Source organism: Glycine max, chromosome 12, assembly GCF_000004515.6.
Source record: "Glycine max cultivar Williams 82 chromosome 12, Glycine_max_v4.0, whole genome shotgun sequence".
Classification (NCBI taxonomy): Eukaryota; Viridiplantae; Streptophyta; class Magnoliopsida; order Fabales; family Fabaceae; genus Glycine; species Glycine max.
In genome coordinates this window covers 143,738-285,192 of record NC_038248.2, presented here as the reverse complement: position 1 = coordinate 285,192, position 141,455 = coordinate 143,738, and the positions used below count along the sequence as shown (strand labels likewise).

The 141,455-nt window shown below is 33.4% G+C and overlaps 15 protein-coding genes, 2 long non-coding RNA genes and 1 pseudogene across 26 annotated transcripts in view; 10 read left to right on the top strand and 8 right to left on the bottom strand.

The window, feature by feature from the left end:
• The window catches only part of LOC100780118 (protein ORANGE, chloroplastic), a 3,564-nt gene extending 452 nt beyond the window's left edge, over positions 1-3,112 (top strand). The window contains exons 3-9 of one of the 2 annotated variants that reach the window (XM_006591891.4): positions 280-396; positions 516-602; positions 1,199-1,275; positions 1,507-1,634; positions 2,204-2,340; positions 2,853-2,932; positions 3,013-3,112. In XM_006591891.4, coding sequence (XP_006591954.1) covers positions 280-396; positions 516-602; positions 1,199-1,275; positions 1,507-1,634; positions 2,204-2,340; positions 2,853-2,930 — 624 coding nt within the window. In that variant the 3' untranslated portion in view covers positions 2,931-2,932; positions 3,013-3,112. Of the gene's footprint in view, positions 1-279; positions 397-515; positions 603-1,198; positions 1,276-1,506; positions 1,635-2,203; positions 2,341-2,852 lie in introns of both variants that reach the window. The other variant, XM_003540823.5, reaches the window with a different exon arrangement.
• A 1,628-nt stretch (positions 3,113-4,740) lies between these two features.
• LOC100805243 (monooxygenase 1) lies at positions 4,741-7,176 on the top strand. The gene is made up of 6 exons (XM_003540519.5): positions 4,741-4,878; positions 5,540-5,686; positions 5,797-5,847; positions 5,954-6,125; positions 6,301-6,535; positions 6,618-7,176. Exons 1-6 carry the CDS (start codon positions 4,799-4,801, stop codon positions 7,124-7,126), a joined length of 1,194 nt encoding a protein of 397 aa, XP_003540567.1. The 5' UTR covers positions 4,741-4,798; the 3' UTR covers positions 7,127-7,176.
• Positions 7,177-12,042: 4,866 nt separating this feature from the next.
• On the bottom strand, positions 12,043-18,184 carry LOC102661845 (uncharacterized). Its single transcript, XR_416998.4, has 2 exons — positions 17,949-18,184; positions 12,043-16,064 (listed from the first exon to the last, which is right to left on the bottom strand). It is a non-coding gene; the product is annotated as an uncharacterized lncRNA (long non-coding RNA).
• Positions 18,185-22,927: 4,743 nt separating this feature from the next.
• NAC171 (NAC domain-containing protein 171) lies at positions 22,928-26,388 on the top strand. Its single transcript, XM_003540517.4, has 3 exons — positions 22,928-23,382; positions 24,894-25,171; positions 25,584-26,388. The coding sequence occupies exons 1-3, from the start codon at positions 23,217-23,219 to the stop codon at positions 26,208-26,210; spliced, it is 1,071 nt and encodes a 356-aa protein (XP_003540565.1). The 5' UTR covers positions 22,928-23,216; the 3' UTR covers positions 26,211-26,388.
• Positions 26,389-28,739: 2,351 nt separating this feature from the next.
• On the bottom strand, positions 28,740-31,127 carry LOC100803654 (probable beta-1,3-galactosyltransferase 8). Its single transcript, XM_003540516.5, has 8 exons — positions 30,824-31,127; positions 30,687-30,751; positions 30,260-30,435; positions 29,936-30,193; positions 29,555-29,642; positions 29,331-29,456; positions 29,142-29,251; positions 28,740-29,029 (listed from the first exon to the last, which is right to left on the bottom strand). The coding sequence occupies exons 1-8, from the start codon at positions 30,986-30,988 to the stop codon at positions 28,881-28,883; spliced, it is 1,137 nt and encodes a 378-aa protein (XP_003540564.1). The 5' UTR covers positions 30,989-31,127; the 3' UTR covers positions 28,740-28,880.
• Positions 31,128-37,338: 6,211 nt separating this feature from the next.
• LOC100803117 (GDSL esterase/lipase At1g71250-like) lies at positions 37,339-39,209 on the top strand (annotated as a pseudogene).
• Positions 39,210-39,744: 535 nt separating this feature from the next.
• On the bottom strand, positions 39,745-42,280 carry LOC100819486 (eukaryotic translation initiation factor 3 subunit I). Its single transcript, XM_006591889.3, has 5 exons — positions 41,418-42,280; positions 41,242-41,331; positions 40,901-40,987; positions 40,725-40,804; positions 39,745-39,951 (listed from the first exon to the last, which is right to left on the bottom strand). The coding sequence occupies exons 1-5, from the start codon at positions 42,063-42,065 to the stop codon at positions 39,876-39,878; spliced, it is 981 nt and encodes a 326-aa protein (XP_006591952.1). The 5' UTR covers positions 42,066-42,280; the 3' UTR covers positions 39,745-39,875.
• Positions 42,281-58,469: 16,189 nt separating this feature from the next.
• LOC100779046 (RNA-binding protein 24) lies at positions 58,470-64,094 on the top strand. 2 transcript variants are annotated; one of them, XM_003540551.5, is made up of 6 exons: positions 58,470-59,019; positions 59,280-59,412; positions 60,104-60,239; positions 60,947-60,983; positions 62,340-62,628; positions 62,700-64,094. In XM_003540551.5, the coding sequence occupies exons 1-6, from the start codon at positions 58,837-58,839 to the stop codon at positions 62,723-62,725; spliced, it is 804 nt and encodes a 267-aa protein (XP_003540599.1). In that variant the 5' UTR covers positions 58,470-58,836; the 3' UTR covers positions 62,726-64,094. The 2 variants fall into 2 exon arrangements, with proteins under 2 accessions (XP_003540599.1, XP_006591951.1); XM_006591888.4 differs by having other exon boundaries at positions 58,500-59,019; positions 62,720-64,094.
• A 1,505-nt stretch (positions 64,095-65,599) lies between these two features.
• Positions 65,600-69,911, bottom strand: LOC100802592 (serine/threonine-protein kinase D6PKL1). 2 transcript variants are annotated; one of them, XM_006591886.4, is made up of 4 exons: positions 69,771-69,911; positions 69,403-69,452; positions 67,499-69,314; positions 65,600-66,656 (listed from the first exon to the last, which is right to left on the bottom strand). In XM_006591886.4, the coding sequence occupies exons 3-4, from the start codon at positions 69,115-69,117 to the stop codon at positions 65,834-65,836; spliced, it is 2,442 nt and encodes an 813-aa protein (XP_006591949.1). In that variant the 5' UTR covers positions 69,118-69,314; positions 69,403-69,452; positions 69,771-69,911; the 3' UTR covers positions 65,600-65,833. The 2 variants fall into 2 exon arrangements, with proteins under 2 accessions (XP_006591949.1, XP_040863216.1); XM_041007282.1 differs by having other exon boundaries at positions 67,499-69,893.
• Positions 69,912-72,239: 2,328 nt separating this feature from the next.
• LOC100802064 (exopolyphosphatase PRUNE1) lies at positions 72,240-82,526 on the top strand. Of its 2 annotated transcripts, none has more exons than XM_006591885.4 (14): positions 72,240-72,398; positions 72,795-72,852; positions 73,508-74,002; positions 74,556-74,740; positions 76,701-76,781; positions 76,874-76,915; positions 77,019-77,066; positions 77,956-78,042; positions 78,625-78,751; positions 79,044-79,124; positions 79,906-80,016; positions 80,179-80,243; positions 81,378-81,483; positions 82,146-82,526. In XM_006591885.4, the coding sequence occupies exons 1-14, from the start codon at positions 72,363-72,365 to the stop codon at positions 82,244-82,246; spliced, it is 1,623 nt and encodes a 540-aa protein (XP_006591948.1). In that variant the 5' UTR covers positions 72,240-72,362; the 3' UTR covers positions 82,247-82,526. The 2 variants fall into 2 exon arrangements, with proteins under 2 accessions (XP_006591948.1, XP_006591947.1); XM_006591884.4 differs by having other exon boundaries at positions 72,795-72,888.
• Positions 82,527-82,898: 372 nt separating this feature from the next.
• Positions 82,899-88,099, top strand: LOC100789704 (receptor-like protein kinase HSL1-like). 2 transcript variants are annotated; one of them, XM_006591805.4, is made up of 3 exons: positions 82,899-83,794; positions 84,408-87,088; positions 87,614-88,099. In XM_006591805.4, exons 2-3 carry the CDS (start codon positions 84,532-84,534, stop codon positions 87,967-87,969), a joined length of 2,913 nt encoding a protein of 970 aa, XP_006591868.1. In that variant the 5' UTR covers positions 82,899-83,794; positions 84,408-84,531; the 3' UTR covers positions 87,970-88,099. The 2 variants fall into 2 exon arrangements, with proteins under 2 accessions (XP_006591868.1, NP_001241340.1); NM_001254411.1 differs by lacking the exon at positions 82,899-83,794 and having other exon boundaries at positions 84,577-87,088; positions 87,614-87,969.
• A 701-nt stretch (positions 88,100-88,800) lies between these two features.
• LOC100305418 (cytokinin-regulated kinase) lies at positions 88,801-91,284 on the bottom strand. Its single transcript, NM_001248176.2, has one exon. It carries the CDS (start codon positions 91,233-91,235, stop codon positions 88,926-88,928), a length of 2,310 nt encoding a protein of 769 aa, NP_001235105.1. The 5' UTR covers positions 91,236-91,284; the 3' UTR covers positions 88,801-88,925.
• A 2,070-nt stretch (positions 91,285-93,354) lies between these two features.
• Positions 93,355-116,129, bottom strand: LOC100777977 (TATA-binding protein-associated factor BTAF1). Of its 4 annotated transcripts, none has more exons than XM_003540057.4 (30): positions 115,203-116,129; positions 115,001-115,115; positions 114,220-114,311; positions 114,040-114,134; positions 113,264-113,478; positions 112,708-112,762; positions 111,685-111,766; positions 110,776-111,110; positions 110,335-110,443; positions 109,600-110,206; positions 109,270-109,402; positions 109,002-109,070; positions 106,749-106,960; positions 105,342-105,564; positions 105,027-105,200; positions 103,558-103,983; positions 103,040-103,474; positions 102,792-102,911; positions 102,228-102,707; positions 100,596-101,134; positions 99,725-100,217; positions 99,583-99,651; positions 96,719-96,823; positions 96,417-96,644; positions 96,073-96,336; positions 95,929-95,978; positions 95,617-95,726; positions 95,437-95,519; positions 94,397-94,609; positions 93,355-94,028 (listed from the first exon to the last, which is right to left on the bottom strand). In XM_003540057.4, the coding sequence occupies exons 3-30, from the start codon at positions 114,266-114,268 to the stop codon at positions 93,858-93,860; spliced, it is 6,144 nt and encodes a 2,047-aa protein (XP_003540105.1). In that variant the 5' UTR covers positions 114,269-114,311; positions 115,001-115,115; positions 115,203-116,129; the 3' UTR covers positions 93,355-93,857. The 4 variants fall into 4 exon arrangements, with proteins under 4 accessions (XP_003540105.1, XP_040863214.1, XP_006591945.1 ...); XM_041007280.1 differs by having other exon boundaries at positions 115,001-115,413; positions 115,966-116,128; XM_006591882.4 differs by having other exon boundaries at positions 115,966-116,128.
• Positions 116,130-118,783: 2,654 nt separating this feature from the next.
• LOC121173178 (uncharacterized) lies at positions 118,784-121,802 on the top strand. Its single transcript, XR_005887522.1, has 3 exons — positions 118,784-119,556; positions 120,384-120,430; positions 121,344-121,802. It is a non-coding gene; the product is annotated as an uncharacterized lncRNA (long non-coding RNA).
• A 79-nt stretch (positions 121,803-121,881) lies between these two features.
• On the bottom strand, positions 121,882-123,093 carry LOC100306460 (uncharacterized). 2 transcript variants are annotated; one of them, NM_001248448.2, is made up of 4 exons: positions 122,657-123,093; positions 122,530-122,583; positions 122,339-122,464; positions 121,882-122,264 (listed from the first exon to the last, which is right to left on the bottom strand). In NM_001248448.2, the coding sequence occupies exons 1-4, from the start codon at positions 122,993-122,995 to the stop codon at positions 122,103-122,105; spliced, it is 681 nt and encodes a 226-aa protein (NP_001235377.1). In that variant the 5' UTR covers positions 122,996-123,093; the 3' UTR covers positions 121,882-122,102. The 2 variants fall into 2 exon arrangements, with proteins under 2 accessions (NP_001235377.1, XP_006591822.1); XM_006591759.4 differs by having other exon boundaries at positions 121,929-122,264; positions 122,339-122,382; positions 122,526-122,583; positions 122,657-123,090.
• A 5,442-nt stretch (positions 123,094-128,535) lies between these two features.
• On the top strand, positions 128,536-130,944 carry LOC100790762 (chloroplast envelope quinone oxidoreductase homolog). The gene is made up of 4 exons (XM_003540080.4): positions 128,536-128,697; positions 128,773-128,917; positions 129,001-129,092; positions 130,060-130,944. The coding sequence occupies exons 1-4, from the start codon at positions 128,638-128,640 to the stop codon at positions 130,747-130,749; spliced, it is 987 nt and encodes a 328-aa protein (XP_003540128.1). The 5' UTR covers positions 128,536-128,637; the 3' UTR covers positions 130,750-130,944.
• A 474-nt stretch (positions 130,945-131,418) lies between these two features.
• Positions 131,419-133,427, bottom strand: LOC100800276 (uncharacterized). The gene is made up of 4 exons (XM_003540179.5): positions 132,948-133,427; positions 132,481-132,533; positions 132,032-132,202; positions 131,419-131,948 (listed from the first exon to the last, which is right to left on the bottom strand). The coding sequence occupies exons 1-4, from the start codon at positions 133,311-133,313 to the stop codon at positions 131,723-131,725; spliced, it is 816 nt and encodes a 271-aa protein (XP_003540227.1). The 5' UTR covers positions 133,314-133,427; the 3' UTR covers positions 131,419-131,722.
• A 2,324-nt stretch (positions 133,428-135,751) lies between these two features.
• On the top strand, positions 135,752-137,544 carry LOC100804006 (patellin-3-like). The gene is given in 4 exon segments (NM_001289316.1): positions 135,752-136,536; positions 136,621-136,745; positions 136,844-136,994; positions 137,081-137,544. Coding segments are annotated over 4 exon segments (1,275 nt in total). The 5' UTR covers positions 135,752-135,792; the 3' UTR covers positions 137,336-137,544.
• The last annotated feature ends 3,911 nt before the right edge of the window (positions 137,545-141,455 follow it).

Genomic DNA, 141,455 nt, shown 5'->3' with positions numbered 1-141,455 from the left:
CTTCCTATGACATCTTATATACTGCTGCTGTTTCTCCGAGAAAGGGTTCTTCAGTTGGATATTTCATTACTTTTATTTTTGTATAGCACTATATCAGATATTGAGGTGGTCTTGTTGGCTATGGTTCTATTTCCCTCTATCAAAATTATGTTGATCTACTATTTTTTCTTCACTGACTTTCCAAATTTAGTACAAAACCTGTTCAAAATTCAAATTGCCATTCATGCATCTTACTCTCTGGGAAGTCCTTTTCTCAAACAACATCCTCTTATTTTGTAGGTTCGTAGGCTTAGGATACAGCAAAGAATTAAAAGTGCCGAACTTGGAATTTTAAACGAAGAGCAAGAGAATGAACTCCCTAACTTCCCATCATTCATTCCTTTCTTGCCTCCTTTGGTAAGTCTCTTGGAGTTAGACTTAATCACAGCGATTCTGTCATTGTTTTTTATGAGCATGAAGAATTTACTTTTCATAGCAAGGCTTTGGTTAAATGGTAATTAATTTATTATTTGCAGACTTCAGCAAATCTCAAGCAATATTATGCAACCTGTTTTTCTCTTATTGCCGGGATAATTCTTTTTGGTGGTCTCCTTGCACCTAGTGTAAGATTTCTTCTGCACCTAGTTCTCTGTTTTGATGATTGAATACGCTATCAAATATGAAATTAGCAAGGATTTTTTGTTGGTTGTTACCTTTGCAATTTTCTATGGATTAATTAACTTGGAAAGAATTGACTACGATTGCTTTTATTTTTATAATAAAACATCATCCTCAATGTGAACCTAACTTATTGTACTGGTGCAAGAAATGTTCCGTTGCATATTCTACTCCATTATTGATATATACACAGACGAAAGGCATACTTGATATTAAAAAGAACTGAATTTTGATGTATACATTTCCTATTTTTGTCTGGGTTAAATGCTTATGCATTGACAATATAAAATAGTTTTACACTATCATCAAATCATAAAATATTGTTTGAATTACTTTAAGATAATTATTTTAACAGTTAACAACCTTATTCATATATCGTGGGTTGTGATTAGATGACTATGTAAAACATTTTACATTGTCAGTGCATAACCTTTTTTTCTCTTTTTATCTATATCTTTTGTGGAGATTTTAGTAAAACATGAAGTCAATTAGTTTATCAACTTTCAGTCTTTTCATTTTATTTTTTTTTAAAATTTCTCAGTTGGAGCTTAAGCTTGGACTAGGGGGCACATCTTATGCAGATTTTATTGAAAGTTTACATCTTCCTATGCAACTGAGGTAGCATCTTTTCCTGATCTGCTGTTTCCTTTTATACTTCTCAGAAGGAGCATTGAAAAGTAGTGCAATATTCCCAGAATCTGATAGTATTGAAGTTTTATGAATAGAGTTGCATGTTACTTTGTCTGTATATGAATATTTGATTAGTGTTAGTTCACTGCTGCTAAAATGAATCTCAGTGCATTCCATTTATTCTTTCCTATCATGACTCAATTCTGTTGGATATTCTAGTCAGGTTGATCCCATAGTGGCATCATTCTCTGGAGGAGCAGTTGGAGTAATCTCGGCATTAATGGTGGTTGAGATAAACAATGTAAAACAGCAGGAGCAGAAAAGATGCAAATACTGTCTTGGTACTGGTAAGATTTCAAAACCTCTTCTGTTATCTGCATTTTTGGAGTCAAACGTCTTAATGGTGGAACTGAAGGATTTTGTCATGCTTCTTGGTATTATCCTTTCCTCTTCTTACTGCACATCATGGACCATTTCTACTTTCTAGTTGCAAAGGAAGACGGGGTGAACTATTGCAATTAGAAAGGGGAAATCTAAATCACGAAATAAAATGAAGCTTGGATGTGTTTCTGTATCATTCCAGACCATATTCACAATAATAATCATTCTTTCTTCGCAGTATCAGAGAATTCTTCTGATACTGTCTGACTCTGATCCCTTGTCCATGATGTTAAGTGTCAAAATGGGACACCTCTACTTTCTTTAATAACATAATTGCAGAGAATTATTGTAGCATAAAATGCATAGCTTATGTCCTTGTGAAACGCAATGCAGAGAGGCCTGGAACTATTTATTGCTTCTCACTCAGCTTTCATAGTTTGGGTTGCATTTTTTCAGCCAATTGGAGATTTTAATCATATATCTCTCGAAGCTAACTGCAAGAAAGTTGACTAATGTATTATGCTTTTGCTGTCAGGATATCTTGCATGTGCTCGCTGTTCAAGCACAGGAGCACTTGTTCTGATTGAACCAGTATCCACAGTCAAAGGTGGAGATAAGCCTCTTTCACCACCAAAAACTGAGAGATGTTCAAATTGCTCTGGATCTGGCAAGGTCGGTTATTAGAAGTATTGACTTCATTGTCTGTTACCTTTACACTAATTATATTAAAGAACAGCCATAATCTACATGACTAAAGCTCAATGTCATTCATTTAAAAAAACATTGAAATTGTTAACTGTAATAAGTGCAAAATATTACGTTAGGATGCCTTTTGCAACAGTAAACATATGTTTAGCTATTTTTCAAGATGTTTGGTTTTATGTATGTATTCTGTCTTAAAACAGGATTTTAGCTTTAAAATCAATTTTAAGTTTTGAGAGTTAAAATTCCATACCAAGTTTTACTATAAACTTTTAATTTTACAAAAATAAACCACTTCACTTGAAATTCACTTTTAACCAAAATCAATTTTAAAAGTCGAATTCATTGGAAATCAAGTTTGCAACTGCCCACGTAAACACAGATAAATTGGTACAAGTTGTTACTTGCTAGGTCCACAGCACCACAGTGGTTGTTGAGTGTTTTTTCTTCTATCATGCTCAACTCTGAATCTCTGATTGCAGGTTATGTGTCCAACATGTCTTTGCACTGGAATGGCCATGGCAAGCGAACATGATCCACGAATTGATCCATTTGATTAGAGGTTCAGTAATTATAGTTATCCCGAGCAGTTATAAGAAAAATCTGGTATTTTTTGTTGAAGTGGTTTTTATTTCCGAGCAGGTTCAATAATTTGGAAGTGGTATTCGTTTCCGTGGCGGAGAAATGGATTTTCTGTAAATATGTATAAACACTTACATGAAAAAGAAAATTGTTAAAAATATATAGACAGTTTCCCTTTATTTTTGAGGATTGAAAGTGGTGCAGATATAAAGTTCACCAAGTGGTTGGAGAAGGGAGAAGGAATTTTGGGTTCGAATCTCTCGTGACATTTCTAACTAAACTAACATTTTACGCTGGAAAAAGTGTTTACTTTTTGAAAATGATTATAGAACATTTTTCTAGCAAAAGGAACACAAGCTTCACTTGTTTCCTAACAAACTTTTTATTGTAATTTAATCATTCTTCTCTATAATTTATGACTATGTTTATCAAAATTAGTTGAAAAATTAGTTGAAAAATTAACAGGAAGGAAGAAAATTAATCGGTAGTTGAAAGTTTTTAAGTTAATTTATTAAATTATAAGTATTTAGTAAAATTAGTTATTAAAATAATTGAAAAATAAAAAATAATATATATATATATATATATTTATATGATGTTATATATACATTTTTATTTTATTTTATGAATAAAAACTTATTTTGAAGTGTTATAATTTTATTAAGGAATCTAATGCACTTAGTTGAGTATGCATGTAAGTTGTAAATTTACCCGTATCTATATTTGTGTTTTTAAAACTATATGTAGTTTATTCTCTAAAAGTAAAAAAGATAATTAAAAAATTGACTTTGTAAAACTAATTAAATATTGATGGATTAAAAGATGAAATAATTGTTTATTTTCCCATTCATCCTAGATCATGCAATGAACACTGCCGGTTGTTGAGATCAATTTAAGAATCACCGCAATTAATTATTCTTAGTTATCATTTAAATAAAACAGTTAACACAATTTTTCACATTTTGAAAAGTAATAATGGTAATATATGTATGTTGTCATTTCGTTTACTAGGTTGCACACTTTTTTTTTTTTTTGGAAGGTGGCCTCTATGGCCAGTTACAGCGCCGGTGCCGTTAAGCAGGTTACACACTTTATAATTTATATAAAGAATTCAATTAAAGTATAATAAAGTTTTTACACAATAATTTAAAAACGTGTTGTGATATCTTTTCACGAATTTGATACACAAGTAACAATTTTTATATCAAAATCATTATATATATAATATATTTTTAAAAAACTAAAGTAATTAAATAGATTTTATTAATATGAAACCAAGACAGGTACAAGAAGTACTGAAGTACCAGCATGAGTAAAAACAAAATATGCATTAGGTATACATGAACTACCTGCATCACATAACTACTTAAGAATAACACATCACTCCAAGACAACACCAGTGCTACAATTTAAACAAGCACTAGGCTGTAATATGAATTTGATATATAAATAATAATATAGTAACAAAATATTAGAAGACAGTTTAAATTTTTTTTTACAGCAATAATACTTTAATAATAAACTTTTATGTAAAGTATATTCTGACGGGTAAAAAAAATATTAATTTTGTAAACTAATTAAATATTATATTGATGGATTTTTAAAATGAAATAATTTTCTTACTGTTTCATTTACGCAAGATCATGCAAAGTAGAATGTTGGTTGTTAGTCTATTTAATTAAAGGAACTACGTACCCAATTATTATTCTGAGTTAACATGTATAGGTGAGAGAGTTGATGCGATTCTGTGATTTCATGCTATAAAAAGTAACTAGAAATACAAATAAACATATAACTGTCTTGAAAATATATTTCAATTGTTTAGCTAGAGAAGGCCAATTAGAGGATGGATAGAACTGTTGATGCCGATATTGTGATCGTGGGAGGTGGTATTTGTGGCCTTGCAACAGCCCTTGCCCTTCACAGGTTTTGTTTTACCTCTTCTCTTCTTCATTACGCATGCAAATGATCTATAGTTTTTCCTTCCTCCACATCATCTTGTTCATGGTTGTTAGAATCTTATGATTTTGCGATTCAAATCGCGCAATATAATACGATTCAGCTATTCAACAATTAATTTATATTATATATGTGATGTCTTGCATAAGCTGTGTCAGAATTAGATGAGTCATTACATATCACCTATATGAATTAGATGTTTCAGAATTTTGTTGTTTTGCCTTCTTTTTGTTTTTGTTTTTCTTTTGCAAATTCGATCCCAGATTTTTTTATTTTTTTTTGCATAAGCTTAAATTATTAAATAAAAAGATACTAAAGAAATATAATGCTATTTAAGAATTCTAGTGGTCTCTTTTTTATCATTCTTCTGAAATGGAAGATCCACATTGTCACTCGTTTATTCTACATACTCTATTTGGCTTGTTTTGTCAGTTCCTAATTTAAAATTATTGCACCGAAATTACTTAATGATATATTCCACACTACTTTTATTTCATCACTGAATCGTACGATTTATGACTCAAAATTTAGGTTAGTAACTTACGAGTTGAATCATGATGTGATGCATTTATTGTTTCTTCCATACCATATGAGATTCCATTTGCAATATTAACTTAATTACTTTCAGGAAGAGAATTAAAAGTCTGGTGTTAGAAAGATCAGAGAATTTGCGAGCCACAGGAGCAGCTATAATAGTGCAGGCAAATGGCTGGCGTGCACTTGATCAGCTTGGCATTGGCTCAACACTTAGACAAACTGCTATTCAAATAGAAGGGTAACAATGATGTAACATCTTTCGATATTTCATCCTAATACATAGAGAGAGAAGATAAAATTTAATGATATGTAGTTTTTAATTGATAAAAACAAAATGAATGATTTCAGGGGAAGATTTATATCTCTCAACGAGGCTGAGCCAATGGAATTTCCATTTGGGTGAGTTAGAGGGTACTTTTTTTTGTACAAGTAGAAATCGTGGGAATGGAACATCATATATATAGTTAACTTGATTTTGTTAATAATAATAATAAAAAAAAAACAGGGTTAATCAGGAACTTCGTTGTTTAAAGCGTACTGATCTGGTGAAAGCCATGGCCGATAATTTACCGGTGGGGACTATACGTACGAACTGTCAAGTGGTTTCCATTGAATTAGATCCTTTAACACACTCTCCACAGCTTCTGCTTAGCAACGGAAGCATCCTTCAAGCTAAGGTAATATTTGTGTGTATCTTTTCTCATGTCCACATAGCGAACATTGCTTCTTTTTTTTTTGGGTGAAAATGGTTGTCGTCAGAAAGTTAAATTGAGTTGTGAAAGCGTGAGTTGCTACACCAAATGGATTAGAATAATTACACAGGTGCATGCATGTAACATGTTTATACTTCAGGTTGTTATTGGATGTGATGGCGTGAATTCTGCCATTGCAAATATGTTTGGGTTACACCGAACGAAGCTCTTGCTTTTCTCTACATGTGTTGCACGAGGCTTCACAAATTTTCCAAATGGTCATCAATTTGCCAGTGAGTTTGTTGTGATGAGCAGAGGTCAAGTCCAACTCGGAAGAATCCCAGTGTCTGACCAGCTCGTTTATTGGTTTGTCACAAGGCCAAGGACTTCTAAAGGTTTAGTCTCTAGTAATTAAAACTCACTTCTTAATTTGATCTTATAATGTGAGAATTATTAAATGAATGAATTAAAAAGCAGATTCAACAATTTGGAAAGAGCCAGTTCTTATTAGGCAGTCATTAATAGAATCAATGAAAGGTTTCCCAGAAGGGGCTGTGGAGATGATACAAAACTGCAAGTTGAGCTTCTTGCATCTGACTGAGTTGAAGTATCGAGCACCGTGGGACTTGGTCTTGAACAAGTTCAGGAAAGGTACAGTGACAATTGCTGGTGACGCAATGCATGCCACAGGCCCATTCATTGCACAGGGTGGCTCAGCTTCCATAGAAGATGCCCTGGTTCTGGCTAGATGCCTGGCCCAAAAGAAATTTGCGGAAGGGATGAACATCGCAGACGCAGAAGAAGCATTTGATCAATATCTCAAAGAAAGGAAGATGAGAATCTTTTGGCTCTCTTTGCATTCTTTCCTTGTTGGGAAGAAGCTTGACACCAAATCATCCATAGTCAGATTCATTATCCTTGCAATCATGGCCATTCTGTTTAGAGACCCCGATTGGCATTCCCGCTATCATTGTGGACTTCTATAGGATGATTTTTCATTTCAACTAATCTTATGCACATATACTGCTACTATTATTCAATACATCAATTTATTCCATAAAATATCATTAATAAAAGCTCTGATTATGTATTCATTTTTGGATTATTTTACATCAAGATTGTAGCCGATGATTAAGGATTATTTTAAGGTACACACGTTTTGAATCATCCTTTGATTAATTTATTGGAAACGAACATGCTATTTTGTGCACCATTACGTAGCAAAGATAAAAAAATAATTACAAATTATATTTCAATAAGTCATGGACCAAATGGATTTGATGATTTCAAGTTCATGTTATCGATAACTAGTAGTATAAAGTTGCATTCAAATGTGATCTTTGTATTTATGAGTGCTTTGCTCAAGCTAACACCTAAGTATAGATTGAAATAAACTTCATGATTTTTTTTATCTAGTTTTAAAAGGTTGTTGGTTTTCTCTTCTCACTAGAGTATTTTTTTTAGGGTAAATCCTCTCATGTAGAGTATTATCCAATAAATTTATTCTTGGTGGTCCAATAACCTCGGTGTTACGATCTCTTGTAAATATAAAGAAGTCAATGAAAGCATTAATTAATAAATAATTGGTTCAAGTGGTACTGAGTTCAATTTCTTTAAATAAAATCTCGTGCTTGAGCCTTGAATTGAAAAAATATGATTCAAGAAAAATATCTCACTAAAAGTGATCTAATTAGGTTCCCCAATAGTTGATTAATTATCAATGATAAATATTCGACACTAATGTCATTGGCATTAAAAATAAAAATAAAAAAGCTAATGGTACAATCAATTTAGATTGGATTGTCCAATTATTATTGTTTTGAGCAAATTATACTCATCCCCCCAAGTTAGTGATTGTTATACTTACACCTTCTCTCTGAAATCTCATTTCTTTTGTCTCTCCTTAACCATCACTGTTATTAATGGTGTTAGTTTTTTGTGAAAATGTCCTAAGAATTCTTATCACTCTTGTGCAAGTCTGCTCTTAACCCAAGTTCACGTTGGGTTTCACCTACGAAAATACCATCAACTCACTCCTCACCTTCCTCATCAACTTTGTCACCTTCATCAACCACAACAACTTCATTGTCCCTACTTCCTTCAACGTTGTCTACAACCTCTTTCAGTATCATGATGATCTCACCAGTGACTAGTGCTCTCGTTGTGTGTCACATGCAGTCACCTAACTCGACAACCTCTGTTTCACCTCCTGTGACAACGCATTACAGCTCGACAGCTATTTCATCAAGTACGATAATGCTACCTTCATCGGAGTTGTTATGAATTAAGCAGATACTACACAATGGTATTGAAAAGAAAGGAACACCTAGGTTAATCAAGAGTTTTTGGAGAAGATGAGAGAATTAATGGGAGATAAGTTTTTGTTGTATATCTATTAATGGTGTTAGTTGGAAGCCTTGTAAAGGCTACTACACTTCCACTAACTACATAGTTATGAAAAGTAAATGTATTACCTAACTCCTAACAATCTCTCCCTTTCCTAAAATACAAGAGAGAAAACAAAAACAATAAGGTAAAATAAATTCTAATGGGTCAAGGACGTGATAGCGGCACTACTAAATCCTCATTTTACAGTGAGTCAGGGAATCAAAGTGGAATGAAAGATAAAAAAACACAAAAAAGTATGGTGTATAATAAAAAAAGAATGAAATTGAATATAATAAGCACTAACTTTGGGGTGTGAATGTAATTTACTCTATTATTTTTAATCAATTTGTTTACAAATTCTCATTATCTTGTATATATATTCTTCTTTGCTTATCATATAGCATCTCTTTTCAATTCTCCCATCTAGAGTTTGACTAGTTTTTAACTTTGTATCACTTTGTAAAATAAAGTGTTTCATTAAGATAAAATTTCAATATATTCCTATATTATAAACTACAGAATAATATTTAATTTGTAGAGTAAAAATCTTTCTTTTATTTTTTTATTTTTTACGCCATGTTATGTTTGGTAACAAAAAGAAAATAGAAAAAAAAATGTGAACATAGGTAGGTAAAAAAATGGAGTGAAAATGTGTGTATTTAATTAATTTAAGAGAAATAATGAAGAAATGGAAAATAAATAGGGAGAGAAAAAAAATAACTCAATTAATTATCTCTTGTAGCATAATCGACTATTTTTAAATAGAAAGTCGATTTTAAACCCAAGTGAATGTCATATTTGCATTTACCGATGTTTTTAAACTACCATGAACGTCATTTGCTATACATTTACCCGTGGTTTGAACTCTCCCGTAAATGTCGTAACTTATGCAACGCCTTCTTGTGACAATTAATTTTTACAACTCTCATAAATGTCATCAACTATGCATTTATCTGTGGTTTGAATCCCCATAAATGCCATTAGTTATGCATCACCTTCTTTTGTAAAGTTTGGTGAGGTTTGCAAAAAATAAAAATAAAATGGTGAGGGATCCATTCCTTTTCATTTTTCCATCCCTTCACTTTGGCGTTACCAAATGACTCATGAATTATATTGTCCCTTTATTTCTTCTTTTTTCCTTCTTCCTTTTCCCTTCTTTTATATTTTCTTCTACCAAACAAAGGGTCACTAAGGATTTTAAACACATTGTCTCTCCACTCATTGGAAGGTGCATTTCATTTTTCATGTACCTTTTGAATAAGAAATCATATTTAAAATGTGAAAGCTAAAATATTAGCTTATTAAAATCACACATTAAATGTGAAATCAAACACACTATTAATTATCTTAAAAGTATTATTATACTTAATTTTCTTAATCAATTATTTATTTCAATTTTTAAAAAAATCTTATATTATAATTTAAATTGTTTATTATAAATTTAGAATACAATTTATATATTCAAAAATATTTTTTGTAATGAATTTTAAATAAAATATAATGTATAAATTTTAAAAATAATAATATAAAAAATATTTTTGTGTAATGATGTACCACTTAAAAGTTAAAACATTAGTCGGAATTAAAAATATACTTAATTTCTTCCAGAGCCGTACAAAACGCGGGCAATAGAACTAGTTGACTCTAAAAAAGTTAACGTTTTATTGCGAAAACGAAAATGAAAATTAAAAAATTTGTTCAAAGCCAAGGAAAACCGCCTTTCCGATTCTATCGTCACTCCCTACTGCTTGGGAGTTATGATAATTGAATCTTTTATTTTACTCATTACACGTACGTCTAGTACAACTTTGATCATTATTTATTCTAATTATTTAATATTTATTTAGTATTTCTATATTTATTTTTAAATATTACATATATTTTTTGGGTGTACAATTTCAACCATGAGATTCAAATCTAAAATTAAAGTCTGATACCAACTATCAAAGTTTCCACAACTCCATCGATCATAGTGAATAATCCTTAATTCTTTACACATATTTTAGTTAGGCATAATACTTTGTTTTTTTATAAACTAATACAATAAAATATTATTTTTTCTTATATTTAAATAATTAAATATTTATGAATGAATGTTAAATAAACATATTAGGTCTAGGGATCATCCGCATCAAAATAAAAGAAATAAAATATAAATAAATTTTAGAATTGGATTAAAATAGTAAAATTTCTAAAATATAATAACCAAATATCCCCATTTTAAAATATGTGTAGCAGAATTATTTTTAAGCTTTTATTTTATTATCATGAAAGTTGTGCTATCCTGTAAGTAGTTTATATTTTATTCCCATAAAAAAGAGGATAGGTATATGATATTTTCATGGAAATGAAAGTTCTTATCTACCATAAACTACCTATTCTCACTATGTTTATTTACCTTTCTCCTTCACTTTTATTTTTTTCATTTTTAAATTATTTTTTTAAACTTTTTTCTAAAATTACTAAATACTATTCAAACATGTTAATTGGATTAACATTCTTATGTATTAATATTTCCATAAATGCAAGATTATGTCATGCAACAAACGTCTCCTTGTAAATGATGGTAGAATATGAAAATAAGATAAGAGTATGACAGGATAATGAAAATATAAGCATTAATTTTATCTAATATTTGATACACACTAAATCGGATAACATTGTTGTGTTATCAAAATTGTTTTAATATATATCATATCATATTAGTGATTATTTTAAAATAATATATAAGATAATGTTATATTACTAATAATAAAATCATTAAAAAAATATAAAACTAAAATCAATAAAAATTCAAAAGTAAAAAAATTTAATTTAATCATCAATTTAAAAAGTGGATATTAGCATTGATTTTACAGATTGTTTTGACTCATCTTACCCTTTAGTTTTTTTATATAATTAAAAATTTGTAATAAATAGATATTTTAAATATTTAAGTTTTATTACGATTAAAATTTACAAACTAAATATTTTTAATATATAAATGATTTTCTTACTTTGTATATCTGATTTTTCTTTCTCTATCTGATTCCAATTAAAAATAGCTTTATATGGCAATTTACTTATTATAAATTTAAATCATAATTTACTTATAATTTTTAATTATGATATGATTTGAATATTTAATTTATTTTTTGCTGAAGATATTTAGAAATAAAAAAAGAATGATTTTATTATAAATTTGAATTGAATTATAAGTAAAATTTTATTCAAAAGTGGATTACTAAACAAAATTTCATCCATTCCACTATAATTATTGTGCGAGACAAATAAATATTTTTTTTTATTTTATATTTTTAATTAATTCAATAATTGATTTTATCAAATTTTTATAATTTAATAAATTAATTTTTCAACTCTTAATTAATTTTTCCAACCATAACCTTTTATAAAATTACTTTAGGAAAATTATTATTTTGGGGTGGAAGAAGTAAAAATAAAAAGAAAATAGTGAAAAGGTGTGTGGAGATTAAAAGAGCAGTTGAGAGAGAAAGGGAAAGTGAACCGCCATGACTAAAGTGAAATGACAATTATGCCCTCGGCGAAAGTGGATATATGCTAAAAAAAACAAACAAACCCTAGCAACTAGCAACTAGCGCCTTCGACTACACCCCAACGCCGTCGTCTTCTCTGTTTCATCCTTCCGCTCTTTATTTTACTCATACGCTCAGTCTCAAACACAAACACAATCTCTCTCTCCTTCTTCTCTAGATCAGATCTGTTTTTTTTTCCCCCAATCGTTACTGATTCGACGTCGTTTTCGAAACCCTCCCGCCCGAGCGGAACATGGTCGTCAACGAGAGACCCTCCAAGAGGATGAAGAGAAGGGTCACAGCTGATCTTCGTGATTTTCTTACTTTTCCCGAGCCTGGCGTCACTGCCTCCGGCCAACCCTTCCGGAACTGTGTACAGCGGTTCCTCTCTGACCATGCGCGAATCACTTTCCCTCCCTCGCTCTTTCCGTCACTCATGACGTGGCAGATCTTGTTCCGTGTCGGAGACATCGTCAGTGGGCCCGATCTCTCGCCGGCTATGGTCACTCTCGATATTGTTGAGGAGGACGTCACTCGTTGCCGTACTTCCGTCTATTGTGACCAGTGCCGAGTCGTTGGTGAGCACATTCGCCGAGTCTGTGACTCAGTGACTGTAGACTCCATGCATTCTCAATAACTTCAAATAAAATTAAAACACAAAAACAGGACGGATCATAGTAGAAGGAAAAATATTATACTTTTTTTTTTAATTTAATTTACATAGTTGAGGGAAATTTATTATACTTTCTTATTTTTTTTTTAATTTAATTCACTGAGTAGTGTAAGAATTGAACTCCATCAGATTTCCCTCCTAGAATTTGGTTGAAAATTCAGCAAAAACCTGTGTTATTTTCCCTCTTTTTTTTTTGTGTGCTTAAATTCAAATTATATAATATACTTATTTTGCCAATTTTTTATATTATTATTATCATTTTATAATACACAATATTATTTATATTAATAATAATAACGTGGGTGTGTGAAAAGATAAGAATAATAAGCATGTGAGATAGATATTTATGGGACCTTTGGTGGATATATGGTTGTGTTCTAATGCTGACTTTTTGTTGGGGTAAAAACAAAGGGTGGAGTGGGCATCCGGTGTGTCGAAAACGATACCATTTCATAATAAGGGCTGCGAGTGATGCCGTCGAAGCATATCAAAGACCATGTTCAAGATGTGGAAATCTTCTCCAATTATCTGAAACAAGGTAAGTGGTTCTGCACTTTTTATTTTTCCATTAAAACTTTTACTCGTGTTTATTTTTGCATGCAAAGTAACCTAGTCGTTTCGGTTATTGGACATCTTGGCAGGTGTAGATCGTGTAACTTTGCCATCACCGTTGATGACCTTGAGGATTGGGTGTATCTTCAGATTGAAGATAACACCCATCTTCTGCATGGTGTCGTGCATGCCAATGGTTATGGGCACCTGCTCACTCTCAATGGAAGAGAAGGTGGCTCGAAGCTTCTCTCTGGATTTGATATCATGAATTTCTGGGATAGGCTATGTGCTGCAATTTCTGTTAGGTCTGCATTACTCAACTTTCTCATATTTTGCATCAGGATGAGCTTGACTTGACCCCTTTATTAGGTAATTGTGTTTATAATTGAGCAGGAAGGTTAGTGTGATGGATTTGTCCAAGAAATTTGGGCTGGAATACCGATTGCTTCATGCAATCACCAACGGGCATTCCTGGTATGGCAATTGGGGTTATCAATTTGGAACTGGCAGCTATGCTCTTACCCAAAATGCTTACAAGAATGCAGTGAATACCCTGTCGAGCATGCTCTTGTCCTCATTTTCATTCCATGGTCGGGGACCAAGAAGCCGCCTGGAGTGTGTCATTTCTCTTTACCAGTCTTTGGCAGAAACTGAACTTTTGACGATTAAAGATCTATTTTCCTTTTTGTTGACATTGATTCTTGAATGTCGTAAGCCAGTGGCCATGAGGACATCTAAGCAGACCAGTAACTTATTGTGTGCTTGGACGGGAAATGATGTTGAAGACGTGCAACATGCTTTGATCAAGGTTTTGCTTGCATCGGGTGTCTGTACTGAGGCCAAATGGGTGACAAGGCGTACTCTCAAGGGTGCAGTATGCAGGGGTGTTTCATCTCCAGAACTTCTAGACTACTGTCTTAAGCACTTGCCGGGAAAATTAGCTGCCAATGGAATGATAGTTTGTTCACGATGCAATCCAATTTCCAGTGCCATCGAATTCAGGTAAGACTGAATTTGTGGCTTTTGTCAATTTGCTTCTATACCAATGTAACTAACGCTTGTGTTATATATCCTTAATACAGGTTAGAACCTTGGTGTAATGGATTAAGCACAAATTCAGGCTATCCAACAGATGCTCAACTGATCTCTGATTTGACATTTTTATTTGATTCAATTATTCACCCTGACAAAATGGTGTGCTACAGACCCAAGAATATGAGGAAAAGGGTGGCGGATTCAGCCAGGAAGCTCCTTGACTGTAAACAGTTCATGAAGGATTACAAGCCATATGAAATGGCTGTTGAACTGCCTTCAGTCATTAGGCTGTTGTGTCATGTGGAGCTTTCTGATCAGCCCAAGGATGATCCATCCCCACCGCCAGAGCTAATTGTGCTTCCTTTGAATGCTACTGTTGCTGACCTCAAGAGTGAAGCCACTAGTGCTTTTCAAGAGGTATATGCAATGTATAAGAGGTTTCAAGCTGAGGAACTCCTAGGGTATGGATCAATCAGTGATTCGCTCACCATAAAGTTCTTGCTTGGAACAAGTGGATCAATTCAAATTCAAGGTAGATGTCCAGCTAAACATGGGCTAAGCCGATTCCGAATGGAACGAGGAACAGAGGTGTGGAAGGTGGATTGCATTTGCGGGGCTAAGGATGACGATGGAGAGAAAATGTTAGCATGTGATACCTGTGGTGTTTGGCAGCACACAAGATGTGCTGGAATTGATAATAATACTGATGGAATGCCGTCTAAGTTTGTTTGTATGAGATGTGTCAACTCGTACCGTGAGGAGACTAAAAAATTACCAACACCTGGTGAGGAAGCTAACGAGACCTGTAAATTCACCACATCTTGCAGAGATGAGGCAGTAGCAAGGGAGTGTGCAACGGTTTCATGTAACATAGCTGTGAATTTTGGTGTACGTTGAGTGTATAGCTTTTGTATGTATCTGTATAGTTTTTGGTTGTCTTCGGCTAGGATTTTATGTTAATAGCAAATGAGGCCAGAAGAAGTCGATTGTTTTGCAAGTCTCTGTTTTTGAGAGCTTAGGCCAGGGTAAGTGCAGCTAGGTTTTATCAAGCTCAACGAAAAATATGAATCGACGTGACAACTTTGTTCTATGTTCGTTCTATCTTGCAATTATTTAGAGCAGTAGCATCAATTAAAACTTTAAAAAAATACTAGTAAATAAGCATCTTGGTTATGACAACATCAATTCCTTCTAGACTAAAATGAAATAATAACGTGATACTAGTTTACAAAATATCAGGAATTAGGTAGCCTACTTGTGTTGTTTATAAGATATCTGTACTCTACGATTATTTTCATCTGGGTGGTGGTTGGTTGGGTTTAATTCAATGGCTACTATAACAAGCAGATTTTCTTTTACTTTGGATTTGTTAAAGACGGGGTGGCTCTTGCTGAACTTGAAAGGCCACCGATAGCTTCACCCTGGTTTGTGCATTTGTAGAGTTTTTATGGCTGTTATTCTAGTTGTGCCGCTTGAATCAAAAAGCATTCCATATATGGTATAACAAAGAACCAAGGTGACAGAGACCTTGGTGAATCAATTACAATGATTGTTAGGGGGGTTGGTAACTTCAGCAAGTAATAAATAAGTCAAACAACCCAATATTTTAGAGAAATGTTAAACTAACCTCCAGTTTCAAGTTTCTCGTACATTTGGAGAGCACTCACTCCCACCTTTGTTGCTCACTTGAGAAGAGTATTCACATGTTACATTACTGAACAATTTGGCTGCATGCATTCTCTCCTGATATTTGATTTAATCCATTGAAAGAGATACAGCATAAGTCAACTATAAATGCAATGGCTGACACAATATGTGAAATAATATGCAACTTCTGAGATGAGTTTAGCTTGCCATGAGTTTGCATTTAATGTTAGAACGAAAGGGGGAGAATTGGCCTGAAGATGACAAACCAAAAGGCTTTCTGATAAGAAATCCATCTTCCGACATCCCAAATTAACAGAAAAAAAACTGACTACGATCTATACCAAAAAAAAATTATAGAGGAAAACAACAAGTAAGAAGAAATGTTTACTTTCTTTTCATGCAAAGCAGGACATTCACGACTTATTGGATGCATTAATATATATATATATATATATATATATATATATATATATATATATATATATTCAATAATGAAAAGGGTAGCATACAGTAGCCTACATGATTTTAGCAAGTTCTTCCAATGTAATCACTCAGTAGAAATTAAACACATACCAAAATGGCAAAGTTTAAAATGCACAAATAAATCCTAATAACGAATACCAGCCATGAAGCTTCATTACAAATAAATGCTGGTATTTCCAAATATTAGGCTTCAAAAAGGTTTACAGCAAGCTTATTTTTTCTGAGGTTTCATTAACAATCTGCATCTTCAGGGAAGCAGCAATGTCCAGGAGAGCAATCTAGTCATTTTATATTTCTCTAAACCTTGCAGATATAGCACATAAGTAGACAAATGTTTAAATTACACAAAAAGAAAAAAGAAAAAGAAATCCACCATCGTGAACAGAAAGCTGATAACCTCCCTTCCAATAAAATGAAGTAAAAGACCTTAGGTGCAAAACATGAAGTAGACAGCCAGTATCAACTTCGACAGTATTACGATTTACCACAACAACTTTGCTTAAAGTAGCTATATAAATTCTATTACAAAATGCAGTAGTCATTCTAAAAAAGATATCGTCACTGTTTTTAAGATTTTATATGCCATAATCTTTGGTTCAACTTCTGTGTGTTTCATGATGGATGGAGAGAAGCAAGTCTCATGTTGAGTCTTTCTATACAAGCAAAGACATAAAGAACTGTTAGCCCTACTAAAAACAACAAAGTACAGCCAATGACATGAAATGGGTAGAAAAGGCCTTATTGTACTTAATGTAACTTCTTTTCCCCTAAAGCAATAGCCAAGACAACTTCACTCAAAAATTATTAACAGAATAATAACATGAAATTATGTAATATGTAGCCCCACTTTCTGTTCTCAAGAACAATTCCTGCTCTCTTTTCTCATCACTTAAAGGGTTGGATACTTGGATGGGTAAAGTAAAATTGATGCAATGAAGCTAATAAAATAATTTACAATAAGCTATAAGATATGCATGCAAGAGCACATAGTGTTCAACAGAAGCATCCGAAAAAAGCAATAAGAGAGATCACAAAGCAGTCAGCTAAGCACGGCTTTTCCAAGTGTGCTTGCAACGCAACTCTTGAGAATTGTTTGCCAGAGATTGCAAACTTAACTGTCGTGTGTCAACCAGATAGAAAAGCAAATAAAATAAGTAAAAATATTAAATATGAATTTCACAAATCAAGCATGAATAGAGACGAATTATTAAAGCATTACTGTGTCGGTCAAGAATTGTGAGCTCTATGTGGACGGAATGATGCTGGGGTAATGAGATTTAGATCTAAATATAAAAGAACCAAATTAATCTAAGTAGAATTTGTCGTATAATCAGCCAAGTGGTGCCAACAATGGATCTGGTAATTCTAACAAGAATTGAAATATACATCTGGTGAGTCAGAGAAGGCAGAACCTCGCATTGAAATTCATGGAATGTAGAACAATCAAATGAAACAAAATAGATGAAAAAAGAAGAAAGCTTAGGTTTATTGCCTCACCTCTTAATGGATAGGACTGGGAGGAGATTGAGACAAAGCAACAAAATTTAATTCACTGCGTAACATACTTCCAATCAGAATCAGCGCCTACAGACGCCCTAATTCCAAACGAATAACAGAGGATGTCTCTTGTTTCATGACGCAACACTTTTTTAACCGATTAGTCAAAAACAATAAAACTAGTTTATAAGGCCGCGTAATGCACGGGTTTTTTTTTACTGCGCGAACATGTTATTGTTAAGAATACCCCCATATAGTCGTATAGAGTGTGTTTGTTTTTAGTCTTACAAAATTATTTTTGAGAATGTGAGTTTGAAAATGTAAGGGTTCATTTGGAGATAAGTGCGAGTTGTTGATTTTGAAATAAAATATTGGAAACAAACGTATTTGATAAAAATAAAGTTGAATTGATTTTTAATTTAATTTTAAAATGATTTCATTTATGAATTTGGTTTTTGGTTATAAAAAAACTTTTATTACCTTAAGTTTATGAATTAATTTTTTTTAAAATGATATTTCCATCAATGACATTATTATCATAAATGTTATCATTGACAACCTTATTATTGTCACGATCCCACCAAAAATCACATTATCCTTACATCATTGATATCACTTGCAACATCATTAATATTGTTATCATGTTATTTTTGTTGTTGTTATTCTTATCACTATCACATGAATACAATAAAAAACTTTTAAAATGAATTTACTTTTAAACTTGAACATAAAGAAAAAAAGCTACAACTAAAACTAGTTGTTGTTTCTAAAGTTTTTGAAACTTATAACAGTGTCAATCAGCATATATAAACCGGCCCTAACATTTTCGTGTTTGGTAGTTATAAAAAAAATTCTCATACATTACTTATTTCTATGAATGTATATTGTATATGTTTTTCATCTTTCTATTCCCATGGGAAGGAGTGAGAGTGAGAATCTTATAATCTCATAGGATGAGAGTGAGAATCTTTTTTTTAAAATAATAACTCTTCTTTAATGTGGGTTTATAAATTTTACTACTCTTAATTTTCTTTCTATCTTTAAGACAAAAATAACTCTTTTTTAGCATGGGTTGGTAGTATTAACTAATTCTTGTCGAATAGAATTTTTTTTCTTCACATATGACTAGTTTTAATTTTTAAATATTATAATCCTGAACATTAAGAGTTCCAAATATAATTTTGTTCTTTGAAGCCATTGATTTTAACTTTCTCATCAAATGTAGAGTTTCATTTCTATTGGAGATATGAGTTGTGTTTGAAAATTAAATAATATGACTAATATCTATTTATACCACACGCGCGAAATTTTTTTTCTTAATTATTTTTAAATAAAATATACAATTTTATATGCTAAGTACGGGAAATAAAAAGGCCAATTAAAGAGGATAATAAATATACAAGAGGTAATACATCATATTATTATTAAAGTAATGCAAAATACCTTGAAAAAGTTAATGACATGAAATATAAATGATCTAATGAAGATTAAAATAATAATTTTAAAACAAGTTTTTGAGTAGTATGTCATTTTATTAGTTTACATCTAATCTAACTAATAGTTATACTTTAAATTACTTAAAATATTGTTTATAAATTTTAAATATTATAAAATAATAAAATTTATTTTTATTTACAATATAAATGCAAAACATTTTAAAAAAAAATTTTACACTTCAAGATTACAAAAACAGTTAAATATAAGTGTAAAATAACATTTAACATATTATATTTAACAACAACAATTCTTAATATGTATGAATTTAATATTTTAAATAGTCAACAAAATTTTATATTTTTTTTTCAAAATTAATGTTACGTTTCTATATTTCCTTTCTCGATTCCTCTATTTTATTATTAAATTTATTTTAAACATTTATATTTTAAATTTAAGTCAATTTGATTTTTCTAATAGTGATAATTTTTTATTTTAAACTCATTTGTAACCGTATTAAGAAACTTGTTTCATTAAATTCATTTACATAACTTATAAAACTCAATTGATGTTTGAAAAAAAAAGTCACAAATAGAATGAAAATAATATAAAAAGTGAGTCTAACTGATAACCAATTTTTTAAAAAATAATATCATATTCTTTTTTGTTTGCTCGTGAAACTCATTTTGCATGTATTTTTTTTGGGGTCATATTTATGGTCTTTTTTCATTTGAATATTAGTTAAATTTCATAATTTTTATATAAGTAAATCTAATAAGATAAATTTTATGTTTTGAATTCATAAAAAAAAGAGTTAAAAATTATATGTCAAAGTTGAAAACAATTATTATTTCAGAATGAACGAATTGATCCAAATTTAATATAATTGTTTAAGTTCAACTAAATAATGAATAATACATGCATTAAGTCTGTTTTACAATAACTATCTTAAAATACATATCAATAATAATTTTAGATTAATTTATTATATAAAAACTTTTACATCAGTATTGTATACTCATTAATTGATTATTTTTTGTGCTAATTGATGTTTTCATTCGAGTATGAGCTAGATTTAATGATTTCTATAGGTAAGTCCATGATAATATAATTGGTGCTTATGTTCTTTATCACCTTTTTAAGAATTTATTTAATTATTTATTCTGATTTAAATTTAACAGTAGCTATAAAGAAACTCAACTAATGATATTAACTTATTTTCTATGAAAACGTTGATGTATTATTAAAATATTTTTATTATAATAAGGCTTGAATTCCAATATATTGATGTATCTCAAAATTGTATAATTTTATATATGTAAAAAAAATTATTTTTTAACCATACATAATTTTTTTCATATAAAAAAAGACATACTTCATACTTATTAAAAAAATTAGTTAATTTTATTAAATTGTCATTTTTAATTGAAAAATAAACCATTTTGTTAAACTATCTTTAATTGGAACTTGATATCAAACCTAAAAAAATATTTGATTTTATTAAATGAAAGAAGTTTTGTAGAGAATTTCATTAAATAAAACAGAAATAATTAAAATTTACTTATATTTAAAAAAATAAAAAATTCTTATTTCTTATATTAAAATAATTGAAAGAAGTATGCATTAAAATAATTATTTAACCGCTCCCTAAAAAATTCTTCATGCATGGCACGGTCCACGCGCTAGTAGTGATAAGCTTTTAATGTACAAAATTTCCACCAAATTTGAGTCAACATATATGGCGAACAGCTGTCATCAATGAATTTAAATATCCACTCTACAGGAGAAACATGCATGCATGAATGCAAATGGACTTCGAGAATTGATGTTTCCGTGAATTAACCTAATCATTTCTGTAGAAGATGTGATCAACGCATGTTAGGAATCTATATAATTATTCATTTTGCTGCTAACTGGATTAAGATTTTTTTCGTTGTCTCAACTTACAATATGTGTACGTAATTAAGTTTAATATATCTTTTATAAACATATCTCAGATATACGATTGATGTGCAAGATCTCAAACCCCATTGGGAAGGATAATAAATCACGAAAAGTACAGAAAGAAAGCGTGCAATTGAGTCAAGCAATTAAAGCAATCTGAAAGGGCTTCGGGTCATACCCACATGTGCGTGCCCCAGCTATGGCGACTGCGTCTCTAATTGTTTCAATGAACATTTAAGACTAAACCCAAAATTTGTTAAAAGTTTATATGATTGTCAATAATTTACACAAACAATTGTCTATAACGAAGAATTTTGTTAGTATAAAACTTCGGCCGTCCAATGAAATGCGGAAATCCCAAGAAGCTTTAGTAGCTATTTTTCCGAACATTGCTTTAAGAACAATCAAATAACCCATAAATTGTGTTAGTTTTTAATTCTCGGGATCATTTACTGATTTAAATATTTCCAGAAAACTAGTAAACTGATTTTTATTGCAAGTTAGTCGACTGTCTTTTGAGAAGCGCGTGGAATTAACAATAGCATATATAATGATACAGGCTGATTATTGACAATCTGCTGTTCAATTCACATAAACACGATCTTCATTTATTTATTTTTAAAATGACCTTGATGCGGACGCCTGAGTGTTCGATATATGGTAATAATTTGAATTCAAGCAATATTTACATATTATATTAGTCTTAACATGAAATTCGTTATTTAAATTAATGACATCTGATAACAGATCAGAAAAATGAAATTAATTTTGCATCTGTATGTCAAATCCTTGACTGTATAACCATATTACGTCTCAACTCTCCATGTGGATTTTTGCTAGATAAGTATTTGGGCTTGCTGTAACCTCACCACGCAGAAGGATATTAATTTCTCTGTAATTTGAACGGAGAAGTGTCACGTAAGTAGAAGGTTTGGTAGCTAACTGATTCATATAAGTTGTTAGTTCTGAGTTAGCGATGTTAATTAGTGACCTTTTAGACAGTTCAACAATTATTATAAGACTCATTAACAAGGTTGGGTTTTATTCAAGCTAACGGACACCACAAACCCTCCTCCATGAAAAAGTCAAGATTACAAACAACTAGCTAGGGTTTTGACTAGCATTAACATTCCCTAGCTTTAACCCCAAACTAAGCATGCCCATTTTGTATACCTAATTAAGTCATCAGCATGATAATGGGGTTTGGACAGCTTCGTAGGGATCACTAATTAACAAGTGCGGGATATATATGTAAGTTCCAGTAACTAGTAGCAAAGACGACCTCAAGTTAGGGCAAATAATGTTGCCTTCGCGCACGCATAAGCTAGCACACACATATACGTACTAACATTATAACTCAACCTCTATTTTCGACAAATTTTAAGGCTTCTTCCATTTACTGATTAAAAGATTATTTGCTAGGTTCAATAAACTTTTTCTTTTCTTAATTTAAAAAAAAAGATATATTTTCTTTTGGGCATGAGATTAATTACTACTAATAGGAGAGTGTAGCTTACGCTCCCTGTACGTTTGTGGGGAACCCTATAAGAAAAAATCTAAAATAATAAAAGATAAGAATAGAAAATAAGAATCATACTGCTGGTCACATTCATTCCGTAAACTTGTTTTTTACGATAGCTAGCTTTAACCATTCCCGTCGGCGTAGTCACCGGCCGTCAACCCTTTCTATATGGTCACAGTGTGTAACGGTGGCGTTGACAACCAAGAAGGTATATAAGTGCCATGCTTGCAACACCACGTACGAATTGAATTGATCGATTGCTTAGTTCTTCAAATTGATTAAGTTCATATAGAGAAGAGAGAGAGAGAGGGAGGGAGAAATATCTATTTGTTAAGTGATTGGGAGTTTTGAATTTGGAGAAAACTAAGATGGGTTCGTCGACCAATGGTGGTGTGCCGCCAGGGTTTAGATTTCATCCAACGGATGAAGAGCTGCTTCATTACTACTTGAAGAAGAAGTTGTCCTTTCAGAAGTTTGACATGGATGTTATTAGAGAGGTCGACTTGAACAAGATGGAGCCTTGGGACTTGCAAGGTACGCTAACTATTACTTGATTTATTTACTACTGTTTGCTTGTCTTGTAGTAGTTGTTTCTCTTCTAATTAAGCTTTGAATAAATGGATCAAATTGTTGGTGGGCAGGGTGTAATTAAGTGGTTTGTAATCTGTTAATAGTGTAAGTTGGGCAGTGTCGCAATTTTCAACACTAACGGATTTCAATCAAATATCCATTATGAGTAATCTGGTCCTGCTACTGTTATTGTGCAGCAGGTAGCTTTTAGTTTTAGCCGTCAAGCACGTTGTTTAGGTGGGGGAGATTATATATATTAATCATTCAGTACAGCACATGATTCGAGTTGGGTGTAAAGCACATAGTCTTATATTAAGAAAATGTTCTGAATGAATCGAGTACGTACCATTCTTTATGCAATTTGTTTTTTAATCCAAATTTACTTGGTTTTGAATGCTCAATTTTGATGATAAATCGTTGGGTGTAAAGCACACAGTCTTATATTAAGAAAATGTTGTTTTCTGAATCATTCGAGTACGTACCATTCTTTATGCAATTTGTTTTTTAATCCAAATTAAATTTACTTGGTTTTGAATTCTCAATTTTGATGATGCCAATCTTTACTGTAAATACATCCTTAATCAAATAAGAAATATTCTATTTTTTTATTTTTATTTTTGTGGTCTTCATAGGATGTTACTCAAGTATGTATATAACGTACGATTAATTAAGAAAACTTCGTACTGATGATATGAATGCCTTTGTCCTCAAAATGAATTTAATAACTCTCAAATTTTGGTAAGTCAAGCGCTTATGCTTTGTAATTTGATAGAAAAAACAGAAATAAAAAAGAATATTTGAATTAAAATAATGTGTTAGAAGGGTGAATTCACGTGAGTCGACCAACACTAAAAAAGTGAATTTCCCCTCTCCCATCCTCTATATTTCTATCCTACCAAACAAAGCATATCCTCTGCACAATTATAGAGAAAATTAATAATTAGTTGATCTCGTTTCTTAATTACAGCACTGATGTCCTTCTCAAGTTCTCAATTCCCTCGCAGTTCTCACTTTTTCTTCTGTGACTTGTTATTCTCTCGAGAGACTTTATTGTTTACACACATCATCACTAATATATGATTATTTATATCATCTTAATTAAATGATGTCTAGTTTAGGAGAAGCCACATCCATGACTGGCAAACTCATATTGATTATACTTGTGAATCTTTCTCAAGTGGTTAGACCATATAATTTCCCCTTCCTAGCTAGCAACAAAAGGAAATGCTAATTGATTATGAATATAATTTACAAGTTAATTTTATATGGGAAGTGTTAAAAAAATTACACTAATAATGCAGAAAATTTAAACTCATTAATTAACTATTACAAAACTATATATATCATGCATGAGAGAAAACAACATATTCTTAAAATTTTACATATTGAAATAAAACGTTTTCATCAATTTTTACATACTTTTTATTTTCACTATTTTTAGTGTTTTCTCATGTTAATTTTTTCATGACAAACAGAAAGATGTAGAATTGGATCTACTCCACAAAACGAGTGGTATTTCTTCAGTCACAAGGATAGAAAGTACCCCACAGGTTCAAGGACTAATAGAGCAACGAATGCAGGGTTTTGGAAAGCAACAGGAAGAGACAAGTGCATTAGGAATAGCTACAAGAAGATTGGAATGAGAAAAACCCTTGTGTTTTACAAAGGAAGAGCTCCTCATGGACAAAAGACTGATTGGATCATGCATGAGTACCGCCTAGAAGATGGCAATGATCCTCAAGGAAGTGCCAATGTATCCCTCTTTTCCCTCTCACCTCATTAATATCAATTTCATATTGAATTATCCTTCGATAAAAGCATATCAATAAAAAAAATATTTTATATAAACATATCTCGTTTCCTTAATTTATTCAAGAGAATTGATTTTTAAACACCTTATTTTTTTAAATACCTCATCAACATTATTTATTTATATTTTTTATCTTCTTCTTAGCTATTATTTTATATGGCTTATTATATTTATATTTTTCTATTTTTACTCCCTCTCTTTCTAGGTGTTGAATAACCATTGGAGTATCCAAAAATTGTTTTTTATAAATAATTTCTTTTGGATTTGATTTTTGTTTTCAAAGCTACTAGGGGTGGATAATCACGTGGTGTAAACTACGTAAATGCTTATGATTTATATATGAATGTATTTGTAGGAAGATGGCTGGGTGGTGTGCAGAGTGTTCAAGAAGAAGAATTTGTTCAAGATTGTAAATGAAGGTGGGTCTACACATAATCCAGATCAACAAATCAACAATTCATCAAACACTAATGCACGCTCCTATAGAGAAAATCATTACTTACTACATCAACAGCAAAATCCGAGGAACTCATCAGGGCTTGAGCTAGATAAGCCTGAGCTCGCTCTCCATTACCCGCACTTGCAAAACCCTCCATACTCACTCTTCCAATCCCAGCCTCTTCTTCAGATCCAAAAGCCTATGGTTTATGATTATTCATATACATCAGACACCCCTATCATGGCAAAGCAACTCATGACAAACCCTAGAGACTGTGAGAGCGGCAGTGATGGCCTAAGATATCAAGTTTCGGAGTCAGGTATGGAAGTTGGGTCGTGTGAGCCAAATCAAGAAATGGGAACCGGAAGAGGTGAAGGAATAAACGAATGGGGTGTTCTTGATAGGCTAGTGACCTCTCATCTTGGAAATGAGGACTCATCCAAAGGGGTCAGGTTTGAAGAGGCAAATCCACCGTCTGTCCACCAGATCAATCAACTTTCATTACGGGGAGAGATGGACTTCTGGGCCTATGGGAAACAATGATTCATTTCCCTTTCTTATAGTGAAATTTATAAACAAATTAAGGTTGGAGATAATTAGATGGCTCTAACCATTTTAAAAAAGACATATTTTCATACTGATTTAAGATTGTTTATGTTTCACTTGATTAGAAGACTTCATAAATTGTAATATTTCAATCCCTTAATTGTTAATTTGTCAAGTACCTCCTAGTGTCAACTAAAAAAATGCAACTATGTTGGCGTTAATTGATTGTATGATAATAAACTGATGTATGTTTGTCAAGTACCATTGCCTGATTCATGATCGCGTAGATGATGAGCAAGACTGCTAACTTAGATAACTGATAATGCATGCTAACTTGACTAATACTACTAAATACATCATAAGCTTCTTCCATTTGAACCAACTTCTGAACTTTCTTTATATACTTATTTATTGGCTTTTGTTATTGCCAATAAAAGTTTGCGAATATTTTTTTTTTTTCTGACGATTACTAATGCTAATAAATGTTATGATATGATTAAATGTGATTAAGATATGGATGATTTGATATTAGAAAAAGTTTTAGCAACAATATCATTTACTCCTATAAAACTTAAATAATATCGTGCAATTATTCCAAATACATCATTGATAACATTCTGTATAAAAATAAAATATTTAATTAAATTCACATAAAAAAAAAATGTAAAAATCGGTCATTACTATACCACTATCATCACGAATATAAAAAAGTATAATTTTTTTAGGTAAAATTACATTTTTAATCTTCCTATTTGTCTTCAATTTTTTATTTTAGTCTTTTAAAATTATTCACGCTCTTTGTCCTCCTATTTTATCCAATCACGCAATCTTATTTCCCCAAGTTTAGATTTACACGTTGATTATTACAAAGGAATATTGATGGTCACGTGTCATATTCTGATTGAATGTCGACTCTATGGACGATGAAATGCTTTGTTGTTATCATTAGTCAATCAGAATATGACACGTGACAGTCATCGTTCAATCAGAACGTGACACGTGGCAATCAACATTCCTTTGTAACAGTCAACGTTTAAATCTGGAATTGGGGACCAAGATTGCATGATTGAATAAAAAAAAAGATGACAAAATGCATGGATAATTTTAGAGGGGATCCAAAATCAAAATTTGAGACAACTAGGAAGACTAAATTTATAATTTTAGCTTTTTTATATGAATAAATGTTTCGTGCCTAAAGGGAAAGGGAGAAAAAAAAAAGCAAATTATAGAGTTGAAATTGGTCTAACATGATGACTAGATGGGCCAGGTTTAGCTGGACTCTTTTATTCAAGACTCCAAAAGTATCTAGCCAATTCGACTCATCTCAATGGGTTAGATTAGCTTGACTAGTTCCATGTAACGCAAGCCTAAAAGTAAATTATTAATATGTTAAATTACTCATTTGTGCATTAAATTTTTTTTACTATTACAAAATTTAATATATAGTAAATTTTGTAATAGTAAATATTTTTTATTTATAAAAAATATACACGAATTAAATAATTCGTATGATTTATATTAAAATTAATTGTCACAAAATTGATTATTTAAATTTACATACGCATTAAATATACATTATAAATTTGAGTGTTATGTATAACAACATTATTTATTTTATAATGTAATTGACTCATTAACTCAGTTGGTTAGAGTGTTGTACTAATAACTTGAAAGTCATAGATTTAATTCTTGCTTGGACCATTAATTTTAAATTAATTTGTCACAAATATTTTTAAAAAAAATTAAAAAAAGTGCACCTAGCAACACCCTTATTTCTTTTATTGTTTTCCTATAATATACATATGCAAAAGGAGCTCAATTTTGTCAAACCCAAAAAGAGGCCTATACAAAAATCAAGTTGGCTCGGCCTAATTCACTTTTCAGTTTTCACGCCTTACCTTTTACCTCTTGTTGGGTTAGACCGACTCAGATAACCCATTTTCACAACTCTAAAATTAGAAATTATGCCAATAAATTTGACAAAACAACCTCCCTATTTTATATATATATATATATGCACACACGTTCTCTTGAAAAATTTCTACATGCTTTAATGAAGCTTTATAAATTATATTTGCACACTTGCTTATAGTTAATTACTATAATTTCTGGCTTTTTTGATGGTTGGGACTTGGGAGTTTAATCAAGCATCAGCTATAGCAGGTTGTAACAAAAATAAAAGTAGTTATAGCGGTTTATCAATGTACTTCTAAGTTGCATAAATATCGATAAACTCAACAAATTTTACTTTCAACAATTTCCGTAGACCTGAATTATGAAAAAATTTGTATATATAAAAAAAGAATTATGACAAATAGAAAGCCAGTGTAAGAAATAACAAACCAAGTATTATAATTAAAGTAGACTGGATAGGGTTCCCATTTACGATTTTTATTTTTAAAATTTTCGTATGTGCCGAAATAGATAAAATAATTTTGTAGTTAGTTATATGATCAAGTTTAAAACATAGAAGGGGAAAACTACATTAGAACTTGAAAAGCTAAACAAAACGAAGGTTAGTATTGATTTTTCTTTTGATGAAACAAGTTATTCACTTAGTATAGATATTGTCCCTCAAATTTCATTAAAATATAAGGAAAATGGATTCAATTCCTCTTAATGCAAAAGTAGTAAAGCTATAAGATTTTCTATGTCTCAATTTGAGAATTAAAGGTCAACGTTCCAAACAGCTCCGTCACCCTCCCCACAAGTTTTGTGTATATCTCTCATTCTCTCTACCGACTTACAGATACCACTGCATGACCAGTCGAAGGATGCCACGCACACATTTCCCGTCCTTGCCTTCCAATCACAATCTGTGTGTACAAATGAAATTATTTTTATAGTGTTACAATTTCTTTTAAAAAGAATACTTACATAAAAATATTCGTACGCTCTATAACATGTGAACTAGCAAAGAAAACGTACCTGGAGGGGTCCCGCAACACATAGAGCGTTCATCGACATGTTCAACTTCTAGGCCCAATAACCATGAACCTAAAGATACGTCTTCATTTGCGTATCTGTGCAATATGGGCCTGCAATGTAAATTAGCATGTGATACCCATAAGCGAATATAATTCTACTCTGATCAATGGGAAAGAATGATGAAGTCACCAATTGATGGATATATAAGTAGCGAGATCCTTGGAGATGGCATATATTTGGCCAGTGGCATGCCTAAAATACTTGTTTCCTTCCTCTCCAAACTTCCAGTTCTCAGCCTCATGATACTTTACTCCTCTGCCACACACACAAATTAAAATGAGATATTACTTCATTTACAAAACAACATTAATATTTCCTTCAACAATGAATGACTAATTAAAGAGAAACCTCACTTTTGATATAGAACAGGACCAGATTTCATGCAACCAATATAAATCCTGGGTCTTGATCGGTACTTAGCAAGTGTACTCACTAACATACCTGCATTACAAAGAAAGAGATGATGTAATTTTTAGTGTACTTGTGTTATCAGGAGGCACACACTCAATTAACATAGAGATAAGAGATTCCTCAATTGGTATTACAGAAAGGCAATTTGTTGAGTGGCTGGAAAATTGGGTTGTCCATAATCTTTTTCACGCTCTCTTATAATTTATACAATAAATACTTTTTTCTTATCCAATGCTTTAAGGGCACGGAAAAGGGTTAGCAAGACCCTTAAAAAAAATTGTCTGATATGCATTTAATTAGATTTAGAAGACAGACGTAGGTACCTAGATTTAAATGGATATCATCGTCGACCTTGACATAGAAATCAGCATCCCACATAGAAGTAATAGTGGAAAAGTAGAGGCGAGTCTTGGTGGATAGCTCATGGTAGCCCTCAACATGGTCTAACCTGAGGAAGTCCTTGTGTTCTGCCTCTTCTGCATCAATTGCTTTATCAAGAATGCCACCCGGTGTTGTACTGTGCCCGATCACGAACCTTACAACAATGCCCTTCTCTTTCTCTAATTCCTTCAGCTGATTTCCTGTTTTGAGACAGTGTGAATTAATTGATTAATTGATTAAAAGTTACATGCTGCAGTGCAACTTACGTTTAGATAACCATGTTTGGCGTATCGAGTCTCTTCGCCTTTTGCTGCTAAATGCTGTGTTAATACCAATCACCACAAAAGCCTTCTGTACACTGTGGTTAGAAGACCGTTGCCGCCCACCAGTTTGGCTTGCTGTCAGTTCCATTTCCAGTGTCGAAACTGCCTTATCCAGTGACCTGTTTTAATTTGTGCACAAACAATTCATTTCACACATATACTAATACAATATCAAAGCAAATTAAAACGAGGCTTAATTATGCAATTTTGTTTCATTAAATATTTAACATAACATTCTTATGCACAGTTACCTTAGATCATTCATGCTAACATGATACTCTACTATACTGTCGCATTATTATTTCTATTAAATATCGCATATTAGCTTAACATATGAATCAATATAGTACAATTAAATTATATATCTTACTTGATAGCTTGATGAGTCTTTACGACTTCCTCCATTACATCACCAGGTTTGCCTTCAATCAGTTTCTGTTTGAAAGAATAGAAATTTAATTTCAAATACTTTGTAATAACAAAGCACTACAGTTTGTATGTACTCACTCGCTTATGATCACAATCAGGTCTGGGTGGTAGACGTAGTAGTGTATTTTCATTTTCATGGTTGGAGGGGCGTGTCCACATCTGGCCATTGAAGAGGGTTCCCGCAAGAAAGCATGCAATGCATACAAACAAAATGGTCTTTCCTGAACCTGCCTTTCCCCTCATGTTTTCTTTTCTATCTCAACGCCTGATGACACCTCTTGAACTTTTAAATTGAGCCTTGGGGACGGTTTTCATGGAAAAGTGTTAGTAGGTAAAAGACGTTGAAACATTATATGGAAAAACAATTCAACATGGGCACACATATTGATATGCAGCAGCATTTGCCATGTTAGGCCCCAGGAATTAAGTAAATGCAGCATTTTATAGCAATGCGGGTTACCGTTATAAGCAAAAATCTTGTGATCTACGTTTGTTGATGTAACTGCTGGTATTGGAACAATTTATATGCTTAATGCAACTTTCAACTCATCATAGCCATGAAATTACGGTGGGTCTTGAGCATACCACGTGAGCTTGAGTGGGATGTTCATTGTAAAAAACAATTAATGTGTGAAGCAAAATGTTTTTCTTGCTTTAAAATAGACTAGAGAGCTAACATTTGACGCTATTTTGTCAATCAGTTACTGACACAAAGATATCGACAGCCACGTATATGAAGAACAGATCTGGAATCATTAACTTTTTCACGAAATGCTAGTTTTGCTTATAAACTAGTATAATCACTAAACTACCTAGCTATTTAATTAGTATTTATCAATTCCCTAAGCAGGTTGAGGGTGAGAGATTGATGAATTACTATAGGAGGTTATATATCAATCTCTACTTCTAAGATGAATAAAATAAAATGTCAATAAACTCAAGCAACTTTTACTTTTTACAATTTAGGTAGACCAGAATTATGAAAAATAGAAAACTGATATATGAAATAATTAATGAACAGAGTATATTATAAAACTAGACTGGATGAGATAAATTTACCTTAAAAAGATGTGTTTGATGATTGCAGGATCATGTCACTTTTGACTGAAAATTCTTAAAATACTAGAATAATAAGCGTCATTGGCAGAGATGTCTGACAATGTACCTATCTATAGCTCTCTATAAATGCCATTATAGTTATATGGCATTTTTGATTGCCAGAATAATGGTAGTTTGGTCATGTGGTTTTCATGATGCAACAAATTCAGCAATTAACAAAAGAACTCCACTCCTCTGTTTATGTGGGCAACTTTCTAACACCAATTAGGTGTGTACTAAAGTTTGGCTACCTGCCTAAACTAACTGTCGATGAGATTAAGAGAGCAGCACATGTTAGCATAATACTACAACTTACTGATTTCAGAAATATTTTAGGGTTGCATGGAAACATAAGCCAGAAATCACGGTGCTTACAATCCTTGTTGCTTTTAAATGTTTAAATTCCTAAGTTAAAACTAATAAAATGAATTAACAACTGCTGGTTGTGGTAGAGATGTCCAAAAGATTATTGTGTACATTTAATTTACACACTTGGGTACACTAAATCAATTATCCGTTAATGCATTCTTATTTCAAATTATAAAATATTTACATGACTTAGAAATTAAAATTTATTGGCCAGTGCTCATATATCAAGTTGATAACTCACATGAAATGAGTGACAGAGTAAGCAGCTGAAAAATTAGTCTTGTCCAATTTTTCTTTTCACAAGTTTTTACACGCGGGTTAACAATTATAGTTTTGATTTCACAGCAAGTGTCAGTTTTTTTTATTATATCATGAAAAGAATTTAACTTTTATAGCCATACTCTGATAATTTTGTTATAATAAGGCATTGATTACACTAATGAGAAAATTAAACGTATTAGATCATGGATAGGTTGATGCATCAGTCCAATTCTTTTCGAGCTGCTTCTAAATTCTGTTTTTATAGAGTGACTAGTTAATTTTGTGTTTTTTTTCCTTATCTCACACACACCACAAAAAGAAAAGGGTTGATGCAACTACGAGAGGTCCAAAAAGCAGTTAAATCTGCTCATATCCCATGAGTTAGTTGAACTCATAACAGAATAAGCTAAAATAACGTTAGATCGTAGGTCAAATTTAATGTTTAAGTCATGATTAAAATATTGATTTATAGAATGATACATAGTATTTTCTATTAACTGCTCATGGGAAATTACCGAAAAAATCATGCTGTTAAGGGCTTGTAACTTGTTGGACCATGTTTTTGTTTTTAAACTTTTGGAAACTATTGAAATTTTCACAAAGGCCCAATACGGAATGAGTGTGGATTGGACTAGATCTGTATCAAGTTTACAACAACAACAACAACAACAACGCCTTATCCCACTAGGTGGGGTCGGCTACATGGATCAACTTCCGTCATAATGTTCTATCAAGTACTATACTTCTATCCAAACCATTGAGTTCGAGATCCTTTTTTATAACCTCTCTTATAGTTTTTTTGGGTCTTCCTCTGTCTCGAATTGTTTGTCTTCTCTCCATCTGGTCTACTCTCCTCACTACAGAGTCTACCGGTCTTCTCTCTACATGCTCAAACCACCTAAGTCTATTTTCCACCATCTTCTCTACAATAGGCGCTACTCCAACCCTCTCTCTAATAGCTTCGTTTCTAATTTTATCCTGTCAAGTCTTACCACACATCCACCGCAACATCCTCATCTCCGCTACACCTACTTTATTCTCATGTTGGCTCTTGACCGCCCAACATTCTGTTCCGTAAAAATCGCCGGTCTTACCGCAATCCGATAAAACTTTCCCTTTAGCTTGATCGGTACCTTTGCATCACATAACACCCCCGATGCTTTTCTCCATTTCATCCATCCTGCTTGAATGCGATGATTCACATCCCCTTCAATTTCCCCATCATCCTGTATTACAGACCCAAGATATTTAAACCGTGTGACTTGAGGGATAATATGGTCTCCTATTTTCACCTCTGAGTTAGAAACCCTCCTTCTTTTGTTGAACTTACATTCCATATACTCCGATTTGCTTCTGCTTAGGCGAAAGCCATGTGTTTCTAGAGCTCGTCTCCAAGTTTCCAACCTCTCATTCAACTCCTCCCTCGACTCTCCAAGGAGGACTATGTCATCTGCAAAAAGCATGCATCTCGGCGCTATCTCTTGGATTTGTTCCGTGAGGACATCCAGAATTAAGATAAAAAGGTAGGGGCTAAGGGTTGACCCTTGATGTAAACCAATTGTGATGGGAAAATCGTCTGACTCTCCACCCTGTGTCCTAACACTAGTCGATACCTTATCATACATATCTTGGATAGCTCGAATATATGCAACCCTAACCCCTTTCTTCTCTAGAGCTTTCCACAAAATCTCTCTAGGCATTCTATCATACGCTTTCTCCAAGTCAATAAAAATCAAGTGCAAGTCTTGTTGGGTCATGCGATATTGCTCCATCACCCGCCGTAATAAATAAATCGCTTCCATGGTCGACCTTCCCGGCATGAAACCAAATTGATTCTCAGTAACTTGAGTCTCCTTTCTTAATCTCCGTTCGATCACTCTTTCCCATAATTTCATGGTATGACTCATGAGCTTGATTCCCCTATAATTTGCACAATTTTGTATATCCCCCTTGTTCTTATAGATTGGCACTAACGTGCTTCTCCTCCATTCCTTCGGCATGTGTTTTGACCTCATAATTTCGTTAAAGAGTTCGATGAGCCACTCAAGACCTCTATCTCCAAGAGTTTTCCACACTTCAATAGGTATGTTGTCTGGCCCCACCGCCTTACCATTACTCATTCTTTTCAACGCTTCCTTTACTTCCTGTTTCTGAATCCGACGATAGTACTTATAGTTCCGGTCCTCTTCTCTTGTGTCTAGATTGCTAGAGTCATATCCATATCCATCATTAAATAAGTTGTGGAAATACGCCTTCCACCTTTCCTTGATATCTTTTTCATGCACTAAGACTTTGCCTTCTTCATCCTTAACACACTTTACTTGATCCAAATCTCTAGTCTTCCTCTCTCTACCCTTAGCAAGCCTATATATAGATCTTTCTCCGTCCCTGGTTCCTAGAGCTTGGTATAGTCCATCAAAAGCTTGGGCTCTTGCCTCACTCACCGCCTATTTGGTTTCATTTCTAGCTATCTTATACTTATCCCAAGTTTCAGAATTTCTACACCTAGACCACTCCTTGAAACACTCCTTTTTTACTCTAACTTTGCTCTGAACATTTTTATTCCACCACCACGATTCTTTACCCCTAGGTCCAAAACCTCTAGATTCACCCAACGTCTCTTTAGCCACTTTAATAATCTCTTGGGACATCTTGTTCCACATATCATTTGCACTTCCTTGTGATTGTCCACACCAACCCTCCCATATCTTTTGTTGGAAGATTCCTTGTTTCTCACCCTTCAAGTGCCACCATTTGATCCTTGGTGCTACCATAGGACTTCTTCTCTTTGCCCTATCTCTAATTCTTACATCCATAACCAACACTCTATGTTGGGTAGTCAAGCTCTCTCCCGGGATAACTTTACAGTTCAAGCAATACTTCCTATCAGACTTCCTGATAAGGAAGAAATCTATCTGAGAACATGTCCCTCCACTTTTGTAAGTGATAAGATGTTCCTCTCTTTTCTTAAACCATGTATTGGCTATAGAAAGATCCAAAGCCTCCGAAAACTTCAAGATGGATTTACCCTCCCCATTCATCTCCCCTAGGCCAAAACCCCCATGCACCCCTTCAAAACCTCTAGCCACGCTACCTACATGTCCATTGAGATCCCCTCCTAGGAAAACTTTCTCTCCTTGGGGTATATCCTGAAGTACCCCTTCTAGATCCTCCCAAAATTTTACCTTAAAGTGTTCTGCTAACCCAACCTGAGGTGCGTACCCACTAATAACATTAAAGGTGTCCTGTCCCACTACCAATTTTAAGACTATGATACGATCTCCTACTCTTCTTACATCCACGACATCCTTCTTCCACTCCTTGTCCACAATAATCCCTACCCCATTTCTTGATCTGATTTTTCCCGTATACCACAACTTAAATCCCGAGTTGTCTAATTCTTTCGCTTTTTCACCTGTCCACTTAGTTTCTTGTAGGCACATAAAATTGATCTTCCTCCTCACCATAACATCCACTATTTCCATAGATTTTCCAGTAAGTGTGCCTATATTCCATGTACCAAAGCGAATCCTCTTGTCATGAACTAGCTTCTTTACCCACACCCGTTCACGAAAATGTGGGAACCCTTGCTTACTTTTCACTACATCCGGGCGGCGATGCAGCGGTCCTTGCTCTTTTGACACTGTACTCGAGCCATACAGCGCGTTGCTTCCGGGCAACGACCTAGCATTCACATTATTACGTAATTGATCCATGTCATAGAGATTCGACAAAGTTTAACGTTGGTTGTCGAAAGCCTAACACAACCCTCTCCATTTATCCGGACTTGGGACCGGCTAAGAATAGCAAAGCTACCCTAGGTAGGATTAGATCTGTATCAAGTTTAAAAGATTAAAACCAATTAGATTTAACCCATCTTTGCTTATACAGTATATACTTTTTACTTGTATTTATTTGCATGATGTTAGAACTATAAAGCTCTCCAACAGAAATTATTTTGTAAATTAATTTTGAAAACTATTTTTGAGAAGAAAAATAAATAAAAAATGTTTGATGGTTTTATTTTGAATCTTGTTTTAGTGATGGAAAAATAAACTTGACATAAATTTGTTTCCAAAACTTTCAAGATACACTAGACGATATAATACAATTAGTAACATGTTCCTCCAAGTTCATCTAGCTTGGCATCGAAAGTTTATGTATATATGAATAGAAAGCCCGGTATCCATACGCTAAAGCATTTTTGTTCCACAAATAGTTTTTTAGTTTCTAAATAGCAAAAGGCTGAAAATTATTTTTAAAAGGTGAAAACAAACAAGCTTATTCTCCACACATCGTATTGCATTTTGAAAGAAAAGTTGAGGGTGAAGCAGCCACGAGTACACATTACAAATATATATTATTTTATTTTTAGGATATTGTTTAGATTTAAAAATATTAAATTTATTTTTTCTTTTAAAATTCAAGCACTATATCTATAAATAAATTTTTATGACATGAGAAGAATATTTTATTTTATTTTTTTGTGTATGAAACTATCGTCAGGACTAGTTGTGCTAAGCAACCTAGCTAGCCACACACCATTTTAGCGGTTGGGAGGCTGAGTATCGATCAAGTGATATATACACTGTTGTAACTGATGTGCTAATCTCAAATATGCATTATTAGAGCTGTGTTACGTACATATCACAAAATGTTATTTCATACGTTTTCTATATATTTGCTATAAGAGTTAAAAGTTCAAAAGGTGATCAGTGCGCGCAATTCCTGTTCTTACTTTTTCAAAAAGAAAATCGTTACTCGATCCTATCGAAAGATTATGACGGATAACGTGCATGAAAATTGAGAAGACACAACAAAACTCAGATACCATAAAGAACTTGAAAACGGCCGGGAAATGGTAGTTACTATAAGGAAGAGCCACCAAAAGCGTGAGAAAAGGCACACAGGAATTATATATTGTGCACACTTAACTATCTTTTTTTCCAACTTCAATCTCCACTGTTCACCCATCGATCTTTGCTTGGCTATTGAGAATTCTAATGAGGAACAAGGGTGTATGGGAACATGCGAGCACAGCAGCAGTGCTTGTACTTGTGCTATGCTCGGTTGGGATTGCAAAAGTAAAGTCACAGTCACAGAAGGTACCTGGGTTGTTTGTTTTTGGAGATTCATTGGTTGAAGTTGGCAACAATACCTTCCTAAACACCATAGCAAGGGCAAATTACTTTCCTTACGGCATCGACTTCAGCAGGGGTTCCACTGGCCGATTTTCTAATGGCAAATCCCTCATTGACTTCATTGGTAAATTACTCTAGTCAACTACTATATATATATATACATCAATATTGAGCTTACCCTTCTTCTCTTAACTTCACAGGAGACTTGCTGGGCGTTCCTTCTCCTCACCTTTTGCAGATCCCTCCACTATTGGAACCAGAATACTTTATGGTGTCAATTATGCATCTGCTTCTGCTCTGCCGGCATTCTTGACGAGTCAGGGAGACATTATGTACGTACTGTCTACCTTTTATTCATTTTTTTTTATCTTTATCATATCAGTAGAATTTCTTTAATATATAACTGCAATAAATAAAATCCTAGTTAATTTTGCAATATATGCAGGGTGATCATCAGTATAGCCTGAGCCAGCAAGTCCTGAACTTTGAGAACACATTGAATCAGTATAGGACAATGATGGATGCAAGTGCATTGAATCAGTTCTTAGCCAGTTCTATAGCAGTTGTGGTAACTGGAAGCAATGACTACATCAACAACTACCTCCTGCCTGGCTTATATGGCTCCAGTTATAATTATACTGCCCAACAGTTTGGCAATCTTCTTGTTAATAAATTTTGGTAAATTTGTTTAATTCATTTGTCTCTTTACTCTTAATTATTCAGTCTGTGCCCAAACATGTTTATATATGTTGCAATGCAGGCACTACATAGCGTAGGATTAAGGAAGTTCTTCCTAGTAGGAATTGGGCCACTGGGTTGCATCCCCAACAGAATCTGCAACAGAATCCCAAAACATACCCCTTCTCCATAAAGATCAAGATACATTCCCTCTTCTTCCCATACATAACATACCCCTTCCTTACTTTTTCTTTTACCGCTCCTGGTAATTTAATACTATAACCTAACCCTGTTCATCAATTAATAACTAATGCTCTTGTTTATTGTAGAGTGGTCTGGTGAGGTTCGGAATATCAGCTATTCCCCCGATTCCAAGTCTGTCTCTGTCGTCTACAGAGTTACCCTTTATGGGACTGATGCGGAGGTATTCATCACCCGCTTTTTCCTCACTTTTTCTCTCATGGCCATTTCTTGATTGTTAGCAGATTCCTTTTCATTTAGTCCGTAACTATCCCATTTATTTTCTCTAGATATTTATGGTACTGCTTCAGTAGATGACACAAGTTATGGAGATCCTGTACAGAAGGCAGAAGCAATTGCTTTTCGTAGAGCTTGTGCACGCTTTGGGCTGGGCCTCCACCTTTATCATCAAGAAGATGCATCATAAAATTAAGCACTGCTTCAATGTTTTCATGATGCCCATCGTTTCTTTTTTCCATATCATTTGTGATCATATTGCAACCCTAGAAGGGATATATTTTGTTGTAACCTGGCGGAGACCTTCTAAGCTTCTACGGTTTGCCATTTGTTTTATCTCCAGTTACCTTATCTGCCATGCAATTGGGAGAATTGATGTTCTATTACACACCTGATGTAGAAAACAGTTTTAGCATATTTTTTTTATTACTGTTAGAGAATTTAACCTGTATTAACTTTTAACACATTTTTATTACGGATAGAGAATGTCACCTCGTTCATTGTGGTATATACCATGAAACAGATTATGGGAACACAAATAGAAAATATTCAATGAAAAGTACATAAGGTCTGATCTAATTTGACATATTGCTGAGGTACTTTTAAAATAAATTACTATTTTAGTTAAACGGGTCACAGGTGTTTTAGACCTTATTTTATGTGATGCACTACTTTAATTACACGTTATTTAATTTCAAAACAAGTGTTTTGAAAAGAAAAAGGGGAAACACCCTTTATTTGAAGGGCAGGGGAGGTTGAAATCATCCCATTATGCAAGTCTACCACCGAGGCCCCAGCTCATAACATTTTACGATAGATACAAAATGAGCTTCTGTGCATACAAAAAGAGTTCCAATTCACGCCTAATATATGCCATACTTCTAATATTGTCAAAATCCTGTGACGTGGGAAGAAAAACTCCTTAATTAAGAGTGCCACTCCAACCAAAAATGATAATAATGTTAATACAACATAAGCCAAAAATGCATAATTTCATTTAAAAAAAAAACTCTTCCATATTACCAATATATAATTAAATGTTGGTTGAGAATAATTAAATGCTAACTTCTAGGAACCACCTAATTTTAACCACAAACCATCAGGCACTATATTTTGATGTTGAAATAATCTGGGTCGAAGTGGTGCAACCGTACATAACCATCTTCACCTCCACTTGAAAAACTACAAAAGAAAAAAGATGAAAGACATGTAAAGAAGTAAAAGAAACAGCCTGAAAGTTATTCAGAAACCAGTAAAACTAAAGTGCAGTACCAAATAAACACTACTAGACATGAGACATACAATTTCAAAAACAAAATACCAATCAAATGGAGATACATTTGCAACATAGGTTTGCAATAATCAAAATAGATGTGTCAATTTACTACATTGAATGAAACTCATTCTAAGACAATTACAGAGAACAAATATATTGTTTAGCATAAATTTAAAAGTTCCTTCTAATTTAAAGGGCAAATGAGATATTACTAGGCACCAAACAAGTGAATATTAATTATTTCATCAATTCATGATCAACGACAAAAGCAGAACCAGTTCATTTTATCAGTATGCATTCTTCTACATCTAATGATATCAACATAACTACTATATATTAACTATAAGGATCTTCATTCAAGGTTAGATTTCATGCAAATATTGATCTGTATAACAATTTATACAAAATCTGGGTTTAGATTGATCAGTCCACCTAGTGGAACAGAGAGGTATTTATATTTATACCACATACATATTAGACAATTATGCATAGTAAACACCACAGGGCGTGATATTGAGATTTTAAACAGTTAGGTGAAAGAAACGGTGCATATTCATCATACGAAGTAAAAGGTTTAACATAAGCATGGTTGTCAATTTCTCCAACGAACGGAAGTTTTCATTGAATAAAAGTATGTTATGATGCAACACAAAAGGGAGGTGAAGAACAGTGAATACACCTTTTTCCATCAGGGTTAAAAGCCAATGCATTAATTGGTCCAAAATGGCCTTTCACACCCCCAATTTCTTCTTGAAGAATCTAATCAAATGAAAAAAAAAAGGAAGCAAAATAAGTAGACATTCAATATCATCACAGTACACAACATAGTCTAGGAAGAAAAGCAAACAAACTTACCTTGTCAAAGAATTTGGCTTCAAATTTGCCAGCACGATGATCAGTAGTTGTAACAGCTGACGCATCCTGACCACCTCCAATAACCACCTGCACACAGGGCATAGAATTCAGAAAACCATACAAGTAACATATCACCCAAATAAAACATGGAAGGAAACAAAAGCATATAGGAGGGCATTTATTTTATGAATTAGAGAGCAATGGCAATGTGCAAGAACCGTGTTTGGGGTTTGTGGATTACGGGGAATAAATTTCTGAATTCCAGAATAAAGATATCAACCAAATAAAGCAGAAGGAAAATTGCTAGCACTGATTTACAATAATAATGCGTAGATACATACATGATCAAGAAGAGGTGACATCGTAACTGCATTGACAGGGCGTTCCGTGACATAGGTCTTGATAAGAGTCAATGACCTAGTATCCCAAAGCTAGTGAAAGAACAAAACAAGAGTGGTTAGGTGAAAATAAAATGAAGGGATGAATGGAAAGAAAAGTGGGAGAGAAGAAAGAATACCCTAGCAGACTTATCAAGGGAACCAGTAAGGAAATGTGAATCATCGGCAGACTTAGCAAGTGAAGTTACAGTCTTTTTATGGCCAGATTCCTTGTCGGACTCTTGAAGCAGTTTTCCGGTCTCGGAATCCCAAATACGAATAACAGCATCTTCGCCAGCACTGATAATGGTTGTGTTAAGGGGTCCCCAGATAGCTCTGTTAATCCTTCCCTGAGGACCCTTAATGAGAAGCACAGATTCCCCGATCTGTTGGGATGGATCGTTAGCGATGCGTTTGACATGGATTGCGGAGGGCAACTCCATGAAGGGGTCAGTGGTGATAACGGCGAGCTTATCGCCGACAGAGAAATCGACGGACCTGGCCGGGGAATCGAAGTTGAAGGTGTATAATTGCAGGCCGCTTTGCACGTCCCATAGCTTGGCGGTCTGATCGGCACTTCCCGTGATGAGTCGAGCCGAATCTCTTGAGACGTCGCAGGTCCAAACGGCGCCGTTGTGGCCGCGATAAGTGCCCAAGCGTTCGCCGTTGTCGGCAAACCAGACGGTAGGGTTGTGGTCCTTGGCGCAGGAGAAGAGGAGATCGCCGTCCCTGTTGTATTTCAGGAACGTCAATGGCCTCTCATGACCTTTCATCAGAATCGGCCTCATCTTTCAAAAGCACCACAACTCACTCACCAACACAGCGGCTACCGGAGTATAGTGTATCCTCACTTAGGGTTCACTATTCTTCGCTTATTAATATTTTAATTTAATCAATATTATGCAACCTAACTAATCATATCTATTAGTCGGATTGAAAAGATAAGTTTTTTTTTTTTTAGGAAAAGTAATTATGATATATTTGGCAAGAAAATGAAAATGAATAGACACCAACAAAAACTAACAACTAAAAATAAAAAAGAAAAAGAAAATCAATATATTTTTTCACACTTTTAAAACACGAGTTACACTAGTTGTTCTACTCGTACAAGGTACAAGACATTTAAGTTGTATAAATAAAAATAATAACTTAAATGTTATAAAAAATAATAATAATATTAGTTTTCAAATTATAGATAATTTATTTCTTTAAAAAATCACTTTTTACAAAAAAAAACTGATTATTATTTCACATTACAGGATAATTATGTAACATTTTCTTTTGCCACTCTTTATAATTTAAAAGCTTAATTGTACTTTATATTATTTTTTATTTTTTTGTGAATTCTAACTTATAAAATTAATTTGACATATTTTATTCTCATTTTTTTTAAAAATCTTATAAATTTTACCTTCCTCGTTGAATTAACGTGAGATGTTGATATAAGCACAAAAATTTGAAGTAAAATTTATCATTTCTTTACAATACAAAATGGATTTTCTTCCTATTTTAAAAATTAATGTCTTTATTTTATAGATGATTTTTATTTTTATCTTTGATTTAACTCTTCATCCGCAGGCCACACAAAACACACGCAAACAAAAAAAAGTAAAACATATTTGTTAGGTTGATGCTTCTTGCACCTTCTTTTTGCTTATGGGATATTCGAAATGTAAAATTATATTCAGAAATGTATCACTTTTTGGACTTTCAGAAAATGATCAATCCAAAACATAAAAGAACATTCTGAAAATGGTGTATGAAGCAACTTAGAGGTGCGGTAGGCAACAACCCATTTGTTATGTAGACTGAGTGGAGTTTGTCCATTACAATTGGACAACGGTTATCACACTCCATCCATAAATTTGAATATTCCCAAAATATCCTTATTTATTAGAATTTCAAAGTTTTTAACCTTTCTTTGGACAATAACATAGTTATGGATTAAGTAATTAGTAATAGCATTACAATAAATACTACTTAATTCATAACTGTACAAGTATAATTACAAAATGATTGATCTATAATTTTTCTCATACAATTACGGATTAAACAATCCATAATATATATGCTATTACAAATTGCTTAATCAATAATTGTATTTAAAGAATTATGGATTGACTAATCCATAATTACATCAATAGCATTATAGAATGACTGATCAGTAATGTAGTTAATACAACTACAAACTGATCTATACATTATGGATTGCTCAGTCAGTAATTTATAGGTAATAATTTTTATTTTTTTAGGTGCTTTATTTTGTTGAGATATTCGTTTATACGTCAGAAGTTGTGGATGCGTAAGATGGCTCTCTACTGTCAACGTAGGTGACATTCCAATGGGCTATGGGGTGCAATGCGTGAAACAAACAAAAGGGAGAATAGGGTGCAGACAAAAATTAGGAGTGTGGCAGCACTAGGAGTAAGAAAGAAGCAGAACTAGAATGAGGGAAGGCGGGGTGTGATGATGCTAGAAAAAAGGAAAGTTATAGGTGTTAGGGTTTGTACAAATGGAGTGCGAGTGAGTGGTTTACAAAATTGGGGTTCAAGCTAAAATTAATAAAGGCTAAAAGAGTGACCTAAGTGCTTTATTATTTCCAATGGGTGCACCAAGCAAAAAATTAGGTGCATTAAATAATTGTCTTACAACACATGGGCCTTAAAATAGGTTTGACTATCCAATTTACCCTCTACTTATAAGTGAAGGAATGTTCCAACTCTTGTTGTGATTAGGATTGCAAATGAATTATTTATGAATTACTAAATGAGTCAAGTTTGTGATTTTACATATTTGACTAGCTTATGAGATTTATTAACATATTTAATTAAATAATCTATTAAAATATGTAAATAAAATACCAACATGATAGGTAAATCCAACCCAAATTATTAGTTGATTCATTTGATTTACGGAAGAAAGGACAAATAACTCAATTCCACATGTTTTTTTATAGGTTAAGTGAGTTAAATCCTATTAATTGTGAATTTTTTTAAGTAACATGTGAACTTTAATTTGGGTCAATTTTGAGAGAAAAATAAGTTTGTGATTTAGCTTAAACCATCATGAAGACTAACTTTGACTAATCAAGGAAAGAAATAACTTATCCATCCAAGAGCAAGGTCATAAACATTTATTTATGATGAATAGTTTTTTTATCAACAAATATTAATTACTAATTTTTGTCAATAGGAAAAATCAAACCAACAATCTTTTTTAATCATATAACCAATCTTATATTTTCCTATCCATGATCAACAGTGATGAGTTATATGAATAAAAATAATTAAATAAATGAATTTTTAGGAGTTTGAACCTTGAAAATATATTTGATGGAGATAATGCTTGAAGTTTTGAACCTCTTGGTGTAATGCAAATTGATATTAAAAAAAAAAGAAAAGGAAGAGCATTTTACGTTGAGGAGAAAGGCAGAGTAGTGGTGTGCATTTGAAAGAGAGGTGTAGGACCATTATTATAATTATAAAGGTAGTGATGAAGAGAAGGATGCAGGGAGAACAGAAAAGAAAAGAAATATTAGTTTTTATTGTATTAGACAGTTGGCTTGCGCTGATAAAGAAACTCTTGGCTTTCTCTGCTCAGCTTAGTGAGTCAGTTGGAGACAGCTGCACCTACCCCAGCTGCCAGATACTTGTTTACTTTGCTGTCTTTACAAGACCCCACTTTCTTCACTTATATCACCACCTTCATCTGCCCCACTCGCCACATCCCAACCTTACAATTCTCAATGGACCACCCAGCATCCATGTTTTTATACAAACTTTGGATTAGTTTCAAACTCTGCAAACAGTAGTTTTTATAACTAATTAACAGCATGTTTCTTTCAATGATATCTATCTCAGAATCATCATAACTAGGTCATATTGCCATCTAATGGATATAAAGTTCATGAGAACGACATCTTGAAAACCATGAACATAGAGGTTTATTATTATCATGTCAATAAGGTAAAGAGAGTTTACGACAAAGTAGTTTTTTTCTTCAATGTTAACAATATGCAAGCATCTTGGGGGATTCAGGGAGTAATAACATGCATCCTCCGAGATCATTATACCAATTTCTATGCATCTATCCGATGCCATAGGTTTATTGGGCCGCTCAGCTTGTACCTAAAGCCAGCATAGGGATTTTTTGTCCCCTAGAGGTGTCCCTAATCTAGTATCCAGAAATATTTTTCTGTAAAACTTTTATGGCAACAGTTTTATTATTTTTTCTGTTTTAATTTGAGGGATTACTTGATTTGATATGTGTGTGTGATATAAAAACAAGAGAGAAAGAAAAAGTAATTATATAGTTTCTGAGTATAAAATATTAGATACCCCCATTCATTATTTATGCATCTTTCTTCCAATTGATTGCGCAACAGATTTTTCACAGTAAAAGAAAAGGTCTTTTTACTGACAATGAACAAAATCATTGCTGAGAGAAACTGGGGACAGATGTTCTAAATTTCTCATCCATACCGAACAGTTGAAGTCTTCTCTCATTTGCAATGTTGGTTCAGCGTCTTCTCCACTCCAATATCCTTGTGGCTCGCATTATTCCGTCCTCGCTTCTCCAGCAAGCAGTCAAATATGGATTCCTTTTACTGTTTGCCTTACCATCTTGCCTCCAAATATGTGTTAGAAATATTTAGTTTAATTAATAGACAAGTAAAAGAAAATTGAATTTAATTAGTGGGTTTAAGATTTTAAGTTTATCAAACATAGGTAAAAATACTAAAGCCTCCCGGTCCCCGAAAATTGTAAACTCAAATATAATTGTGCTTAGATCTATTGGGGTCAAAACTATAAAGGTTGCGCAAAGTACAAAAAATGTATTATGTACTTTTTTTTCTTTCTAGAGTGAGAATAGCATTCTCACATATAATTATTAATAGATCTGCCACTATATCCAGCAGTTTCTTCAAGCATTGTGAATGCCCTTCTTAGCACACGTAGCATGTTAAGCATAAGGCATTCAAATGAAGTAGCTAGGCCATTTGGAGGGACGTTAATTTTGCACTTGTAATTTTTGGGAAGTGATAACCGAGGGTTGCCCTCTCAAAAAAAATAAAAATAAATGAGAGTTGGTATATGCTTGGTATCAATAGCATTTTAGGAAATAATACTCCAAATACTACGTGCATAAATTTAGAAGCATTGCTTCTGTGCTACTAGTAGTCTTTGCTTTTTGCAACACATACCAAATATATAATACTCCTTGAATTTGACGAGTTTAGACGTAAACATGTAAATATTTTAAGCCCAATAAACTAAAAGTTCTTGAAATCGTTCACAAACATCATACTATTTAGTTAGACTATGATAGAATTAGTGAAAAGTTAGTTACAAACTAAAAGTTTTTAGTTAATTTATTAAATTAAAAATATTCGATAAAATTATTTAGCGAAAAAACTAAAAATTTAAAATGATTGAAAAAATACATTTATATGATGTTTTGGAGGGTCATACATCCTCGCAGGCAGCATAAGACTGTAAAATTAATGTGCAGAAGTTTTTTGTAAGACTAATTAGTTAAATAATATATTCCTCAACATGAAATTACGTTCCACTACAGTTAGAATTAGAGCAATTTACACCTTAGCAACAAATGGCTATGACTGGAGTGTCAACTTACTCCAGGTACTTCACCACTATGAAATTAAGAGCCAAGAAAATGCCAATCTTAAGAAAGCTGCATCTTTCTTGAATAAGAACCCTCCAAAACATCAAATATTGGGTTTTTCCATGAGAGATTATTAAACATCCGTCATGTAGGCCTCAATGTCAAGAAATAATGTGTAAACTACGTTGACTAATCATTCCAGACATAAAATTACAGGCTGGAAGGAGAAATAATTATCCCCACTGAATAAAGAGGTTTTATTAAAATCAATATGTTTTATGCTACTTAATGTACTTTAATTTTGTGTGATGATGCACATAAAAGTACTCAGAGATATGGTGGGGAAGCTAAGACAATTCCTTTGCCTTCCGAAAAAGCAGAATGAGGAATGGGCTTCAAAGACCTCCATCGGACCTCACGTTTCAATTATTCTTTTTTTCTTACTTTTCAAAAAATTAAACAATTTTTATAAGTTTTTTTTTTACACATACACAAACTCCAAACTGCTACAAAGACATTGTTCGAGATAAGCACATATTTAATTTGCATTTAAAAATCTTGCTATATACATTTTAATATAAATTCAATAAATAAATAAATGAACGCAAAAATAAAGATCATTATTTGTTGATAAAATTATTTTCACTTTAATATATAATTTTACAACTGAAAACTAAGCATACTCTAATAGTCTCTTGATTTCCTTGTTAGTTTTAAAATATGTATAAATAAATTTATGTTACTTTGCCATTAATTTCTTTTCCAAAATAAGTGTTACTTGGTAGTTTTAAAAATGTATAAATAAGTGTTTTAAAAAAATATATACGGCTATGAGATATTTTCTTGTCCTCTTGTATTATATTTTGGTTCTAGCTTAAGGATGTTGGTCATTTAGAATGATATTATCTCTATTTTATTATCAGCAATGCTATTTGGTACGAAATCAAATAGCACGAATCACAGGAAACATTCAATTTTTAATAATGTGCATTTAAATTTTAAAAGAAAAATAAAATAACAAATACTTAATTTGATCCAAAATTCTCAATAATCATGATTTTGTTTCATCAAAACCTAAAAAAAACAATATATTATAATTATAATTGATATAAAAAAGTATTTTTTTTATATTAATGATAGTTATAACCGATGTAAAAATCATTTTTCTACATCAATTATAACTAAAAACCGATATAAAAATCAAAATCTTTCATATAATTTTTAAAACCACACATATATAGTTTTAGGAAATCACATAGTTTGGTGAAAAAGTAAAAAAAAAAAAAGCATTTGTAGTATTAAAAAAAGGAAGAAATATTTATCACCTATTTTGTCACATAATTGTACAAAACCACCTATAAAAAAAGTATATAAAAAAAAAACATTTGCAGTGTAAAAAAAGGGGAAAAAAAGCATTTGCAGTGTAAAAAAAGGAACAAAAAAGCATTTGCAAAAGAAAATCGCGTGATAGAAAAAAAAAAAAAAACCGCTTGTATTTTTAATACCAAATTTGCTTTGTACCAAGAATTATTTATGTTTTATTATTGAATCTATACGGATACATAAAACGGATGTAATGTTGTGTAACTGTTTTTGGTCTTTATATTTTTTAAATCATTTTATTTTTATTCTTAATAATATTAAAGTAGTAATAATAATTATTCCTCTTTAATCATGTAAATTAAAACTGATGCTTTAACCAAAATCAGATAATCACCCACTAATTATTTTTCACTCTTAATTTTCATATTATTAGTTTTTTTATTCTATTTTTTTTTATTAACTGTATTTAACTTTTTTTTATTTAAAAAAATTAAAGAGACACGACCTCCTTCCCCTAGTGTAAATAAAGACACACGCATAGATATGTATCAAAATTTTAAAATTATAATTTTTTTGTGTGCAGAATTGCTCCGCGCACACACACACCATTAAAAACATAAAAATTGTAGGTAGATTGGTAGAATTGCCCCCATAAAAACATAATGTATACACACCGTAACACACACTCTATGTACAATGTTAAGACAATTTTCAGTATAAAAAAAATGTTAAGAGAATTAAAAAAAATACTTTTTTATGGGTACAATTTCCCCCATTAAGAGTTTTATGAGTACAATTGCCCCCATAATGGTATATTTAGTTGTCTCTCTACGTGACACGTACAGGTAAAGACTAAAGAGTAGACCTTCTCAAACAAAATTAAATAAATTATTGATGTGCTCCAATAAAAAAAAATGGAAGTGAAATGAAAATAAATAAAATGTTTTAAATCATATTTAATATTTTTATTAATATAAATATAAGTGAGTTTGATCTTAGGTTTGCAAATCAAATTCAAGTATCTTATTTTTATGAGAAATTCAAGTATGATTTCTACTTCTACATTTGTTTTTAAAAATGATAAATATTAGTAGTTTGACTTAGACATCGTGTTTATCTTCGTTGGAGTATTTTTTTAATAAGAATTTAACTGTCAGCGTAAATATTACAATTTAACAGTATAAAATTAGTTATTTTAGTACATCATAGTGCCGTAAAATAATTGAATGCCCAAACTTCTGACAATGAGAAAGCAAAGTATCGTAAAAATGCATCTGCAAAATATTCCAATGCAAAGTTCTTATAAATACGGGTGAGTAGTGAATTGATAACAAGTTTTCACATACTCTAAAAAAAAGTTTTCAGTTGAGAATAAAGACATATGTAAAGTGTCGAGTCTTAATCCTCCCCTCCTTTTTTTTTAACTAAGTATTTAAAATTTCTATTTTAACATCTAACAAATCTTATCGAATTAGTTTATTTTATAATAAATTAAAGTGATACTTCATGCCCAAAGCAAAAATAGAAGTCTACATCCAATTAGACAATGATTTTTTTGACATCCAATTAGACACTAATTTCATTAATAAATTTTATTATTTTTTAAATTTGTTTAAGTTTGACGACTAAATTTATCATTGATCCTTTCACTTGTCAAGTTAGTCCCAATTGATAGGGGTGGCCAATATCCCAACGACCGACCACTTTGTTAGCCATTAAAAATATCAATCGCTACTTAAACGCATAAAAATTAATTACTAAATGCTGAGTGATTTAAGTTTTACCAACCGATTCATAACCACCTTAATTTGGACCTAATTTTTTTATTGTCCCTTTTTAGATTGTTTTCGTGCTATCTCTTGTCGTTTTGAAGGGACAATACAGAGATAACCTGGAAAGGGATAACAAAGAAACCAATTTCCCTTAATCGCTAACAAGAATATGATTGAAAATCTATATTTAGAGATGGAAATAGTTGGTCGCAAATCCATATTTTTCTAGTGGCAGGGATAATACTCCTATTTGCGTGCCCAAGACAAAAATAAAAGTCTTACACCTTGATTAAAAAATTCCAAGTGTCAAACTATTTGATTAGCCACCTCTTTCTTAAAGTATACATATAGATATTTAGTTTTTTTCCAATAAAAACATATAAAAGTAGCTTTATGGTTTATTATTTCAATTATTTATATTAATTTGTTCTAATTTGAGTTGAAAAGGTTTGATTGAATCTTTAAGCATTCTATAATGCTTTTTTTTTAATTTGTAAGAATAAAAAAATAATTCACACATTTTATTGAATTAACTGAATTAAATAGTTTTGTCATCATATAATATCGAGTTTCATATCCTAGTTCATGTTCATAGAAAAATAAAAATTATAGAAATGGACCTGTATTAAAGTATAATAATTGTATTCTGTCACACTTGTGTGCGTATGTGTATTAATGTTTATTTACTTTCGACCTCTTGCATATTTTTTGAATTTTGCAATCAGGCAATATTATTTAGAGTTGGTCATGCACCGAATAAAAGTGTAAAACAAACTTATATTATCATCTGGTGACCATGACCATGAACATGATGCTGATGCATCATCAAAGGGAGTCTCCTGCAAATGGTTTGCAAGTACGTCAATGCGGTTTATGGGAATATAAATCCAAGTCGGATCGGAATACCCGGCAGGCTACAGATCCAGCGTGGTGGGTAACTTGGCCCAATCCTTTCAATTGGATCTGTTCTCCACCGATTCACACTTCATAGTTCATAAAAGAAGAGTTTAATTTTAATATATTACTATTTGTATCAGACTATCAGTTGATTATAAATGATATTAAATATAATTTTAAGATTATTTATTATAAATCCATAATATTTCTTTATGAAATAGCTTACAATTAGGCAATAATATACATTGTCAGGACATTCTAATTAAAATTTTATAAAGTATAAAACTGTTAAAATATCTTATCAATTAATTTTTAAAGCTAAAAATGTCTTAAAAATCATTTATTTATTTTTAAATGTAAACCTAAAATTATAAATAATTACTATTATTTATTAACTTCAAATATTTTAAAGTTCTCATTATATAATTTTAATTGACTTCAAAGACTTATTGTTATTACTATTATTTATTTTATAGATTACGAAAAATTAAAAATGCATATGTACATATGCAAGAGTGGTGAAAGATACTAGGTTTTTTCTATTAATAGAAGCTACGGTATATTATGATACAACTTCTGAAATAAAATGACAGTAACGTCACGCTGACTAAGAAGAGAAATAAAACCAGAGGGATACAGACGCAATAAGAAAATCAGAGGAAGAACAGAGGTATCAAAGAGAAGGTTTCTATTGTGCATGCTCCCCTCACTTCTTCGTAACAAATTCCTTATATAGCACATTCGGCCTCTTAATCCGCGTGCTTTGCCTGCCTCCCTTAATTTTCACATCAATTGACACGTGTTCATTCTCCCTAATCAACTTTGGCGCCAATCTCTCTCTCTCTTCCTCTCATGTTACATTACCCTTCCCTTTAAGAACAACCTTGTCCTCAAGGTTGAACTGATGATAAGTTGTCCCCACCCAAGTAACATCTTCCCATGTGGCTTCCTCTAAACTTGCAAGCTCCCATTGAATCAACACTTGCTTCACTTGTGCTGAACCTCTAAGTATAACCCTTGAATCCAACACTGTTATGGGTTGTACTATTGGACCATTAGCACTCATTGTAAGTGGTAATGATAAGTAAGGCTGCTTTGAACTACCAACAAACTTTTTCAACACCGAAATATGAAACACCAGATGTATACGAGCTGTTTCAGGCAACTTTAACTTGTATGCCACTGCCCCAATTCACTCAATCACTTCAAATAGGCCAAAGTACTTCATACCAAGTTTCTGATTTTTCCTCAAAGCCACTAAATGTTGTCTATATGGTTGCAGCTTTACTAAAGTCAATTCTCCAATTTCTAACTTACAATCCCTTCTCTTCTTATTGACATTATGCTTCATGTAATTCTGAGCTCTTAGCAGATTGAGTTTCAACTGCTACAGCAAGGTATCCCTAGTAGTCAATGATTCTTGTATAGAGGCTGGATCCTTTGAATTGCACTCATAAGGAACAAATAATGGTGGATCTCGACCAAAGACATCCTTGAAAGAAGGCATACCAATGCTATGATGGAATGAAGTATTGTACCAAAATTGAGCCCAAGGAAGCATATCAAACCATGCTTTAGGATAATCAAACACAAAGCATCTCGAATACATTTCCAGTGTCTTATTCAACACCTCAGTTTGGCCATCCGACTAAGGGTGATAAGCATAACTCATGACCAAAGTTGTGCCTTGTGCTTTGAACAGTTGCTACCAAAATGAACTGATGAAAACACAATCTCTATCAGAGTCAATTGTCTTAGGAAACCCATGTATTTTAACAAAATTAGCAATAAAAGCATCTGCCACATTTTACTATTAAAAGTAGCTTTAAGTGCTATGAAATGAGCAAATTTTGAAAGTTTGTCCATCACAACTAAGATAGTAGAATAACCATGTGAAAATGGCAAATTAGTGATGAAATCCATAGTAATATCCTCTCAAATTCTCTGGGGAATAGGCAATGACTGTAATAATCCTACTAGCAACGCTTGTTCTACTTTAGCTCGTTGGCAAATAGTGCACTCTCTCACAAAATCCCTTATGTCTTGCTGCATTTTTGGCCAATGAAATTGCTTACATATCCTGGATACTGACTTGGTGACTCCCTCATGACCACCAATCTTTGAAGCATGAAACTCCTTCATAATCTGTTGTTTTAATGCCTGATTCTCAGGAATCATCATTCTGCCCTTCCAAAATAACAACTCATCCTTCACTATATACTCAGTGCCCTGCATAGTACCTTCCCTGCATTGCTTATATATTGCAACCAAATTATCATCCTCTTGTAACAATTCAACTACTTGATTCATCCATACCCCTACTGCCTCAGACCAAGCCATCAATAAAATTGTTGATAAGGCATCAACAGGTATATTCTCTTTACCCGACTTATACTGAATAACAAAGTCATATCCTAAAAATTTGGGAAGCCACTGTTGTTACTCCAGAGTTTGCAATCGCTGCTCTAACAACTCCTTTAAACTCTTTTGATCAGTTTTGATAATAAATTTATGGCCCAACAAATAATGTCGAAACTTAGCCAATGCTTGAGTAATAGCATAAAATTCTCTAGTGTAGGCAGATTGTTTTTGCATTCTAGATGACAATTTTTTTGAAAAATATGCTATTGGGTGCTCAGCTTGACTCAAAACTGCCCCAATTCCAGTTCCTGAGGCATCAATATCTAACACAAAGGGTTCTTTGAAATTCAAAATAGCTAAGAATGTAGCTGAAGTCATAGCCTCCTTCAATTGATTAACTGCATTAGTGGTGCTTGTAGACCACTTAAATGAATCCTTCTTTAAAAGATCAGTTAAAGGTGTTGTTATTGTAGCATAACCTTTCACAAACCTCCTGTAATAACCTATCAAGCCTAAAAATCCTATTAGCTGCTTGAGAGATATAGGTAATGGCCAATTCAACACAACTTGTAGTTTCATTGTTTTTATAGCTACACCAACTCCTGAAAGAGTGTGACTCAAATAATCAATTTCTCTAACTCCAAATGCACATTTAGAGAATCTAGCAAATAACTGGTGTTGCTTCAAGGTATTTAGCACCACCTCCAAATGAGACAAATGATCCTTCCAGTTAGAACTGAATATAAGGATGTCATAAAAAAAACCAAAACAAATCCCCTCAATGCTCATTTGAAAATATCATTCATCAAACTTTGAAAAGTTGTCGGTGCATTGGTCAAGCCAAAAGGCATAACCAACCACTCAAGTGCCCATGGAGTGTTCTAAAAGCAGTCTTGTATCTATCTTCAGGATTAAGAAGTATTTGGTGATGGCCAGATCTCAAATCCAACTTAGAAAAAAAAAACTGCTCCATATAATTCATCAATCAATTCATCAACAGTTGGAATTGGAAATGTGTCTTTGATAGTGATGGCATTTAGTGCTCTATAATCCGTGCATACTCTCCATGATCCATCTTTCTTCTTGACCAAGATTATTGGAGATGAGAATGGGCTTTTACTTGACTAAATAATTCCCTCTTCTAGGATACCATTCACTAATTTTTCAATTTCCTCTTTTTGACTGTGAGGATACCTGTAAGGTTTGACCTTAACAGGTTGAGAGCCTTTAACCAATGGAATATAATGATCATGATACCTTGGAGGGGTAATGAAGTAGGAGTTCCAAACACAACACTATAAGAATGGAGAAGCAATGCCAATTCAGGTTCTATATCATTGGGCAATTCCACTAAGGGAAATTGCACTGAATTAGGCTTAATTAACTGCATGGTGAATATCTCAGCAATAACATCTGTATTCAACATTCTCCTAATGTGATGTAATTGAGCCTGGGCAGTAATCATATAAGTTTCTCCTTGTAAAGTGGTGAACTTACCATCATACATAAACTTCAATTGCAACTTATCATAGTCTGCAATATGAGGACCAATAGTTTTCAACCAACTAGATCCCAAGATGAGATTAGCTCCTAATATGGGTAATAAAAATACAAGTAATTGGAACGTGGCATTTTGGGCCTTGATAGTCAACTTGTTGACCACGCCTTCAGCAACCATGTAATTTCCATTCCCCACCATGACCTTAAAAGAAGGTGTTGGTTCCACAGGTAGCTTGAGGACTTTAGCAACTCTCGGTTGTAAAAAATTGTCCGAACTGCCTCCATCCACCAAAACCTTAATTGGAAGCTTATCAATATAGGCCATAAACCTAATTGTGCCTACACCCCTACCACCCTTCAATGCATTTAGTGATAAGTGATGCTCTTCAAGAATCACCTCTGCATTACCATCCACATTATCAATTATGTCTTTACTATCATGACCTTCAAGCTCAACATCATCACTCTCAGTTTACAGCAATAAAAGTTGTCTATTATGACACTTTATGAGTGAATGAAAACTTCTCATCGCAAAAATAACAAAGGCCTTTCTCTCTTCGCAATTGCATTTCAGCAGGACTAATTTTCTTAACAAAAGTGTTTCGAACAGGAGGCACATTGGGTGTGGGAAGTAAGGGAGGTAAATTGTTTCTAGGTTGATTTTTTTGTACATTATTATGATGATTTGAAGAAGACAAGGTGGAATATCTAGGTGAAAATTGTGTAGAACGAGTAACAGGCATTGTAACATACTTCTCCTCATACAATTTAGCTAAAGAAATAGCACGCAACAAATCATTAGGAGCTTGAGCAACAACATCTCTACGAATGTCTTTGTTCAATCCACTAATAAAACAATTACGCAAAGCCTCAGGAGTCAAACCTTCAGATCTATTAGCTAATGCCATAAACTTCAAATAATAATCAACAACTATACCAGATTGTTGAAGTTTGAATAATTATTCCATGGGACAATCGAACAGTGAAGGACCAAATTGTGTTTCCAGAACACGTGTTAACTCAGCCCAGGTGCTCACAACTTGCATCCATTGCAACATTTGAAACCAGGGAATCACATCCTTCTCAAAATGAATAGAAGTAATATCAACTCGATCCAGATATGGAGTGTTATGATGATTGAAGAACTTCTCTGCTTTGAAGATCCACTCCAAGACTGGTGTATTACCATCAAAATGCAGAAAAACCAAAGAAATGTCGAACTACAGAAACTGTCGCAATCGAAGTAACTGAAACGCCGTTAGACGAACCTGGAGTACCACGATTTGAGTTCGAACCACCAATGGTATGAGATTGACTTTGAATCAACAAATCGATAGATCGTTGCATGAGATCCATCCGAGCTTGGTTTGAAGCTTGAAGTTCATCAAAGCGGTCCTGTAATTTTTTATCACGAGTACGTTGATCCTCCATCCATGTTTGAATAACTGAAACTTGAGATTGTAGATGCTGTGACCGTGTGCGGTCGTTGTGCTTAGCCATTGATGACAATGAAAACACCTATGCAACACTGGTGAAAGATACTAGGCTTTTTGTATTAATAGAAGCTACAATATATTATGATACAACTTTTGAAATGAAATGGCAGTAACGTCACGCTGACTAAGAAGAGAACTAGAACCAGAGGGGTAAAGACGCAACAAGGAAATCAGAGGAAGAACAGAGGTATCAGAGAGAAGATTTCTATGCTACATGCTCCCCTCACTTCTTTGTAACAAATTTCTTATATAGCTAGCACATTCGGCCTCTTAATTCGCGTGCTTTGCCTGTCTCCTTTAATTTCCGCATCAGCTGACATGTGTCTATTCTCCTTAACAACTTTGGCGTCAATCTCTCTCTCTTCCTGACATGTTATAACAGATTCATAATGAATACACTATGGATTATATTCATCTGCAATAAGATCACGAAATTGTATAAAGCAGGACATTTTCTTTAAGATTGATATTAAATAGAAGTGATTCGCATAATTAAACTTTTACTGTTGATTATCCACAATTACCCTTTCAGTACGAGATAAGCCAGCACGTCGTGTTTCAAAAATCCGACATCGTGAAAACATCATGTAATGTTGTGAGGGTCACAGATAGAGAAACAATTTGATCACGAAAGATAACTTACGAAAATTAGTTATAAACGGAAGTTAAAGTTAATTAGCAGAAGAAACTAGTTTCTCCCTATATAGAATTACAGTTTGAACATTTATTAAGAGAAAGAGAAATACTCATATTTAGTAATTAATTATATTTCCAGTAGAAATATTTTCTAGGAAAGATATGAAAAAAGAAGAAGAATACGATTAAAACAGTTCATAAAACTGTTTTCTATAAATCTTTTAGAAAGTTCTTATAGTTTAAAACTAACAAATATGTTCCTATGAGTCAAAAAAAGAAAGTCTCCATATAGTTTAATAAACTAATTTTAAACTGAAAAGACATTTATATAGTTTACAAAACTAGCTACTAATATTTATTTTGAAAGTTTCAATAGAGTAAGTGACCTTACAAATTGAGTTCAATCATTTCATGCATTGTTTGAAATTATATTAACCCGGCCTCTAATTATTAATTTTAACCATTAATTGTATCAAACATTGTTATTTCCCTTTATATTAGTTCTCCCCACCGTCTCCCTTGAACTTTGACATTCAAATATTATCTTTAATCATTTGAGTTGAATTGTTTGATGTTTTTTTATTTCATACAGAAAATTCAAAACTTAGAAATCTTACATAAGAAGACAAACTTCTCACTTAAATCAATAAATATCGGTTTCCTTTTATATTAGCATAAATAAACATAGTATTATTCGAATTAATAAAATGGAACTTAAATATAAGAAAATAACACTAAAAATTACCTTTAAAATTTTTATCCAACCGAGAAAAGCATACACGCCATTGGACAGTTGACCTTTGACTTCCCTCCATTACAACACACTGTTGGCGCCATTATCCGTTCCGTTTTTTGGCGCTGCGGTCGAAAATGGAGATTGGAGTAGCTGGTATAGGGGCAAGTAGGTAATTAAGAAAAGGATATGAGGGTAATAATGCACCCCACACCACACCTCATGTCTCCTCAAAATAATAGAAAGTGCAAAGACGAAGGAACATAATAATAGTTGCTGCATCATCCACTCTCACGCCCCCATGATTGCGCGTGGATACAAACCCACACCTATTTACTATTTACTATTTACTCCTAATCATAGGCACGTGGATTACACTCCGGTTTGCTTATGCCCCAAAACCGGTTCACCTCTCTCTCATCGGACCGCTATTTTTTTTTTAATAGTATTCATTCACTATGCAGTATACAAATATTCAATCGTAGTATACTTTATTAAATAACTTTTTTTATATATATTTTTCAACAATAATTATTTATCCTAAAAAAAATAAATATTTTATGCACTATATTGTTCTAATTGGTCTCTGGTGACCTTCTTTAGAATAAAAATTTGTAAAAATATAACTTTAATTCATAACGGGTAAACGGGACAAGTTAAATTATTAACACTCCTAAATTTACCAACAGAAATAAATATAATTAAATGCACGGCACATAATTAATGTAATTAAATGCATATCACCTAATGGTTCGGACCGAAGCAGAAGAAGCATAAGCAGGGGGATGTCTAGGTGAGAATTGATTTTCTTAAAATTAACATTGAATAATGGAAGCAGGTGGGGGCTGTGTGTATATAATTCATGTCCTTATTATGTGAGGCCCTTTCCTCTTTTTACAACTTTCGCTTTTTCTTCCCTCCCAATTTTCTCTTTTTTTATTTTTTTTTGATCTCTGACCTAATTGTCTCTCTTCTCTTTTGTTCTCGTCAATATCACCACTCATCTCCACCCACAACCTAGATAACATCTCTCTAAATTTCTCATCTTCTCCTCTGCCCCCATCACCTTGATCTGTCTGTCTATACACTCATTGTTTGACAAAAAACAAAATATAACACTGGGAAGTTTTGTCATAGCTGAGAGCTGACTCTAGCTAGAGGATAATAAGATTACAAGAGAGAGGAATTGTTTTTGATTGGATCCACAAAATTCAAGATGACTCCAGTTAATTTGGCAGGCCAGTTTGGTGACACGACATACACTAAGGTGTTTGTTGGAGGCTTGGCCTGGGAGACTCAAAAGGAGACAATGAAGAAGTATTTTGAGCAATTTGGTGAGATCTTGGAGGCCGTTGTCATCACTGACAAAGCTACTGGAAGATCTAAAGGCTACGGATTTGTATGCTTATCTTCTATTCTCTCCCTCTCTCTCTCTATATAGCATCATAAATTCTATTCTTGAATTATTATTATATATCTATACCAGCCAGTAGCTACCTAGATCTCATGTCTAAATGAAGTAATATATATCTGATATTACATGTTTTAATTTCTTTCACTAGGAAAACTAGCCTCTCATTACGCTATCTGGCTTTGTCAAGTTCATCTTCCTTCTTGTGCTAACTATATATGAATTCATGTTTATTATTTCCATATCAGGTTACTTTTCGTGAACCAGAAGCTGCCATGAGAGCTTGTGTGGATCCTGCTCCTGTAATCGACGGCAGGAGAGCTAACTGCAACCTTGCTTCTTTGGGTGTCCAGAGATCTAAGCCTTCAACCCCAAAGCATGGTCTGTATATCTTTTATTTTAGCTTTCATAATCTAATAATCTCATCTGATCTGAATTGACATGAGGTATAAGATCTCACAAAAGTTACATAAAATCTTTTCGTTTTACCTAGTTAAAGATGCTATCGATCACATTTCTCAAACCACATGCTCCACGTACAAGCTCGTTAATGGATATTCCTCGATCCCGCAAATTATTATTGTGCTTGAGTGAAATCCAAGTCATGATATCTGTGTCGAAATATTCTTTGATAAAAATGGAAGGCACACAGCTAAATGGCAGCTAAGCTGCTTGAATATTCTTCCAGATTGGAAAGTTCCATTATGTTTTATCCAAGTGCATGTGTGTGTGTGAGAGAGAAAGAGTTTTATTTCATGCAGTATATTTTTCGGAAACAAATGTCCCTAAGAAGCATGGAACCAAAGCAGTACGTCTACTGCATTTATTCCCTTTACTTGTTTTTCGCTATTGTTTTTTCACTAACTGAAATACATCTTACTATAATATACGTGTTCTTATATATATATATATATATATATATATATACTGTATATCTCATTTATTCTGATTACATATATATTTGACTGAAACAAGCTGGCGTTTCTTTTCTTCATCATATATTTCAAAATAAATAAAAAATGATGAATTAGTGTATTGATGATATAAGATGGTGTAACGATATTGGGTGCAGGAGGAGCAGGGAGGAACTTTAGAGTAATGGGTTCTTTCCAGACAGGATTTGGAGGGGGAGTGGGATCAGCTTTTCCTTCAGCAGCAACCTTCCCTCATTACGCCATCCAGCAAGGGATACCTTATAATGTTTATGGGTATGTATGAATATGCCTTTACTCTTCTCTCTCTCTTTCTCTCTCTCTCCATTCGTACTAATTAAGGTGGGATCATGGCATGTGCAATGCCAACTCATGCACACCATATCATTGACCGGTAAACCAAGCATGCCTTGCCAGTTCATCTATATTCTTTTATAACAGAATCAACCTCCATATCCACATGATACCTATACATAGAGAGAGAGAGCTTTTCCGTCTCTCTCATGTGCGCGCGGGGGGCAAAGAAAAAGGACTGTAAATCATCTTTGACGACGTGCGCTTTGACCTTTAATTTATCTGTTGGCTAATTGATCAATTGTCCAGATTTAATGTCATGAAGGTGGAGTACCAGCTAGCTCCTCCATGTATAAGGAAATGTTAAACCTCCATCCTAACTATTTTGAGAGGAAGGACGAGAAAGAAAAAGAAAAATAACAGATATGATACGTTGTGTGATGAAAAACAAAAAAGATGAATATGAGTTATAAAAGAGTGAGTGGTATAGTTACCATAAATAATTACACGCGTGTAAACTCCACATGCATGAAGGCTTCACATTCTGTAATTCATGCACCATACCTGCTCTAGCTAGTCTGTCTCATGCATTTTACTTTCTTCAGTAAAAAACTTGGCTAGCTAAACTAACTTCTATTCAGATATATTCTAACCTTTCTCTTTCGTTATTCTTTGATTACTATTTTCAGGTACTCTCCTTACTCGCCGGATTACACTTACCCTACGGTTTGTACATATTTCACTTTTACTTTTTACTTTTTTTTCTTTGTCTACTCTATATCTTAATTTTACTTAGGATGCGTTTTCAAGCATAGCTTTTAGGACGCATTGGCTTTTGAACTTTCATGAAATGAAACTATTTCCACTGCTTTCTATTTTTCATTCAAATACATTTAATTAGTAGATATCCAAAAACAACAATCGTCTTAAACAATCTCCAAAATCGTAGTATATGGTATATTCTCCGAATGTTTTTTCCTTTCAGTTACCAATTATTCTTATTTTCTAATCATATTGATTATTCACATTTTATAGGAGTACATGCAGTTGCAACTTGAAACGCTTGAACCTTTTATATTTGCTTGAAAGAAATAGCTGATGAGTCTTAGCTATGTTCTTTTTTTTTTTTTTTTTTTTAAAAAAAAAACAAATCTAGTAGTAAAAACATTGGATCCTGTTTCTATTTTTACCATCATGTTAAATCGAATTTCTTAAAATTTTCAATGTTTGAAATCGGTACGTCAAATTTTTTCATCGTAAAGAAAACAAAATAGTGATCCTATCTTGCTAGACTATTCAAAAGTAAGTATCATATCCCCTTGACTCATAAATACTAAGATCCATTCCATATTAGTATAGTAAATATAATGAATTTGATTCACATACATATTTTTTGAGTCATTTTTTTATTCAATGCATATATAATTAAAACACATAGGTCATGTGATTATTGTAAACAATCCTGTGATTTAAAAAAAAAATCAACTATTCATATTTACTTTTATAATTCAAATTTGTTTGTCTTACTTTCAAATAAAAATAATATTCACGTTAACTAGTTGCATAAATGCATCATGACTAAAGAAAAGAAATTAATGCATGAAATGAATCAGTGTTTATTAAAATGGTATAAAAAATATGAATCTCATGAAAAAATAATTTTGGATGTTAATTACTTGTCTCTTCTATAAGAAAAAGACCATAAAAGAGAAATATGTTGAAGGTTGATGGCAATACTGAAATAGGGGGTATGATGGTAATTGTAAAAGAGGTTTCAGTGTTTATGTGGGGATGAACTTTTTGTTGGGCAAGAGATTATTGTACCCTACAGAATGTGGAAATGAAGGTGTTAAGTCGGTGGCATCCGCACTGTTTGTATAATTGATTCCCTTGCCGAGCATTAGTCAAACAAGACTAATAGGTGAAACCGGGGGCGGCATTGTGGTCCATTTTCTCTGTCCTGTCATCTACACTTTCACAGTCTTCTAAATTAATCAAACGCATGCCAGTGGTCCCCCTTGAATATATAATATTGTAAAATAGAATGATTTAATTTTGATGTTGATATGGAAAATGGTGCAGAGCTACTATGGTGTGTATGGAGGAGCAACAGCACAGTACCCAGTTTATGGAAGTGGACCTGCTGCAGCTGCAGGAGGGATGATGAGCGGTGGTGCAGCGTTCTACCCATATCTGCAGTACGGAGGAGAAGGGAGTGGCGGCGGCGGTACTTCCGGACAGGGTTATGGTGTGAACTACCCTCCTCAGGCTCATCTTTTTCAGTATTCTCCCATTGCTTCCACCGCTGGCTATGCCCAGCACTATGGTACACCTACTATGTCTCTTGCTCCTTCCCCTGCCTTGCAATCAGGTTGGTTTCTTTCTTTCTTTCCTTTCCCATTCCCTTCTAACCACCGATCGAGTCGCTAACATCTTTGACAGTCTGTTTTGCTGTGCCGCAGGCGTGACCATGCCTCTTCAAGCTCCAATTCCTCATCGCTAGAGACTCATCATCTCAAACTAGCTATGTCAAAACTTCCCAGTTGCTCCTGCTCCTTGAAGTCTCTCTTCCACTCATCAACCTTTGCCCTAACCATGGTGCTCTCTCTCTCTCACACACCCACCCACTCTTTCACTAACACTTAAACAAAGTCCATCAATGGCATTTGGACTTTTTCCAGCATAAGAAGCCCCCCGTAGGGGCTCAAATGTTTCTCCTCGTTTGGAGAGTCATGCATTCCTTTTTCTCAACATAAAGAAGACTCTGTTGCATCTTCAATGAAATTAAGGTTCCTTGGAAGAAGAGAACCAAGCCAACACAAAGCTATCGGATATAGCTGACTTGTTGGAAAAAAAAATAATTAAGAACAGCAAAGCTTGGCCCTTGGAAAGGCCAAGCCCAAACGAACCATCTTCTTAACTTGGGCCCAAGACGGGCTAAGTAAAAGTACAGAATGGTTTCAAAATTTGTAAATGGCAGATCACAGATAGCTAGCTCATCAACTAGAAATTTTAAGTTAGTTCTGCAAAAATAGGTATTCCCTCCAAGCAATGCTAATCACCTCTGGATGAAGAGGAACTTTTAGCAATCAATATCATGGACATTGGATGTCCCAGCTTTTTTGTATGGTAACATCTAGCTAGTCTTAGGCTTTAGTGTTAGGATCAGTCATGTCTTCATAAATATGTTTTTGTCAATTTTCAGAAAAAAAGGGGTTTAACCAACCAACCAACCAATTAACAATCTTCCCTTTGGGTAAGGGGAGGCAACAACTAACTGCTGTTTTTTATCCTGTAAATTCAATGAGGCTAAACTATGGGAGTTTAAGCCCAATCCACTAATCTTTAGGAGGGATAGTGTTTTAATTTCCCGCTTAGCATAAGTAGTACATTTCATCATCATCTTGAGAACTACGTCAATGGATGTGGTACTCAAAACACTTGCATGTAACCCTGGGAGATATTTTGGTTCCCTTGGGTACTTCACTTACTCACCAACCATGGTTAGGACATAGGTGAATCTCATCACTCTCTTTCTCTCTTCTCCCTGCTTTCTGTCTGGCAACTTTTACATCGAGATGGACCTTGATACTCTATTAATTATATGTTTAAGCCTATATGGTTTGGATTGTAATTAGGAATACTAAAGTAGGAGGATTTCATTCTCTATCCATGCTGGATGAGAATGGATTTGCTACTCATCCTACTATGCCTTTAATTTGATACTATGCTTGCTTCTATTCAACCTATGTCAAGATAAGCAAATCAAGTTAATGCTTCGAGTAATGTTCAACTTTTTTGTTATATTTCAATCAAGGATATTTTATTATAGGGCAAGGTCTGGTTTGTGCTGAATGTGAAGTTTACACTGGCAAAATCTTGTTGATGTAATCAACTTCAACATGAAAATTTCTTCTTTTTCATCCCAACCCACCATAAAAAAAACCTTTCAAGACCCTCGTATATGATCCCAGTCCCTTTAGATAAATGGTAGATCTAGATTGAATTATACTTACGAGACTCTTTTCTTTTCTGCTGTAGATCCACGCTATAGAACATACAAAGATTTGAAAGAATCATTTATTCTTAAACAGAGCATATTCGTATGCTAATATTTTAAATTAATTAAATGAATAGTAGTTTAGAAACTTATCTAAATCATTGTTATATGAAATTGTTGAAATTTAAGTAGTTCTTATTTGTACATGTGAGATGCTAATAATAGATTCTGTAATACTTCCTTCAACACATTATTATTAGGTGAATTGCACCATTTGCATGCGAGTTTCACTATTTATAATGTGTAAAAGAGTGGGTTGCTAAAAAGTGTGTTGCACACATTATTATTTGATGGAACTTGTAATTTATTATCTAAAAATTTAGTGTGTTAAAGAAATGTTATAAGAGTATGTCGCTCTTTAAATACGATTCTCTTGTGCAAATAGTCATTTATTCATGTTCACGAATATTTGCAAATAAGTTCATCTCAGGTTAAGAGACAGTTTCTTTCCTTGCGCGGAGATGTAGAACAACCCCCCCCCCCCCCCCCCCCACAATATGGTTTCCCACAAAAATACACTAAAGAAAGGATAAATTAAAGGTCTGTTCAACATGGTTTGTAGCATGTATGATAGAGGTGGAAATAGGACAGACTTCACTTATCCATAAATCTCATTGAGAAAAAAACAAATTTAAGTGGATATAAGATAAGGATAGGAGTGAAAATAAGTCAGACTTCAATAGGCCAATTTGACCTTTGTTAAAAGTTTAAGCTTGAGCCGACTCTATTTTCTGTCATATGCTTTTAGAGATCTAACCTATTTAAAAGTTAACTTTACTGTAAGCCCGTTTAAAAGTCTATAATATCATAAGGCCTATAAAAATACTAATAAGCTCAGCGGCCTAAGTAGGCCTGTCAAAAGTCCTATTAGTTATTACATTTTTTTATATTATTATGTGTAATATAATAAAAAAAATTGCTTTTCTCTATATTGGAACATTTTGCCATTCTCGCAAAATTTTTGGTTGGACAAGGAAAACATCTATCAATTATTCTTTGCAACGATTTCAGTCCTGATGCTTGCAATAGCCAACAGGAGATATACAATCTTGTTCTTCTTTTTGATTTTTTTTTTGTGTGGGGTTTTGTTATTGATACCGTGAACGCAAAATTAGGCCTGAGTTTTTATTTAAAAATGAAAAGAAAAAAATCATTATTTATAATGAATAAAGAAAAATAAGAGGAAAGAGGGAGAAAAATGTCTGATTTGAAAATTATTTGCATTTTTTTTCCTTTTTTCACTAATGATTACAGAAGTATTAGTTACTTTTCACTCTTTTTTTACAAAGATACAAAGGTATTACTTACTAACAAAAGTATTACTTAATAAAATAGTATTTTATAATTAGAATGAATATCAAGAAATATAATAAAAAACACTTTCTCATAAATAAAGTGTCCCAAAGTGTTACATGGATGACAATAACTTTTGAAAGCAAGCCGCCAACTTCATTTACTTAATCCTTTACCCCATTCAATGAAAAGGAAGAAAATGGGGGAGGGAGAATTTGACTAACTAAAACATGTCAAACTCTTCACAATCTTGTGAATCGATGGCATTCTTCATGGATTGAAGACTAGTTCCAAAATCACAAAATTTGAGGAGCTTGGGTGGTGGTGCACAACGTATAAGAGCCCAATTGAGGCCTTCAAAGAAGGAATGCTGCCTTATCTCAGTAGCACCTTTTACAAAACCTAATCGACTTTTAGGGTCTTTTATCAACAATCGTTTGATCAAATCTCTTGCTCGAAAACTCACTATAGGAGTATCTGGGAACTTAAGGCTCTGTGACACAACATTGGCTAATGTATCTTCATATGATGGGCCCTTGAATGGAGTTATACCATATATAAGTTCAAACAATAGTATACCAAAAGTCCACCAATCTACAGCACTCCCATGACCCTCACCTTTTATGATTTCCGGAGCAAGGTATTCATAGGTTCCAACAAACGAGTTTGATCGAGCATTGATAGGCTCCACTATAAGCTGTGGCAGTGGACCAACCTGACCACTTATTTCAGCCTTAGTTTTTTGAGGCTTTGCTCCACCTGATAATAAAATAGGAGTACAGGAGACATGCCAATTTGGTTGAAGACAGAAAGGGTGCATGCAGATAGCCTTTAAACAAGAACTAGACATCTTTGTTGGATCCACACTTGGTGAAGGTGACTTGACCAACACTGGATTAACCCAACATCTGAGTGACAAGTCAAAATCCGTAAGCATAATGTGGCCATCTTCTCGTACCATAATATTTTCTGGCTTCAAGTCTCTATATACAACTCCTAGCATGTGCAAATACTCCAGGGCAAGGAGAACTTCAGCAACATAAAACCTGCATGAATTAAGTTTAGAATATGTGTGGAATAGTAATTATGACAACATCACATATGGTAGAATGTTAGAAAGTTGTCTCCACGTGACAATGACATCGGTTTGTCATGCATGAAGCAAACAAAACATTGCACTTGAACAAACACACTTCAATACCACATTTAAAGGACATCTACAGGGTGTTTACATTATACTATCGATCATACCTTGTAAACTCACGTAAGTCAATTTTTCTGTCAAAGCATGCTTATCGTAGCATCTAGGCAAGCTACAGGTTAATCACAACAATTTTAAACATCATCGTGTGACTTATTTCTCCTCGTTGATTGTTATGTTTGTCATTCCATTTTAACACTAAATCATCCTACTAATATACTTGGTACTACTTATGTGTGTTAATGTGTTTCTTTTATTTTCATTAATTAATACTACCTACATGCTATACCTCAGGTTTGTTGTTGAGTGAATAAAATACCAAGCACAAAGATATGCAAAAAAATTAGAAGGGAAAGTTAAACAAACAATATGAAAATTGGACCTCCCAGAACACAAAGTTTTGGTCAAATAAAATACAAAAAAGAAGAGATTAGTTTTTTTTTTTGACCCAGAGCGTATCCCTTAGTTGGAAGCCAAAGGACTAATCCCTTAAGGTATTACGATGTATATAAGGAACTTACCTCTCTCAATAGATTTTTTTCATGTTTTATTTAAAGGTATGAGATCAAACCCTTAAGTATATGCTTAAGGAATAAGGAGTAAGATTATTTGTTAACCATGTCATTACCATGTTAGTGGAGAGACTAGTTTAATGGAAATGAAGAAGAAAGAGTGGAAGCGTGGCACCTGGTTGCATGTTCTGAGAAACTCTTAGATGGTTGCCTTTGGCGTAGCACATGCAAATCTCCACCGGGACAATACTCCATAACCAAGCAAGAGAGCTTATCCGTTGTAAAATGGGCATAAAGTGTAGGAAGAAACGGATGATCTAGCATTTGCAATATTTCTCTTTCAATTTGAGCCCTCGATGTTTTCTTCTGGTTTACTAAAATGTCATTCTCCATCACTTTTACTGCAAAAAGGCTACTCGTACCAATTAGTTGAGCAAGATAAACAATTCCAATGTCCCCACGACCAAGTCTTTTGAGGACCTTGAAGTTCCTCCAACTTAAATGACCATGTTGCTGCTCAATAACATGAACTGCTTCCCACCTTGCGTGCTTTGACATGTGAGGCCTGTGCCCGTTGTAACTGGAACCACTTAGATTTTTCTCCTTACTGATACTACGATAATCACTAGTGCTACTTTTGGGACTTTGTGAGAGTTCACCCTTCTCTTTTGATCTTGATTTCTCATCAAATTTTGTCACTAGAAACCTAGTTCTCTTTTTGTCAGTCAAACAGAAACCATGTTTGCTTGAATCCATGCTAGCATTAACTGAGTAAACTTCAATGCTATGGTTTGAATGTTTGAATGACAACTTCCTTTTTTCTTTCATTTCATTCTTTGAATCAGAGTTATCAGTCACCTTGTTCAAATTACTTGTACAGAAAGCCAAATCATTGCCAATGTTTCTGGTACATAGATTGGAGCAGCTCGACGAAGAACATAAATCTTGCTTCACTTTATTTTTATGAAAGTTCTTGTCCCTAAATATTGGCTTTGCGAAAGATGTAATACTACTTGTGGGTTTCTCCACCCCATTACCTGTGCCAGAACTAGGTGGAGAATTTAAGTTTGCTTCCATTCCCTTATTTGGCATTGAAGAACCGAGAGAATCTTTTCTGGAGGAATCACAAAACGTTTTAAGTCTAATATCTAGCTCCAACACTTCATTACTAGAATAGGCAACAACAGATGTTGAATTTGCTAGTACATGTTGTTCAAGCCTCGTGACTAGCTTTTCACCCTGAACTTCTGATGCAAGAGGGCCAATTTGGTTTTGATATGATGATCTGGTTGACATTGGTTTTGGGTTTGTTGCATTAACAAAAGAAGGAGAGTGATGAGCACTTGAATTTGATATCTCATTATTGTCATTGCATCCTAATTCATTAGAAGGTCTAGATATTCCAACCTTTGATACTCTTGACGAAGTGGATGGCTTTGATAATCGCTTCAATGCAGCCATTTTTGATGCATGTGAGATGCACAACCCTCTAAATGCCTGCTTTAAACTTACAGGTTCTGAGAGGCCAATTCCTGATGTCTGAGATGAAGTGATTTTTATAGGCTTTTTAAGAGCACTCTTTTGTGAATCAGGTGTATTAAGAGCTCTAGCTGAATTTTCAATATCAATAGCCTGCAAAAGACGATTGATATCATCCTCTATAGAATACTTTTTGCCTGATTTGTGGGCACAACTACTCTCAGGCTTTTCATCTATTTTGAACTTACAAATGATCTCTTCTCTTGCTTCTACTATCTCACATGTATTGGCATTGAATGAGTAATCTATATCCATATTTGCTACCAGGAAACTTGATGTCAGCCCGATTCTAAAGATGAGTCACAGAGAGAAAACAACATGCAAATTGCAAACCACACTGGCCATCCTCCACATCTCTCTTCAATCATACACTCATACTTCTCTTAAGAATTGATCTCTTCACTTGAATCCCTTTATTGAATACAAAATGAAGCATTCAAACTTGACCTAGCCTAGTGTGATTAGGGATAAGATGTTTAATTGATTTGGTGACGAGGTGATATCAAAGCCAAAGGAAAGAAATGATGAAAACAAACTTACCATACATTTGAATTAGAGTTACAATTCAAAAGCATTCTTGGTCTTAAAGCCTGATGAGATAAATTCATGATTAAGTAACCAGACAAAGATTAGAGAAGAAAAGAAAAGAAAGATGAAAACAAAAAAATAATCAATAAAAAGGTGTCTTGGATCATAATAAATTTCAAGCTTGAAAATAAAAGACGAGAAAAACATCCTAACCCTTTTTTTTTTTTATAAAAAAAAGAGCTTTAAGTGACAAAACTGCCAGCCCAAAATCAATCTAGAGTAACAACGGCAACAGGAAAATTGAGAACAAAATGAAGCCAAGAATTTGGACAGCAAAGAGTGATGAAGTTTGGCAAAGTCAGAGAGGATTGAAACATTACCTGAAACAAAATGAAAAGCGCAGGCAGGACAAAGGTGGGAGGGAGAAAGCAAAAGGCTTGGGTGAGAGAGAGGAAGGTGGAGGTGGTTGAAGTGCAGTGAATGAGGAAAGAGATTTGATTTGAAATGAAGAGAGGAGCGTAAAGAGAGAGGATGAACCTGTTATTGTTGAATAGAACTGAACTAGATAATGGTGATGATAAATAATGAGGGAAGAGTGTGTGTAACTGTAACGGCGGAAAATTCATGTGCATGTGTTTATTATGCAGCAGCAGTACAAAGTAGAATTACAAAGTTGAAATTTCAAACTGACACGTCATTCCTATCCTTTGAAATTATGTTTTCATCAAAATCTGGTATAGTATAGATGAACTTTGATCCTTCCTCAGCCCTCAGATATCAGATAACTCCAGAATTGCCTATAAGGTTGGCTCCGTTACTAATGGATCTCTTTCGCAAATGTACTGCTCATCTTCAACGAAAATAAATTATATTTATTATCATGGTCAAAATTATTGACTTGTTTCACGCACCGATTTATCAATTCTGTTGGTGGCATGTGAAATTATCATTCGCAGCAGCTATAAAATTCTCGTCCCCTTCAGAAAGTGTTCTTGTTCAAGCTCATTAATCGTTAGTACTTATTAGCAGATGAAAAACGCAAAGGACATGTGACATAAAGCTTCTGCAACGCACGATAAATAAGCAACATTTATAGCCATAAGTTGCGACTTCCGACTTTTGCAATCACAAAGCTTCAAAATCCACGCAATGATGCCCACCCAGAGAAGAAAAGAAAAACCCGATGCTTTTACTTATCTGTGTAATAATGATGCTTTATGAGCAAATTAATTTACTTGATCCATTGATAAGAAATTCAATCGTCTAAAAAAAATAATGATTCAATTTTTGGGTGATGTGAGAATCTTTGTTAACCAGTAATTCATAAATATTTCTATAAGAATTCATCGAGTCAAAAGATTTATGTTGACCTTGATGAACTCAGAGATTAACTCACATAAATTTTCTCTAAAAAAACAAAATTTATAAATAAAATTTCATATTATATGACAATATTGGTATCATATTATAATATATTCATAGTATAAATATTATTTTATTTTATTATTCAATTATATTGTGACATTATTGATTTTATAATAATTACTTTATATTTTATGAATAAATTTTATAATAATTTTTAATTGATTCACAGTATAAAATTAGAAATGAATCTGATTTCTTGGTACCAGATCGATCCCAGGTCTCTTGTGAGTAGTAATATTCTATTTTGATGTAACAATATTGACATTTAACTCCTAACTAATATGTGATCTATTTATAAGTGTATTAAAAAAATTTATTTATAAGTGTATGATAATGTTTTTTTTTAAAAAAAAAATAAGATACCCCTAAAGTCAAAAGTCATAAGATTAATCTATGAGAAAGTAGAGTATTAATTAAAAGACAACTTCTTTCCCTATAAATGTTCTATTCAGATAATAAAAAAATCAAATCCTATCATATACTAGAACCAAATTACAAATCATTTGAGTTACACGTCCTTATCCAGCGGGATCAGGTGTATGTTAATGTTTTATTACGGATGTTAACTTTGGTTAACGCTTAAAGTTTTGGACTAACCTAATATTTGAGCCCAAAAGTGTCACTATACGAATGGATTTTAAGCTCAATATGCAACAAGTTGCATTGTGTACTAGTACACCATTTTTTTCATGATATATATCGTAAATGTCACCTTTTAAAGTATGGTTGCAATATTAATAGGGTTGGATTTAGTAGAAGAGGTTAATCTCCTATAACATAACATAGTGAACCATAATTTGAATTTTTGTTAGAAGAAATATTCACATTTAATGAGTGATCGTATTTTAAATAGGATTATCTCCTAAGTAGGAGACTAAGAGACCAAAAAATAATTACGGTTGCAATTAGGTTTACGTAGTAGTGAAATTGTTAAAAAAATAATCAGAAAAAGGAACGGTCAAAACAGATATTACACAACAAACCCTGGAGAATCCCCATACTGCTCACTCGTGAATAGAAAATATGGGAGGATCAGGTGGAGGGTTGGCTCAGAAGGATGAAGGTGTAATGGTGCATCAACTGAAATCTTACTCAAGTGATTATTAATATTTTCCCACTATGTTTTTCAATTCACCCTTAACTTGGTTTTGAATAAAAAAAATGTTAATTCTTTAATTAGTATCTTTAAAACATTGATTAGATTAGTAAAGATAAAAGATGAGTATGATTAGTCAATAGTAACACCAAATGTAAGATACTACTATATTTTTATTTCCCGCTGGGTAAATAGTACGTAGTACTACAATTCAAAGCGGCAAAGGCCTGCACGCATGCATACGCATATTCTGTTGTGTTTGATTTCACACGGCATATATGTAGAGATAATGGCATAATGGGTGTCACCAGTTTCGGAGTATCCAACAAATACCGTGTTGTCTTGTTTTTCCCTTTCTTGTTCTATACCTACTCTGCCGTCCCTTTAGGCCCTTAAAAATTATCATGTTTTCATACTTTGCTTCTTTTAAGTCTAAATTATTATCTCCACCATGAGGTCTGCTGGAGCAAATACCCCAACTCAGAAGGTTAATTAATACCTCTCATGATTTTCTTTAAGCATTTAAATATCATTCAGAGTTACTACAAACATCTTATGCTCTACTAGTATTTTTTTGATATGAACAGATGTCAATTGTTAGTTTTATTAGAATTTTAGTGAAAAATATTCGGATGTACAATCTCTTTTTCTTTTCTTCCTTCAACTATTAAGCTAACTTTATAACTCTTATGGTCTACTAATATGTTAAATTTAGTTTCAGTATGCAACTAGGCCAATTTCAAGCTGCTATTATTTTCATTCTTTATTTTCTAGTTCAAATATGATTTCTTTTAATCAATTTGAATGTAATAAATTAGTGAATTGTTAGTTTCAGTATTTCCCTAGTTTACTATTCTGATTCCTTTTCCTCCCTTACATGCAGGAACCATACATTCGTACTAGAGAGAATCCATACTTCGATGGCCTTCTAAGATCTGATGGTCAGATTCCCTTGAAGTCTCAATTAGAATTTACGTGTGAGTCGTAGTCCAAAAATAAGAAAAAATGTATGTTCTGAGTTAAGTTTGAGTGGACTATTTGTGTAAAAAAATTTAACACTTAATATTCACGACTCATAAAAATAAGAAACAATTTAACATTTTTATTCTTCTTTATCTTGTTCTTAACTTTCTAATTTTGTAAGACTTGTTTTCTAATCAATACCTTACCAAAAAAGATTTGTTTTCTAATGTTCCCTCAAGTCCAACCGACTTGGCTCAGTTGAGTCTTGTGTTCAATTTCTAAATTGTACATGTACTTCAAGTTTGGCCTCACAAGTCACAAGTTTTTCTATCATTCATTTTTATTTGAATTCCTTTTCCCCTGGTTTGGAGACTTCAAATAATTTGTTTCTATTTTTTAAACCTTTTTGTCCTATTTTGTGCCTGGGCTTTTCCCATCTCGTTTTTGGGGGGCCTTCAAGTTTTTTCTCAGAAATGGGCGAGTCCTTGGCCAAGAAAGATGAAGAATATGTGTTAATGTGCTTAGCTTGAATTGAATGTCATATTTGTAAAAAAATACCTGGACGCCCTGGATTCATAATTTCTTATAAGGCAACCAAGCTAATAATGTTTCGTATAATAATATATGTATCAGATATTGGTGAAACCAGACCCAAAAACTTTGTCTCAGATATCTCTGAAGAGGTTATGGAGTTGTCACCGGAGAATTCAGCAGTCTCAGGATTGAACTCTAAATCTTCTGAACATTCTTCGTCTGAGAAGTGGTTAAAAACCAGCAAAATTGCTCCATTTATACAACTGGATATTCTATCCGAGCTGATTGAACCGGATAATCCAAAACATCATCATCTTGGATATGGCCAAAGCCCCCGGACTCCTGAACAATCACCTGCAATACACAATACAGAAAAGACATATACTGTCATTAGAAGAAAAGAAAAGCTATCAAGTATTCTACTTCCACTATCTGCAGCTTCATACTATATTGGAGTATCACCAGAAATGGAAATTGTTGAATCATGTGAAAGCATTGACAAGCTAAATGCATTTTTGAAAGCAAGAAAGGATGATGTCAATGCTGGTGTACCTGGGAAATTCTTACATGCTGTTATGGGTTCAGATGGTGCTGGTAATTTCTTCTTCTTAGCTTCTGTGGTATCTAACTCAAAATCTTAACATACATTGAAATCCATTGAACATGAATCCATGATGTTAGAATGTGATAGGTTTATGTTGATTTCTCATTTTCGTGTGTGGGAGGACAAGTCTAGTTCCAAAAATTTTCTTCTGGGGCTAGATCATTTGATAGCCTTTGTTAGTTTGCATTTATTACCTCCTTTCTGATGCAAATGTAAAAACAAAAGTTTCCAAATAAAAGTTTTGAAGGTCGAAAACCATTCTAGTACATTCATTTAATAGCTTATGCTTAATTAGGACAATTAGTTCTTGCATGCTAGCAAAGCTTATATGATCAAGTGATTTTTACAAATTTCAAGTCCAAAGGACTCTTGCATGAGGCTGCATGTTAAATTATAAAACCATTGGAATGATTCCACCCAATAGGATTAGGCGCCAAGCTTAACGACAGTTGGTCCAAGAGATTTTTCTAATAACCATTGTTTTCTCTAAGGATATATTCTAAAGGTCATCTTTGATTCACATTTTTAACTAACTGTTCACAGACGTGGGAACTGTGGCTTCAACCATCATGTATTCCTTCTACCTACATGTAACTTCAGAAAGCAATCAATTCTGCACAGTTCCAATTATTAACATTAACCGGGCAAATCTTGGCTCACATGTTGAACTCAAGTGGCTGCTTGATTCGTGTCATATTGATCAGTCATCCTTAATTTTTGCAGATGAGGTTAGTTTGACTGACTGTTCTAAAATTTATAATTTGAAAAGAAGTTCTGGTTTACATCCAAATAGGGCCGCTAATTACTTGAAACCTATTCATCTTAGTTTCTTGAAGGGTATAGAAGTTGATGCAGTATATGAAAGTATTTTATGGCAAAATAATGAAAAAAATCTAGATTGACATCCAAAGATCATCACATTTAGCGCAAAGTGATCGATATCTACAGGATTTGGACAAACAGTTATAATGTATTTGTTATTGATGGATTGACAAGTGCATTAATGTGTAAACGAAAGTTTGAGTGTGAGTCTAGAAATTTTGTTTGTATCTAGGTAGATGAACATATAATTATCAAGCAATAATTAAATTGGTTTAAAAGATTGTGAAAATAGTAAAATAAATTGATATTAAATTAAATTAAAATAAATAAAAGCTAAAAAAACAAAATTAAATGAATTAGTTAAACAGACAAGATGAGAGAAGTCAATGTTAGAAGCAAAAGTTAATTGAAAATGTTGGAGGCTTAACCTATCGGAGCTACTTTTGATGTAATGTTAAATGTTTTTTATTCTATTTAACATTATTTCAATTATCACTTATATCTACTCATATACTCTAACCATAATCACTTAAGTGAAAAAACCTAATTTAGGAGGTAAAATAATTCAATTACATTAAGAATACAAATGTATAACAGGTTGAATAAAATTATTCTATCCCTAGAGATAAATTATTTAAATACTCTTTTCCAATTCTATTAGAGAATAACACTTTATGTCACCCCTAAAACTTACTTACCATGCATATGAGCGATCAAATAAAATTAAGCACAAAAAAGGATGAAAAAATAATAATATTAAATAGATAGAAAAAGTAATTACACCAAGAGCAGTTGGTTATTAAGCTCCTAACAAAAGAGATTTTAGACTCTCATTGTCATGAGATGCTTTACAATTATAAGAGGGTAATAAATAGTAAATGGGACAATTGAGAAAGGGAATGGAGAGCAAGAATGACTCGTAATGATTGTTTTTCATGCTTCTAGCATTTTCCTTTTGTAAGAAATTGTATTATCTTAAATACTCTTTGTGTAGGTGTGTGTTTTTTCTCCTTCTCCTCTTTATCTTTTTATAATTATAGTTCAACTTAGATTTCACGTAACCTTCGCGTTAAGCGCAACTGACGCGCTTAGCTAGTATGATGGTCATCTCTATTGAGCGCGTAACTTGAGTTAAGCGTGCCTTCAAGTATCATACTTCTCCATACTTCTTGGCGCTAAGCATGTTTTGCTCGCTGAGCGCCTGAGCGAGTAGCTTCAAATGTTCAATTTGCTTTCTCAGGCTTTAGTTTATTTTTCTACAATAATTATTCATCAAGCATTATAAATTCACAAACTTAAATACTTTTTGCACAAAAACTTAAATGCTGTTAAAATTTCAATTATTCACATAAAAATGAAGAAAAATAAAATAAAAATTAACAATTTCTATATGATTTAATTCCAAAATATACCTATACATAACACTTATCATTGGAAATTTTTAGATGTGGGGGAGGGGTTTGTCTGTGTCAAAAAAAAGTGTGACAAAGTTATAAATATTCCTTTTACAAAATTAAGTACTAACTGAAAAATTAGAACAAACTGCTGCACAATGTATTTGTGTAGAACAGGATTATTACTTTGAATTTTCGTAGCCATCTCTTTCATAAAAGTAATATTTTTCACTAGAAGTAAAATAAATAAGTAAAGTCATACAAGACATTGGCAGTATGATGGTACTGCTCACCAACATATTACTGGCGTTTCGGAACATTTGTAGGAAGATTGAATAAAATCATATCGAGGTAATTAGGCCATGCGCCTCCTTGACAAACCTTATCCTCACAATAACATTTAGTTTGTGTCCACTCTAGATGAATGCTTACTTTAACATGCATTTTTGCGTCTTGAATAAATTGCAAACAGATTGATCTCTCATACTATGATATATTTGGAAGTCTTAAGATCGTACTGTTGAAGGGAAGCAGGATTTCCAGTAAGCAAGAGGTAACAAATTACGCATTGGACTACACACTGCTCACAGCTCAGCTGTCGTTAAAATTGTAGAAAATGATGGAGATTTTGTTTTTTGAAAGCAGAAATTAAAGCAGGCTGTGGTTGAAATTTTTCACTGCAGAAAGGTTAATTTACTGCACCTAGTTTGTTCATTTTATAAGCGGCTTTCTTATTCTAAGTATTTCAGAACTAATGCATACCATCGACATCCTAACTCTTCTTTCTCAGGGAGAGACAATATATCCATGGGTTAAAACTGTCACAACAACAGAAGAGGTAGGCCTTAAATTTCCAAAACAATCTCTATGATCTCTCTCTCTATAAGTACATATTTGGTTTTCATGGTTTACTTAAATTTTAGTTTTGATCTTTATATTTTAAAAGTTTAACTTATGGTCTTTATGATTTTGCAAATTTACATTTTGATAATTTGATCTTTATAATTTTATTCTTAGTTTTGATCCTTATAGTTTTATCTTGTTGTTCTTTTTTTAGGTTTTGGTCCCTCTAGTATACCATACACTGGTTCAAATGGTTACACACTTACACCTTGCAAGTCACGGTGTTCTGACATATTACTAGTAATAGGACTAATACCAAACTTTTTAAAACTATTAGAGACCAAAAATTTAACTTTTGAAGAACAGAGACCAAAATCAACATCGAAGTAAACTATGGGGAGAAAAAAATGAATTTAAGCCTTTAAAGAAGTCCTTGTGTAGTCTTATGTGTATTTACTGTGATTTGGATCAGACAAGTTCATGATATATCATTTTACCTCAATATGCTGTATTCGGAGTCCCCCATTTAGCTCAATTGGAATGAAGAATGAATTCACTCTGTTATGCTGAAGATATGATTCCTTCAGTTTTAGAGATTGATATTAGGGAAAAAATATGTTTATAATTCTGTACTAAGGTTTTATACAGAATTGTATGAATCTTACAAATAAATGGTGCTACCTAGAAATGCTCTCATGCATGTTATATACTCTCTCATCATCTTTGGCTATGAAGTATGAACACATATGAACGAGGGGTAGCCAAAGATCTTTGTTTTATCATATGAACTGATGTAAAGTTATCTAGAAGAATAATATTTTTTCTGCCATTGTTATACATTACAAGGAGTCAGTTGATATTTAACCACTTAACCATGGCTACAGGAAAGCTCTTGTTGCACCGCCATAGCAGACAAATTTGCGACGTATTCGCCTGAAATTTTGGCTAGCAAATCATTCAGCAAACTTCTGGTACTTCAAACTTCAAGCTCTAAATTTTGAATTATCTCTTTTTTCTTTAACTTAAATGTAAATTTCTTTCGACAAGTATCTATCGATAAGCCCTCCACGTTATTTAGATTTTGCACTGGACTAGAAACTCAGAAATGTCACACAAAATTTGAACCCTTTACAATGACACTACATTTCCTGTTAGATGGAGAGGGTACGAGAAAATTTTCCATAAACAGTACTTGTTTGAAGTTTTCACCGTCTGGTCCAACTTGTTACTGTAGAAAATTAAATCCCCTGACAATGATTTTGCTATGTAGGCTCTCTTGCCCTTGTGGTGTATAATTCATCTTTTCTTCTGATATCTTAATGTGATTTCTAAGATTGTGGAAACTTATTTTTTTTGGAAAGAAGAAAAAAAAGAGAAAAGAAGGTTCATTGCAATTATAAGAGAGTTATTAACTACTGATTCCAGGCTTGCTAGCATGATTCTTGGCGATTTTAGTTCGATTTACTGTAGTTTTTTTGTTTTGATTGGGCGTTCTGTCCCTCATGTCTACCCAAAACTAAAATAAACTTTTGTCTAATCTTTTATGCTTGCAGCTAGCTGGCATTCTTTTGGATACTGCGAATCTAAGGGACCCTCGTTGCTCCTCTAAAGATAAGTACATGGCTTCATTATTGATCAATGGTGCTGGTCGTTATGGATGCAATGGTCTTTACCAATTATGTATGTCCCACACCATTTTTTTATCAATTTAGTTTTGTAGCACATGCAAATTTTGATGAAGGATTGATTAAATGTGATTGCTGTTGAGCTCTTTTCTTTTTTAAAAGTTTGCAATGATTAGATAGATGCTGCAAACATACACATACCGGTTATATATAGCTATGATTCACAAGTCTGTTAGGAAACCAACAGATTTGAACTTGAACTATATATACGTGCTATTGCATTTTTTGCATCTGATATTTGTAAACTTGGTTTAGTTATGAAACTCTTTCATATGTGTGATTTTCAGTGAGGTACAAAATGCATGACCTTTCCTCCCTCCAAGTAGCAGATATCTTGCGAAAGGATTTTAAAAAGTGGACAGGACAAGGTATTGACTTTTACATTTTTATAAAGGTGAATTTGGCCTATCATTTCATTTCACAAATGACAATATATACATATCACATTCCCTCTCTAAGTGGTACTGCATGCTGACTGTCGGCAGAGTAGATCGAACTATTGTTCTAATAAACTACTACAATATAAAGTTTCAGTTTAAGAAGAAGAATTAATAATATTTGATTGTATCTCATGTGAAAATTGGTCAAGGTTATTGTGGTCTTGAATCATGTAATATTTTCTTGCTTATAAGTCACTTTTTACAAAAAATATTTTTTCAAATTTGTAGCTAGCAGTCCTTTCACTTTAAAGGCATCTCGCTTGTGGTCTTTATCCTCAAATAATTCCTATGGATCTCAAAATTCTTATGAACTGTACTTATTACTAAGTGAAATAACATCAGCTGGTTTGTGATAAAAAAAAAAAAACTAAGTGATTTTTTTTATTAAGTAAATATAAGGCTTTGATGTTTTTTTTAAAGTTTATAAACGAGTATCAACTAGAGGTGTTTTTTATTAGGTTATATTAAAAAAAAGTCATTGATCTATCATAAAATACATTGATTCAGTTTGAATAAGTTTTTTTTTAATAAAAAATATAACATATATAATGTTAATGCTATAATAATTGCATAGTATAATTAACTGGAGAATACATATGGTAAGGTATTTTCATTTTATTAATGTTTAATTTGCACACTTTTTTATATTTTATGAATGTGGGACACTATATTAATAAAATTTATTTATTTGAGGGGGGTAATAAACCAGAAAGTGCAGATTCAAGGTCAGTGCAAATTGGCATGAGTTGTATCGGAATTTCAATCGGACAGCTTCTTTCTCACGCAGAAAATCTAGCTCAAGAAATAACACGCTTCCAGTGTACGCGACTCTGACATAAAATCTCCGTTATTGAACTAATTAAGAGTTTCCATTTGGTTTTGGAAATATAATATCTTTTTTTTTTAATGTGATAAATATCTCATTGTTGATAATTATATGCATTTCTTACTTTCAACCCCTTTTATTATTATTGTGCTTCAGTATCTGAGAAACTTCGAGCACTTATTGTCGTTTCGGGGTATTATAACGATGAAAAGAACTTCAAGGTTTGTTTCTACTTTCCATACTAATCAAACTCCAAATTAAGTCAAAACATTAAGAATCATTGCATCTTATATTTTATTAGTGTTTCTTCGATGATTACATCTATGGCTGTACAAAAACGAACTAAATTGATTTCGAATTGTTTTGACTTATTTGATTTTATATTCAAATAGTTAAACTGATTTAAATATAAAATTGAAATGATTTTAAAAAATTATTTTTGAACTGAATTAATTTTTAACCCATTTTAAATTAATTTTAAGAGTCAAACTAATTTTAAATTGATTTTTAAATTAATTTTTGAACTACTTTTTTTAAATAAAAAATATTTAAATAAAAATCAGTTCGATTAATTGAACTGATTTTATAAAAACAATTCAATTAATCAAATTAATTTTATAAACTAGTGCACTAATTTTTTCTTGAACTAATTAAAAAAAAATCAATTCAATTTAGGTTCGATTTCAATCTAATTTTTTTAACACCCCTAATTACATCATATGTATGAGGAAGCTAAATAATGTAAACAAATGCGTACTACTACTACTAGGTGAAAGATTATTTACTTGGCTTTAAGTATGTAGAGTGAATTATTAGTGTTGAAGTATAGGTAACATGTTTTGAGTAATGATATCAACTTTCAATAAAAAGGTAGCATACGGCATGCTCCCAATGTTATTGTAACATTGTGGGATTTAGCAGAGAGGTTCAGATATTTGTAACCTTATCCATGTGATCAAATAAGTTTTTATCATGGCATTTTATCTGGCCAAAATTTGATTATACTATTTTTGTTTCTCAATGACATAAATTAATTTAGGTTAAGCATGTATACTTATTTTGATTAGTACTAAATTTTACGATGGTTTTTTCAGCTAATATGTTTGTCTTTGTTGTACCTTTTCATAACATAGTCTGATAATACATAATTATATTTTTGGGGGAAGAATCCATAACTAATTTAGCTTCGATATGTAATTATCTTGCTTAGTACGAAATTTTATCAACGACGTTTTCTACTAATTAAAATTAGCTTTACTATTGCAGTCCTCCTCTTAATGTATCACTTGATGTTTAATTTTGGCTTATTCGTGCGATACAAACTGAACATAATTTCTATAAATATGTTTGTTTAGAGAGAAGTTTTAATATCTACGGAATCTGCAAAGCTATTGGAGAGTTTGCTCTTCTTCTTCGATTTCAATGCTTCCCGGCTGCCACTCAAGAGCTTACACTTTCCAGGTTGGTTTTAGCTTTTCACTCATAAAAGGCTTAATTGTATTTTATTCTTTTATGAAATAATTTTAAGATGAAGGACTGTTATTTGATAAATTGCCGATTCGAGCCCACATTCATAAATGTTTTTTTATTTATTTATTAGGATTGCAAGCTTTTCTTATCTTGAATTGAGGCATTATTTCTTTATCTTAAAATTTTATTAACAAAAAATAATTTCGTTTCTTTAGAAAATCTTTAATTTAATCTTCCAAAGTTGCAGGGGCATTATATTAACCTCTAAAAAATTGAATATAGTCATCAAAATAGTTTTTAAAAGTTTTTTAAGCAGTTATCATTAACTTAGTATTTTAAAAAAATTGTCATCAATTTAATATGGTAATGGTAATATTTTTTTTTAGAAAAAGAAGATGAATATAATAGTTTAATTTTTCAAAAGATCGACTAATTTAGTAACTAATATTTTTGAAGGATTGACATTATGAATAAGTATGCGTATAGTTTTGTGGTTTATCTTCTTGAATATACAGTCCATATATCAATGTAGTCGATGGGTATAGTGTAGCTCACAATATTTTACTGAGAATGGCTGTGTTTTCTTATTACATAAAATGTTAGTAGGTACAATGCATGCATAGATGCTACTAATTTGCGTCATGTTGTGGCAGGTCTGAAAAATGGGATGAAAGCGTATGAGATCGATAAGATTACATCAAGGAAAATAGTAGAGCATCTCATAGAAGAGTTCGTTGGGATACCAAAAGCCTAATAGGTTTATACCAAAATAAATGAAATGTCTACGTTACTATTTTATTTATATATAAATTGTAAACAGAGAGTAAAACAACTTATTTATGGGATTGGGATTCTGTGAACGGCTTTTTTTGGTGGCTACAAACAACCTGCAGCCGCTCACTGCCACGGTCTTTTACTTGCAATCATTACACAAAAAGAGACAAAAACAAAATACTCACGAAATTATACAATAAATAAGAGATCAGGAAGACCACTGCACTCATACTATTGTTGAGTGTTGAGCATAAACTTATGCAGAGCCACACCAGTCCAATTTTTAATATCCAAGACTGTTTCTATTTTCCTCAATAATATCTTTGATATAATTTTAGAGGAAAATTAGTTTTTTGTTAAAAAATATATGTTTACACGTCTTTTTTTTTGTTTGTAAAATGATATTTTTGTTTTCTTACTTTCAAGAAATATTCTGTCCAAAAATGAACAAGATTTTTCACCTTCTTATCCAAATTCTCGTCAAAATAAAAATACTCACGGGTGTCCATAGATGACAAAAGTAAAGGGGGACGTACGTACTATATTTTTTTTTGAGAAAGAGTGAAATTAGAAACTAAACCACGTGGATGAAACATCTATATGCTAACAACAGAATAGCAATGAAATAAGGAACAATGTCAAAAATTGTAAAACTAACTTCAGACAGTGTTTTGCTAAAATATCAGCAACTTTGATTTGCTTTCCTGAAGAGTAGTAGTAGACAGTTTATTATCAACTGATTTAGTTTATTTACTTTATATAAGCAGAATTTACGCAAGTAATTTTATTTGAATAAGGTAAATGTTTCTGGAAAGTGTTCTGTATACGTGGAAGATGGATCAGTATTGATTGAGTAATGTAGGAATTGATTCGTGAAATGAAAAAGAGAAAGAGTGAGAAATGGTTGATGGGGGAAATAAGTGGATAGTAAAATGGGTGTACTTGTGTGTGCTTTATAGTGGTCCAAACATCCACTACTAGCGGTGGAACATGTTGAGATAAGTCTGGGAAGGAAGAATAGCACCTTCTAATGCTAATCTCTAAAGGCATTTTTGCCCCACACCAAACCTCAATCACTGGTTCAATCCTTGACATTATGCAATAGTGTCAAATTTAAGCTATCCCTTCTTACCTTTTACTCTTTTGGCATATTTCAATTTCAAGGCAACGTTAAATGTTTCTGGAAAGTGTTCTGTTTCTGTCTCTGTCTCAGTTTCTCACACCCACGCCACCATCTGCTAGTGCTCACTCTCTCTAGTCTCTTGCATATCTGGACCACTACCAATTTCCTCTTTCAACTTCCTTATTTTTCCTTTACAAACTTCCAACGTAATACCTATGGCAGTGCCAATTCCAGTTTGTTCTCAGCTCCGTGTCCATGCATTTCCCTACTAAAAAAAAAACAAAACAAAACTCTCGTTCTATCAAATTCTCACTAGGCACAAACAAGGCTCTGTTTACCTCTTATTTTTGGAGTAAAGACGCTACAGAGATCCATCATAGTTGCTATTCGTCCACTCAAAATCAGGTATCAGATCCTTTTTTCCACGCAGGTTTAATCCTTGCCAATGAAATGAAAATTCTATTTCTTCCAATTTCTTATTCTGTTATTTTGTTTTGAGTTTGGAAATAATGATGGAAAAAGAAGACCAGAAGGGTCTTTCTTCAGGTTGAAGTTTTAACAATTTTAACTTGTGATTGATAAACTACTTTTCCAAGTATTACCTTGTGATTGATTAGCTATTCCCAAAATAATATAAAAAAGGTTTCAATTTCATTCTGATGTTCAGGGCAGGGTTGTTAGTAATAGTATCTCATGATTAAAAAAGAAGAAGTATACTTGGCCATGATTATATTATGTGTTTTGCTTTCAGAGCAAATTAGATTGCAACCTCTTTTGTGCCAAAGATGTGAATGAGTGACTTCAAAGCATTATCTCTTCCTTCAATTCTTTGATTAGAATCATAGTAATGACAGCGCAATAATTCTCCACAGATAGAAACAAAATTGACATTCCAACATCACCTCTTTTTGTTCTCTGACATCACCATGTTGCTTTTCCTTTGCATTATTTATTAATCTATAGTTTGTTTATAATTTAATGTCAGTGCATGATTTTGTTCCCTCATCAATGTTTCCAGGATGGTCCCTGCAATAATGGTTTATTGATCACCCAAGTTCGAATATCATCCACCTTGCTGGCATTCCAATGATTCTATTTCTCTTCTGAACTGACTGACAACTTTGTCCCTGAATCTTATCCTAATGGCCAAGAGTCCCCGTCTCTTTCACTTTTTCCAGTTCTTGGCAATGCTGTTACTCACTTCCTACTCTATTTTTCCACCTTGTGTGTCTCTGACGTTGGAAACCCAAGCTCTTCTTCAGTTCAAGAATCATTTGAAGGATTCCTCGAATTCATTGGCTTCATGGAATGAATCAGACTCTCCATGCAAGTTTTATGGAATTACATGTGATCCGGTTTCTGGAAGAGTCACAGAAATCTCACTGGACAATAAGTCCCTCTCTGGTGACATTTTCCCATCCCTCTCGATTCTGCAGAGCCTGCAAGTTCTGTCACTCCCATCCAATTTAATTTCTGGAAAGCTTCCATCAGAAATAAGCAGGTGTACCAGCCTGAGAGTGTTGAATCTAACAGGAAATCAATTGGTTGGAGCAATCCCAGACTTGTCTGGGCTGAGAAGCCTGCAGGTTCTTGACCTTTCAGCAAACTACTTTTCTGGCAGCATCCCCAGCTCGGTGGGGAATCTAACTGGACTGGTTTCACTGGGTCTTGGGGAAAATGAATACAATGAGGGTGAGATTCCAGGGACTCTTGGAAATCTCAAGAACTTGGCCTGGCTCTATCTTGGTGGCTCCCACTTGATAGGAGACATTCCAGAATCACTATATGAAATGAAGGCATTGGAGACACTGGATATTTCGAGAAACAAGATCTCTGGCAGACTCTCCAGATCAATTTCCAAGTTAGAGAATCTTTACAAGATTGAGCTCTTCTCCAATAATTTGACAGGAGAGATACCAGCCGAGCTAGCAAACCTCACCAATCTGCAGGAGATTGACCTTTCTGCCAACAATATGTATGGTAGGTTGCCAGAGGAAATTGGTAACATGAAGAACTTGGTTGTTTTTCAACTATATGAAAACAACTTTTCTGGAGAACTTCCTGCTGGATTTGCAGATATGCGTCATCTCATTGGATTCTCAATTTATAGAAACAGCTTCACTGGGACGATTCCGGGAAATTTTGGCAGGTTTTCACCACTTGAAAGTATTGACATATCTGAGAATCAATTTTCAGGTGATTTCCCAAAGTTCTTGTGTGAAAACAGGAAGTTGAGGTTTTTGCTTGCATTGCAAAACAATTTCTCTGGGACTTTTCCGGAGTCTTATGTTACATGTAAATCTCTGAAGAGGTTTAGGATTAGTATGAACCGATTATCTGGGAAAATTCCAGACGAGGTTTGGGCAATTCCATATGTAGAAATAATTGATTTGGCCTATAATGATTTCACTGGTGAGGTACCTTCAGAAATCGGGTTGTCTACTAGCTTAAGTCATATAGTTTTGACAAAGAACAGGTTTTCAGGTAAGCTCCCATCAGAGCTTGGCAAGCTGGTGAACTTGGAGAAGCTTTACTTGAGCAACAATAATTTCTCTGGTGAAATACCACCTGAAATTGGATCTCTGAAGCAGTTATCTTCTTTGCATCTAGAAGAGAATTCTTTAACTGGATCAATACCTGCAGAACTGGGTCATTGTGCAATGCTGGTGGACTTGAATCTTGCTTGGAATTCTCTATCTGGAAATATCCCCCAGTCAGTTTCACTTATGAGCTCATTGAACTCTCTTAACATATCTGGGAACAAACTTTCAGGTTCTATTCCAGAAAATTTAGAAGCAATAAAGTTAAGCTCAGTGGATTTTTCTGAAAACCAGCTTTCTGGAAGAATCCCATCTGGTCTTTTTATTGTTGGAGGAGAGAAAGCTTTTCTTGGAAACAAGGGGCTGTGTGTTGAGGGAAACCTAAAACCTTCCATGAATTCTGATTTGAAGATTTGTGCCAAAAATCATGGTCAGCCAAGTGTCTCTGCTGATAAATTTGTCTTGTTCTTTTTCATTGCTTCTATTTTTGTTGTTATTTTGGCGGGGTTGGTGTTTTTGAGTTGTAGAAGCCTCAAGCATGACGCCGAGAAAAACTTGCAAGGTCAAAAGGAAGTCAGTCAAAAATGGAAACTTGCATCTTTCCATCAAGTAGATATTGATGCCGATGAAATATGTAAATTGGATGAAGATAATTTGATAGGTAGTGGTGGTACAGGAAAGGTTTATCGAGTGGAGTTGAGGAAAAATGGAGCCATGGTGGCTGTCAAGCAACTAGGGAAAGTAGATGGTGTGAAAATTTTAGCTGCAGAGATGGAGATTTTGGGGAAAATTAGGCATAGAAACATACTTAAACTCTATGCTTCTTTACTTAAAGGAGGATCCAACCTTTTAGTGTTTGAGTACATGCCAAATGGTAATCTTTTTCAAGCTCTTCACAGACAGATAAAAGATGGGAAGCCAAACTTGGATTGGAACCAGAGGTATAAAATTGCTCTGGGAGCTGGGAAAGGAATTGCCTATTTACACCATGACTGTAACCCACCAGTTATTCACAGGGATATAAAATCCAGCAACATTTTGCTTGATGAGGATTATGAGTCAAAAATTGCTGATTTTGGTATTGCAAGGTTTGCAGAAAAATCTGATAAGCAGTTGGGTTATAGCTGTCTAGCGGGCACACTTGGTTATATTGCTCCAGGTAAGTTTGCAAATGGTGTTTATGTTTCAGAAGCATCTCATGATCATGTTTGTCACTATTCAGAAGCACCTCAATATATTTGTGATATGTGAATTGTGAAATATACTATACAATCTGCTGAGTACATTTTTATTTATTTATATTTATTGTGTATGTAGAATTTTTAATTGCCTTCCAAATTTACTTTAGGATGCTACCTTGAAATGTGTACTTGTTGTTATCAATGAATGGTTACCAAGATTGGTTGATGAGGTGAATTTCTGTTGTTGAAGAAAGCCCGTTGAGTAAAAATATTGTGTCAGTTTCAATCATATTTCAGTCCTTATGTCTCTTGAGATTAGCACAGCGGTTATAGTTCTGTTTTAATTTTTACAAACAAATTACCTGGTCTTAATAGTTCCCTACACAGATAATGTGAAATCTCGAGTGTGTCTTTTTGTAGCATATGCTCCCTATTTATGTATGATCGAATGTGTAATAATAGGATATGGTTGGTTAATTTATATATTGCTCTCTTCCATGCAGAACTTGCTTATGCCACTGACATCACGGAAAAGAGTGATGTTTATAGCTTTGGAGTGGTGCTATTAGAATTAGTGTCTGGCAGAGAACCCATTGAAGAGGAATATGGAGAGGCGAAGGATATTGTTTATTGGGTGTTGAGTAATCTCAATGACCGTGAAAGTATTCTCAACATTCTTGATGAAAGGGTGACATCCGAGTCTGTTGAAGATATGATCAAAGTGTTGAAGATTGCTATTAAGTGCACCACTAAGCTTCCATCGTTGCGCCCCACCATGAGAGAGGTTGTTAAGATGCTAATTGATGCCGAACCTTGCGCATTCAAATCTCCAAACAAAGACACAAAGGCCCTTCTCTAGTACTGGTAGTGGCCAGTGGGTTTCTTTTCTTTTCAAACACTTGCTCAACTATATTTACTATTTCCCAATTGAGAAGCACTGCACTTTCGTAACCTAGCCGACATTTATATCATAATTATGCCCTCCTAAATTGTTGTCTTTTGCTCGTCTATTGCTTTGCGTGTTTAGGTATCTTGAATATTATATTGTCCAAGCTCTTTTCACCTTTTTCTTTTTATTTGTTTTTTGAAGCTGACTATTTATTCAAATCATTCACTCGAGTTTCCCTTCTTATTTGTTTCGTTGTATGTTTTTAAAATTTCAATTTTTTTAACTCCAAAGTTTTGACCCACTTTACACCATAGGTTCCAATTGTTGGTACAAGGTTTTGTGAATAAAGATCTGAAGTTTGAAACTTAATCATTTTGCTTTTGTTTCCCATTTCTTCTACCAAATGGGTTTCTTTTGTCACGCGTAGTTGTTAAAATAAATGGAAACAGTCTAGAGACATACGCCACACGGGTTTGTGAAGATTGAAGTTGAAAAGCACATATATATTTTATTGATTTGTTAGAGATCTTAAGACTATGCTACTAGTCTCCTATTTGAAAAATTTCCGTCTATTTGGTTTTGTCTCGGGAAGAGAGAAAAGAAACGTTGACCTAGTGGCGAGTAGTAGTTAAAAAAAGAAAAAGAAAAGGAGAGTTGTGAACCGTGTTGGTTTTGCTTAAAATGCACTGATTCAACATGGTGTATATTTTTTTTTCCTTGCTGGTTGGTGCAAGAATCAAATTTATGATAATACACTTATTGGAGTCATCCATTACAAAATAAAACAAAAATTGGACCGGGTTAGTATAATTGACTCGTCTGGTGACGTCGAAATTAGATTTTTTTTTTTTAAAAAAAAAAGGTGGAGAAATGTACAAAAGTTGACAATTTCTTTTGAGAATCCATTCAAGGGAGCGAAAGATGAGCTATTGTGAAGAAATAGAATCGGTGGTGGACCTAGAGAGTATTGGCTTGGCTAAACATGCAGCCAATGCTCTTTCCAAGTTATTTACAACTTGAGACATAGTTGGTCTATCTCGACCTTCAAGCCTAACACAATCAGCAGCCAAATAACCGACGTAGGCCACTGCCTCTATCTCAAAGGGCGTGGGTGGGGCCACTCTTCTGTCCAACACTCTGTGAATCTCATCTTGGAAAATGAATGGCACCACAAAATCAACAACATTTCGTGGCACCCCATTCTCGTTTTTATGGATGGCCTTGTAGCCGGAGAGCAACTCAAGCAAAACCACCCCAAAGCTGTAGACGTCACTCTTGGGGGTCAAATGTTGAAGCCTATAGTATTCAGGGTCCATGTAGCCAACAGTGCCAGCGGCCAGAAGTGAAAGGTGGGCATCCTCATCTTCAGGGTCAGGGCCCATGAGAGAGAGTCCAAAATCAGACACTTTTGCTGTCCACTTGGCATCCAATAATATGTTGGCAGACTTAATGTCACGGTGAATGATTGGTGGAGTGGCGTATTGGTGCAAGTACTCTATGCCCCTTGCAGCATCTAGAGCCACCTTGATTCTCACTGCCCATGACATGAGAGCTGAACTTTGGAGCTTGTGGAGATGATCACTCAGGCTCCCATTGTCCATGTAATCGTACACCAAAATGCGTTCTTTGCTGTCTTCATAGAACCCCAACAACCGGACCAGGTTCTTGTGGTGGAGTCTTGAGAGTGATTCCAGCTCGTTCACAAAGGCATTGTCTTTGTCCACTTGCCCTTGCCCACCCAAAACTGTGTAGGTTGAGGATGAGGCTTCGGCTCTTTTTATAGCAACCTCCTTGCCGTCCTCCAGGGTGGAATGGTACACTGCACCGAAGCTACCAAGCCCAATTCTCTTGTCCTCACAGAAATTGTTGGTGACTTGAAGCAGTGTCTCCAGGGAGAACTCCTCCAAAGGGCTCCCATTTCCCATGCTTATGGCGTGGCTCAAGCGCTTCTGAAGAACACGAGATCCATCCTGTGCCTGTGGATCGTCATCCAAGCGGCCAGAGTCATGGACGCGGCTTCCTCTGCGTTTGGAGTTGCAGTACCTGTTAAGGAAGAAGGCCGTGACTAGCAATAGAGAACTGCATCCCACACAACCAACCACCAGAAACGCCACCATTTGGCTGCTCCAACCACCACTTTGGTTCGATGGAGGCGAGGGAGATTGAACCACTCTGGGGGAACAGGGTTGACAAATGACTCCTCCAGGAGAGTTACATAGTTTGGCTGAATTTGACTGGGGCCCACACGGGCACTCGTTCCGACAAGGTCCTGGGAGGACGTCGTCAAACACCTTGTTGTTTGACTCAAATATTTTGGAACCCCAACAGAGCAAGGAATAGTCAGAAGACAAGACTCCGCAGAAAACGGTTCGCTTTGCCACAATTGATTCGAAGTAAGTGTCTTGCAATCTGCGTGGCATGCTGAAATTATTGGACCCCCAACACACAACTCTTCTGTCGTCCCCAAGTGCACAGCTTCGCTTCTCTCCCAACGCCAGAGAAATGAAGCTCCCAGCTTGCGGTGGTTTCTGACCCTCCTCCATGTCTCCCCAACAATGCAAGCTACCATCACCAGATATGACACAGGCATGCCTAAACCCAGCTGCGATATAACTGTAATTCCCACCAGGCGCAGGGGCATCAACCACAACTCTTACCCTACTCCCATTACCCCTTCCTCTTTCCCTGCAATTAACGTCCCCTCTCTCTGATAAGCCACACACGAAATTCTCTCCAACTGCAACGCTTGACATGGGCATGGACATGCTTGAATTGAACCCATGCCATTGCCAACACTCCAGCTCAAGGCTATTGTTCTTATTTCCTTTTCTTACAAGACCGCAAACGTGAGAGTTGCCACTGTCGATATCTTCCACGATGGGTCCACGGTAGATGCGTTTGTACGGAACATTGTATGTAGCATTGGCAGAGAATCTCCAACAGCCCATGACGGAGATGGAAGAAGACAACGGTCCTAAAGCACACACGAACCCGTTGCCGCCCACAATCTGAGAGTAAGAAACATTGGGATTGACATCAAGTGTAATAGCCTGAGCCTGAGGGAAGCTGGTACAGTTGAGATTTGATTGTCCTTGTTGGTTTGGATGTTGCAGGACACAGATAAGTGTTTGGTTGGAATTGGAAGTTTCAGAGATGGAAACAGTGGTGGAAAGTGTGTTTATGGCTCGAAGACAAAAAAGGAAAACAAAGAGGTGATTAATGAGAAAAGGTGCCATGGAATTGGGAATGAATGAAAGGATTCAATAATTTCATGGTGTGACTACTGATTCATTAGAGAAGAGACTGAAGAGGTTTTATCTTATGCAAAAAATAAATAAAGGCAATACGCGGTTTCACAACAGTGACGCTATCGTTGCTATTGCTATGACCAGCCTAGGCAAGACCAAGTCTAATTATCTACGTACTCTGACTCGGTCATTTCACTCGCTAAAAAAATTGCCCCATAAGAAACATCCATTTTAAAATTCTACCATGATGCATGCGCTGGAATGTCATTTTTTCTCCACGCTATGTTGATCATAAGCATAACAGCAATTTCATAGTGCATCACCTTTTTGTTATATTAATTTATTATAATATTTAAAATAAATAATATATGTACTGAGAATACTTTTTTATACAATCATTTAATTACACAAATTTTACTAACAACTTAACAAAAGGCTAAGAAATCTCCTCCAATCTTGATCATTATTCATAAATCTTAAAGCATAATAATACTATAAGCTGTCATTGATGTCAGATTCGCACAGTCCCAATGTCATAATAATACTACGGCCCAAGCTGATTTGGTGAGTACGATGCTATTCACTTCCATAGCTCTAAGATGTACGAATCACTAATATCATTGACCTTCCAACTTCGATTGCCCAAACCAAACTTACATTGGAATGGGAGTCAACAAAGCTAACATGAATGCACAGTAGTGACTAGTGATTATAAAGATTATTAAAAAGGTTTGTTAAGAAGATATAGAATTATTCAATATGTAAATCCTGATTATATAGAGACCTACAACAGACACCAGAAAGTCAAAGATTTATCAGCAATGCAATCCATCAAGATCAATTGTTCAATTTAAAATTTGTTATAATAACTTAAAAAAGTTGGTAGGAGATAACATTTTGGTAAGTTTTCAATTTAAAAATGCCTAACTGCTCTAACCTCACCCTTCAATATTCTCTTCAGCAATATTCGCAGTTAATTTGCTACATCTTGTAGCATTAATCTTCACATCCACGACACTGTTACAACATCAAAGTAAACTGTATAATGAAGAACATAGAATAGATTATTCTCTTTTTTGGTTGATCTAATGTGTGATTTTCAGACATCAATGAATAATGAAAATGCAGCTTAGTTTGAGTGAAGACACTACAAATAAAAGATGGGTCTTCTATGCTGCCACAGATCCTGAAGCATCCTTCCTTTGCAGTAGAAAAGGACAAGGTAAGGTAACCTTGCTGGTGATGAGGTGCCACTGAAATCATAACAATCAGCGCTTCATTCGTCACAGTCTGTATGTAATGGTGCGGTGCTGCTAAGAAATATGTGCTACTAAAAATTAATTTTCACACATTTTGGATATTTGATATTATTTTTAAAAACATAGTCAATTATTCATCCACCAACCCAACCCAACCCAAATAGTCTATATTATCCCCTCCCCTTATCTCCCCCCCCCCAACCCAAATGATAGGGTGAAGTAATATCAAGTAAAACAAATTAATATTAATTTAATATATCAATTATTTTTTACTATTTTTTTTCAATCAAACAACATTTATTTTTATTTAATTCTTTTTTCTCCGGTTTCGGCTTCTTTCCTACATACTTCTCCCTCTATTTCTTCTCTACCAAAACACTCAACACGGGGTGAAGCATTGGAGTGACATTTCCAAAATAATTTTTAAAATAGTTTAAAAATATGATTTTTAATTTATTTAAAAATCTTTTACAAAATAGATTTTAGTTAAACTTTTAAACCAGACTAACTATTAAATAATTTTTTTAAAAAAAAAATTAGAGATGGAACAATGCTAAATAAACAACTCAAACCTTGAATTTAAAATACAAACCAAAATTTATAAAATTTCACCTATTTCCACATAAAATAAAGTATTTAAAGCACTAAAGTTGTACACTGAAACTCGGTAAATTCTTTCAAAAGCAGCTTAAACGAATGGAAACTAGAGGAAAAAAAATATAATTTGAAGAGCGGAAAATTTATAAACCATAATTATTGCATTTACTCGTGTTCTTGCATTTTATGACAAACTAGGTAATGGAACTCAAGTTCATTCTCATTAATCTTCCAAACAACACAAACGATACTTTATTTGACCCACCACTTATTCCATTTGATCTCATTAGCGTAAAAACCATACAAACTAAGCAATTCTTAAAATGGCCTAGCATATTAACGACTATCAGGATTGAGGTCTTGGGTATTTTGGTATTAGTAGCTTTCCAAATAACATTGCAAAATGCAGGGCATTTTTTATGTTAGCAACAATTATAACTATAATTAGGATTGACTGTATATGTACAAAATCCAAAAAATATTACTCCATCCCTCCTGAAGCCGTCACCGATTCATTTCTCTACATATCACCACCAAGGGCTTCCACCAGTCACTCAAATGCCCTGTAAAATACAGACACTGATTTACCTGGTCTGCATGCACACGAGCAGATTCCAGCCAGCATTGGGGTATACAAAAAAAGTGACGACCAAAAATGACTGAAGGGCATGGTGGGAAAAAAAATAAGATGTTACAATGCCAAAATTTGTACTCATGGATATGTACACTCTGACTCTGAAATGAATCTGGAACATTAGCCATTAAGCCTTGCTAAAAAGAGACTCAGATTGTACTCCTCTGTATACTGTGATTGGTCCCATAGCTCCTCCAATCCCCCCAGTATTGATTTCAATCCCTTCCCACTGCCTACTAATTTAGCGTCTCCATCAGAGTTGTTCTCTGGACTCTTCACAACAGATGCGCCCTATATAAATGATCACGTCCCATACATTAGAAAGAAACATAAACCATGGTCAATAATATTCACCGAAATAACAAAAAAAAAAAAATCAAGTTTGTTAAAAACTTGTATCCAAATTTTCCTCTTTACATCTGGGAGTTCTCTCATATTACATTAGGTCAGCCCTCAGAAGAATGTGGCATACAAATTCCAAAAACCTGGCCCAAGACATAAAATAAACTGGCACACACTAATTTCTAGCAACTTAAGATTGCAAGCATAGACATATATATAGCATATAAAAACACATTTAATAATGCTCAATCTTCATTCACAAAACAAACACTCTGCATTTAGAACAAACTATAGCAGATATAAACATGTATTCATACCTTCTTGGAGGTTTCTGCTGACGCAAACAAATCAAGCAACTGATCTGTATTCATTGTTTTCATGCTAGCATTTTCAGAATTAATGACAGCATTAGCCACTGACACTTTGAACCTTTGTAGACTCATAACTTTCTCTTCCAGAGTACCACGCATTATTAGCCGATGGACATTAACAACTTTTTTCTGACCTAACCTGTGTGCTCTATCCATAGCCTGCAGGTTATTAATAAGAACCAGTGACATTACAAAGACAAATATTAGATATTTCATTCCCTTAAATGCAAGATGAGAAAAGTTCCATGCTGTTAGGCATCAAATATAGAAAGGGCATGCAAGAAAACAGTATACACACACCACTAAGAGATGTTGGTTTGAGCTTTAGAAAAAAGTGATTACAAGGTTGTGAAAAAAGAAATGATTTCTTTTCGGAGATTCCATACAAGTAGAAGATATTTTGCATGAGGTGGTTATAATTATATGAAAGCCCTTTTATTTTTGGAAAGTGATTTTGATTTTGGGTTTTCAGGTATATCAGTGTAAAAATATTTTTTCTCTCGAAAACCTATATAAACCTATATGAACAAGACTTGTAGTTTTTAAAGTTCAATAAGGAACTAATATATTTTTTTCTAAAAAATCGGTTTCCTATCTATCCATCTACTTTCTCTCATCAATCACAACTGATTATATCTTCACAAGCTATTCCTATTAGCTTCCCAAAAAAATCTGAAATTTGATTATTTTCAGACTTTTTTTGTCAAAAGTTTACCCAAACAACTTAAAATATTTATTCTTTTATATGAAAAGTGATTTCTTCACAAAATAATCTTAAAAACAAGCCTCTAAAGCCAGACTGGTAACAACTAACAAACTACTATCCAGTACTTACAACAAGAGTTGAATCCGAAAAAACTGGTAAAAAAAATCTGTCAGAAGAAACTCAATCCCACAGCTAATATCAAATTCTATGCTGAAAAAATTAGAATTGTCTTGGCCTGGAAAAGAAAACCCAAAAAAATCATTAAATGGATCATAATTACCTGATGGTCTCGCATCGGATTCCAGTCATGCTCCACAAAAACAAGGGTATCTGCAGATGTCAGGTTCAAACCAAGCCCACCGACTGCAGATGGAGAATTTTATATAATTTAAAAATATTAAGCTACAACTACAAGAGAAATAAATGGGTAGATCAATCAAGACAAGGTGAAAAATTCTACCATGTGTTGTAAGCAGCAAGACATCAATGGTAGGGTCTGAATTGAAAGCTTTGACAATTTCAAAACGCTTTTCTGGCTCAACTGATCCATCCAACCGCAAATATGTGACACTATAGCACAAAGGTAAAATTCAAGATGAAAACACAGAATAAAAAAAGAACCATTTTAGAGAATCATAGTTCCATGCAAAAACAAACGGCAACTGTTCAATAACAAAAGGAGCTTTCAACTAAAATTGTTGAATGCAATGAAACAGGCATGGGAACCTAAACCATAAATTTATTAAGTGGATGACTAGGTCCAGGAACTAACCTTTTCATGTGTGTGTGAAACAAATCTCTTTCAATTATATCCAGGAAAGCCTTCAAATAAGCAATCGTTAAAGACAAATCAGTAAAGCTTTTATTAATCTTGAGGGTGGGAAAAAAGTAGCCCGAAAGAAAAGGTAATCATCACCTTATGTTGAGCGAATATCAAGACCCTATGCTGCCCAACGTTAACCGCACCCTCAGAACCAGAATTGTCAACTCCAATTCCACATTCTTCAAGAATCTCATGAAGAGCAACTAATTTTGGGGAGTGATAGAGTTTGTGAAGTTCTGAAATAACATCAGAGCCAGCAGGAAACAGTTCTGAGAGGATAGTAGAAAGTGAATCTGGAATCTTCTCACCAATGACAAGCAATGGATGACTACAGAGTTTTAGCAAGTATTGGAGCGCCTGAAACATGGAATGGATTTCAGGGTGTTAAATAAATAGAAGAAACAATAATTAACTAGTAATTAAAGAAATCTAATTACCTGGAATACATGTGAAGATGCTTTAGTAGAATTGCTACTTCCTTCTGCTGCAGCAGACTCATTCGTTGTTACAACAGATGACATTTCTTGTTTAGCACGAGAACCAGAAAATTGTTCATAAAGTTTAAATTGTACAGGGCTCAAATCACAGTATCTGTCTTGAATTATTTTCTCGGGCAGATCAGACAAGACTTCATCCTTTGTCCTACGAAGGAGGAAAGGCATTACCTAGAGGACAAAAGAACATCTAGTTAGAAGGAAAAACCACAATTGTAGTACAATAATGATAAAGAGAAATTCACCTGCTTATGCAATGCCTCCATAGCAAGTGCTCCTGCTTCAGCATCCCTAGCAGAACATTTTGGATCTCTTGCAGCTAAAAGTGGTTTTCCATATGTGGCTTGGAACTGTTAAAGCCACAATAAATGAATCAGTCCAGCAACAACTAAAAAACGCATGCTAAAATGTATTGGCACTCGGTAGACAAAGCATTACCATTAACACAGTACTAGCTAGATGGCTAAGACAAGTTAAAGAAACTCAAACTAAATATAAAAGGACATAATATCACTAGGGAAATTTACATATTTGAATGAAAGTTCTTTTGTAGTATATTTTACATATTTGAATGGTTACATGACTCTACTTTTGAGGTGAATGAGTGTGGCTATGTGATAAACTGATAACCAAAAAACAAAAAAGGACAAAGCCAATGTCAAGACCAAACCAATGCAAGAGATTAAACTGTTAAGTAGAGAGGCCCAAGAATGGTGCTATTATATCTTTAGAACCCTCATAAATCCTTTTGGGCTTAAGGTGTGAAAAATGAAAACGCCCACTTTTACATCTTGCTTTCACTTAATTAAATTATAAAGAATTGGGGGAGACAAGCTTTCTCTGGAATTGAGGGGATACCTCAACCAAAGCCATATACCAAGAAATATAAGTTGGATATTTTGGAAGAAATTGGTATGTTGGATTGTGAACCTATTGATACTTCTATATCAAGCTTCTACTTGGTCGAGAGAAGTCCTATTCTAATCCTGGGAGATACGATACTGAAGGTTGGTTAGGAAGCTAAATTACTTATCTAGAACAAGCCTAGATATTTCTTTTGCCAAGTGTGATTATTTAACTTCTTCATTCCCCTTGTGCATTGTGATAGTTATTGAGATGCTCTGATTAGACTTATGAGATATATTAAGGGATCCCCTAGAAGAGGTCTATTATATGCAGATAAGGGTCATTCTGGTATTCTCGCCTAAACAGATGCAAATTGAGCAGGTTATCCGATCGACAAATGATCTACTTCTGCCTAGTGTGTTATTATCGCAAGTAATCTAATTTCATTGAAAAGTAAAAAGTAGTAGGTTGAGGTCAGTGCAAAGGCAGAGTACCAGGCCACAGCCATCACCACATGTGAACTCACATATCGCATGACTGAAACAACTACTCCAGGAGTTGCAGTTTTTGTAATAGGCCCTAGGAATTTCATGTGATAATTAGGTAGACTTACATATTACTGTCATTTTGGACAATACACGGCACAGTCTGCATACAATTTAATGAGGGGGGCAGAAGTTGAAGGGATACAGGATAGGGTTTTTGAGGAGCAGTGGCAATTAAAGGTACCAACCAAAGGTGCAGTATTTGCTTGGAGGTTACTAAGAGATAGGTTGCCTACTAAAGCAAACTTGCATAGGAGACAAATAGAGGTCGCGAATAGGAGTTGTCCATTCTGCGGTAATATGGAAGAGGAAGTAGGGCACTTGTTTTTTCACTGCAGCAAAATTCTCCCTATTTGGTGGGAATCATCATCATGGCTGAATATCTCTGGAGCTTACCCAAAAGACCCAAGGCAGCATTTCCTCCAACATGGCTTCATCACATTTGGTGGGATAAGGATGACTAGATAGAAATGTTGGTGGCTGGCCGTAACATGGACTATTTGGCAGCAGCGGAATAAGATCATCTTCTCTAACGACTCCTATGATAGTAACAAAATGATGGACGAGGCATCCTTTCTATTGTGGACATGGCTATCGAATTTGGAGAAGGATTTCTCAATACCTTTTAATCAGTGGTCTAGTAATATTAGAGAAGGGTTTTGGTATTAGGAAAGTCAATTCATATAAACTAGTAGCAGCTTAATGGTAGTATGGCAGGGTAGCCTGTTTTGGTTCCACTCTAGACTCTATTTAGTCTGATTAGGAACCATGTGTATGGCTATCCAATTACATATGTATTTCAGTACCTCTGGTACTGTGTTTCATTAATATAAATACTTATCCTTGCTGAGCAAAAAAAAAAAAAAATTTATTTGAGATCATTTTTTAGAAAATAACAACATTAGTAGATTCAAATGACTTGAGGGGGAGTTTTGCGATTATGATAAGATTGTAGTGAGATTTTACGATATATGCTGAAATTGCATTAGAATAATTAATTGATTTTACTGTAATTATTTCCTTTTTATTAGATGTATATATGTAGGCTAATAAGGTTGAATATCTTGTACATTTTATAACATTTTTACCCTAATTATTGGAAACCTGTTGTACAACATATGATAGAGCTGATAGAACATCTCCCAAGCAAGTTTCTAACCCCAAATTTTGTGTTTTAAGTCTGATTCAAGTGTAATGAATGAAAGACAGATTCAAAACATATTTCATAATACTAGATTTTGTTGCACACATGAATTTATTTTACATATATATATATAATAGTTTTTGTTTTGTATTAGAATAGGGACATTCTAAGTCAACGACATTCTAACTAGGCTTTGGTTGAGGGTTTGTGATGACATGTTCACTCTATCATGTAGCAGTTGACAAGGGAAGATACATCGGAACCAAAATGTTGTATCAAAAGGGCCCCCCCAAAGAGAAAAAAAAATGATTGAGGGTCTGAGACAGTGAACTTTAAGCTGAAAAACGTTTTTTGAGTACAAATTTGGCTAATCCAGACATGCACTCAAATAAGATCAAGGGAAATAGTTTATTAGGTCATCTATTTCAACATGTATAAAAATTAAACATAATTCTGTCCCAGCGTTTTAAGACCCTAACATACCAAATGTATCATGATTCCAAACATATACCAACCATATGTTGCAATTATAGAATTGTAACATCAATTATTATGACAAGCAGCAAAAAGATACCTGTCTCTCAGTTCCAAGAAATCCAGGCATCAGAAAATCAAAAAGGGACCACAAATCCATGATGTTATTCTGCAAGGCAACACATTTATCAGATTAGTCATAATAGATTGTAACTTTAATGAGACATAAACTCATTACCAACCTGTATAGGTGTACCACTCAATATCAAGCGGTGTTGGGCTTTCAACTGTTTTACAGCAAGTGTAACTTTAGACTTGGCATTCTTGATTATATGCCCTTCATCTAAGATGCAGTGATTCCACAACAGCTGTCCTAGAAAATCAATATCTTTACGGACAACGTCATATGACGTTATGATGACATTATGCTTGCAAAAATGATCCCGAAGAAGCATTCGCTCCTGAGCAGAACCAACATATTGAAGACTAGAGATAACAGAAACATCAATATACTTCTCTATCTCAAAGGCCCAGTGCCCAACTAGAGTTGATGGGCAAATAATTAAAGATGGCAGAAGATCCTCATTCCCAATTGAAGTTCGATGCTCAGCTATATCAGAGGCCACAATTGCTGATGCTTGAAGTGTCTTTCCAAGTCCCATGTCATCGCATAAAATTCCATGAAGCTTGAAACGTTTCAAAAAAGCTAACCAATTTATGCCTTCCTGCTGATACCTGGAAACATAAAAACAATAATAATAATAATAAATAATATGATATAGAAGGTAAAACTAATTATAGGTCAGATATTTAAGAATATAAATAAGGATATAGACATAATAATGAATCAACGTAACTAGAAGAAAAAAGAAATGAGAAGGGGAGAGCGCATTGTCTTGGACACAATCACAATAGGGTTGCAAGCCAGAAGATTCAAGGATTGACAACACTTAAGACTTGTCATTTCACCGTGAAGACGTCAACACAATTTTATTTCTTATGGACACAAGAGCAGGAATTATGTGAAACTCAACTTCACCACCAAACCATGCTTTCCAACCCCCCCCCCCCCCCCCCACAAAAAAAAGAGTAAAGAAAATGAGTCTAATTTACCTCCTCAATGTTACTTTCAGTTCAGTGCACAACTTGTAATCTTCAATATGAGAGTTGTCAAGTAGTTGCTCCAAAAACTGCAAATCTTCTGCATTTCTAGATACACCTTCCCCTAATCCAATTGGTTGAGGAAGGCCTCGAGCCAAAGGAAGTAAAGGTACAAGAGCAGCAAAACTATGGGTCACACTCTGTCTGACAGACTGATCACAATCACTCATGCACCTTAGAAGCGGAACCACCAATAGAGGAGCATAAGGTACCAACTCTACACCCAGCCCCTGAACAAGAAAACTAATCAACATGCCTGCTCCTTGTCGAGCATAAACTGATGATGCATCTTCCAACATAGGGATAGCATTTTCAACCACAGCTCCCATAACTTTCACAGTCATTGACTGTGCCATGGAAGTGATGCAGCGCGAAGCAGCTAATCTAACTGCAACATGAGAATGCTGAACACATTTAAAAATACATGGAAGAAGTGTCAACAGTTTTGGCTTCAACTCTTCATTTAAGACGGGAGCAACAGAACGCACCACCTACAAGAAAACCATGTTGCATATTAAGCAGAATACTATATGCAATCACTATAACAAACAGGTGAATAAGGATGAACGGGAAAAATTTATTGAACCAGTAAACAAACAAATACAAGAACATGTGATCACACCAACACACAAAATCAGTAAAAGTTTACCAAACTTGAAACCATTAACTGTTATATATAAATAAATATATATATATAGAGAGAGAGAGAACAATTTCCAAGAATGTTTCAATACATGCACCTGAAAAATACTAGAGACTGACATTTTTTTCTGCACCTTTTGTCATAAAGGTAGTAATGCCAAGAAAAAGAGGGAAGATTCTTTATAATTAAAATTTCTGAAGAATTTTACCATGGCAAATTTTTTTAATGGGTTTATAACCTATAGTGTACTTATTTTAGTTAATCAACCTCTTAAGGAATTCAAAATAATGTTCAAGAACTTCCATTCTGCAAACAAGCTAAGCAAGACATGATTCAAAAGGTAATCAAGACAAGGGTGTAATCATATAGTTGTTACATATTTCAATATGTACGTTGCTATTTGCATGCATACACACCAATACAGAAAATTGAAAAACATTCAGCTAACAGAAAGTGTTCTTCTACATGTACTTACGTTCAATCCCAAAATATCAAAACCCAACCAAAAAAATGCACATTTGCTTGTCTATCTCCATGATGCTCTGGCTCACTGGTGTCTAGACAATCATGAGCACCACCAAAATTTTCTAATGAGCTTTCATAATCTACTTAAACACATGCATAAAGAAATTCAAAACATACAAGATCTAGGGGAGAGATAACATTTCAATTTGAATAACTGTATTTTTGTAAACCTTCTATTTTGAAAACCTACAAGATAGGGAGATCCATATGATTTGTATTTTATTTTCGAGTGTTCAATCCTACATCACAAAAAAAAAAAATTAAAACAATACCCAATTGCTCAAAAAGGGAGATCTTTTTGACAATTGCATCCTGTCTTGTTACACTGTAGTTTAACTCATACAAATTCACAGCAAATGATGCAAAACCTTACATGTAATGAACCAAATCCACAGGTAGAAATTGATAATACCAACCTGGATATTGTTAATCAAGGTCTGAGGATCGTTAACAGACTCAATAGACATAGTAACTGGCTTTTCATTAGTGACAAGTAGAGATTCAGAGGAGCTGGGCTTAAGCACTTCAGTAAGGCAATCCCACAGCTTAGGAAGCTTATCAAATAATGACGCACCAAACTTCTCACATAGAAGCCTCAATGCTAGCTCAGATCCCCGTCTACTTAAAAATCCCTCCACCTTTGACCGATCTTCACCGGCCAGCACATGGACCTTTGACTTCTGTTTGCTCACAGGAGTTCGAAAAGACAGAAGACCTTGGTCATCAATACTCTCCATGGTACAAAGGGATTTGGCTTGAGGGGTCTCAGACGGATCCATGCAAGTTAAACTACATATATTCTTAATTAATTTATCATTGGGGCAAGGTCTTCGCGCAACACAGTGATACATTAGCTCAGCAAGGGCCTCAGCTGACTTCATTTGCAGTATTTCCTCCTGAAAGATAAGACATTTTATTCAATATCAATAAATTAATCATGTAAATAAGCACTAGAAAAACAGTAAAAGTTAAACTAGCACCTGCTCTCGTTTGATTGAAGCCATCAAAGGCAAAATGATTGGGGTAAGTCGTGTAGGAAATTCAGACATCCAGACAACTGCAGCTGCAACTGCAGATGTGACTGTAACATGCAAATTACTCTGCAAATCATTGCATGAACCAAAAATAAGCACATTGAGGATGACTTAAAATACATGAAATACAAGTCATGTAATACCATCCACTTCAAGAAAGTTTAAAATAATAATAATAATTTTTTGAAATATACCTGTACGCATTTTAAATATCCAGAAGTAGTCAAGAGTCTCTGTTTCGAGGATTCAATATCATCCGTGATGTTCTTTCCCAAGGATTCATTTGCAGAACTATCATTACACAAAGCAGGAATTTTTGACGCAAAACCAATGGCATCATCCACACTCAAGCGATCCAACTCAATTTGGGTAGCTGTCAGTAATTCATTAAACATACCAGAAGACTTGACCACATTTAGTAATTGACCAGCCTCATTGCGCATCTTCCCATAAGTTCTGGAAAGCTCAGCATAGGGAAGAATTGAATCTTTTGTTGGGAATGCTGGGTCAGAACATGCTAATAAGTCTAGCAACCAATCTTTGAGGGCACCAGGGATACCATCAAGGTTTTTGGACGAATTTCTGTTCTTAATCTCCTTGAACCAAGAAACAAGTACCATAGATGCAACCTAAATATAATAGTAAATATTAAAGTCAGGAAAAGAAGGCTGAAGATTGCTTGGCTGTAGATTCATTGTATACGAATACATACCTGGCGTTGGACACCAGACAACGATGTTAGAGAGCTCCAAAGTGGATCAATCACATATTTTAAAGAACCCTCTGGCAGCTTAGAAGCAAAAATTCCCAAAGTAGTTGATGTAACTACCCGGGTATGAGTTACAGATGTGTCTACCTCAGCACCAACAACTATCTTAACAGAATTCATAGAAACATCTCCATTTCTATCTGGTGGAATAGTTCCTTTTATAGAATCAAGACTAAAATCCACACCACATTCATTTTCAATTTTTGCAGCTCTCATTTTAGCAGCTGCTCTAATTTGACTTTTTCGTGGAAAGGCAACAGGCCAATACATCTTTGAGGCATCTAATGCTGAGCCAAATGGTGTAGAAGCAAGTTCTATCCAAGAAGCCACATAAGACCTCGCAGCTATCTCCAAGTCCTCGACAGAACACTGCCATTAAGTAGTAGACAACTTAATGGATTAGAAAATAGAGATATAAATATTTAAACAACAATGAGCACAGGAGGAAGACAAAACAATCACTTTTTGTGGCCTGGGGATTAGGGAAGAGGTGAGCAGGAAATTCTTCACAAAAAATGAACCCTCGTGGGCATTTACCACCAAAAGAAAAACAATGATTACAGACATAAAGATGTGGAAGATGGACTTGAAACAAAAGATCAAACTTCAACTCAATATTTTGATGCAAAAATTATATACAATAAACAACAAACAATGTTTATATTAGCAGGACGACAGAACCAGACAAGTAGAGGTGGATTGTCATCTGATCCAAGAAAAGATCATGTCAAGGTTCATTTCTACTACCTTCAACTCGAATGACCAGCTAGCACACATATTTACAAGCCTCTTCGAGGTCCAAGATTAGATACAGTTCTAAGAAGCATGGTACATATTATTTAGATGCTCCAGTTTGAAAGAGATTATTGCAATAACAGCTAAATAATGTGACTAAGTTGCTACAGGATAACAAAACCAACATAAATACCAAATGGTTTTAGTAAAGCAATCCACAACAGATTCAGCAACACCGATAACAATAACCACTTCTCCAAGATACATGAATATTATATTGATGGAGTATTTATAACTGTTGAAATGTTAAATTTGCAATAATGTGTACGCATGTAATTTTAGATCATATTTTAACATAGTACTACCATACATGATTGCTGTGGCTATTAAAAGTTTAAAACCAATTCTTCTCAACAATCAACATATAGAGCCCTGACAATATGTTAATCTCTGCATCACATGAGCTGACAGAATGTGAAACAAGACATAAATCTTCGTTTGGCCTCTGCACAACATCAAATCTAGTCCCAAATATTTAGTTTGTTAAGCCATAATATAAACTGGGACATGACAAAATATAGGGTTGATGTACAGCTTGCTTTGACTGAGAAGAGATACATATAATGAACGACATTTAGTCAGAAACATTTCTAAGCGCTTCTTATCAGATGATATACCTGAACAAGGAGACTCCAAACTCTCTCAGAACATTGCAAAATATCCTCATTTGTTTCCAATAGCAGATTCTGGAAGACAATTCTAAGGGTATCTCCAAATATAAAAGAGGGCCAGAATGAAGCACTAGACAACTCAGACATGCTTCTCTTATATCCAGCTTCAAGTAGCCTCTCCTGAAAATAGAAAATTTATGGCAAGAAATTAAGACATGTACCACCTTTTGTAAAAAAGAAACCATTAGATAAATACATTACAAGGAGCATTAGATGAGATTCATTTTTTTTCACTAAACATCAAGGAAGAAAGATAAATACCAAAGTCCGTATCGCAGAATAACGAACAGATGTGATAGTGTGCCTCATAAAGGGCCACAAACGTGGTGCCAATGTTGAAAGCACATAAGGATTTTCTTCCCCATCAACATCATAACAACCATCTACTCCATTTTCCATTTGGTTGTCTGCCAATTTAAAAACTGTATACATCTTTGGGGCCATATCTTCTTGAGAATATATTTCTGCCAGCAGATTCATTACACTGCAAAAAGATAACTAACATATTAATAGTAATATAACATAGCAAAACTTTAGTTTGGTCTCTCTACAAGATAAACTATAGTCCAACACCTAGAATTAGTGGGAAGCTGTTTGAAATTATAAATCCCATATATTCTCTGAATAAGCTCTAAACTAAAAGGAAGTATGATTGTGTATTGATGCTAGTACTGAGATTCAGCTACTTCAAAGAATTTATTACAAAAAAGATGGCCACATTGAACTACTGTTATAAAACATTAGAATGCATCACATTTAATTGGCAAGAGCAAGCAGTAAATGTAGAATTTTAATATAAGAAGTTTGTCCATCATCTAACTTTCACCAAAAAAAAAGTAGAAATTAGTAATCCTAGTAAAATATAAATGTTGGATAAGGGAGCGATCAGGAGAAGACAGGCATTTGTGTGTGTGACACAACTGTTAATGTTTGGGGAAACTAAACAATCTATTTCCTTGTTCAAAATGTTGGCTTTAGCATTTAGTTGAATCATGAAGTATGACATGAGGTGAGCCAAAGCACGAGGCTCCCACTTATTGAGGTCTGGGCACAGGGCAGGGTAGATGTATGCAGCCGTAGTCCAAGTCCCTAGGCAAAAACCTTACTGTTGCACCAAGGCTTGTGCTCATAAAGTATAACATAACAAAAAATTATAATTCTTTTAAGAATATTCATCACTTGGATAATAAATTGAGTCAACATTTTATATGATACATTAAACTACGACCAAAAGGTTATCATAAGAAATTGGCTGGAAATAATCAATATTGTCAGATAAATAAGCTAAGGTATGCTCACAAAATTTCAACATATAGGTTCTGTTGTAGATTATAATTATTGTAATTAATATTTAATAGTTTAATTTTATCAATAATTAGCATGTACAAATTCTTAGACTTTTGAGATTTGTATGGTTTTAGTCTCTTGAAATTCCTGTATTAAATGTAATGAAGTCTACATATAGGAGAAGCTATCTTTCTTTTGTAATTATCAGATTAAGAAATAAACATTCAGTCCCTTGAATTCAATTTATTTTAGTTTTCAAGTGGCTCTATAATTAATTGTGCATTGAAAACTAATCAGACAGACAATCATTATGTCTATATAAAAGGGAATGTGTAACTAAGATTGTAAAGGTAACTACCAAAACTTTAACCCGTAAACTACCTGCTGGTGGATGGACTTAAATCATCCAAATCAAGCAATATATCCCATAAAAGCATCACAATTGAATGCAATGTTTGACCCTGCAAGGAAACAATTGCAGATGCAGCTGGTATTAAAGCATCAGCAGCAACTGCTCGGACATCGTCATCTGGGTCCTCCAACCCAGATTTACAAGCAGGAAGAACACGTCCAAGCAAATCAGAAAGCATCTCCTAGTGTCAGTAAGAGATATATCAGAAGCTAGAAAGAAGAATATAAACATCTCTTAAATTCCAAGTAATAATAAAAGAAACAAAGAAGCAGCATATCATTTAAGAAAAGACCAAGTTTTCATATATGTAACTGCACTCTACACCAGCTATCTTCAGTCTCAGTTTTGTAATGCTGCCTACTACAGTCACCAACCTTTGTGTACTTGGGAAAACACTAAAATAATAATCAAATGGGCTTTGGTCGAAGAGTTTCTTGCAGTGGTGTGTGCAGTCTATTTCCTATATACTTAACAGGACAATAACTAACCACTATCAAATTGAAAATGACCATGGTATAATCTTATTAGCCCGCTACCAATCCTAAAGTTAATATCAGGAATTTTCTTTAGAATCTAAGAGATCATTGAAATGTTGTAGGCTATCCACTCTAGAACTAACTACTACTGAACTGGGAAGGGGGTCTATGCCCTAGTGTTTATATTATATGTATTATGGTTGAAGGGAAAAGGGAGAGACCGAGGATTTGAATTCCCTCACTAAAAAAAATAACAAATTAACAACTAACATTTGCCGATCAAAAAAAATATTCTATGGATTATATTTACATCCTTCCGAGGCTTCATTTTAATTTGTACATATAAACAGCTGACATCACCACTAAAGTCAAAACCATTAAATTCAATCATCACATAGACTGGGGAATACATTAAACAGCTACATCATTGTTGGCAAAACAATGACACCCCAGTCAAAGTCATAGAACCAGATATGACTCCAGGATGCACCTTGCAAAATTACCCCCCCCCCCCCCCCCACACACACACACAAACACACCCCAAAAAAAAAACTAAACAAAAGGACAAAGAGAATTCTTTTCTAAAAGCAAAAAGGATTTATTCAACAACTAAGCACATGCGACAGTACCACATCAAAAAAACTGCTGTTAGTCATACAAATAACAATACATCAAGCTACACACTAACCGAAGAAAAACATGAGTTTCTGTACAGTAAAAGAATAAGGTGTGTTTGGTTTGCATTTTCATTTTCTGAAAACTATTTTCATTTTCAAAAGATTAGAATTCTGAAAATATGTTTGGTTTGACTTCTTATTTTCTGTTTTTAGGAAATAAAAACACTGAAAATTTATGATATACTGACTTCTTGTCTTTTTTGTATTTTTAGATTTGCTTAAAATTACATTCCTTGCCATCGCATTTTCATTTTATCCAAAATGAGGTTCCTGTTTTCAACTGAAAACACTGAAAACGAAATTTTATTGTTTTCATTTTCTGATTGTTTTCTATTTTCATTTTCACTGAAAATGTTTTCAAAAATCCAACCAAACACATTTTCATCACCATTTTCTGTTTTCAGTGAAAATGAAAACAGAAAACAGCCAAACCAAACACCCCCTTAGAGATCCAGAAACTTCTAACTCATATGCTCATGACCATCTAGAATGAGAAAAGAAAAGATTGTCATAAAATTTGTATTTGAGTAATCATCCCAAACACATCATCAGTCTTTCAAATATTTTTATTTTCTTAGTTATGAGAAATTGGCAATGATCACAGACCAAAAAAAAGTATTGGGCTAGAATTGTTTGAAAGCCATTAATTTTCATTTTGCTGATTTTTAGTCTTTAAAAAATATGTACAGACACCAATAAGATGCAAATTAGGTTTCGATGGATCAAAGATGGGAACAAAACAGTGGCAGCAAGGAGCAGGAAGAGCCTGGATGGCCTTGCACTACTTCCTTCAGCAAAAGCACAAGAAACAAAACAAAAACTTACAGATACACTCAAAAGAAAAAGGGCAGTCAAATATTTCGGACAATATGATAAGACAGAATTTTCAATAATTAATTTCTGCACTTATAAAAATCTAACAAACTGCACGTCAAACCAGTATCTTTTTCTGTAGTCATCATCTCAATGTATATGATAAAATATCATACACAGACAGAACAATGGCTAGACGGAGAGAGAGAGAGAGAGTAAAACCATGAACAATAAATGGCAGAAAATAGATATGCACCTGCCGTACGGCAACCAAATATTTGATACCAAGAAGACTGCCATGTCGAATCTCCCATTCTGGCCTACACTGAACAAAAGGCAACAACAGAAGCATAAAGATTAAAAACCAATCTCACTAAGAGAACTCAAACAAAAACCCTTCAAAAAAGAAATTGCTCCATGGGAAGGAAAAGCGCAGAGGAAATCTAAAAGGTTGCGTGCATCTTAAAGCAATGTAAATTACATGTATTAAAAGGAAATAAATTGAAGCATTAAATGATGTTTACCTGCATTTTCAACAATATGTTCAATGTTTCATTTACTAGTGCAGGATGCATATACTTAAATGCAGCACCTAATGCCTGTGCACAGGTTTCACGCACTGGAGCAACAACCTGATCTGATACATAATCTCCAAAGCTGAAATAAAATAACCAAAAATGAACAAAGAAACTTGCACAATAAGAGACAGCTTTGAGGTATCAAATTAACAAAAGAGCCATTAATAAGAGATGGAAATGCAGCATATTGAAGAAATGGCAATGCGTTACTTAAACCAAAGTTCTGCAGGATCTAATTCATTCATTAAAAAACATAAAAGAACAAAAATATCATACCGATCAAGTGACAACACGCACAAAAAACGTATAACACAATCTTGAAGAAATTCACAGTTTCGAAGCCAGGAACCTCTAGCCACTTTAACCGAGTTCATCAGCTCACAATTCTGAGGAAGATTTCTCAGCACACTAATATTTCCAGAGGGAATCTTATTATCATCAGAATAACCCTTCTGTTCCTCTATATTAGCAGGCTCCTTACATGCATCGCGTAAGCCGTCAGAGTAATCCATGTCAACAGAATTACCATTAAATTGCCCATTCCCATAATCCAAAGTTAAATTGAATCCATGGGTTTCAGAACTAATGCTGATTTCAATATCACCTTCATTGTTACAAGTCATCACACTATCCATAGAGGTTGATGATGATACATCTTCAAGTTTTGGCCTCTTCAAGTTTGAAACAAACTCATCTGCGGAAACTTGCATATTTAAATCAATTTCCCTCTCTCTCTTCAATATATTTGGTATACTTTTGTCTTCTAATTCAATAAACAAGGTCCCACCCATGCTTGAGTCGGGTTTAAATACTCCAGCAGAAGCACCTTGATGTGCTAAAATCTCTCTCAATGCCATCACGCTGCCATGTCGTACCTCCCAAACTAGCAACAACATTTGATAAATAATCATTCAAAGGAAATAACTAAATAAATGTAAAACACATAAGTAAATAAATATCACACATTCTTTTCCAAATTGTACAAAAGGTGACAATGGGGGAAATGATTACCAGGATCAAACATATCAATAATAAGTTGCTCAACAAAAGTGTGGAAAGGCCATTGTCCATCCCCATCATGCTCAATGCCATCTTCATCGTGATTAACACTCATGAATGCCTACACAAAATAATGCATTAAAATAATTACAAATTATGCCTTGTGATCATAGATGGAAAATGAATCAATTTGCATATCAACATAGCATTTTCAAAGACAGACAACAGAATGAAGCTTGTTCTACCATTTACAAGGTTGTATCATACAAAAAATATAATAATAGAATAGCACCACCAATACCAATAAGAACAACAACAAATAGTGATGATTAATGATTAACAATTAATTGCTACCAGCAATGACTATAAGAGTGCAATGAAATAATTGTGACAAGGCATGCCCTAAAGGGTGAAAAATGTACCATTTAACAAACAAGCAAAATAGAATGTTACCTTACTATAATTTACTGAATCGGGACATGTGCCTTTCGAAGTCAAATTTTGACCACCTGATACCTCTGTACTTCCATCTTCACACCAGCTTTTTGTTTGGTCCTTAGAGTTTATTTTTGCTTTACGCTTTAAAAGATTCAATTCTCTTGCACTTGGCCACTTAGATTTGACACTAGGAACCATGTTTGAAACCATTTTCTGGATGTTATGTGAAGAACAAGATGTAAAAAGTCTACGATCTATCCCATTCAGATGTGAGTCTGATTTGGATGCCATAAGATCTTCATCTCTTATTACATCACTGATATCCATAAATTGTTCACAGACATCCAAACCTACATTAACCAAGAAGGATTTCTGGAATCAGGAGGACATAAGCTTAGAGTGAATTAGGATAAGCTTTGAGGGGGAGGGGTATGATATAGTTTTCTTCTAGAGTTCATAAACTACTCATTTTAGCTTTTCTATAGAAATCACTGCAAATGCTTTTTTTATGCTTAAGCTTTTAAAAAAACATAATTAATAATCATAAGAAAAATTATGCATTTTTAAAATTAAGAAAAGTTTTTTCTTTAAAAAGGAGGGGAAAAAACTTAAATAAATTGACCCTCACGTGAATAAAAAGTAAATTAATGCCTTGTTTCAACTCCTTTAGATGCAGAAAGTAGAAGGAGCACCAAAGCATTAAGCAGCTATGACTTGTCCTCTTTTGATTAAACCCCATAATAAAATGTCATTGCCACCAAATCACCTACATTAGTCTAATAACAAGTTTCCATTTACATCAACTAGAGCATATAATAAGAATATGCCATACATGTTTAGTAATCATCAACTTAGTTAGAAGTCATCATTTCATTTGCACTTACTGGACAATGAGATACTACACCTCTAGGCATTCTTACTTACCTAAACGACGTCGAAGATTTTGCTTCTGACGAACCAGTCGCTCCTTTGGGTTCTTTATATTATCATTTCCAATATCATATTCCTGAAATGGAACAAGACATAAAATGTCTATGCAATATCCGCACATGAAATCAAGACAATAGAATACCTCAAAAAGAATTAAACTATAGAAGTCCATTTACAGGCTTTATGGGGGGGGGCAATTATATAAGTGGGGGTAACTGTGAGATAAGTATAATGTCAGAACTATGGTTTCTTAATTCATGCTGTAAACTATGTATTAGGCCACCATAGTCCTTCTCAAAATGGCTACTGTGTAAACATTCAGTACAACTTGTACTGTTCAATATATAATACAATACTACTTTTGCTGATTAAAAAAAATGGGAACTTGATTGGCAATTAAAAACTTATCTCTTAAAATTTCATAATCTATATAGTATACTGGAACATCTAAATTATACACATTAAAATAATCGCTAAAAAATATTATGGAAACCATTGGATGGGGGGGATGCAACTCTTTGGTCTGTCATTTGGTGCTCAATCATTTTGTGGAGAATCTAGATCACAACCAATCAATTATTAATATTAGGAGAAAGAAGCAGATTTAGCATTATAAAAGTTTTACACAGTAGAGATTAGCACTTTTCCACATTCCTTGTAGAGTCCTTACTCCTAAGCCATTCACATTTCGTCTGTATTTTTTTTCTTAGTTCCTCAAATTTTTCTCTGTGATTTTATTTAGCTTCTTTCTGACTTCATAGTTCCTTAAGCATCATACATGTTTTATCAAAAGAAAATAATTCTTCACTTCCCAAAGAGATCTTCCCCTTTCAACAAGGATGATTCTCTACGGCTGAAGGAAAGCAATTAATATGGTAACTTTTAAGTAAATGCTATGTTACAATCTCGACATATAAGCAACAACTGATAATAATCCGTGTGTCTGTGTTTGTATGTATAGAGTACATTGACCAGAAAAAAATATAAAGTTTAGATAGTAACAAGAAATAATTTTACCTGTCCTCCTGATGCTAATAAGGCTCCAAATTCAAGCACCTTGTTCATATCAAAGCTGTCAAGGAACAGAGCAAATATCTTTCAAAAAATGTATTCAACACAATAAAAGCAGTGAAAACTATTTTCAAACAACATTAAAATATAATTTTTCAGTTCATGGTACTCTCTAGATGCATTTTACTTTGGAGTTTGGAGCAGATTTTTGAGGTTCCGTATACAGGTTTGGGTAAAAACAATGGGCTAAAACTCTGGCAGTGCTCAGTTTATGCAATTCTTTGGTCCATCAGATTGGAGTATAAAGCCGCAACTTTTAAAGGTGTCTTTTTGCCCTTGAACCTCTTTCATATGATTTTGCCAACTGCTGTTTCAAGAGATTTCCAGTTTTTATATGCAAAGGATTGGGCAGCCTGGTGATGCACTCCCAGTTTTTTTGTTTTCAATCATTTTTATTTTCTATATTGTAGGATTACTTCCCCTAGATGCACCTTTTTTATTCAGCACAAAGATAACTTTTAAATGCACCAAAAAAAATTGTCAGAATCATTCATCATACAACCTTCTAAATGAGCTTCCTGTAACTTTTGATTGTAAATAAGGCCATGCACACAGATCCTCAATGCTACAAGATATCCCATTCTCAGACATTTTTGATACAACACAAGCAAAAAGTTCAGTCAAACTTATGTGCTTAACATTCTCAGCAATCGACCCAATTGCATGAGCAGCTGCAACTCGTGTATCCCAATTTTTACTGCGTAAATATTGAGAAACCTATCATCACATGAAAACACGGTGTTAAAATCAATTTGACAAATAATTCACACATTATCTTTATCAATATTACAAAATAAGAGCAGGAAGATAAAAGAAACAACCATGGGATTTACTATTTATCTAGTATAACTTTCAAAACATTTTGTTGAAATTAAATTAAATCAAGTTATTGGATGCAGTTCAACTCTAACATGCCCTTACTCAAGAACAGGCAGTCATCACCTTATGCTGAAATTTTATTTTAAATAATATTAAGGAAAAAGGAGCAGCAAGCAAGCATCAAGCTCTTGAATCGTGTTTACTGTATCAAAGAGGCTACAAAAGCATGTCAAGAAATTATTCCAAATGCTTGAACTATTAGGGGCAGGTCATGAAATGATTTTAAGTTTTTAATCAAAGAGAGTGATGGTGATGAAAGAGCATGAGTACATTACCAATTTTGTTTTTACACCACAGTATTAACATAATTGACATGCAATGAAGACAGTTCATAAATATGATATAAACTGAACATATTACAACAAAACAGTGTGAATAGAACTTTATAAAAATTGATACCTTCTTAAGAAGACTGGTCAAGTCTTGAGGGTGTGATTTTGCAATGTCCCCTATCTGACGAGCAGCAGTCAACCTTGTTGCTTGGTTTGACCCAGCTTTAAAAGTTTGGTTAAAGAAAATTCATGAAAAATTAAATGATAGGTCAAGTAAATGTAAAGATAAGGAAATTGTGAAGGATACTGTCTAGGAGAGTGAGCAAACGCTGAAGCCTAGATGACTGCTGGGCCATAGTAAATCATTCCAAGTACTTTTTTGCTCCCTTTGCCTATAATCTACAGTACCAACCAACAAACATGCTATCGAATAAAAACATTTGTAGTTACTTTTTTGAAACAGCACATCAAAGTACATTTATAACTTTCACCAATCTGCGTCGATATAAAAGTTACCATTATATATGAATGTTATCAAAGACATATAAATTACTTCAGTAACATCAAGCCATACAGTCTTCTTCATTCCTAGGGCTAGGCACGCTTAACATCATGGAAATGCCAACCCTTTATTTGCAATTTTCCAAATAACGATAGACTCCACCTGATAGTGATACTTAATAGGAATAATACATATGACATGTTGGAAATATGCATGATTCACAAAGCTCTTTCTTCTGGTGTGTAGATCTAGTATGGGATTTCTTTTTTGGCATTTTGCATTGTAAGGCAGTAACTTTCGTATGGAACAATATAGTAGAGGATCTTGGTGAACATTGAGTGTCTAACAATAAACTGGGGATAAATAAAATTGATTAAAAAAATTAATGTGATTCAACCTGTAGCAAACTATGGACCTACCTCCACAGGCAAAAAGAGGGAAATTTTAATATGATCCATGATGATTACAAAGTAGTAACCATGCAACACCCAGACCCTAAGCTCAATAAACTTAATGTTGTCAGCATGCTCTACAACCCAACTACTGATTTTACAATATATATGCACACATTTACGTATGTACATACCTTTTGGGTTGTGCTGCAGGCATTTCAGGTCAGGGCATTAGTGCCAGGCTTATAATTACAGCAATTTCCTTTCAACAGTGTCCCATAAAGCATTTTTAAGGATTTGACTCTACCACTGATACAGACACCAAGATTTTGTCACAACTTGCAGTTTTATGGTGCATATGGACAGAAAGAAATGCCCACATCTTCAAAGGCGTACCTTGGCCGTTTAGTTTGTAATGGGGGTAGGATCAGGTTTGTGGCTTCTCTTTGGTGCTCTCCTCATGGTTGTTTTTTGGGGTAAATCTCGCAAATGATGTATAAATGGTCTAGAATGCTTCATTAGATCTTCTAGCTTCTGTGGGTTGCTATATTCTTTTAATTTAAAATTTTAGTAGAATATGTTACCCTCCCCAATGTCTCTGCCTTTGCTAATAAAAGAACATCCTTCTTAAATAAAATAAAATTTATAAAAATATAAAAGTGACGTAATAACACATGAGCAAATGCCCAACTATCCTTCCACCCAGAATAGTTTATTTTTCATTGGTTATTTAGCACAGCCACAAGTATTAGGATTTCTCTATCTTTATGCCTGTTCTCAACTAAACGGTGATCTCAACTAAACGGTCATTATATACAATTGAGCAAGTTCAGCAAATCCAGGGCGAGTAAAAATGGATTGCGAAGAGTTGCATACACGTAGGGAAAAACATGTAGCTATAGAAATTGAAAGGAAAAGGCAAACAGATCGTGAGTTAGGATTCGCTCCATTGTTTTACACCGAGAGATAATAAAAGCTAAAGAATTCAATAACAGAGAATGTGGAATTCGAATCAGTGATGCATCAATTGCAAAAATAATAATGAAAAACAATTTTCTGATTGGGTGCGAAAATGCAGATGGCAAAAAAAAAAAAAAAATAGATCATGCGGTGCGGGGAATAAGAAACTGAAGGAGCGATGGAAGAATGAGAAACAAACCCGTGGTTGTGATTGAAGTGATCGTCGATTGAGTTGGGTGCCGGAGCCGAAAAAATCGCCGGCGGCAGAGCAGAGTGTGTGAGTCGAAAGAGAGAGTCCGTCAATAGTTAGGGATTAGTCGAGAGAGGACGAGAGAACACAATAGAAGAGAAGGTGTGTATCACTTTAAACAAAATTCCCTTTTATTTTTATTTATTGTTGTTAATAATTTTTTAAGAAATAATAATAATAAATAAAAGATGCCTGGTCAATTTTTTGTACATCGTTTCCGGCCAGGACTTATGATATGACCAAAAACATTGCTACTGAATACCCGGTTAACCATTAAAAAGTATATTTATATATTTATAACTTTACAAATTAGTTTAATTTAGATATTATATTTGAGATTAACAAATGCGTTAGATTGGGATTTTAAAAACCTTAAATATATTATTAGTTTTCATAATTTATTTTTTTCCAAGTAAAAGTATTTATTTTCTTTTAAGTCCTTATAATTTTTTTATTTTTTCATTTTAATAACATTTTAAATAACATTTTTTATGGCTCAAAGTGTTATCTAAAATATTTTAAATACACATAATTTATAAAGACAAAAAATAAAAAGATATTTAAACCTTTTTTAAAAAAAAAATTTGACATTAAAAAATCATATAAATTTTTAAAAACTTTAAAGGAATGTATTTTAAAAAACGGCAGTTATTTTTTCAATTGGGGTAATATTTTGACATTGTAAAAAACCTCAATTGGGATTTTTTTCAATTATATCTTAATAATTTAGCGGTATTTATCAGTTTAAATTGGTTCGATTTTTTCAAATTTTTTGTCCAAGTCAAACAAACTAATCCGATTAAGAACAAGTTGCTTTTCTTATAATATTAATCCATGCTTTGTAAATGTGCAAAATTTTGTTTGAGAAAAAAGAAAAATATATGATTTTAACAACAACAAAAATATTACACATATTCTTATTATTGAAATATGTAAATAACATATTTTATTGTAATTGTCTTATATAAACTAAACAATAGCAAAAATCACAATATAAAAATATTATACCATAAAAAGCCATGTATAGTTATAGAAATATTCACATGATTGATTAATAAATCACAAATCCAATATTCGAATCAATTATCACCCGATTTTATTGGTTTGGTTTTGATTATATCATATTAGGCTAAATTTCCAAACCAATTTAATTGACTAAGATTGAATTCTCAGGTTGGTTGGAATAACTCAAAGTTCTATAAACTGATGAACATCCTTACAAGCATTTATAAGGTTTAAAAATATTTTCTAGATTTATAAGATTTAAGAGAATTAATATATTTAAAAAAAAATCAAAATTAGAAGAGTTAATAAAAAGTATAACAAAAAATAATAATATCTGGATTAAAAAAAATTTAAATCAATACAAAATTTCAATCTTTTAGTAGCTAATTTTGTTAAATACTAACAAAACATAAAAATAATTCTAAACCACATCAGCATATTGCATTAAAAAAACACAATAAAATATGTTTTTATAATAGAATTGATAGTACAGTGCTGCCTAACACATACATGTCTTCCTTCTTTTGAAACAAAATTGTTGAAACATGTTGGTAGTCAATCTTTTTTATAGTTTTCCTGACATAGTTGTTTTTATTTTTAAGCCACAAAACAACATCATACAAGGCCAAAGCCAATCCTTGAGGGACAAATGAAACGAAATCCCTACTGATAGTTTGAGCACCCTTGAAGCCTCCTCATTCATCACGAATGCAAATACCTAAACCACAATTATGGTTAGCACTGGAAAAAACAACATCTACATTGAATTTCAAATAACCTGGTGGCGAGGCATACCAATCATGTACTTGGTGTGTGAGAGGTCTTTGAGGTGGCTCTTGCATGATACGCATAGCACACCTCCATTGATATAGGGTATCATGATCCCTAATTGGCACTATGTTTGAGGGGTCACTCCATTCCAGACTTTGTCATTCCTAGTTCTCCATATGCTCTCACAAATTAATCATCATTATCATGGTTGTATCATTCTCCACTAAGCTTATCCAGTAACTTAATGATGAACTCTGATAAACTTTTAGCATTGGAATAAAGGGGGAGATGTATTGCCACAACCCAGCTTGAGTCCAACACAACTTGGTCTAAGGGCAATCCGTGAACAAGTGCCAACCATTTTCCAAATCCATGTCACAGCAAGCATGAAGTGCGGAGACCCCAACCTGTGGCTTTCTTAAGTTGATTCGTATAGGCAGATTATCTCTACACATTCTCCAAGTGAAGTGTCTTACTTTTGAAGTACTTCTAATGTATAGATTATGATAAGAGGAGTATCAAGGTTGAGAAATAAACATATGTAATTTAATGATACACCATAACTGTTGGAACATGGAAATCCTTCTTGCTACTATTTAGTCTGCTTAGTGAACTTGCCTAGTACTTGACCACAGGATTCAAACATGAATTTTTTCTATTTTAAGTATTGTATCTTCTGCATAAAAAATGTATGTATGACATGCTATTTTTTAAATTTACCAAAAGTATGTTTGGATAGAGTATTTAAAACAGGAAAAGTAATTTAAACAGGAATTCAAAATTCTTTAAGATAAAATTTGGTGTTTGGATATTTTATTTGAAATTTTTTAAAATTTAAGAAATTTTAAACAAAAATTTCAGTTAACTAAAATTAAGGAATTTTAATTCCTCACTAAAAAGGAGAGAATTTGAAAATTCTCACTACTCTAGCTGGCTCCTTTGACCCTTCCTCACACTCTCGCTTGACCCTCCCTCACTGTGACTTTGGCAGTTCTGTTGCTCTCTCTGGTTCATTGATTTCTCATCTATGCTTTTTTTTTTCTTCTCTAATCTAGGGTTTCTTGATTCAGATTTTGTTATTGGTTTGTGTTTTTTATTTTGTTTCTTAATCTCAAATTCAATTCATTGATTTTGTGTTTTGATTTGTGTTTTGTTCTTGTTATTGTCTCTTTGATGTAATAGCATGGTTTAGATTCAAAATATCCGTGCACATAAACACTATGCTCCCCTCTGTCGCTGGAGGATCTGGCGTCACTGTCGTCGCTAGACATGACACTGGAGAAGTGAATCGAGGGGCTGGCGATGAAGGTTGGAGAGAATATTTTCAATTTCATGCAATCATTTTGCGGTGTGGATGGGTCGAAATTGGTTGTCCAATTTTGAAAATAAAAAAAAATTTAATTTCTTTATCCAAACATACAATTTTGAAAAATGACAGAATTTCAATTGAAGTATTTGAAATTTTTAATATTTAAAATTCTTTAGAATTTTAAATTATCTAGTCCAAACACACTCGAGCCACTTGTATGCAAAGAATACATCGGCCAAAACCCTGTTTTGATTCCGTATCACAGGAGGAAAAAGATTGCATATTGGATTTCAGGTGAGGCAACAAATATTAATATATTATAGTACTACATGACTGCTTTAGACTTTGGACCATGATATCTGTCTTAAATAATGCCCTAAATCATTATGTAGGAATTTACTGAAGACCTAGCAGTTCGAACTCACACAACAAAGAATTACATGAAATCTGCAAGGGTAAGCTCCTCTTTTTTTGTATTAAAGAATATCTAGGTGTAAGAGATGACAAAAAGTTTAAAGGTTAAGTGAGAAGACTAAAAGGTTTCAACCTTAATTATACTTCAATTTCATATTATTCTGTTCAGCTGCAATTACTCCAATTTTCCCTCTAATAAAATATTTTTCTAGAATTTTGTATTATTACACTTTGGCTTTTGATATTTCATGTGTCTTGCTCAAGGAATATATAGATGGTAGATGTTGTAGTTGTTATTAATAAAAAAGAAGAGATTTTATCATAAGAGAAGTACATAGAAACTAGAGAGGAACAATAGATATCCCCCCTTTAGCTGCAGCGAAAGAAATGAAGGATGAAACTAACAGAAACATCAAGCCTAAGGAGTGGATAATCATTATGATAACTTATAAAATTGGGCCCACTGTAGTGGTTGTTAAGTATGATTGTATGAAGGTGAATGGTTTTAGTTGTTTATTTTTTGTTGCTTTACAAGTTACTTGCTTTAGAGTGTGTTCAGGACTCGGGTGTTTTCATTATCAGGTTGGCAATTCTTGTTGAAAATTGAAATATACCAATAAACTAAGCTTGGTAAAAGTGTTGTTACAAGCCCAGCTCATTATGGATAACACACAGTGTAATATTATTCTCTGACATGCAAAATTGAAATTTATTATTAATTTGACTAGGAATTGGGACTACCTTAAAGGTCATGCCTAGGTTCTTTCCAAATAAATGGCTGCCTTTTGTTTCTTTCATTTAGTTTTCTGCCCGACATGTTTTTTTATTTATTATTAATTTGACTTTTTCTTCGTAAATTGCAATGCAGGACAAGACATTTGAACATCCATATCTGCAAGCCAGTGGAGGTCATATGTAAGTGCATTTACAATTTTCACATTCTTGTAGTTATACTATCAACTACCAAGATCATAATTATTGAAACTGGAGCGAATAAGGCAATTAGGTTATATTGTCAGGTCACTAATCAAGCTGTTTTTTATTTCAAGTTAATTCTTGTATTGTGGCACCCTCTGGTCATGGATTCTAATAATAGAAACAATCTCTCTGCATATGAGAGTAAGGTTGCATACAATTTGTTCTTTCTAGACCCTGCAATTGTGGGAGCCTCATGCAATGCTCCATCCTTTTAATATATTTAATTTTTGTAATTTAAAATATAAAAAACTATTTGTTTAGAAACTGCCCCCCCCCCCCCCCCCTCCGCGCGGAATGTGCATACATATAGTAATAAAATGTGTTTAGTAAAATGCAATTTAATAGAAACCGCAACTTATAACACTTCTACTGAGTAATATATGTTTCCTGATTCAACTGCCTGGTTGATGGCTCAAATACTGTGGCAGAGTCATATGTGAGGCACAGAACATCATAGAATCAAACGCCACTGAAACTGTCTGGCTCCTAAGTTAAGCTGTTGCTCATATTCTGTGTCCTGCATTTGTATAGTTTGGTGCTTGTTCTTGTCTGGTTTTGTTCAGTATATTATCATATATTAATATTCTCTGCATTTTTTATGGACGCAAGCAATTTACCTCTCTTGGCTCTTGACTCTATTAGATTAGAGAATTGCGATTGTGTGGTTTCCTTAAAGAAGCATATCTATTATCTAACATGCCAGAAAAACATGTAGGAGTATACATGGTTAATATAATATTTGATGAGGGAATTTGTTTGGAGCTTCGGTTTTGACTATTTTTATTACCATTGATTTCACGTGTTTATTTTTATGACTGCCGCGTTTAATCTTTGTATGGAGAAATACCAGATGATTCCAATTGGTCAGTTGGATCTACCGAGGACAACTCAGAATATGAGAGTACCTCTGTTGGTTGGTATGAACAGAAAGACACGGTTGAGGAAGAAGATCTTACGTTGACATTCTCAGACAAGGTTATGGTCAGAAGCTTCTCGAGCAAAGCTAAGAAGGTTCTGCAGAAGCACACTGCGTCTAATTTCCATGCATTTGGCGTTGCTGTTATTGCCTCTACACGATGTAATCAAGAGATTGTGCAATTTACGGAAGAATGAATAGTAGAAGGATTGTTTCATATAGCTCGCTAGTGTAGCGTTAAATTAGACCCTCCTCCAATGTACATAACAGAAAAGGGGGGGGAAATAATGGAAAACCATCCTCTATGTGTCGGTTAGTATCAATATATGAGAACCGCATAATCCCTGGTGTTGGCGTGAAATAAGCTGCATAAAGTTGTCTTTTTGGTGGTTATTGTGAGATTTTTATTATTTTGTTTTCATGGGGCGTTTCAATAAAAATAGCCTCAGCTTCGTAAGACTATTGCAGGAGATTAAAAAAGAAAAAGAACGTAATATGCATAATAGTGTACATCGAGAGTGAAAAAGTGTACTACGGGTAATAAAATTCAAGTTATGCCTGGGAAAGAAACAAAGAAATTGAAAACATGAGAGAAATATGAAGTCCAACAGAATAGATGGAGAGGGTGGGCATGGAAAAATGTTGGTAACTTTACAAAGTGTAGAAGTAAAGAATGAATGGGCTGGGAGAGTGTCACCTCTCCTCAAAGTCGACATCAATAATGTCGGGGTCTGACTTATTAGATTTGGAGTTGGTTCTACCTTTGGGTTGCCACACAATGTTGCCACAGCCTGTACATCGGATTATTTGATTCTTGTAACCACCAAATTGCATCTTGCAAGCCGGACAAGTCCCCTGTTGTGAATGTGAAAATTATAAGGCAAGTCCAGTAGCATAATTAATAGAGATAGATACAGCACCATCCATACCTTAATAACTAAGGTGTTGGCCAAAGTTCCAATTAGAAGAGGTCCTGCAAATGGAAGTACCCATGTTGCGATTATCAGGATCCGGAAAAGCCAACCAGACAGTGCTAACCAGATGAACAGCAGTGTCTGCGATAACCAATTCAGATTCAGCAAAATTAATGATACGACAAAGATAGATTTCACATACTTACAGCAAAGCTCTTTCCAAGCGGACTATCCAGAAAGTCCTTGAGCTGCTTCCTGTACTGCAAATTACAATTTCAATCAACCAATCAATCAGGCTTTCTTTCACAAAACAAAAAACAAAAACAAACAGACCTTGGGCCAGTTTCTTTGGAAATCGATGCTCAAAGTGCGGTAACGTTGTCCAATCTCAAACTCACGATCAATCTCGCGGGCTCGGTCTGCGGCCGCCCTCGCCACGGAGGAGAGACGCCGCGAAAGGGAATAGCGCCGGTCGATGCGCTCCGCAGTCTTCTTCGCTTCGAAGACGAACCGCTCAAACCCATCGTTAGCACTTCGCCACGCCTCACTCCAAACCCTATCCATATCCCTGCCTCCCTTACCAAAGGCTTTCACTCTCATCGCTCTCTTCGGCTCAATCCTAAACCTAATGTTTGGTGGTTGCCACCGCACAGGCGCGGTTGTTGCCATCATTTTCTTCTTCGTCGCCTCCCCTCGCCCTAGACCATCTATGCCTTTTATTATCCTTCTTCACAATTAACCCATTCATCTCATTTTGTTTTCCATTTTCTAACCGTAATTCTTCAGCAACCAATAAATAAAAATATTTATTCAAATTTAAACAACTGACCGAAAATTGTTTAATTCATATTTTTTCTTCTATTTCTCATTTCATGTTAACTATTTTCGTATTTAAAATAATTTCTACAATTAAAAATATAAAAAAATCACAAAATTAAACAAAGTATAAGTGTAAAATATTTATAGATTTGTAATTAATTTCTATTAAAAAGTCGAATTAAACACCTTTAATATAGTCTCTCAAGTTTCATCCATAATATTTGAACTTAAAATCTTAATATGATTACTCAAATTAATATAATAAGATAATCATAAGTAATTATTTTTTGATAAATTATATTTTTAATTTCTTATCAACGAGTTAATGTCATTAATGGGTCTCGATAGATAAAAGATTAAAATTTATGTTTAGAAACTAAAATTAAAATTTATATAAATAAATAAAAAATAAAATTCCAAAAACATCCATCCTATTCTTGTTTGTAATGAAATTTTTTTAAGTGACATGTAACAAGGTTACAAACGAATTTTATGTTATCCGTTATTCCTATATGAATGTTTTAGTCCAATAAATTTAATTAATATGATAAATAAGTTCTCATATAAAATTAACATTACAATCTAATTATTGTATAAAAGCTAATTGATTTTTATTAATTATTGACCATGTTTTCCTTATATTGTAGGTATCATCATTCAAATACCTTATATTGTAGTTATTATCATTCGAATAGAATGGTAATGTACTAATTTTAATAAGGAGTGCTGACTCAATCAAATATGTAGATGTAAATTTTAATGGCTCGTTCAGTTAAGAATGAAAACATTTTAGCTTGTTTTAAGAGAAAATCTTTCCTTTTTCTAGCCCTTTTTTCCATATTTTAATAAGAAAATAATACTATCAAGTATTTTTTTTCAAGAGCACGTGGAGAGGGAACTTGGAGACAAGTTAACAAGTAATGTCGATAATTTTATTGAAGATACGTTTAGTTCATTTAAATGTATCACAAAATGCAAATTAGTAAGTATTATGTTTATGAAACTTTAAGTCACGATAAAATACAAAAAAAGGGTTGAATGTTTTGTAAATAGTTTTTGCAAATTTTCTTTAATTTGAATGTATCATCTTATATGAGACGGTATAAGAGTTTATCTAAAGTTGAGGATTTTTCTTTGTTATTTTTTTTTATAAACTAAATAAAGATCTTTGGTTTTAGTTTAGTTAAGGCAAGTTAAAAGACTTGATAAAATACATTAATTAAGGAGAAAAACAAAAAAAAAATCCAAATTCGTCTTAACTTAATGAATGCATTTAGTCATCGACAAAACGCAGATTTCCATTAACACATTAAACTATTACAACTATTCTTTAACCCTGAACATTTTCAGACTTAACATATGTATTCTTTGACTTGGTTCTTCAAGCAACAATCTAAGTATTTATAGTTTATACATGCAAGTCTATCCAGGCTCAGTTTTAAATATTATTTAAATTTTAATGTCTCTTCAAGCTTCAATCATTTTCACTGAGAAAGGTTTAAGGGTAAGTTACTTGATTATTTCATCTTGGCATGATTGATAGACAAATTAAGTTAAAGTTTTCTTTCCTCGGAGAATTACAATGAAAATAAAATAAAGGAATTGAAAATCTTGTTAAGGTGTTTAAGTCTAAGTTCAAGTTCTACATTTTCACTTATCTGAAATTTATAAACGAGCAAGAAGTGTTCGGTAAAAAATCATTGGGCTTCATCTTAATGTTTTTCACCAATTAGTCATTTTTATAAGATAAAACGTCTAATTTATCTTCCTTTTCTCTTACTAGCGCCGTAAGCTAAAATACAAAGTTTTGTTTTACCAAGTATAGTACACTGTTGTAAAACTTCTTTACTTGTCAAGATCTTACACATGTTTTGTTCTAAAAGATAGTAAGAACATTCAAATAAGTATATTTGGAGGACAATGCATTTGTACTAGAATGTGTCAGTTTTACTTATTTATCTGTCTAAGATGATTAACTTCATTTGCAAGTCTAAGGGTGAGTAAATGTAAAATGATTGTAAATAAATATTTGAATTAAAACTTAGTGATGGCCTATTTTTTGGATTTTTTCAGAGTTATTGTATTGTGGAGATTGGTACTAATAATACTGGTGATATAATATAATTTTTTCTTTTGGGCGATAAAAAATAGATAGAATGAGATGTAGAATTCACATATAATTTATTTTTTTTCTTATTTCTTCGTAACCAAACACATAATAAAGGGTGATTGGTTGAGTTCAAATGAAAAAAAAAATAAAAATCATGTGGATCTTACACTTATTTTTTTTACTTTAATTCAATTTTTTTTTCATCCTCTTCCACTCAACCAAACATACCCTAAAACTTTGTTTAGTGTTTTTCTAAACATTTTTAGCCGTTTAAGTTAAACGGTTTTTTTAGCCAACAATAACATTTGCACATGGATAATCATGTTTTTGTTTGAAGCTTTATTTCATTTTTGTCTGTTAATTAACATTTAACACTTTTATTATGCAGAATTAATAGTAAACACCAAATAACAATACATATTAATTTCATGTAGGACTAAAATATAATGTCAATTTTAATGAAGGACTAAAATTTGATGTATTTTTCATATAAGAACTGAAAAAAAAGTTTATCATTCATATATAATGTTCGACTATGGTTATACAAATCAATATTTAGTTTAATGCCATTATAATGGTTTCAAATGATAAAATTGAAAATGTAATGTAAACTGTACATGAAAAGTAAAATTTGTTAGTTTTATATAAAACTAATACATAAATAAATACAAAATACATATCTTGTGGCGATTATTATATTATTTTTTGTTAACTCTAATTGTACAAATTCTCATTAATGTGATAAAAAAATTCAAAGCTAAGAAGAATAAATTATATTTATTTACACAAAAAAATCGAAATACTATTCTTCCTCTTCATAAATAATACTATTAGTCGGTTGAAATTTCTTGATCACGAGTCAAATGACTACTATTCTCTTTAGGAGGCACACGAGAAGTTTTTTCAAGTTTAAAAATTATGATTAATCATGAATCTCCAAATCATATTTTTTTAAATGAATAAAATTTATTTGATTAATCATTAAAAAAATTAAATAAATTTCTTAGGAATCAAAATTACGTATATTTTTATCAATTATTTTAATTATTTATTATATTATATAATTTAATAAACAATATAATGATATTTTTAATATAACAAAAGAAAAAAAAAATTTCATCTCCTTTCATGAAAATATTTTTATGAAAAATTCATTAAAAAAACATTTTCAAGAAATAATTTTTTAAAAAAATATTTATTTTTTTAAAATACATATCAAATATTAAAAATTAAATTTCTCTTTCTATAATCCCAAGAAATAAAAATCTTTTCTCATGTGAAACGTTCTGGAACCAACGGAATCCCATTCTTGTTAGTGGTCACGTATAAAAAAAACAACCACCATTCAAATGATGAATATATGGTATATGTATATGCCACGTGTAGGTCTCAAGCTTGCATCCGAAATCGAGGAAGAAAGATATTCTATACCAAGCTATCGGGTTCACATAAAGCATGTAGATAGAGAGGAGGCATTGAATATTATTTTTTTGGAAGGTTTTAACATAAAATTAGTCAAAGATGCCCAAATGAGGTTATTGACTACAGGACTCCAGAGGGGGCTGCTCAAGAAACTTACTTTTTCCTTTTTATGTAGATGGCCATAGCTACACTTTGCTTTGGAGTTGTTGTATTTCTGGTTTCTGGACGAGGTTTCTTTGAATTGCTCATGTGATCAGCATATCATATGAAAAATATTGGATGGCAAAGTTTTACTATGAACTATTGATCGACTTAATCAAATATATGTACATGTACATTTTGAAGGACAGTCGTCACTGTTCTCTTTAAGAATCAAAACGTTTTAGTTTATTATATGATTTCTGGTTCCCAACCCTTATTCTCTGTATTTTAATGGGACCAATGTGGAAGGAAATTATATAAACTACGGCCACTCAATCCGCAAGTTACATTATTTCTTCCTTCTGGCAAACAACAATTATTGAAGCATCCATGGGCCGCATTCTTTCTTTGTTGCATCAAACAAAAATTATATAAATCATCCAAATTTAATTCTTAAGTTATATTATTTCTTTGATGTATCCAACGATAATTATATAAATTATAAACACTGACTCATAGGTTATATTATTTATTTATAGTAGCAAATTGTAATCAACTATAAATTAAAAACTCAATTTTTATATTTAAAATATATTATCAAAACTATTAAATAATCTACAATCAAGTCCAACCAACTAAAATAAATACTACACTTATTTTTTCTTCTCAAGTACTCTTAGGAACCTAAATCACAATTTTTTTTTAATTTACTTGTTTCTCCTCAAAATACTAGTGAAGAAGTCACTAAATAAATTAGTTACTCACATAAAAAAAAAAATCAAGTTAATATCTTTCATTGTTGCTGCGAGGAACACCTACTTTATTCTCTAAAGAATCCGGCATTAAGAACAACAAGAGAATAAAAGATTGGAAAAAATCCCAAATTATAATGCCTAGGATTTTTTTAGAAAATCACAAGAATACTAACATTTAAGTTTGCAACACCTCATACACAAAATCCATTACTAATATTTGTCTAGAAATTAATTATCCAGTTTATGAGTTATGAGTTTATCTCAAAAAACTTTAAATAGAAATGTTTTAAGAGATGAATATTTTTTTTCTTAACTAAAATCATCTTCCTATGTTTGAGTGCCACAAGGTTATAAGAAATTTGATGGGTTTTAGAACAATGAAGGAAAAAGAGTGAAAAGAATGAGAGAAGGAAAAGATGAGACTGGAATGGAGATGAGAGAGTTACATATAAGAAATGAGAATGAGAGGTTTATGTTTTTTAAAAAATGAAGGAAGGATTAATTTTTTATTATATATTTTTTTCTTTTCAATTAAGTGAAATAATTCTTTATAATGTGAATCTCACACCTGCAAATACATTACTTTAATTTAAATACTTTTCTTGAATTTTCATCTCTATACTAAAGAAGGGTAAGATAAAAAATAGTTTTATTTTCTGAACGTATAAATTTAGAATGCTTATCTTCAATAAGAATCTTTGTAGCAGTTATTCATTTAACGATAGTATTTTAAGAGATTCTTCTCAACATTGTTTTTTTTCTCAATCTATCATTTTCATTTTCTTTTCTAAATTAATATTTTAAAAAGAAATTATTAATAAGTAAAAATAATATTATATTATAATATAAATTATTTATGATAAATATAAAATATAATTTTAAATTTTAAAATAAATATTTATTACAAATTTTAATTATAATATAATTTATATATTTAAAAGTATTTATAGTTTGATTATAAGTTGTGATTGAATAGTAGTACTAAATTATTATTGGGGCGATATATTTTCTTCCTATATAATGGTAAGAATTAGCGAATAGCAGCAAAAGAAGATTAAGATAAGGCAATGAATCTGATGCAGGCGGTTCGCTACGACGCCTACGGGGGAGGTCCTGCCGGCCTCAAGGTTCCTTTCCTCTCTGTGTGTCTGTTGTTGTTCTTCAATTGAAATTAACCTAATTTATTTCTTTGTTGTAAGCAGCACGTTGAAGTTGCCGTTCCCAGTCCAAAGGCAAATGAGGTTTTAATCAAACTGGAAGCAGTTAGCATTAACCCTATTGATTGGAAGATTCAGAAGGGTCTTCTCCGTCCTTTATTTCTCCCCAGAACCTTTCCCCACATACCTTGTATGTAATACTACTATCTTTTCTAACTCTCTACCATTCACTTTTATATTAATTAACATTCCTTCATTCTTTTTTCGCGTCAGGCACTGATGTGGCTGGAGAAATAGTTGAGATCGGAACTCAAGTCAAAGATTTCAAAGTTGGCGACCAAGTCCTTGCTAAACTCACTCATCAAGTAATTTTAATTCTCCCTTTCTTTCACTAAAGAGCCTCTCAATACCTGTTGTTGTTGTATCTCTATCTTTTCTGTATCAAAACTAACACTACCAAAACATAACCACGCATTTTCGTGCCGTGCACTACATCTTAATTTTCCACTTACTTGAACTATAGGACTTTCTTAATTATATAATATTAAGAGGCCAGGCTCCTACTATACTATCACCAGTTTCAGGGCTTTGTGCCTTTTGACATATGCCGCCTTACCTCCTTGGGCCTTGAGTGGAGAGGGAATACCACAACTAGATACATCATCATGTCACAAGACAGCAACCTTACCCCATGGCATGCAAAAGCTCATCCTCTCTTTGTTACATAACAATACTACCTACTTTACTGCCTTTCTTTTTGTCTAAAAGCTAGTAGAAATTTAGAATATAATGGAAACCAATATAGAGTAGTGTTATTCAAAGGAAAATTGTTGCAGAATTCCCTACCGAGTATAAACCCCTTAGAGGAAAACCCCTGCCCGAGCTATAAGCCATGGCTGTGCTAGAACCAAGAAGAGGAATCCCGTCTGTCTCAAGGCTGAAGGAAGGGAATTGGCTGCGGATAATGAACTCATCCTCCCAAGTAGCTTCATCTACAGTCTTTGTCTTCCATTTTATTAGCCATTGCGTGATGATTTCACCATCTTTGTTAACCTCCTGAGAGGCTAAGATATCTTCAGGCTCTGCCAAATCAGTTACTCCACTTCCAAGTCCTTTGGCAGTATTGGCTCAACAGAATAGTCCCCCACAGCCTTCTTTAGTTGGGAGTTGGGACACATAATGCTAAAAGAATTCTAGTGTGAAATAAATGGCATGTTACAGCAGTTCTTGTTCTAAGTTAAAAGAACCTTGTCCAGTTCATATGCTAGTATATTATTATTTATAATGGCTGCTGTCTAATAACCATTTTGTGTTGTGTTTGTTGAATAACAGTATGGAGGTGGGTTTGCCGAGTTTGCTGTGGCTAGTGAGAGCTTAACAGCAGCCAGACCATCTGAGGTCTCAGCCGCTGAAGCTGCAGCATTGCCAATCGCCGGGCTTACAGCTCGTGATGCCCTCACTCAAATTGCAGGAGTCAAGCTTGATGGGACTGGCCAGCTCAAGAACATTTTAGTAACTGCTGCTTCAGGTGGTGTAGGTCACTATGCTGTTCAACTAGCAAAACTAGGCAACACCCATGTCACAGCCACTTGTGGGGCTCGCAACATTGACTTTGTTAAGGGCTTAGGTGCCGATGAGGTTCTTGACTACAGGACTCCAGAGGGGGCTGCACTGAAGAGTCCATCTGGTAGGAAATACGATGCAGTGATAAATTGTACAACTGGAATATCTTGGTCAACTTTTGATCCTAATTTGACTGAAAAAGCGGTGGTAGTTGATTTAACACCTAATGCAAGTTCATTGTGGACTGCTGCCATGAAGAAAATTACTTTTTCCAAGAAGCAGCTGGTGCCATTTTTTGTAAATGTCCAGCGTGAGGGCCTGGAATATCTACTTCAATTAGTGAAGGACGGGAAACTGAAGTCTGTTATTGACTCCAAGTTTCCTTTGAGCAAAGCTGAAGATGCTTGGGCTAAGAGCATTGATGGCCATGCTACCGGAAAAATCATTGTGGAGCCATAGGTACAGTTTGCTTGGAATTGTTGTATTTCTAGTTTCTACATATCTGGACAAGGTTTGTGTAAAGCTCATATGAAAATGAATAACTAGGGATATCGTATGCCGTAAGGATTTTAAGTTAATGTGTTTTCATTTGATATTTCGTACTGGTTTGTATATGACAAGATGCTTTATCAGGCAACTTTTTCTCGTGTCCTACTCGGTTGTTGTGCTTTCAGGAAACGGGTTAAGACGACGAATCCACATGTGTATAAATGAGCAATACGCATTCCACATTCTTTTTGGGTATATTACTGAAAGATGCAATAGGTTTTATATATAAGACAAAATTAAACTGCTTTTCGACAAGGTGTGAACATTTTTTCCTTTCCTTTCTCGTGATTGAATTAACGTTTGTTTGTTTTAGCTTAAATCTTGATAAATGCTTATTTTTCAAAATGTTCTCTTATGAAGCTTAAGCTGATAAAAAGAAGTGATTATTTCATTAAAATAAGCTATACCAAATGTGCACTTAATATCTAAGTAGAAGAAACTGGTCATCTCCACTGCACTGAAGAACTTTTGAGTACATTCGTCTAATCTTTTCAGTATTCTAGTGATACAAAATGATTGTGTCTTCTGATCCAACATCTTTCTAATATTACGTTACGACCAGAGTCCAATGCTTCTCACTTGAAAGCAATAAAATAGATCAAGATATATTTTTTGTTTGAAATTCAAAATTTACAAGTGGTCTTTGTTGATCGACTATCAATGGGGACATGTGGGTTTTGTAGATTTAATTTGTGATTAGATTTGAAAATCAGTGAGATACACAGGAAGCAAGGGAGTGTCAAAATAGTCGAAAGGGTATTTGGGACGGGGCAATGAAGGATTGTGAGTGGGAAATAATGAACAAATCATGCTATATACCTAGCTAGAATACATTTGCTGCTTCTGTTATTTTGTTTGGATGCCTTGAGAATTCTAAATTAAGCTATTTGGGCAAACTAGTTCTTTTGATCATAAGAACACGACATTTCCTTCCAATCCAATTACTTGTCCATGGTGGATCTCGAGACACAACTTGGTACCCAGCATTTGCGTACAATTTGCGAGCACCTAGATCTTCTTCATAAGCTCGGAGGGCAAGAAACTCAAAACCCCACAAAATGGAAAGCATTTCACAGGCTTTCAACAGTGCGGTCGCTATTTTCTTCCTCCTGTTCCATCAATTAGTTACATGAATATACATACATTTGACAACAACACAGCACAAGGAACATCAAATTGTGTGCTTAACCACCTGAAAGTTTTGGAGACGGCTATTCCTGATATGTAAAGGTACTCTTCAGCTTCGGGAGGAAGATGCTGGAGCACGTTCTGGTCTCGTAAGACAGTGACATCTATGACACCTACAAGTTGTTTTGGTGAATCTGGATCGTTTATTGCTGGCTCAGCTACCAAACAAGCATACCTGAATAACATCATACTAGTACATTATTAGTGGCTAACGTTTCACTGAAGAATTGCTGAGATTTCAATTTGCATGCCAGACAGACAGATACTGATTCACTATTGTTGTGGTTGATATCTATTGTCATATTATGGCGTATAACTCAAATATGGTAACACAATTAAGAAAGGTTATCTCATGCTGCATCATAGTTTGTTTGTTTTAAAGTAGTTTTATATTATAAGTTGACAGATTTCATAACAATAATATTCATAAGCTTGCTAAGAGAACAAACTTACCTATTAGGAGGTGAGTTTTTAAGCTTGTAAAGAAGCCCCGAAAGCACTTCCGCCTATTGGGTCAAGGCAAGACAGCAAAAGGCACACAGATTAATTAAGAGGTGGTGGATGCCTGATCACAAAATATACAGTTGACCTTCTCACAAATCAAGAGTTGAATTGAAAGCCTTCATATTATGTCTAATGATGCTAGCAATTTTTCACATTCATTCATAACTATTTCATACTCCTTTAATGTACATAATTATTTACTCTTTTTAAAGTTGATACAAAAGATTAATGGTTTCATGGATCAAAATATAAGAAATGTAAGTAGGATACGTATGATGATTTATGAGCTGCCGCCCTGTTAAATTTGTTGTTAACGATATAACTTGTAATTTAATTCATGTACTATACTATAGTATAAGTACTTTATTTAAGAAAACTTGCCTCTTCTAAGCAGAAAAAAAAGAAGGAAAAGGAACCTGAAAGAATTGGAAGAACAATTCGTTGAAAAGAGAGACAGGAACATGGAATGCTTCGGCCTGAACATGAGATGCCTTCTTTATCTCATCTGCGTTTTCAAATAGTCTTCTTACTCTCCACCCATATTCACACACCAAATATTCAAAATGCTGCTTAAGCTTTCCGATGCTACCACTCTCAATCTGCAACCTCACATCCTGATCAGTTGTGCTGCTGCATTGCAACACCAAACCACCTCGCCTTTTCCTTCCCACTCTGTAACACGAACCTTTGGTTCTGGATCCTCTTCTAACACCATAATACCCCAAGTTTGAGAAGGTAAGTTTCTGTGAAGCATTGGGGTTGCTCGCCAGTAAATGAGCCATTCATGCATAAACCAAGACAAGCAAGGTTAGGCATAGGCTAGGCTTGCTCACTTCACATATCGCAAAATCCATTATAGTATTCGGAGTGGGACCGGTTTGTGTTTATCCGTGTGGCCTTTCTTGCTTGTGTTATCGTGGCTGCCATTTATTTATTGATCCACAGGCCACGTGCAATCATGTCAGCCAAGAAAACTCTTTTTCATTTCAACGTTTCATGCAAGAATGTAGAATCTCAATCTCAATCTCAAGTTTAATTACAATGCTACTCCATCTTCGCCAATCATATTCAATATCCTGCCAACACCATTAAAACTCGCATTATCTTTTATTTTTGTTTCATACAAAAATATCAAATTTAATTTCAATATTGCCCTCATTTTCGATATGCATAACATCAACAACAACCACACTCCTAAGCATCTATAGCCCAGAAACAGACATATACACATGAACATTTGCATCACTTTGGTTTGCTTCTATATAAGAGTAACTTGTCACCTAACTAACCATAAGTGAAGACTTGATCGCCTACAATCAACAATATTTGGAGGCAAAGACTTGAGTGACATGTGATTTAGGTTCTAATCTTTTACATTTCAGTTTTTTGGCTTTCTCGTTGCTTTATTCACCCTAAGCTATGATGCTAGCACGCATCTTTTACCTTGTGGGCATTACGTTAGATTACAAAATCAAAACAAATTATCCTTACGCAAAAGATCTCAATGATCAAATTAGTGCATGCTTGATTTTCAAGTGAAAAAGTATTTTTGAGGCAATTCTTTTGTTAAAGACCCTTATTTTTGTTTTTATCTATTGAATTTGTATTGGAATGCACACATGACATTTCTAACTTCAATCCAAATTAACATGTACCTAGGGATAGAGATTGAAGTTGCCACACTCCATAGTATGCCAATTGATGCGAGTTACACTTTGGTTTGCCTCTAAATAAATGTAAAAGTAATCGACAATATCAATGAAGCAAAGACTTGATCAGCTACACCTAAATATAAGATTCTTAATTACTTGATGTAAGCAAATAACATCATCAACAACAATTGAAAAAGAGGCTTAACCATAATTACATGCAATCACGTACAAGACAATTATAAGATATATAGTTTATTTAATGATTATTAAATTTTATATGATTTAAACATTTATCTTCATATAAATTAAAATTCTTATCTAATTAGATACACTTATCCTTCAATCTTATCAACCTAACTCTAATATTAGATTATATTTGATAAAACTAATTGAAAAAATAATTTTAAGCTGATAAATTAATTGAAAAGTGAAAAAATAGTTGAAAGCTAAAAATTGGTAGTTATAAGATAAAAAAATTAACTGAAAAGTTCACTGGAAATTGAAAAGATAACTAGTAATTGAAAGCTAAAAGTTAGTAACTATAAAATGAAAAACTAGTTTATTAAATGATAAGTGCGTGATAAAATTAATTGTTTAAATAGCTAAAAATATAAAATGATAAAAAAATAATGAAATTATGATTTATTTAAAGGATAACTAAAAAAATTGGATAAATATAAAGATGATAAAAATAAAAGAAAATATAGCAAGTTAAAAGATAATATTTTTAAAAAAATTAGTTCAACTGATGCTTCAAAAAATATTAGAAATTATTAAAAAATTTAATGTTTAAAAAATATTATTTTAAGTAACGTTTAAAAAAAATATTTTCTCTATTAGAATAGTGTATATTAAAAACAATCTAATCCTCCTTAGGCAATAATATTTATCTTTACAATTTGTCATACAAGCTGGGTTTGATCACGATACAAAGTATATATTAAAAGTATTTTTTCTGTTTTATTAAAATTATTTATAATTCTGTATTTTATTTTTTCCTCTTATATTATTTTGAAATTTCCTATACTATTGTTTGTCTTTCTCCTTTTTATTCATTTATTTAATTTCTATTCTTAAACTTAATAATTTACATGTGAATATGTACTCCCCAATTTCTATTCCATAATAATTGTTACTTAAAAAAGGTCATAAAATAATTGTCGCTTTATTTTTTTAATATAATATTAATTATTTTTTAAAATATTAATGATAGATAATAAATATTAAACATAAATAAATAAAGATATAATATTAATGTTATAAAATTATTAATATTTTGTATTTATTTATTAGTTTTTTATATGTATAAAATAATTAGGAAGATAATTACAATGGAAGGAAGAGAATAATTGTTTGAGGTTGTACTAGAAAGTTATGGTTTGGTTGTGTGAAAAGAGAAGAGAATTGAAAAAAACAAAAAAGATTTAGTTTGATTTATTATTATGTATGAAATGAAAGCTAAGGAAAGGAAGGGTAAAGGAGCGTAAAACTGGAGGAGTTTGTGTCTTGTTTTCTTGTGGCGTGGCATAGGATTCCGAATAAATGCATGTTTCTACTTTCCTTTTCTTCTCTCAGTCTCTCTAGCTAGCTTTCTTCTCCACTCTCTCAAATGGCCCAAAATGATTCCAACCCTACTCCGCCTCCGGAACCCCATGTAGCGGCGGAACCCATTACTGAGGATTTGGTCCAAGACAAAGAAGAAGAGGATGATAGTAGTAAGATTGTTATTCCAGTCCCAGAGAGCGAGTCCTTGTCATTGAAGGAGGATAGCAATAGGGTTTCTGATTCCGAGAAAAATGCCATTGATGAGCTGAAGAAGCTCCTGAAAGAGGAATTAGAGGACGAGGAGGTTTCCATCTGGGGCGTCCCTCTCTTTAAGGATGACAGGACTGACGTCATTCTCCTCAAGTTTCTCAGAGCTCGTGAGCTCAAAGTGAAGGACGCCCTTGTCATGTTTCAAAACACTCTCCGATGGAGGAAGGACTTCAACATCGACGCCCTTCTGGATGAAGATCTGGGCGACCACTTGGAGAAGGTTGTCTTCATGCACGGACACGGCAGAGAGGGCCATCCCGTCTGTTACAACGTCTACGGCGAGTTCCAGAACAAGGACCTCTACCACAAGGCCTTCTCCTCTCAGGATAATCGAAACAAGTTTCTCCGATGGCGTATTCAGTTGTTGGAGCGCAGTATTCGGCACCTCGACTTCACTCCTTCCTCCGGCATCAACACCATTTTCCAAGTCAATGACCTCAAAAACTCCCCTGGCCCTGCTAAACGTGAGCTTCGCCTTGCCACCAAACAAGCTTTGCAGTTGCTTCAGGACAACTATCCCGAATTTGTTGCCAAACAGGTTCTTTGCTTCCCATTTTTACACTTGCACTTGCTAAAAGGGATAAACCAAATTAAATTACTGTGACTTGTTTCAATCCTTCAGGTTTTTATCAACGTCCCATGGTGGTATCTTGCTTTCTATACCATGATCAATCCCTTCTTGACTTCGAGGACCAAAAGCAAATTTGTCTTTGCTGGACCATCCAAGTCCCCCGATACTCTTTTCAAGTTAGTCTACTGCTCAACAATCCCATTGCCAACTTCTCTTCTCTCTCTTCCTTTCATTATGACCTCACCTTCTATGTTTTTTTTCAAACATTAAATAGGTATATTTCTCCTGAGCAAGTGCCCGTTCAGTATGGTGGCCTCAGTGTAGATTTCTGTGACTGCAACCCCGATTTCACTATGTCTGATCCTGTCACCGAAATTCCTATAAAGCCTACCACTAAGCAAACTGTGGAAATTGCTATTTATGAGGTGTGCTTGCATCTGCAACTCTTCTTTCAATTACATTACACTAGACTCCCTCATGCCTATCAAAATTGAGGCTTGTGATTTTGCAGAAGTGCATTATTGTTTGGGAGCTGCGCGTGGTGGGCTGGGAGGTTAGCTACAATGCTGAATTCAAGCCTGATGTTGAAGATGCATATACGGTTATCATACAGAAGGCCACAAAGATGTCCCCCACCGATGAACCAGTTGTTTCCAATAGCTTTAAAGTTGTTGAACTGGGAAAATTGTTGCTCACCATAGACAATCCTACCTTGAAAAAAAAGAGGCTTCTTTACAGGTTCAAGATCAAACCCTACTCTGATTGAGAGAAAATAACCTCTGGTGGTGGTTTTGGGTACATGAAGGAAATTGAACTTGAAGAGTAAGAAATATGCATGTCATCATTTGTTCGGTCCATTTTTCATCTATAGTTTTGGTCGTGAGTTGTTTGCAGATTGTCTTTCTCTGTCTTTGTTGTTTGTTGTGTTGTATGTAACACTTTATTGCTAGTCTAAATTGTTCTTTTATTTTCTGGTGATGAACAATGTTGGGAGTAGCAAATGGAATTAAAATTGGAGTTGGTTTTGGAAATTACATTTATTCTCAGAATTACGGATCACATTGATGAGTGAACCAAACCAACAACATGTAGAAAGCCTTGTTATGAAAAGTTTCAATGTAAAAATTTGTTCTTGTACTTATCCAACTCGGAGTTTGGTCCAATTATAATCATTTTGAATGTCATAGATATGTAATACAAAAGGAATGAATGAGAAGTATGCCTGATTTCTATCTTCTTTTCTTTTGCTTATAATTCTCCATTTTAATATGTTTCTGTTTGATATTCATTCCATTTCTAAATGAAATTAGATCAGTACGTAACTTCAGATTGGTTGCTTTCAGTGGAATATTGCATAGGCTGCTATTCTCTTTCTTCTTGTCTGTGCTTTTACTCTTTATTTTGGTTTTGCAACTGCTAGGAATACTTTTTAGAACCAATATCTTCTCACTCTCACATAGAAGTATCTGTTGTAAAAGCTGGCATTATAGTAATATACAGATCCAATATCTTAACATACTTAAATAATGAAATTGTTTTCTTACCCGATTTAAACGTTACCATTAACTAAATCCGTAATGATTGGTTGGAGAATGACATAGCAATCTTATGTGCTGTTTCCTTAATTCTCTAGATTTTAGTGATATGTGAAGAACAAGAACATTTATCATTTGGGGTTTTTTCAGATGTAATATGAACATTATTAGGTAGGGCGAGGGGGGATATTTAAAGGAAGAAATGCCTGTGGAAACAAGTTTTAATGAAGTAATTGTGTTTAGTGCAAGTCTGCAAGAAATGATTGCGATTTGCGAGTGTGGCAGTTGCTTGGCATTTGGAAAAGAATGACCAATCAAATGTTGAATAAGTGTGCATAGGGGTTAATTCCCAAAGCAGCTAATCTGTCATTTCGTCTTGGCCCCTCTAGTAGGGCAGGCTGTGCTTGTTCATTAGGCCTCTATCATGCATGGCAATGGGGGGAAAATGCATATATAGATTGTTATAACTAGTGAATTGGTACCTTTTTCTGTTTGTTGGTTTCCGTGATTGATGTTTACTTGTTTCTTATGTAGTTATGTTTAAAGTTATCCTAGCCATAGTTGATGAAAAATGTTAAAAGTTTAATTGTTTTAACTTCGATTGTTGAATTTTCATTATTAAAGAAAGCTAAGGTTACATGATTTACGTTTTTTGGTTTCCATATTATTGGTGGGATTTGGAGTTAAGAATAATCAGCGGTTAGTTAAAAAGCCAAACTGATAGCGAGATATCATACTCATTATGCAACACAGTTTGATATGAATTTTAATGCACCAGTATCTCACTGTTTTAACCCTTATGTGACAAAATTACTAGTTTGAACTGGTTTTATGTTGGGTACAATTCAGATTAAAGTAGTTATGAATTATAATTGTCATAACTACCAGCTTGTTTGTTAGGTTGTGATACGAAGACACAGTGAGTGCTCCAACATTGTATAAGTTCTTTAGGATTTGGCTTCTAAATTCCAACTTGGAGGAAATGTCCAAAAGAAGTTGGTGCCCATTTAAATGCTATTTTTGAGGAGTTATCTACGTTTTCTGTGCTGATATTTCAACGGTTTTGCTCATGTTTGATAACAACTTTTTGTATGTGAACTAAGGATATGTCTTGTTAATTATTTTGATGTGCAAAAATCACCAAACTAAATATTGTCTCTCAAGTCTCAACAAATATTTTCTGTACATACTGTTAAAGCTAAATTTCATTGGTTTTGAATGTGTTTGAGTAATTATTTCGGATATCATATAACTATTTCATTAATTTATAAGTTTGTTTGCCAAAACTAAAGATGTTTTGATAACTACTTTAACTTGCAATATTTCTTCAAATGTTTCATGAATAGTTAATTATTTTTTATGTTTAAAGTTTTAATAAAATTTTACTTTATTTTGCTCATTATTTTGGAAATAACACAATAACATTTAATTTAGGGGATCGCAATTTTTTTATTTTTATGTTATGTTTGCTATCTTTTGGTTATCTCTTTAATATTGCATTGATTGTTTTAATTATTGTAATATTTATTTTAATTTTTTAATAAATATTGATTTTTAACATGAAACACAATAAGAATTTTAAATTAATTAAAAAAATTAAAATTGTAATTGTTTAAATTATGAGTTAGTTTAACATTTAAATTTTTAAAACTTGTAAATCAGTAAGTTAATTTAACAATTTTTAATAAATAGTTCAATTGAAGTTTAACTTTTTAATTAATTTATCAGTACTTTTTACCCATTAAATCTGGAAGTTATGACTTATAAATACGTTATAGTAGCCTCTTCGTTGTTAGCATTCATGTAAGTTAATCAATCACTCGTGCAAACTTGTTCAGTGTTATAGTCTGCAGCACACAGCAGCAGTAATAATTCATGACGATCATTTATACTCTCAAAAAACATGAATCATGATTATGTTGTACTACACTTTTCATCCTATGCTTTTCTCCTTTTTCTGTGGTTCCAGATTCCTTCAATTCAATCTATCTACATCTATTTTTGTTTATAATAATGGTAATAGGACTTGAATTTAGAGTCTCATAAATTTCTCAAATCTTTTATTACTTAGTGAATAATATATATATATATATATATATATAAATTATGCCTTTCAATATTTTTTTAATATGATCAACAATTATTATAAGCAAACAAGCTGATTATTTTGCTGCCAAATAGAGTATAAGTGTGTTTGGATGGACATTATTTAAAATTGATTTTGTAATAATTTGATTTATGTTTGAATATTTTATTATAAAATTAAATTAGGAATAAAATTCACAACAAAACTTTGAATCCAACATAAAAGTTACTGAAAGTTGTTTCAATTTATAATTAATTTTAAATTTTTCTTTAACATGAAATCAAATTAAACATATGTAAAAATATATTTAAAATCAATTTTAAACTTAGAATCAATTCTTAACACTAAACCAAACAAACACTAAAAATAATTCTTTCAAAGTTCAAAATTTTAACTGCAAAAACCATAAACATGTCCTTCTGATTATCATTTTGTGAATAGTGATTCTTATAAGAAATTTATTTAGAAAAATGGCATTCAAATCAGGAATATAGTTATAAAAAAAATATTTGGCTTTTTATATTTTTGTTGAATTTAATATATTTCATTATTTAAAACAAAATTGATTATATGAAGAACGAACGTGTTTAATTTTAATCAAATAATTAATTGTATTTTTTAATATATATATATATATATATATATATATATATATATATATATATCATTTTAATACAATGTTAACATAAAATTATTTTATATTAACATCTCAGTTAATAAGTTTGATTATATTAAAAAAATTACACTAACATCAAATTATAAATTATCGTTTAATTTTTTTTAAATAATTTTATTTTAAAAATTAATAAATTTATTATAAATAATGATATGTGATTAAATGAGCGAATAAAAAAGTTATATTGTGATTATATAACCTTTTTCTCATATTAAAAATTATGTAAAATGTCAAACTTATTAAATTGAAAAGAAAGGAATCAGTTGGTTGAGCTTTCAATGTTTTGGTGGAATAAGTATCTAGGGTAGGTGACATTTTGTGCTTTCTTCTTTTGCTTCAATAATGGAATTGCTAATACTGTGCAACATGGTTGTAATCATTATGTTTGCAGTTGTTAATATAAGAAAAATATTAACTACGTTATTAAAGTATTAGTTAAAAAAATTAAAAAAATAAATTTTTTATTGAGATGTGTAAATTGTATTATTTGTAAAAAAATGCTTTTATCTTATTTTCATAATAAATATTTTTTGTTTTAATTTTTTATTAACAGTAATATCCTAAAGAGGCACCCTTAAAATAAAACCGT

Coding starts and splice junctions, on each gene's coding strand:
- LOC100800276 (XM_003540179.5), bottom strand. CDS start 133,313: ATGGCTCATTTACTGGCGAGCAACCCCAATGCTTCACAGAAACTTACC. Junction 132,203..132,480: donor AAAAACTCACCTCCTAATAG/GTAAGTTTGTTC, acceptor GATGTTATTCAG/GTATGCTTGTTTGGTAGCTG. Junction 131,949..132,031: donor GCCGTCTCCAAAACTTTCAG/GTGGTTAAGCAC, acceptor TTGATGGAACAG/GAGGAAGAAAATAGCGACCG.
- LOC100789704 (XM_006591805.4), top strand. CDS start 84,532: ATGGCCAAGAGTCCCCGTCTCTTTCACTTTTTCCAGTTCTTGGCAATG. Junction 87,089..87,613: donor ACTTGGTTATATTGCTCCAG/GTAAGTTTGCAA, acceptor TCTTCCATGCAG/AACTTGCTTATGCCACTGAC.
- LOC100803654 (XM_003540516.5), bottom strand. CDS start 30,988: ATGAGGGGAAAGGCAGGTTCAGGAAAGACCATTTTGTTTGTATGCATT. Junction 29,252..29,330: donor ACTTATATATCCATCAATTG/GTGACTTCATCA, acceptor TTTACATTGCAG/GCCCATATTGCACAGATACG. Junction 29,030..29,141: donor GTGTTGCGGGACCCCTCCAG/GTACGTTTTCTT, acceptor TTGTACACACAG/ATTGTGATTGGAAGGCAAGG.
- LOC100805243 (XM_003540519.5), top strand. CDS start 4,799: ATGGATAGAACTGTTGATGCCGATATTGTGATCGTGGGAGGTGGTATT. Junction 4,879..5,539: donor ACAGCCCTTGCCCTTCACAG/GTTTTGTTTTAC, acceptor AATTACTTTCAG/GAAGAGAATTAAAAGTCTGG. Junction 5,687..5,796: donor ACTGCTATTCAAATAGAAGG/GTAACAATGATG, acceptor GAATGATTTCAG/GGGAAGATTTATATCTCTCA.
- LOC100802592 (XM_006591886.4), bottom strand. CDS start 69,117: ATGGATATAGATTACTCATTCAATGCCAATACATGTGAGATAGTAGAA. Junction 66,657..67,498: donor TTCTCAGAACATGCAACCAG/GTGCCACGCTTC, acceptor TAATTCATGCAG/GTTTTATGTTGCTGAAGTTC.
- NAC171 (XM_003540517.4), top strand. CDS start 23,217: ATGGGTTCGTCGACCAATGGTGGTGTGCCGCCAGGGTTTAGATTTCAT. Junction 23,383..24,893: donor GGAGCCTTGGGACTTGCAAG/GTACGCTAACTA, acceptor CATGACAAACAG/AAAGATGTAGAATTGGATCT. Junction 25,172..25,583: donor ATCCTCAAGGAAGTGCCAAT/GTATCCCTCTTT, acceptor ATGTATTTGTAG/GAAGATGGCTGGGTGGTGTG.
- LOC100305418 (NM_001248176.2), bottom strand. CDS start 91,235: ATGGCACCTTTTCTCATTAATCACCTCTTTGTTTTCCTTTTTTGTCTT.
- LOC100306460 (NM_001248448.2), bottom strand. CDS start 122,995: ATGATGGCAACAACCGCGCCTGTGCGGTGGCAACCACCAAACATTAGG. Junction 122,584..122,656: donor TCCAAAGAAACTGGCCCAAG/GTCTGTTTGTTT, acceptor TGTAATTTGCAG/TACAGGAAGCAGCTCAAGGA. Junction 122,465..122,529: donor CGCTTGGAAAGAGCTTTGCT/GTAAGTATGTGA, acceptor TGGTTATCGCAG/ACACTGCTGTTCATCTGGTT.
- LOC100790762 (XM_003540080.4), top strand. CDS start 128,638: ATGAATCTGATGCAGGCGGTTCGCTACGACGCCTACGGGGGAGGTCCT. Junction 128,918..129,000: donor AACCTTTCCCCACATACCTT/GTATGTAATACT, acceptor TTTTCGCGTCAG/GCACTGATGTGGCTGGAGAA. Junction 129,093..130,059: donor TTGCTAAACTCACTCATCAA/GTAATTTTAATT, acceptor GTTGAATAACAG/TATGGAGGTGGGTTTGCCGA.
- LOC100779046 (XM_006591888.4), top strand. CDS start 58,837: ATGACTCCAGTTAATTTGGCAGGCCAGTTTGGTGACACGACATACACT. Junction 60,240..60,946: donor ATACCTTATAATGTTTATGG/GTATGTATGAAT, acceptor TACTATTTTCAG/GTACTCTCCTTACTCGCCGG. Junction 62,629..62,719: donor TTCCCCTGCCTTGCAATCAG/GTTGGTTTCTTT, acceptor GCTGTGCCGCAG/GCGTGACCATGCCTCTTCAA.
- LOC100802064 (XM_006591884.4), top strand. CDS start 72,363: ATGAGGTCTGCTGGAGCAAATACCCCAACTCAGAAG. Junction 74,741..76,700: donor CCTTAATTTTTGCAGATGAG/GTTAGTTTGACT, acceptor AATTGCAAACAG/ATTGATCTCTCATACTATGA. Junction 76,916..77,018: donor AAATTTTTCACTGCAGAAAG/GTTAATTTACTG, acceptor CTTCTTTCTCAG/GGAGAGACAATATATCCATG.
- LOC100819486 (XM_006591889.3), bottom strand. CDS start 42,065: ATGAGGCCGATTCTGATGAAAGGTCATGAGAGGCCATTGACGTTCCTG. Junction 41,332..41,417: donor CCCTTGATAAGTCTGCTAGG/GTATTCTTTCTT, acceptor TTCTTTCACTAG/CTTTGGGATACTAGGTCATT. Junction 40,988..41,241: donor TGTCACCTCTTCTTGATCAT/GTATGTATCTAC, acceptor CCCTGTGTGCAG/GTGGTTATTGGAGGTGGTCA.
- LOC100777977 (XM_003540057.4), bottom strand. CDS start 114,268: ATGGCCCAGCAGTCATCTAGGCTTCAGCGTTTGCTCACTCTCCTAGAC. Junction 105,565..106,748: donor TTAAGTCCATCCACCAGCAG/GTAGTTTACGGG, acceptor ATCTTTTTGCAG/TGTAATGAATCTGCTGGCAG. Junction 101,135..102,227: donor CCTTGATTAACAATATCCAG/GTTGGTATTATC, acceptor GTTTTCTTGTAG/GTGGTGCGTTCTGTTGCTCC.